Source organism: Amphiprion ocellaris, chromosome 18, assembly GCF_022539595.1.
Source record: "Amphiprion ocellaris isolate individual 3 ecotype Okinawa chromosome 18, ASM2253959v1, whole genome shotgun sequence".
NCBI lineage: Eukaryota > Metazoa > Chordata > Actinopteri > Pomacentridae > Amphiprion > Amphiprion ocellaris.
Window position 1 is genome coordinate 12,547,197 of NC_072783.1, and position 143,983 is coordinate 12,691,179.

A 143,983-nucleotide genomic window follows, 5' to 3' on the forward strand; every position below is an offset into this window, starting at 1 on the left:
TGACGTGCTTGACGCTCGTGCACGGGGAGCCATCTTGTAATTTTATGATCAACCCTCATGCTATCAGACTATGCGGTCTGCCTAGTAAACTACCTAAACTATGCTTTTAGACATGGCTCAGTCCAATTTCATGCTAACACATTGGTCACCCAGCTGCACAGCGGTTAGCTGGATTTGATTCATTTATGTTTACAAGTACACAGTGAAATTAAAAACATACCAGGGCTAGGAAACCGATGCCACACTTCATCCGGGTTCAGAATAGCCCACTGAGGATTAAAGTTTTCGAGCATGCGGTAAAACAAGAAACCTGGAGAAAGTTGAAATTAAAGTCGGGTCGTCCTTTTCCTGTTTAAACCACTGTCTACAAGTATTTAACTCAGGTATTTACAGTTAGAAACAATACTTATTATTACGCCTGTTATCCTCTCAGCAAGATGATCCTCATGCTGTCTAGTTGTTCAGTTGTGAACGGTTGTTTTATATAGTCGATGTTTATCTCATAATTGACCTTATCTCATTGATGTTGACCTTTGAGTCACGTTTTTGACCTCTTAACCTTACTAAGAGCTTACACTTCAAGTATTGTCTTTTACTGTGGCTGTTTTAATTGATGTATATGTTCAACTGCCAAATCACCTCTCCTTTTAAAAGCCTGTGTTCTTCGTTGAGCTTATTCTGGTTCCCCTCCTTTTCTGTCCTGGGTTTAGCAACAGGATTATATGCTAATGTTATACCTATACGTTGCTCATGCCCATTGTTCTAGCATTACCCATGAGCTATTCTGTCATTTTAAGTTATTATATATTATAATAGAATGAATTTATTTGTAACTGGGCAACAATTGGAAAATCTGCCATTTCCCTCCCATATCCTGGAGAGATGATTCATTTTTATGGGGTTTTGTTTGTTTTGGTTTTGGTTTTTGTTTCTTTGTTTGCCAGAAGTAACATGTTCTACTAAATGACACATGATGGGCTGGGATTGGTTTACATGGTATGGACTAATATGATATAAGTTCCCTAAGGATTTTAAGATTGTAGTAAAAAGATGTGTGAAACATGCTGCTTTAACGAGAGTCGGGACAGACTCAAAAAGTGACAGAATGCTAAAGAAAGAATGACAGCAACTGAATGGTTTTATGTCATGTGTTTTGTGTTGTTTGTGTTTTTTTGGCTTGGCGCAGATGGACAGAACTGTCAGAGTACTGGTGGTAGGGGAAAGAAAAGTCAGCACATCTTTTTACTCTAATTTCAGCTGAAATAGCCGTTGACTAAAGGTTGAAGCCTGACTAACGTGGATTTTTTATGCTGAGACCAAAGCAGAGATTGGATGATTCTAATATTTTTTTTACTAGTCTCTCAAAGGTTTAGTGAATGTGTCTTTGAACCAAGTTCTCTGTTGAAACAAAAGTCATTCCTGTCACTGTAATAGATTTTTTCAGAAACTCAAAACAGCTTTGGATCAGAAACGACTTAATTATTTTGGGTTTTTTTCAGAAGACAAATTCAGCTTAGGCCTGCACTACAGGAGTTTTAGGCAGATTCATCCCTGTTATATCGCTCCCAACAGTCAGAGGAACAATCTGGATCCTGGTCCAAACCCACCTTAAATCCAGATTATTTGCTAATGCGAGGAGTTTATCAATCCAGTCCGAACTTCCACAACTGTTTGCAGACTCATTAGGTCTCCCCCGATAACAGCAAAACAGGGCTACAAACTTTAAAAAATCTACAGTCACATTATGAATTAATCTTCAAATATTTCTTACTAGGTTATTAGACAGTTAATATTCACTGCTAAATCCCTTTGAATATACTTGACATTCATCTACAGGAATGTTTTCCTGGTAACCTTTTGCATGTTAATATGTGAGCTCTTGCTGGAAGCCACTAACTTCTACAGAAGTCTCTGTTATGGTGAATGTTGCCAGCTAATCCGCTACAATGTTCCCTGCTTGCTACCATGAAGCTGCCTGTAGTCTGAATGACACCTCCTTAGGTCACTCTGATATTAGTAAACCAGCTGCAGTCCTTCCATTCCATTTAGCAACAAGTGGCTCCCCCTCATGATACAATCAGGTACTGCTAGTTGACAATCTACAACATAATATATAGTACATTTTCAATATAATACATTTGCATTTCCTCTGCATTATTGGTTAATACGCTTTTAATTGGTTAAATTATTGAAAGCAATTAATTAGTCAATGTTACATCACTACCATCCAATATTAAATATTTAATACTGGTGAATTAAAATTGAGATGGTTACCTTTAAGGGCTAGAACATTCTAGCCCTTAAGGATAACAGTAGCTAAATAGCTAGCTATAATAAAACTAGTAGTTAAAATGTCACCTGTAGTTCTTGCTAAGAAAACAACCCATGTTGGACACAAGCAACATTTTTTCATCCAGACTTGTTTCCACTTATTTTTTTTCTCACTGCAAATTATTATCAGTTGTTCCACCACAGTCTCTCTTGTTTCCATCTACTTCCTGATGAGATGATGTGAGGTGGTGTTCTGCTCCCTCTGACACCTTTATCTCCATAACATCCTGCAGTGTGTGATGGTTCAGTAGTTTCCACTTATGTACTGTGAACGTGTAAGTTTAAAAAGAATATCTTTGAAATGTCTTGTCATGTATGTAGGATTTTAAAACTCCTGTAGTGTGAGTCCAGCTTTAATTTGACAAAACTAAGCGTCATGTGTTGATCCTCAGTGAGTTGTGTCTAAAAGGTCTGGAAAACCCTAACTAGTAGACCTTCATATAGGATTTAAGCTTTGTCAGAAGGCTGTTTCCGTTTCCTAGAAGAACACCCTTAGATAAGACTAAGCAGAATTACCAGTGCAGCCCTGCTTGTTTTCATTTGATTCATTTGAGGGCATTTCGAAAGTCCAAATATAAATGAGTGTAACCCTACTGTCCAGTGCGATGGCAGTAAATAGAAAGTTTTGACACTGCACATTAGACAGAAGACCTGTCAATGATTTGACAAGTCATCTGTGTGTTTTTAAGAGGATTTGCTGTAAATAGTTTTGACTTGGTCATTCTTAAATTCAGAGCATATGTGTTTAGTTTTGGTGCCTCTGTGTGTACTCCAGCCTGTGCTCGCTACACTAACACTGGAGCTGCTTTACAGCATCGTGTTGAATCCCACTGCCCCAGTCTGTCACAAGCCCACCTGATTCTAAGCAGTAATATGCACAAGCCTCTTCAGTTTATGTAGCCTGTAATATATATAAACATAATGAAACATATGAAAATCCTGATCATTTTTCAGTTAACTCAGCTAATGTGTCTTGGTTTAATGAGAACCAAAAGAAACAGACAGCTGTCAGAGTACAATATTTTCTTTAACGTTGCTTCTTTTTATTGATTTCATTAATTAATTTGTCTTAAATAATCAAGAGGAACCTTTAGGAGGCTTTTAAAGGATGTTTACGGGAATTAGAGAAGAACAGCTTTTGTTTTTATCACTGCCTTATTTTCTGTTAATGTCTCAATGTGGTCTCTTTGTTTTGAATATTGAATATTGATCATTTTGGCAGCTTTGTGAATCTCTGATTTTCTTTCCCGTCATGTCACGGATAACTAAGAAAAACCATATCATGCATACGATACAGGGCATTGTTGATTGTTGGCTGAGTCACAGTGATGCAACTTTCAACTGAAATCCATTCAGTCAGTGTAAAAGTCATGAAGTCAGGTCATGTTACTGAAACAGTTTGTTTCTGTGTAGGTGGGCAGCGTTACTGACAGCACATCCACTCCATTCCTGACCTTGTGTTGAATGTTGAGGAGATTCCAAACACCAGCCTTTTAGTCTGTTTAAAGTGGTTATTTTACAGGCCTGTTAGTCACATTTATTACATATTATTTCTTCTTTATTTTAGAGCCTATTAAATGAAGCGGGTCACAATGTTTTAGATAGATTTTTGTTTTTCCAAATGATTTTCATATTTCAGGTTTACATCATGTCTGCATTTAAATGTTTTATGACAATTTGTACATGCAGACTGATTTGAAAAGTTTGAATTACTTAATTGTTATTCGTATAATTCTATCATTTAGTAAAATGATCGAGTAAAGAATCTCATTGATTTCCATTTGTATTTAAACTGCAATGTAAAGCTTAAAGTGAAAAAAAGAGTAACTGTATGATCATGATAATTGTGTTTCCTCATTCTATCTTTAAATGCTGTTGTAGTTGCTAGATGTTTAGAGTGGATTGCAGTCATACAACATATTTAATTATTGCATTTTATTTTTATTTCATTTACCCATTTTTTAAAAAACCATTTTCAGTGTTTTTTTTCTTGTTAAAAATAGTTCAACAACTAAATTTGCTGAGAAGTGCTCGTTCGTGTAAAAAATACAGCCGTGAAATGGAAATATGGTGGAAAGTAGAGGGATTTTAAAAATGCGTCTTTCATTCATTCAGCATGTGAAGACAGACTAAGGAAACAGAAACTACCTAGCATTTAATTTTATTTTTTATTTTGATATTTATAATGCATCATTCAAATGCAAAGAACTTTATAATACCTTTGTGTACAAGGTTCACTGAAACATGTATAAATATTTTACTGCCATGTAGCTTGATATTGACCTCTACCGTCAGCCTTGTTTGACCCTTCCAAACAATTAGAGAATCAGCTGCTTTAAAATGGAATAAGATCAGTCCCAGGTTTGAGATGCAGGGCAGATGTTTCTAGACAGTCAGTAAAGAGTGTAGATTTGCATGTGGCTAACGCTGCCCACCTCCTCTGCCCCGGCACGTTGCAGTGTAATGTCTGGATGCACTTTATCTTCACTGGAAACCTGTAAGACTTCAGTACATTTTAGTACCTGAGAGTCCTGCTAATTACTCACACTGTGTCATATCTACCTGTCTTTAGAAGATACCACACTGACTTGGACAGAGTTATTCATGAAGATGTAACATGAACGTCAGTCCAGGTGTGGTCAGCAGATGCGAAACCGGTGCATTACCTGACTTTCCTGACTTTCCACTGCTGACATTTAGGATGCAACAGTGGCATTGCTTGGATGAGACTAAGTGAAGCTGTATTCCAGTTGCTCTTTATATGTACTCTATTCATTTGTTTACATTTGAACTGCTCTCCTCACAGCCAGGAAACATTAGAGGCTAGAACATGATTTGTCTTCTTTGTTTTCTAAGACGTAAACAGGTTGATTCTGGATTGATTTGTGTTCTTTGATCTGTAATTGTCTGTCATGCAGACTAATGAAATAGTTATGTATGACATTTGCTCTGCACATTTTTTTTTCTCCTGTGAGCTGATTATGTAAGTAAAAGTAGTTGCTCCCGAATAAAAGACCTGAAAGGTGGTGTGAGATGTTTTATACCACTACGGATGGTGTGCTCTACATTGCTGCCAGACAGGTTCAAAGCAACTTGTATTTATTTAAATCATTTAGTTATTAGGTGGATTTCCACTGCAGGAACTTGGTCATTGACAGGAACAGCCACATAAACGGCCATTTCAGCCTTTGTTTCCTTTGTGGTGTAGATCCAAGAGCTTCAACCACAACCTTAACTCCAACTGCACCAAAACAGCAACAGACAGTAGTTTCAGGACCAAACTCCATGTCTATGAGCACATAGAAACAGGATAATGGTAAATTATTGAATTTTACATTGTTAGCGGTAGTGGTAGACACAGGAAGACTGCTAAGGGTCGAGGACATCAAGAGGGTAGAAAAATGGCGTTTGTCGTGTCCAATTTTAGCCAATCGGCACCGAGACCCTGCAGTCTGAACTGTTTTCTACTCTGAAAATGGGCCTCATTCCATAGGGATGGTTCTTGCAGTTGAAGCAAAGGTTAGGGCCAGGAAGCTTCTGTTGTGGAAAACAGCCAAATTGAGAACTTAGAAGGACCTCTGTCTTAAAATGAAGAGCAGGTTGAATGTCCAACTGAGTCTGTTTATCAGAAACATTTGTAGCTTTCACCCTGCATCGTACTAAACTGTTTTGTCAAGAATATGATTGTAAATCATGCCCAAACAAAAACTACATACAAGTTACAATAAATTAAAAATCAAAGTGAAAATTCAGATGAAGTTTAAATTTTAGTTGGAGAATACTCTGTCACAATAAAGCAAAAAGCAGCAATTGTATGTGAAGAGACATCCTATCGCTTTTTATTAACACTCTACTAAGACACCATAGAGCAACTACTGAATATACTGCAGCAATTACGCATTAAGAATTTTCATAGCACACTGAAGTGATGTGAAACCAGCAGCTGCCTCAACTCAGTCTAAAACCTGATTGGGTGCTTTTAAAAATAGACAGCGGTGATTTGAATAAATAAGTAAATGAGGTAAATCATTGTTTTATTATTTTGTGTCTGCTCTTCATTCATCAGATGTTTACTAAGCTGCATTTACAGTACAAAATTGAGATGAGCTCTATTTTAAGCGTCTTTCCCTTTTGACATAGATGCAGCATTAGAAAACAGGAAAGAAAAAGGTCTGCTGGTTTTACTGAAAGTTTGCTGTAGGTACAAACTCCTCTCTATGTGTTCATGTGAGGTTCAGACTTGCTGCAATATCCTCCAACACTGAGGGACAACATTGAGCCACTTAAGTGTCTTCATGCCATGCCTGACGCTAACTTTAAGGCGTAAATACAGTTCCTGTGGCTGACTGTGGGGCTGAACAGTGTGAATGCTTGTGTTGTTGCTGTCATGAAAATAAAACCTATTGAAGGATTGAAACTGGCAGGTCAAGTTCAGCTTCTCTGCCAGCGTTGGATCTCTGTGAAGTCCGACACACCGAGGAGCTGAACATGGACTGCTCTGTGAACCCTGTCATAGAAAATGAGCTCTGAAACTCCTCACTATGGAATTTGAAGAGTGTTTGAATTTTGCTAAACTGGATTTAACATGTCTTATAATGAGCCTGAAGCAGAACAGAAAATATCAGTGTACAGTACAGGAGAGGAACTCAAGCAGGTCCCTCTATTCATTATTTTTTCAACAATAAAAATATTAAACATTTTCATGACCCGAGTCATCAATGGAGTATTTTTGAATATTTTCTATTTTGTTTGAAAAGTCATCTAATTGCAAACTTCTTTCTTTAAAAAGTCCTTAATGTCTGATTGTCTGGCTCTTTCTGACAAATGCCTGATGACACTGTGCTTCAGTTTGAACTAACAAATGCACACCAAGTATAAGTACCCAAGCCTAAATGAGTATTATGGAATGCCATAATCTGCATTGACTTTGAAATTAATACAAAATGTTTCATTCAAACTTTGTCAGGATCCAGTTCGTGAATGAGTATGAGATGGGTAGACACATAAACTCCCCTCCAAAAGTGTTGGAACAGTGAAGGCAATTCCTTTTTTTCGCTGTAGACTGAAAACACTTGGGTTTGACATCAAAAGATGAATATGAGACGAGATCAACATTTCAGCTTTTATTTCCAAGTATTTACATCTGGATCTGATACTCAACATCGAAGACAGATTTTTGGGAGAGCAAAAGTATTGGAACAGATAGACTTAAAATAGATTAAAGTGGATAAGACTTTGCAATAACTGCATCAAACCTATGACCCACTGACATCAACAAACTTTGGCATTCTTCTTTTTTGTGATGCTTTTCCAGGCTTTCACTGCAGCCTCTTTCAGTTGTTTGTTTTAGGGGGTTGTTGCCTTCAGTCTCCTCGTTAGCAGGTAAAATGCAGGGTTTAAGTCTGGAGATTGACTTGGCCAGTCTAAAACCTTCCACTTCTTGCCCCTGATGAACTCCTTTGTTGCTTTGGCAGTGTGTTTTGGGTCATTATCTTGCTGCATGATGAAGGATCTCCCAATCAGTTTAGTTGTATCTTTCTTTAAATTGGCAGACAAAATGTTTCTGTAGACTTCTGAGTTCATTTTGCTGCTGCCATCATTTGTTCCATCATCAATGGAGATTAATGAGCCCGTCCCAGAAGAAGCCATGCAAGCCCAAGTCATGACATTAGCCGTCAGCTGAATCAGAGGTTTGGTGACTAAAGTTTGGGCTCAAATTCTCATGGCCATGACTCAAATCTACAAACCAAGCAATCAGAATATGGCACGTAATGATGATGAGTGAAAAGCTCTATAAAAGAGCAGAGGTAAACTGAAGAACTTTGAGACATGTAGCAGAAAAAGATGTCTTCAAGGTGCAACCAAAATTTTTGTGACTATGTTTATAAAAGCATGAACTACCGTTTAAAATTTTCTCGGCATTCCTTTTGACGTACTTTGCTTGTGCAGCGATGCTCTTCTCCCAGTGCTCCTGCCACACTCAGAGATGAAAGTTTTCCGGGTTTTCCCGGAAATCCGGGATTTCAAATTTTGTGAGTTCATTTCCGGGAATCTGGGAAAATTGATCGAAGTTTTCAGTGAAAATCAGAATTTGATTGATAGTATTCTTTTTGAAAATCTTATTCTTATCGCTAATGGGTTGTTTGTTGTTTATATTCCTGTACGGAGGCAGCCATTTTAAATGTCGTTCATTGACGCGATTCCAATCTAATGCTAAATACATTGCTGCGAGAATTTGCGAGAGCAGATGCACTGAATAGCGCCAGTTTTGAGTACAAAGGAGAGATTAATCATTGAATAGCGCTCATTGAATAGACGACCTTTGCTTTTGTGTAAATGTAATGACCCGTACCTGTCAGGACAATGTTTAAACAGGTAGACAGGCACGCTGACGTGCGTGTTATAGACGCGACAGTCAAGAACGCGTTCCGGTGGTCGTGGTTAGAAGAGAAAGATACGAACGGCGATTTCTTGTCTGAATATATCAGGAAATTAGACAAACCAGGTACGTTTTTTTAAATTTTACAAAAATAGATATCAATATATTGATAGTTTACTGTGTCTTAAGGTTCCTGTCTTAATGATATTATAATATAATCCTTATAATAGATTAGTGACACATCTAGACTAGAGTATGAAATGATTAATATATGAAATATGGGGTACTAAACTACTGAATAGTTTACATTACTGAACATGTTAACAGGAATGTTTCCGCATTTTTATTAACATTTTCACAGTTTTGTGCTATTCTTTTAATGAGGGGTTATGAAATTCTGGGCTTGGCCCTTAGGGGAAGTTCTGCCGAAATTTTTTTCAGGTCAGGACTTAGAATATTTTTTTCATTTTTTTTTGAATAAATATTATTTGTGCATGTTTTAGAAAAGAAAGATACGAACAACGATTTCTTGTCTGAATATATCAGGAAATTAGACAAACTAGGAGCTTTTTTTTTATTTTACAAAAATAGATAGACCTCAATTTTTTCATTTTTTTGGAGTGAATAGATATCATTTGTGCATGCTTTTGATAAGATAGACTCCATTGAAGATCTATATTGTTTGGTCATTTTTAAATTTTTATCTTCATTGAATATTGCGTGGTCATTTTAATTTTTTATATATATTCTTATTGTTAATAAAGACTATAATGCTCTGTTAATTTAATTGTAACAATGACACTATTATAATTTATTATTCGGCACTCGCATAAGGCTGCCTTCGGCAGCCTCTTGGAGCACCTTCGGCGCTCACTTGGCAAAGTTGCTTAGAAAAAAAATTTTCAGGGTTTTTTGCCAACAGCCACTTTCATCTCTACACACTAGTAAGGCCAGTATTAGACTTTTTAGGCACAAGTATAAGAAGGTTCAAGTCAAGTGCTCATACAGATGAGGGATCATGAACAGATCCTTTCTCCAAATTTTAGCCTTTTCATCATTTGGGTGAAGGTTCATCTTGGTCTTATCAGTCCATAAAACTTTGTCCTGGAATTTTCTTTTGGTGCAGCCTCTGTACTTTTTTCAGGAAGTCTTCTGCAAACAGTAGATTGTGATACTTTCACTCTTGCCGTCAGGAGGTTGTTGCTGATGTCACTAACATTTGTTTTAGGGTCTTTCTTTACAGCTCTCACAATGTTTCTGTCGTCAACTGCTGCTGTTTTCCTTGGTCTACCTGTTGGACGTCTGCTACTTAGTAAACCAGTGGTTTGTTTCTTCTTCAGGACATTTCAAATGGTTGTGCTGTGGCCAACATTTATGCAATGGTTCTGATTGATTTTCCATCTTTTCTCAGCTTCAAAATTGCTTGTTTTTCACTCATAGACAGCTCTCTGGTAATGACCCAAAACACACTGCCAGAACAACAAAGGAGTTCATCAGGGGCAAGCAGTGGAAGGTTTTAGACTGGCCAAGTCAATCTCCAGACTTAAACCCTGCATTTTACCTGCTAAAGAGGAGACTGAAGGCAACAACCACCCAAAACAAACAACAACCGAAAGAGGCTGCGGTGAAAGCCTGGAAAAGCATCACTAAAGAAGAATGCAAAAGTTTGTTGATGTCATTGGGTCATAGGTTTGATGCAGTTATTGCAAGCAAGGAATTTTCAACTAAATATTAAGTCTTATCCATTTTAATCTATTTTAAGTCTATCGGTTCAATACTTTTGCTCACCCAAAAATGTGTCTTCTAAGTTGACTAGCAGATCCGGATGTAAATACCTGGAAATAAAAGCTGAAATGTTGATCTCTTGTCTCATATTCATCGTTTGATTTCAAACCCAAATGTTTTCGGTCTACAGCAAAAATAAAGGAATTGGCCTCGCTGTTCCAATACTTTTGGAGGGGAGTGTAGATGCAGTGTAGCACACCATCATGGTGAAGAAGCCGCTGAGTCAGAAGGTACAGTTCTCCATTCACCAGTTGAATGATATTCCACCCCTTGTGTATAGCTACAAGCTCTTATCGACCAAATAAATGAGACTACAGATGCAAGTGGAGAAAATTTGCTTCCTTTGTAGGGTGGCCAGGCTCCAGCATGAGAGTTGGAACTCAGAGCTTGGAGTAGAGTTGCTGCTTATTTGCTTTGAATGGTGAAAGGTGAGCTGTTTTCTGCATTTGATTAGAATGCCTCATTGGTTCCCTCCATTGTTGGCACATCCAACAGGGAGGAGCTCCCAGGGAGAGAGCTCACATGAGGGATTGCATATCTTATCTGGCCTGGAAACTCCTTGGGATCCCACTGGAGCAAATGTAAAACATCTGGAATGCCCTGCTTGGCCTGAGGGCACTAACACCTGACTATCTAGATAACCGGACTAAAATGGATAGATGTATGGATGTTTCATTCCAAATTATATCAATGTAGCAATGTTACTAAAAAGTTGAATCTCTGAAAAATGAATAAAATAAATTTTAGGATATCTCTTTAATTAATTCAAATACAAAAATAGCATTTGTACAATCCACAGACTAACATTGAGCAACGTTGAACATTTATTCGCACATTATGAACATCAGTGCTCATATAGTATTCAAAGTATTCTCTTTATACTGGCATTGTACTGAAACTACATTTATCCAAAAGAAAACACATCACAACACTTCAGTAGACAATGTGAAGGTAGGCAATGTGATGCATTAAAATAGCATTTTTCACAAAGTAGTCGATGTACATGTGAAATGGCACAGATTGAAACCTCTTAATTATTATATAAAAATATATCATTTTTATCAGAAAAATCATCCAGGGACAAGAAGACATGAAAGCTACCTACTCAGGTACACCATAAGCCAATTTGTCGGCTCAATGACTCAGCACTAAACCAACTCCTCTGTTCATCAAACCTCTACATTGCATCTCAGAAGCACCCAATCACACACACCACATAGGCATGAAATTGTAAAGTAAGTCGAAAATACAGTATGCAAGACCAAAGGCATCCAAAGTGACTGATAATTATGGCACTACACTACTTTTCTGATGTTTCTAATGTCTATGAAACAGTACTGGCAGTTATTTTGCTCAGAATAAATATCTAAATTAACTTTAGACTAATGTGTATAATGAAGTATCACTTTATAAAAATGTCATCTCATTTATGAGCAAATGTTTGCTGGTACTTAAGACAGTTCAGTGCACATCTGTCATCTGAAAATATTGAGATTATTTCACATCTGTGTTGAGTACAGAAATGAAATAACAACTTGGTTAGCCTGGGTTAGCATAAAGACTGGAAGAACGGGGCATGACTCAGTCCAAAGTTTGAAAGCACACCAACACGTCTAAGTTAACACGCTGTATTTCGCTTGTTTGATCCTGTACGTTAAGTGAAGTGTACAATTTTACAGTGGTTTTCTCACCATATTTTCTTCCTCATTTTAATATCTTTCTGATCTTTATTCGTGTGTCAGTTGCGTGATTGTGGTTTGTTTTGAAAGAAGTAAGAAAGTGATTGGCTGGTGGTACCACACAAACAGCCAATCACCAACAAGTTGCTGTGCACAGTAGGAGCAGCCACAAATGCAAATTTTAGGCATACAGCAGGTTTGTCAGCTGCCTGAGATTACATAATTGCAGAAGTTATTACTTTGGATTAGGGCTGTTAATGATTAATCATTTATCAATTAATTGGTCTTAAAAATCTATCCATCCATCCATCATCTATACATCGCTTAATTGGGGGGGCTGGAGTCTATCCCAGCTGACTTGGGGCGAAGGCAGGGGACACCCTGGACAGGTTACCAGTCTGTTGCAGGGCCACATGTACAGATAAACACTCATATTCACAACCATGGGCAATTTAGAATAATCAATTAGCCTCAGCATGTTTTTGGACTGTAGGAGGAAGCCGGAGTATCTGGAGAGAACCCACACATGCACAGGGAGAACATGCAAACTCCATGCAGAAAGATCCCGGCAAGGCCGGGACGCAAACCGGGGATCTTCTAGCTGCAAGGCAAAAATGCTAAACACCACGGCACTGTGCACCCCCTTAAAAATCTAACCAATTAAAAATATATTAAAAGATAAGGCAGAAGGCAAATGACGCACGTCAAAAAATGCATGATACATTAGTTGTAGTGCCTGGTTGTACCACCAAGTGGAGCCTCTGACTGGTTAGTGAGATGGAAGGCTGCAGCTAGTCTGCTGTGTTTAATATTGTAGTGAAATGTGGAGGCTGTTGTCGTGACTACAAGCAGTTCCGTTTTGGAAAGCAGAAAGCTACAACAACATCCCTATAGCTAAGGGACTAATGGAACTAAGCGGCTTTCACGACAGATTCTACATGTCCATGTTAAACAGTTCTATCAGCTTAAGGAATATCTTATGCTTTATTTTTTGAATAATTGATTATTAATCAATTACTCTGCGAAATAATGGTTAAGAAAATTATGTAAAAACGACATGTCTACTTTGGTCAGAGGAAGGCTACCTGTTGTTCGTGGGTCCAAATTTTGTGCTAAGCTGGGCTAACCACATTCTGACCTCTGTGCTGAACAAATCGACGGGAGTTTGATATCAATCTTCTCATCTCACTCTGAAAAGGTGAATAGGTGTAAAATCAGTTTCTTTAATGCCAGCTGAAACACGGTACCAAGAGTTTACCAAATCAATACTTTCACACAAACATTAGAAAGTCATAATTTCCCACTTTCTCCTTATTCATGAGGACTAGTTGGATTTGTGAACAGTATCTATGCATAACTAAAAATTATTTCCCTACACCATGCACAATTCTCTACTAGATATTTTACTTCATGTGCAAAACTGATTGATCCTGTATGTTCAGCTTGTTAGTTTCCACATCAAAATGTCTGTGGACAGCCATGGAAAACTGGAGGAGAAGGAACACATTCTTCTTGCTGTGATTTAAGTTTTTCCAAAATGTAGTCTCTTCTCACTATAGTCTCTTTAAGGCCTGTGGGTAGTACTTGAGGAAGATCCTGTAAGCGATCTCGTATGTGTCTCCCTTAGGTTTAGTCGGGTACTTTCTACCATTGTAAATGAATCCCTTTTCTACCTGAAAGACTGCCTGGTTGAAGGTGTCCTGCTTGAATGGTCGACCGCTGTCCAGACACTCAACCAGCGTTTGGACAAACAGGCCCCAGCGCTGGGTGTAGTAGTCCTCCATTAGGCCTCCCCATTCCTTGCTGGCATAGTCCAAGATCTCCCCAGTGGGACCCCATAGAGTGAGCTGATTTCTGGCATTCATGTCATAGAGTTGTGCCTCCTTCTCATCCAGGGCTAGGGATCTTGCCCGCTCCAGCCACGTCCCCAGCAGAAAGTTGCGGTCACTACTCAGCAAACGATCAAGCTCGGGCAAGAGGTCATAGACAAGCACACCGCCTGCAATCAGCAGCTCTGGCAACTTTTGGTTATGGAAAGCATCTGCGATATCTTGGTAAAAAGATGTTGTCAGGACTTGCAGGACCTGCCGCGTGACATCCACAAGATCATACCGGAAGGTCTCCTTGGACATAAGAGAGGGAGCTGCATCCATAATGAGCTTCCAGGCTTTGCACAAGTCTTTCGGGTCATACCAAAGGCCAGTATTCATGTGAAAGGAAGGTCGGCGGACCAGTGGACTGTGATTGTGGTTTACGTAATGTGGCACTGTGCAGTTGTAAACGCTGGAAAACAGGAGCCTCCATGCAGCAGTCAGGTTGTCTTGCATGCGGCCATAGCGGCGCGCTGCATACAGGGACGCCCACTTGGCCAAATTGACAGGCTCCTTACGCCAAGCCAGCTCACTCATCAGCTCGTACATCACAGGATTCTGTTCAATACCCTCAGGTGTCATGCCAATGCCTACCATGGTGGAGTTTGGGAACTGTAAGGCTTTGAACGGCCCTGAATTGATGCTCTCGACTGTGCCAAAGAAACCGCTGTTGCCACCAAAGTTGTGCAGCATACACCAGATGAAGGGCTGTCCATAGAAAGACTCTGTGAAAGAGAAAATTGGCTCAGTCTCTGCAAACAAGTCCAGCACTATCATTCGTCCAAGGGGCACTCCATGTAGCAGGGCTTGAATCTGGGGTGGCTTCCAGAATGCTGACTCACTGAAGAACAGCCAGCCTTGCATTAGCCAAATTGCCTGAGGATCAACTGTGGGGACAAAATAAGAGATCTGGATGAGGGTCAACAATAGCACAGTTCTCCAGCATGGTTAAAACACAGCAGGGAGCTTGTCTGTGACAGAAAATAGGTCATCCATGGGTCAACAAAACAGGAAAATTATTGTACTTGAATGTGAAAATATTAGCATTCAACCTTGCGAAATGACAGGTTGTTAATCACCCATACACTCACCTGCAGTCATTGAGGCAAACACAGAGCGGCTGATTGCAGACAGGTAGGTGGGGTCAGAGGAAGGTGGCGTCATCTCATTGAAGGTGTCCGTGTTGTAGATGTGATCTGTCCCAAATTGCTTTACCACCTGGGACAGGTAGAGGGAGCCAATATGGAGGAAAAGTTTGTCCCTTGGGTCTAAGATGTAGGCGCATGAGAAGCTGCAGTTAAAGTGAGCCCAAGGTCCAAGTCTGGTTACATTGGCTTCTGGATACAGCCTGAAACGCAAAGCAAAGCATAGGTTTTGACTGAAATACTGATTCCTGCATCTGTGACACTACTGTCTATGGAACAAATATTTACAGACCAGTTATCTAAAGTCAAGCAGTGAACGGACTAAAATATGACCGTAAAATGACCAAATTTTGTGATAGTGTAGAATATCACAAAAATGTTTTGTTGTGAAATACCCTGAAGAAGCATGAGTCACCTGAGGATTCCCTTGGGAATGTTCCCAGAGAAGGCTGGCAGCACTGGGACCATGCCAAAGGATCTCATTCGCTCTAAGATTTTAACCTGCAAAAAGTGACAACAAGAGAAAATCTTAAATTTACAAAAGATTTTAGCCATGAAAACAGTAATAATAAAAAGGTCCTTAAAGGATACCTTGGTTTGTGTTTACATCTCTACGAGTCATGCTAACTTTGTATTGTCCACATCTATTGTAGGAATTCAGGGAAATGAGGAGTCACAGTTTATGTTTTAAACTTTTTAAAGGTTTCAAGTAAAAAACATCAGGGTTTGGAAAAGTGAGGGAGAGCTTATGCTAGTTTCCATGATATACGCTGTTTTGTACAACACCTTGTCTACCTGAATGTAGAGGTGGTCAGGGCAAAGTTAATGTCATGTGTTCATTTTCAATTTTTCTTCCAAACACAGACGTTCAGATAACCTGGCTTAGATGGGTTTCTGGCATTCACACCACTGTTTTCAGAAATGACTCAGGGAAGTACAAAGTTATTACAGACAATAGCAACAAAATTGACCAACCAACCATGGAACGATCTTTTAAGACTGTAATAAGTGCATATGATTTTTACATCTAAGTTTAAATCTGTCTCTTCAAACACTGAAGTTTGAAAAAAAGTATAAGAGTAAGTTAACACCCCTGAAAACCTTATCTTTGCTGACCTCCAGTGGTTTAAAACAATCAGTTGCTGCAGGTAGGATCCAGGACCCTGTGTTTTCAGCAAATATATTCTTCATCTCAGTTTATGATTTTACTACTATGGGGTGCCAAAGTCAGAAATGCTTTGATTTTACACATAGTGACTTCAAACTGTGCTGACATGTGAATAGGTTTCAGTACCTGAAGAAGGAGCTGGTTCACATGCCAGGACTGTGGCAAGGGTCCACCAAACTTGAACATGTTTGCCATACGGTTCCAGGCAAGAAATGCTGGGCCAGAGAAGAACTCTTCAATCTCTGACTCGTTCAACCCAAGCGCACGGTATACCTGAAGATACACAACAAGCTAATAAGCTCATGTTTACATGCTGCTGCACACATAAAGATATCTATGTATAGTGCTGTGGAAAAATATACTCTGATGTCTTCTATTTTTGCATATTTCTCATTCTTAAATGTTCCAAAATCATCCAGCTAATATTTAGATGTAATTAATATTAGACAGAGATAGTCCACAAAATACATTTTTAAATGGTGATTTACTGAAAACCTGTATCACCCCTGCGAAAAGGCGATATTCTCCAGGAAGATTTTCTGATAAGAGTCCAAAGTTTATGGCTCCATCAATTATGCCAAGTTGTTCAGGTCCTGTGAAAACAAAGCAGCTCCCAACCATCTCACCACCATGTTTCATTGTTGGTATCATGTTCTTCTTGTGGAATGCAGTATTAGCTTTACACCACATGTAATGGACCCATGTCTTCCATAATGTTCCACCTTTGACTCATCACTCCCCAGGATGTCATTCCAAAAGTCTTGGGGCTCATACAGATATTTTTTTAGAAATGTTGGATGAACCTTTATGTTCTTTTTGGTCAGTAGTGGTTTGCGCCTTGCAACTCTCCCATGGATCTATTTTGGTCCAGTGTCTTCCTTATTGTGGAATCATGTAGATGGACCTTAACTGAGGCCAGTGAGGTCTGCAGATCTTTTGATGCTCGTCTGGGTTCTGTCGTGACCTCCGAGATGAGATGTCGACATGTTCTTGGAGAAATGTTAGTAGGCCAGCAACTTCTGGGAAGGTTCACCACTGTTCCATGTTTCCTCCATTTGTGGACAATGTCTCTCACTGTGGTTCTCTGGAGTCCCAGAGCCTCAGCAACAGCTTTGGAACTCTTCCCAGACTAATACATGTCAATGACTTTGCTTTGCATCTGTTCTTGAATCGCTTTAGAACATGGCATCATGTGCTTTTTGGCACCCTTTATTTACTTCACAATGCCAGACAGGTTCTATTTAGTGATTTTCAGATTCCAAAGTAATCACATATGGGGGTGGATGGTGAAACTGAACCCAACTGCCAAATGAATTTGATCATTTGGTCGATTGGCAACTAAGGGGGCAATTACTATTTCATATAGGACAATGTGGGCAGGGCAGCATTTTTCCTTCAATAAATAAAGTTATCATCTAAAAACTGCATTTGTGTTGTCTTGTTATTTTTGTCTTTATCAAAATCAGTTTGATGAATTGAAACATATGTGTGACAAATATGCAAAAATAGAAGATTTCTGTTGGGGTCTGAACAAACTGTCATTTCAAAGTCAAGTTGGAGAAGTTTTTCTTCCTGCTCTTGTCTTGCTCCATATCCTCCACCTCTCCTCCTCTAACTGCTCAATAAAAGCGAGTACAGCCCTGTGCAACATCACTGAGATGTCAAATGATTCAAAATTGTAAAACCTGACAGTAATTGCACTATTTCTGAGTTGAACAGTTGGTATTCAATCACACAACAACAACAACAACAACAAAAAAAAAATAGAGTTACTATATTAACATACAGGCCCCACGGTGGGAACTTAGCACAACAAAAGTCACCTCACTTTTCATGAATAAGAAACCAGGCTTTCATTTTTTCAGTACTTTAATTTTCCACCTTTATTTTTGGGGACAAACTCAGTCCTCCTCTGCATGGATGGTACCAGTGCTGCACTAAATTTTGGAGAGATATTCTGCCATTCGTCAAGGACAGTTTTTTTTTTTTTTTTGATGGAGAGGTTGTGTGAAAGTTTGTTTTTCCACTGTTCATTACAGGAAACACTCCACTGTTCAACTGATAATTAATACAGTGCGAGGTGATACAGCTTTGAATCATTTGATATTTTGTGAGATGCCACAAGAGTGTATTCATTTCAGTTACATACTACATCTACTCAAGTCCTAAATGGAAATCAAGCATTTTTCTGCCAAATAAAATCATTAATTTCGTTAAAAACTCAGAAGAATTTGTTTAACAAAATATATCGATATAATACAACTATGTATTTTAAACTGGCATTACACGAAACAAACAATGGATACTGGGGACGGTTTTTAGAGATAAAAATGTCACTTTGAGGCTAACAGGACACCTCTTACCTCTTGCCAAAGGGCTTCTTGGCCAGTGAAAGCCAGTGGCAGGTTGATTCCATTGAGTGCCATCCAGTCAATTTCTCTCTCCCATCTTGGCCAGTCCCACCACACAGAGGAATAGCTAAAAGTGCAGACGTTCTGGTAATACCGAAACCTGGACACAAACACAGAAATGTGTTGGCTTATTACTTCCTTTTATTATCACAATAAGTATAATGCCGTGGATTCACAGCAACACCCTATATTAATTTACATTTTGTCAAATTAGCACCCCTATCACTGCTGTTCGCAGCGTATCAATGGATGCACAGACACACCGAAGACAAACGTGAAACTTCTCAGTTCTGCTGTTACAACAGATATTTTTGTCTAAGATTTGGAATCAGACTTATGGATATTTACTCACAACTTGGCAAAGAGGAAATCTCCAAAAATCTGTATATCATGTGACTGTGTTTAAATTGACCTGAGTAATTCCTGCATTATTCAATTTCATTCTTTCTTTTTTTGCTTTAGTTGATCTCTGTAAACTGTTGGTGCAACATTAAAATCCCTACATCAGCAGTTAGATATTTCATTCCTTCATCTACAACAGGGATGTCCAAACTTTTTGCAAAGGGGGCCAGATTTGATGAGGTCAACATGCTTAAGGGGCCAACCATCCTGCCTGACATTCTTTGAACCATTAAAATCAAATGCATATTGGCTATTTGATGGAAATTTCATTGCAAATGACACATTTTTCATTTTGTACATGTACAAAATGAAATGTTTCCATAAACTTTAAGAGGAGGGATCAGAGAGTACAGTGGACAGATTAGCACTTCTCTCTGTATAAAGAGACATCCCATCATTAAGGGTGACCAAGGCACCAGGAGTGTAAGGTCAGCGTAAGCCAAAGCATGTTGATGAAGAGAGGTTTTTTCTGACAAGTTTTTGACTTCTTATTAATAAATGCAGTTTTTTTTTTATGTATGGCAAATCTAAACAGGTCTTACCAAAATCTCTCTGTTTTTAATATCCAAAGGCCAAATAAAATGAAATGAGCTGAACTGAGGAAACAAAATTCAGGATTCAAGTTCAGGTTCATTTTTAACATTAAATGTTATTGGTAATTAATGTTGCCTAAGACATATAGAGAGGAACTAAACACCAACATGCAACTTACAATAAAGTGCAAATTCCATGTGTTCAGATATATTTATAACTGATTTTGACCAACACAAAACAAATTAAATTCACTGCAACTTTACAATATATTCTTCTCAGATTACCAAAACAAATAATTTTCTTGCATTAATGTTTTGTCAGTGAAAAAATGTAATTCAGTCACGAGAACAGGGAGTGCAGAAAGGTTCAGAATTACATCACGAGCAAAGAGAAAAGGAGCAGAAGGAGAACAGAGGAACAATTTTACATCATCCCCACAAACAGTAAACATATAGCAGCTCCACACAACACCATCCAGACTACTAAGCTCTGAAGGGGCACATAAACACAATCAAAATAAAGAGCGAGATGGAGGGCTTTACTCAGCTGGGATAGACCTAGAATAAGAGAGGAGAGATTTAGAACCAAATCACTGCTTCAATGTGAAGGATGACACTGAGCTCTGGACTGCATCACATGGGCCCGGTCTGGTTCAAAGGCTGTGGTTTGGATGCGCAAAATGTCACGCAAATGAGAGTCAGTTAGTCTTGTCCTAACGCGGTTCTTATTAAAGCTCAGCATTTTCCTCGCAAACCTGTCTTTCTCAAGTTGACGGTAAAAGTTGACAAGCGAGAGCTGTTGGTGACGACTGCGTGACTCGCTGTCACACTGCAGCTCTACAAGCTCAAGCTGCAGGTGATCCGGAGCATCATCGGGGTCAGTGGAGAATGGAGAGGAGAAAAGCCTCATCTCCTTTTCAATACCTGCAAAATCTTGAAAGCGCAGTTGAAACTCCCCAGCCAGAGATGTCTGCTGCATACCTCCACGTTTGCGCACTGATAGTCCTGAGGAAAACTGTTCGTTATTTCCTGCAGTGCTGAAAAATGTGTGGTATTAGGCTGTGCTTGTGACAAGTGCCTTTGGAAAAGCTGCAGCTTTGTTTCAAATGCTTTGATGTGTGAATACAACTGGTTCACCGCTGCATCTTGCCCCTGAAGACTCATGTTCAATACATTCAGATGCAATACATCCACCTCCGTGCTTCAAACTTTTTCATTTTTTGGGAGACTCTTGCAAGTCTCCCAACATTATGACAGTGCATGGCTGTATTTTGTCATGCATTCTGCGTTCTGGGACCTTCTAGCTGTGAGGCAACAGTGCTAGCCGCCAGACAACCTTGCTACCCCAATAGAGAAAAGTTTAATGTCTTTGATCATGTATTTTTTATAAAAAATAAAATAAAATGGAATCAATATGTCCAACATTTTCCCCAAATGTTGTCCACGGGTTTTACTAATACCTGAAAAAGGTAAACAGAAACATTTGGGTCAATATGTAATTGCGGGAGTTTTTGTAGCATAGTTGACACGTATCATATTTGACATTTTTGCTGTTTTCAAGCCAAAAATCAACATGGCCACCTATAACCAAACACCACATGGCATTTTTACAGAAAGATTTTTCTGAAATATTATATATATATATACAGTTGAGTAAAATTGAAATTGAAAGTTGTTTATAAAGACATTGTAGTAAACCTGTTGACATGCCATAAATCCACACTTGACTCACACACTATTTTAGATGAAATAACTAAGAAAGCCTTGGAGTCTTGCCAGTCGTTTTTTAAGGAGGAAATGACATCATGTGGAGCAGGTCATGTGATCTGGAATTAACACACTTCCTTGAGAGGTGTTTTTGTAATGACTAACTTAGTTGAAAGTGATTTCTTGAACACATATACAATGTGCTATTTTCCATATGAAATTTGATATATTGCAAAAAAAGAAACATCTGTCAAGATTATCTCAACTTAATAAAAAGAACACAATCAAAAACATTTTTGAATAAGCTCACTTTATTATTGTTTAGCTAATTAGAAGGCGGTTTTTAATACATTTGGATGGTTATTTAGTGGATATTTTAGTGATATCCAGTCATTTTTTCTAAATAAGTGATTGTTTCCATAATAAATAATTATGGAATTTGTAAAGACATGATCATAATGAACATAAAGAACATTAGTTTTATTTACTTTTAATAAAAATATTTGCAAGATATATCCCATGGACTTCAAATGTCTCTCAATTATATGTTGACCCATTTAACTAGCATTTCTACAACCTCTACAATATTTGAAAATGCTTTAAGTATTACAGTACATGCTGACTTTCAGTTCTCCTGAGCACTTTCAAACCACAAGCCTCTCAGTCAGTTTCATTTCAAAACAATGTGCTGATGTGCATAAAATCAAACTTTAGGAGCTGACATTGGCCACATACATACACACTGCACTCTCACATTACACAGACATACTCCATAGTACATAATATATTCATATATCTTTACAATATAAAAACCAGAAGTCTCTGAAAGACCTTTAACTTGCAGTTTTTACTGACTACTTTTGCCATATGCCAGAACTACGATCTGTAATTGAATCACCTGCTGCTCACCACCACTCAGTTATACTCATGGGAAAAGGGTGCCACTGTGCCATGCCTGCCGTGGCTTTCTCAATCTAACTACTGTGCACATGACATAACTGGGGTGAACTGATGCGGGTCTAATGCATAACAGATAATTGAAAGGAAGGGTCCTTTAAAGAGTCCGCCAGCAGTACAAGTGTCCATAGTGCTCACAGTAAACAATGAAAAATAATGTGTGACAATGTTCCATTTGTCATGCACCCTTGGGTTTTGCTGTGCCGTGTTTCAGCTGAGGGGAGCTACAAGTTGTATTCCCACTCCCCCACCTCCACCCCCAAACACTGCCATCATAGAATTTAAACATGTAGAAACATCATGACATGTTCTTTGGTAAAGTTTGTGGCTGCTAAGACAAAAGGGAGATTTTTTTTTAGATGTTTTTAGGTGCTGAAAGATACGGGAGCCACCTCTAATCCTCTGTTACTGTCAGAACAACGATAGTGGCTCTGAATAGTTCCTCTTTGTAGTGAAGTTCTGTGGCTGCCACTGAGGGAAGTTGGCACACATTCGATGTACACCAGTGTAAAATGGATTTGGTGGGAAAACGACATTTTCAAAGAAGGCGTTTTGCTGAGATCAGCAAAATTAGACTGTCAATTAATTACACAGGGCAGACACACAAAAGAAGGACTAGTGTTGTTAAAATACAACAAACACACCAGTTATCAGCTGTTATCTGTGACTATATGGAGCTCAGAGCTAAATGGCACTGGGATGGGAATCCTATTTGCCAGTTATGTCACAGAGTGTGTTGCAGAAATCTACATTTAAGGAGGGAACAAAGATTCACTTTAGCAACACAGTACAGCTTTCCAGTGTTGATATATGTAATAGTAGAATTTCAATACCTTTCAGCATTTCTACAAACTATTATTATGGTTTCTTACTCTTACAAATGCATGTAACTGCAATATGGAAGTAGGATCTTTGAGTTAGAAATATCTTAAAGCACTGAATTATTAATTTAAGAAGGATTTATATTTAAAGTTTTTTTAATTAATTCCTTTAAGCCAATCAACACTAAAGGATAAATGTTTTTTAAAAGTCTTTTAAACAAACGGAAAACACCAATGAACAAAGGCATTGCAACACATATTCATGTTATTCTCAGTTGTTGCACCAAGAATTGTATATATTTATCCTACAATCTATCGGTTTGGGGGTTTTTTTTGCAGAGGTGGTGAGCCGCAGTAATTTGTATTAAGAGGGTTTTTTATTGTCTGTCAAGTGTAGCAGTGTGTTGATTCAAGACAGAACACTAATCACCGAGTGTAGTAGTTTGCTCATTTAACTGAACCAGGTGAAGCAGTGAATATACAGTCAATATATAATTGTGGGACTTTTTGTAACATAGTTGACAGGTATCAGAACTGACATTTTTGTGATTTCAGGCCGAAAATCAACATGGCTGCCTACGATCAGACCCGGATTTACGTGAAATAAAGATACCAGATAAAGAAGACCTCGCTGAAAAACGTCGGCATCACTACTTAATAAAGTCTATATCCATGTAAATATCATCTACAGGCAGTAAAAAGAAACGTGCGGGCCGAAATAAAAAACACGTATTTTTCAAGTACGATGAGAGGATTCGAAACCACGTAATCCAGCGATAAAATTACGAGATCACCGTTTTACTCATTGTGCTACTGATCAGCTCAACAAGCATTCTGCTCCATCCATATAGATCACTGTCATGCTGTCAGGTGTTTAACACCTGGCGACTGCTCAGGAAACACGCCCATGTCACCTGGGGATAATCACAACTTAACACAGGCTTCCTGGTTAAGAACGAGTCAGACAACTATTTATTGTCTCACCAAGAAAAAACACAACATAGAAGCACGTCCACTGCTGTGTTGTGTGTTAGTTTGTGTGTTCAGTGGAACAGATCCAGAGCAGAACTTCAGGTTTAACTCGGGTTTGTTCTCAGAAACACTCAGACCCTCAGCAGCCTCCCATCAGAACAACACGCAGCACATTAGCTTGATTTGCTAAAATACATCGGAACAAACTGAGACCACGTTGTCAAAACTAGTCACTCAGAAAACAATAAAAACTCGTTCAGTCATCCACGTCCTAACCGTCATTTCAGAGCACTTTAACCGCTGACAATATTTTTTTTTTTTTGCAAAGGAAGTAAAGGGATTCGATCTGGTCAAAACAAACAATGGTTTATTCGTCCTACACAGTGAGCCATAAGCACCTACTGGATATACTGAAGTAGACTACAGTCACATTTGAATGTTACAGCTACAGATATTCCTGTTGGACACTGAAGATATTGTGCTGCCATATTTGTATATTTAGCCTACATGTACTCAAAGGTGGATTAGGAACATGTCATTAAATCAAATACTGTCAAACACCACAATTCACTCTAGTGTTCCTGTCTGCAACATCTTTAAAAGTATCTTCTGCCATTTTTAAACCAGCCAGGGTGTTTGGGAAGACACAGATCACACAAATACATTGTTTTGACCAGGTCGGATCCCCTCCTTTAAAAAAAAAAATATTGTCAGCGGTTAACGAGCTTTGAAATGAGGGGTTAGGACGTGGATGACTGAACGAGTTTTTATTGTTTTCTGAGTGACTAGTTTAAACAACTTGGTCTCAGTTTGTTCCGATGCATTTTAGCAAATCAAGCTAATGTGCTGCGTGTTGTTCTGATGGGAGGCTGCTGAGGGTCTGAGTGTTTCTGAGAACAAACCCGAGTTAAACCTGAAGTTCTGCTCTGGATCTGTTCCACTGAACACACAAACTAACACACAACACAGCAGTGGACGTGCTTCTATGTTGTGTTTTTTCTTGGTGAGACAATAAATAGTTGTCTGACTCGTTCTTAACCAGGAAGCCTGTGTTAAGTTGTGACTATCCCCAGGTGACATGGGCGTGTTTCCTGAGCAGTCGCCAGGTGTTAAACACCTGACAGCATGACAGTGATCTATATGGATGAAGCAGAATGCTTGCTGAGCTGATCAGTAGCACAATGAGTAAAACGGTGGTCTCGTAATTTTATCGCTGGATTACGTGGTTTCGAATCCTCTCATCGTACTTGAAAAATACGTGTTTTTTATTTCGGCCCGCACGTTTCTTTTTACTGCCTGTAGATGATATTTACATGGATATAGACTTTATTAAGTAGTGATGCCGACGTTTTTCAGCGAGGTCTTCTTTATCTGGTATCTTTATTTCACGTAAAGCCAGGTCTGATCGTGACGAATCTGCGGACGAAACATCTGGAGACGGAAACTATCGCCAGTTAACCTGATCACCAGATTACCCTCTCCAGGTAAACACAGCAGATCGCAGTTGGAAATGCGCTGCATGTGGCATGCTGGTCCGGTTGCGGTGCGTTTCCAGCTGTGATCCGGTGTGTTTACCTGGAGAGGGCTGCAGCTCATTTCCATAAACTAGACTGACTTCTACTTTATCCAAATTGGATGCGGTGTGCGGAGATTCCACGCATCGTGAAACTGTCCTCAAACTTCTAAACTAGGCGTCGGTGACATAAAACGAGGACAGATTCAGCTGCTGCACAGATTATTTCTCACCTCAAATGCTTTCACAGATACTTTTCGCTGACGTGTTTTTTGAAATAAAAGGGAAAATTTGCGGCTGAGCCGCTGTGTTTATCCTACACATCTGCCGGACTGTCCAGCTGAAAGCTCGGTCATGTGACCACGTAGCGGCCTGCTGTTGCTCAGAGCTGTCATGTGACCATGTTGTGGTCCGCTAGTGACCGACCGCCGTCCGTGCGATTTTCAGATGCGGTGCGTTGCCGTGCGGGAAAATAGCATCTAGTGGACACGTGCCTTTAGATCTGCACCGCTCAATGCCATGTTGTTTGTATATCAAGCGCGGGGGGGGAGGGGGGCGCACACTCTGAACTACGGGAGCCCAGCGGGAAGGCGTTGGTGGGGGATGTTGATGAAAAAATCGATTTTCATAAAAACAAATCGACATTAAGTACAAACTCGAATTAATCGATAAAATCGATTTATCGCCCAGCCCTACACATGGTATTTGTAGAGAATGATTCTTCTAAAACATTATATATACAATTGAGTAAAATTTGAATTGAACGTTATTTATAAAGACATTGTAGTGAACCTGTTGACATGTGATAAATCCACATTTGACTCACACACTACTTTACATTAAATAACTAAGAAAGCCTTGGAGTCTTGCCAGTCTTTTCTTCAAGAAGAAATGACATCACGTGGAGCAGGTCATGTGATCTGGAATTAATACACTTCCTTGAGAGGTGTTTTTGTAATGGGAAACTTAGTTGAAAGTGATTTCTTGGACACAGTTTGTTATTTTCCATATAAAATTTGATTATTTGCCAAAAAAGAAATATCTGTCATGTTTATCTCAACTTCATAAAAAGAACACAATCAAAACAATTTTTGAATAAGCTCATTTTATTATTGCTTAGCTGATTAGAAGGTGGTTATTAAATTCAGACGGTTATTTAGTTGACATTTTAGTGATAGCCAGTAATTTCTTTTTATTAATAAGTGATTATTTCCATAATAAATAATAATGGAATTTGTAAAGACATGATCATAATGAACATTTAAAAACTTCAATTACATATTGACCCACACAATAAAAGTACTGTTCCTCTCTCTTGCTCTCTTTCTGTCACCTAACTGCTCGTGTTTTGCAGCTCTGGTACTGCGTTCGTACCGGGACGGGTCACTGACCTGTGCGGGGTGTTGATGCGCAGGACGCCGGTGAGCTTTGGCAGAGGACTCGGTACATCCAGCTGGTCCCCGGACCAGGAAACATGGCAGTTGCAGAAGTATTTGAGATAGTTGTAGATGCCAGAAGCCACAGCCACTCCGCTGCTGCCTGTGGCGACCACTTTGTTGTTTTTGGTGGACCTGAGCTCACACACATCCAGGCTGTCGTTGGAGAGGCTCCTGTTGACTGACACCATGAACTCCGTGGATCTGTTCCCCAGCAGCCGTCTCAGCAGCTCGACCACTGCTCTGCTCTGCGCTTTGTCGCTGGCTCTGGGCTTGATGTGGTCCAGAGTGGGAAACTTGGAGTGTCCGCTCACAAAAACACATAAAGCGACGAGCAGAAGCAAACAGTAGCCGCCCCGGGGTGGCATTTTGATGCTTGCTCGGATCGAGACAGCTTCTCACCGCAGCACAGGTTTAAAAACTTATTTCTCAGTTTGCACACAACCAGGAAGTTGAAGTTATTTACTGTAAGCCTGCTGGCCAATCAGAGAGAGAGGTGGTGCCGGCGTTATCAGTTTCAGCCAATCAGAGGAAGCAGTTTCTGTCACGCTGCAAGTCTTGTGATCAACACGTCTCTGCCGGAAAACCGCAGAAATATAGTCGGGCTTCATGTCATGTGACGAAAAGAAACTGTTGCGTTTCCAGCTTCAGCATCCATATTGAGGAAGGGAATCACACATTACTGTTTACGTTCGCTTCATTTATTATTTTGGCACCAGAAAATACATCGGTCACAACTTCAGCTTCGCGCTAAAAAGATATAGTGCGGGAAGTAACATAAAGTGCTTCAGTGTCAATAAATCACGACATTTAAGACAGCCGGCCGGGCGTTGTACGTACATACGTCATGCTTGACAGGGCACACAATCCACAGCATTAACAAACATGAATAAATACATAATAATTTGATAATACGTGGTAACACATCAACTTCACATAACAACTGTATCATAAACAAGCATTCCAAATGAGAGCATAAAACATAACACCCCCTCTTGCTCTCATCATCCCAAACCATGGTTTTAGTCTCCAAAGAACCATTTCTTGAACTTTGTAATCTTAATCTTTGTTGCAGGTTTTGTTAATATGTCTGCAATCATTTCTTCTGATGGGCAATAAACAATGTCTATTTTCCCCTCACTCAGTGCATCACGTATGAAATGATACTTTACATCAATGTGTTTTGATCTCTGTCTGTTCACTGGATTCTTACTCAGTGCTATGGCTCCTTGATTGTCTCCATGAATCGTAGTACAAGTGTGTACTCTGTTATCCATGCCACTTAACAGCTGAGTTAAGTACATGCTTTCCTGGGTAGTGGTTGCTAGACCAATGTACTCAGCTTCACAAGTCGACAAAGCCACTGTAGGTTGTTTCTTTGACTTCCAGGAAATTGCAGGGCCTTGTTTTGTTAGGCTGAAGCAGTACCCTGTGGTGCTGCGTCTATCTTCTACAGAAGATGCCCAATCAGAATCACTATAGGCTATCAGGTTCAAATCCTCTTTACTTTTCTTGAAAGTTAGTCCATAGTCACTTGTACCTTTTAAGTATCTCAAGACGTGTTTAGCGGCTACTAAGTTTTCTGTTTTTGGGTTTGCTAGAGTTTGGGATAGTTTGCTTACCACCCAACTGATGTCTGGTCTGGTACATGTCATGGCATATATTAGACTGCCTACAATCTCTCGATACTCTTTAGGATTAACATCATTTATGATGCTCTCTTCATTTTTGTCTCCCACCAACTTTTGTTCACATGGGGTGGATCTGGGTTTGCATTCTAACATTCCAAACCTTTCAAGCATTTTTATAATGTACCTTGTCTGATTCATTTTGATTTCTTCTCCCTTATGTTCAAACTGAATGCCCAAAAAGTAAGATATTTTCCCCAAATCTTTCATGTTAAATTTTGACCTCATAGTTTGTTTAAATCTTTTGAGAAGATCGCTATTGCTGGCTGCAATAATGAGGTCATCTACCCAGATAATCACTATGATGACATCATTTTCTATGTGCTTCTTGTACACACAGTGATCAGATTGATTTTTCACAAAACCATCTTGTTCCAGGTGGTCATTAAGAAGTTTGTACCAATTCCTCCCAGACTGTTTTAGGCCATAAAGGGATTTCTTTAACTTGTACACTAACTTCTCTCCAGTCTCTGATGTCTTTTCAAATCCTTCTGGTTGCTCCAAGAAAATTTCCTCATCTATTGGAGCGTGTAAATAGGCTGTTTTAACATCCATCTGATGAACAATGAGGTCGTTTTGAACTGCTACTTGCATCAGTGCCCGTACTGATGTGATGTTAGCTGTTGGGGCAAAAGTCTCATGATAATCAATGCCTTCTGTCTGGCTGTATCCTTTTGCAACGTATCTTGCTTTAAAGATCTTTTCCTTTTCAGCATTTTCTTTTAAAGCATATACCCACTTTCCTCCTACTGTATTTCTACCTTCAGGTAGAGGAGTCAGTTCAAATGTGTCGTTTTCCTTGAGTGATTCGATCTCCTCCCTCATAGCTTGTTCCCATCTGGGTGCCTCCGGTGACATCCGGACCTCGCTATAAATTTGGGGGACTCCACACACTGCCCTGTAACAATGATCAACACTTACATTGTTTACATTGTTACCTTTAATGTCAGGTAGATAGTCTTTCAAGTGTTTGGGAGCTTGCCTTTCTCTTTTTGGGTAGCGGTGGTTTTGGCTATGTACATTTTCTGCACTTGTTTGACTTTCATTTTTATCCTGAACTACATTTTCTGCATTTTCATCTTGTTGTAACACATCTGTATCAGTGTTAGTATTCTCCTCATTATCGAATGAGACTTGGTTTTCTGCACTGCCCTCCTTTTCAGGTTTCCTGCCTTCATATCTGAAGGTTTCTGAATCACAATCATCAGTTTGTGTTTCTTGATCAACATTGTTCTTTGTGATAAATTTCACCAGTCTGTGTTTTGAGACCTTCTTTGTTTGTGGGCTGTAAATCAGGTATGCAGGGCTGTTCCTGTTGTAACCCACAAATATCCCTCTCTCACATCTAGGGTCTAGTTTCTTATGCTCATTTTGGTAAGCATAACAGTCAGAACCAAACACCCACATTTTTGAGAGATCCGGTTTTCTCCCTGTTAACATGAAGTATGGAGTGTTTTTAGTCCTGTGGTTATAACACCTGTTACGAGTATGAGCAGCATTTTGAATGGCATAAGGCCACAATGCTTTTGGTAATCCCTTTTCTAATAACAGACATCTTCCCATTTCAAAAAGGGTCCTCCATTGTCTTTCAGCTGTACCATTTTGATGGGGAGAATATGGGGATGACGTTTCATGTCTTATTCCTTTAGCCCTTAAAAGTGACTGAAAAGCATTTCCTGTGTACTCTGTCCCATTATCTGATCTGATACATTTGACAGTGCCATATGGTGCACAGTCTGCAAGGAATTTTTCCGTTGCTAATGCTGCGTCACTCTTGTTTTTGAGGAAGTAAACAGATACTGCCCCTGAAAAATCATCTGTGAATGAAATGGCATATTTATGTCCCTCTTGACTGGTGGGTTCAATGGGCCCTGCTAAGTCAGTATGTACCAACTCTAAAGGCTTGCTGGCTTTTGCATGCGTTTCCCTATTTCTGCAGTTGGTGAATTTTCCCTCTGTGCAGACACTGCAGTCTAATTTGGTGTTACCTGTGATCTTCATACCTTCTACCACATCTGGTAATTTTAGTACATCATTTACATTACAATGTCCCAAGATCTCATGCCATGTTTTGACATCACAAGTTAAGTTCACTTTGTCAGTACACATTATGTCATTGACTGACATACCAATACATTGTTCATAGTTAGTTACCGTTTTCAGGTAGTATAGCCTCTCATGTTCTTCTATGCGGAAGGCCGTTCCATCTTTGTGTTTGAGTTCATTCTGTCCCTCTTTGAAGGTTATTTCAGCTCCATTAGCGGTGGCTGCTTTCACCGAGAAGATACTCTGAGGGTAGGTTGGTATGAACAAGGCGTTCCTCAGCGTAACCGGGACACTTCTTCCTTCTGAGTCCTTTAGGAACACCCTGGCATCGCCCCGTTGCAATGCCACGTTGTTCATCCTGCTTCCGTCAGCTAGTTCCATGTAGTGTTTCTTTGGATCAAAAGAGTCATCAAATCTTTGGAATCTGTGTCTGTCAGTTATGATGTGTGATGTGGCTCCACAATCAACCATTAGTCCATTTCTTTTAATGTTGTCTGGAAGAAAATTTGGGGTAACCTTGAAGACGTATGTTTGTTCATCATTCTGGTTTCCTTGTCTCTCAGAAGTTTGTTTTGCATCATCTTTTTGCTTGGTTTTTCTCCTACACGTCTCATCACTGTGTGTTGAGCTTCTGTGGTAGCTGCACCACTTTGGGGCTCCTTTTTGAGGACAGTCTCTAGCAATATGTCCGCAGTTTCCACATGAGTAACATGTTACTGATGACATGTCCACTTTCATCACATTGTCTGATTTGGGTTTAGCATCAAATTTTTCTGTCTCTTCGTAGCTTCGCAATTTGCTCTTGAATTGAGTAAACGTTAGTTCATCACTGCTCTGAGTTGTATGGATGGCAAAAGGCTTGTATGACTCTGGAAGTCCCTTCAGAATCATAGCTATTATTAATCCGTCACTGATGACTTCCTTAGCATTTCTTAAAGAAGTTACTGCTTTTTCAGCTCGGATAATATAGTCTGTTACAGTTTCATCGGGCTCCTTCTTTAAGGAAGTTAGTTCTGTATATAAGGCGATGATTCTGGGTTTACCCTGGCTGGCGTAGTGGCTCCGCAGGATCCGTAGAGCTTTGTTGCCGTCGTCCGCCGCATCTCTCATCACCAACGACAGACTTTTATCGTCGAGGAATTGGATTAGCTCCGCGTAGCATTCTGCATTCTTTTCTTGATCTGGGTTGTCGGAAAGTATTGTGTCTTTTAGGCCTATTATTCTCAAATGGCCAAGGAACTTTACCTCCCAAAGTTCGTAGTTGTTTTCATCTCCGTCGAAAACTAATCTTTGCCATCTTCCTCCTGTGCTGTGTCTGGGCCCATAACCTGTTGCGTTTCCAGCTTCAGCATCCATATTGAGGAAGGGAATCACACATTACTGTTTACGTTCGCTTCATTTATTATTTTGGCACCAGAAAATACATCGGTCACAACTTCAGCTTCGCGCTAAAAAGATATAGTGCGGGAAGTAACATAAAGTGCTTCAGTGTCAATAAATCACGACATTTAAGACAGCCGGCCGGGCGTTGTACGTACATACGTCATGCTTGACAGGGCACACAATCCACAGCATTAACAAACATGAATAAATACATAATAATTTGATAATACATGGTAACACATCAACTTCACATAACAACTGTATCATAAACAAGCATTCCAAATGAGAGCATAAAACCTAACAGAAACCCTAACCCTAACCTTAAAGTCAGATTCCCTGAACTTTCTCACTGTCAGGACAAAGCTCAAGTCATGGTTCTCTTAATCTTGTTCTCTTGTGACAGACAAAAGACTGAACACACAACGTAAACTGCACAGGCACAATTATTGTACACAACAGAAACTACTGATTTAGCAATATGCCAATTTTTAGCCCACTCTGTGAACCTTGGGACTGAACACACACTGGCTAACCAAGTGCTAACTTTTACCATTTAATGTCGAGTGCTAGTTGTTCATTTTACCCAACCTGGTGAATGAAATCAACTGTTTAAATAACGCTAACCCTACATATCCATTTATTGGAATATTTTCAGCCTCATTGTCTTCCCACTTTTATGTAATAATAGAAATGGACTACTACTAGTACTCCAACTATTACCGCTATTAATAATAATAATAATAATTCTGTTGACAATAGTAGTAATAAAAAGAAGAAGATATAAACAATGGACGCTCAGAAGAGGTGTCCTCTGAGGCAAATTCAACACAGTCTAGCTTTCTTTGTGTTTGCTGGCTCAAGAAAACCTAAAACCCCCATCAGAATTATTGGGTGTCACAATGTTGGTTCACAGCTTTCTCTGTTAACCACATTTTCTCCATTGGGCTTTGCTGAAGACGTCACTTAGCTCTTCTTCTGCACAAAACAGACAGATGGCGTGTAGAATACTTACTTCACTGATAGTGACAGCTCTTTGGACTTCAAATTGACTTGAGATACCAAACACAAATACCACACTTTAAATGAAATCTAGACCTTAAATCTTCTTGTAAATAAAATGATGGGGAAATAACACATACCTGATCATGGAACAGCCGAGGAGCCAATTTTCCAATTATTTTTGGTCCCTTAAGATAGTGGAGGGCACATATAAAATGTGTTGTAATTCCTACACCGTTCACCTGATTTTTGATGTAAATACCCTCAAATTAAAGCTGAAAGTCTGCACTTAAAGCACATCTTGACTGTTTCATTTCAAATCCATTGTGGTGGTGTACAGAACCTAAATGCTGAATATTGTGTCAGTGTCCAAATATTTATGGAGCTGACTGTAGCTACGAACTGACAGGAGGAGCAGGTATGAGTAGCAAAGTGACCCAGATGAGAGACTGGGCTGAACAATTGTTTTCATATTGTTCCTGGCAGAGCCTTGATTCTTGTTCTCAAGCTCCTCTTAACCTTTGGTTTCTTTGTTGGTCAGATTTGCTTTCATTCCTTCAAATTTGTAGGGCTAGGTACGTGGCTTTTACATGACTATAATGCAATTCCAGCATGTTGTTGTCTCTGGTCAGAAATGGCAAATACTGGTGAAAGTGTCAAAGTATTTTTCAGAGAACAGAGACTGATGTCAACAAGAAACTAAAATTGGACTATCTGAAGATATAGATTGCAGTCTTTGGGTTGCTTGCAATAGACTCTGAGGCATTGTCCTTGATTGCGTGTATATGCAGTGCCTAAAAAAGTATTCAGCTCACAATTTTTCAAGAAGTTAACAAGAATTTATGAAAAAAAGACATTTTAATGTCAAACTAAAGGCGGATTTCTGCAAAGTAATGTCATTTAATTAGCAATTACTATTACAACATTGAGCCTGTGTGGATAGGTCTGAACTGGCCATCATGGATAGTGAATGGACAGCCCTTCTGAAGTCTAGCCAAAAATTTTCAGTTGGACAGAGGTCTGGGCTATGACTCACTCCGACACATTTACCTTGCTGTCCTTAAACCACTTATGTGTAGCTTAGGCTGTATGTTTGGGGTCTGTTCTGTCACAGACTGCATTAGGTTGTCCTCAAGGATTTCCCAATACTTTGTAGGATTCATTTTACTCTGGACGTTTAGAACAATCCCATGGCCTGCTGCAGAGAAGCATCTCCAAATCATAATGCTGCCACCACCATGCTTCACGGTGGGCATAGTGTGTTTGTGATGATGTCCAATGTTTGCTGTCAGCTAAATATAAGTTCTAGTCTAGTGGCCAAAAGCTCAATTCCATTTGACTTCAGAGTCTCCCACATGCGCTCTGGTGAACTCTTGTTGAGATTTAACGTGAGCTTTTTTCAACAAGCTCTCTCTTTGCCATTCACCCATAAAACTCTGACTGGTGAAGAGCATGGGTAGTAACAGCTGCATGCAGTATCTCCCAACTCAGCCACTGAAGCTTAGAACTCTTTCAGAGGAGTCATAGGTGTCTTGGTGGCCTCCCTCACTAGTTTCTGTCTTGCACAGGTACTCAGTGTTTCAGGATGACCTGCTTTTGGCAGATTTACTTATATGCTATAGTCTTTCCTTTTCTTAGTAATGGATTTAACTGTGCTCCAAAGGAACTTTGGTGACTTGGAAATCTTCTTGTTACTATCCCCTGACTTATGCTTTTCAGTAACCTTTTCGCTGAGTTGCTTGGAGTGTTCTCTTGTCTTTGTGGTGTAGCTATAACCAGGAATACTGACTCACCAGTGACTGGACCTTCCAGACACAGGTACTTTTAGGTACAGTCACTTGAGACACATTCACTGCACTCTATTTTACTAATTGTGTGACTTGTAACACTTGTGTTGAATTAGGTTTAATGTGACCATGTTTCAGTGTTGAAAAGCAATAAACATCCATTCATTATCTATACACCACTTCATCCTCATTAGGGTTGCAGGGGGGCTGGAGTCTTTCCCAGCAGACTTAGACCGAAGGCAGGGGACACCCCGGACAGGTTATCAGTCTGTCACAGGGCTACATATAAAGACAAACAAGCACATTCATGTTCACACCAACAGACAGTTTAGGGTTACCAATTAACCTCAGCATGTTTCTGGATTGTGGGAGGAAGCCGGAGTACCTGGAGAAAACCCACGCATACACAGGGAGAACATGCAAACTCCATGCAGAAAGATCCCAGGAAGGCCGGGGCACGAACTGGGGATCTTCTAGCTGCAAGGCAAAAGTGCTAACCACCAATCCACTGTGCAGCCGCCTCAGGAATGAGCAAGGAAATTATTTAAATTGACAGTTATTTATAAAAGCTCAGTAGTCGGAATCTATACAAGTTAGGGACCGAAATGTGAACAACAGAACAGTGGAGGCACTAAACTTATATTTATGTACATTTATTAAGTTACAACATCTATCAAACAATCAACACAATAACAACTACCAACTATGACACAACAATAATAAACATTAAGATGCTGTTGGTGTGAGTGAGGAAGAAAGGAAGGAAGAGAACACAATATTATGATGCAATATTGGGGTCAATATTAGGTATAATACAGTATCCTGAGAGGCAGGAATGAATAGACTCACACCTCAAGGAAGCAGCTAATTCGATGGTAGGCTAAATTGGAAACTTATAGGAATTTACGTTTGGTAATAAAAGAGAATTGAGAGAGTTGCAGCAAGTTTTCAATGGCCGAAAGTTGCTTGCACGTGCACGTACTGATGCTGGCATGGTGCTTCTGCTGACAGATGGTTGGGTCGGCCTGTTGATGTGGGTCAAAACAGCGGTGCACAGAGTGCAGCCTCTGAACTGGTATTAAAGAACTTGAGCAGAACTCAAGAAGAGTTCTTAGGGACAAGGACTCTTGGCAAGGAGGATTGTAAGTGATGCTTTCAGGTGTGGTCTCTTAAAGTGGACTTTTGCATGTCATTAACTCAGAGGGTGTCTAGACCAACCTCCAGGTTATTGGACGAGGTTATTGGAATCAGTGTTCAATAGTTCCTTTAAACAAGTACACATAAAGAATGGTTAAATCTCGGATGGTGGAGTAATTGTCTTTCTTTCCTTTTTTAACAATATATTTATTAACAGTTTTTGTATGTAGGTACATATATGCATTGATATATATATCCAAGACTTACTCAGTTATGCAAATATTTTTACCTATAATATGGCACATGCATATTAAGCAGAGCATCATACGTACAGAAAAGAAATGAAGAAAAGAAAAAGAAGAAAAGGAAAATAAGAAGGATAACAAACATTTTCTCAGACCAGTGGTGGACCATCAGGCCTAAAAAATATCTGAACCACAGACTGATGTTAATTATATTTCATCCATGAATACTTGTTAAATAATTCCAAATGGTCTGTCCGCTTCCTTTCATAGTCTTTGCCCTGGTTGTGCTGCTTCCAGACATGTATTTTCATATTAAAGCATTTAACCAATCACATTTCAGCCATGAATTTGTTGCCAGGCTGGGTCAAAGTCAAAGAAATCTGCCTGGAGGCCTTCAGAATCAGTTCTGCGGGCCCTCCAGCAAAAAATTAGTGTTGATTAACTGTTGCTTCAACCAATCAGATTTTGAGTTGGCGACACCAAGGCCCTCTAGCAGGCGTACAGTAACATCACCGTATTCACACCCTTTGATTGGATAATCAGAGAGTTTACTAGCCAGAGCTAGGAAATTGCATCTGTAGCACATGCCTGTGCTCAGCGCAAGGTCATTTTGTTAGTGGGTACATTTATATTAAATGGCCACATTCTACAATGCCGTGATCTCTGCCATGACTTTTTTCAAGATTTCATCTTTCGGAAATGATACGACTGAACAACCTTGGCGGAGTACTGCACTCAGTGCTTTTCTTGTGTTTTATGTTTACGATGTTTCCATCAGTGGTATGTCTGTGTGTTTTGTTGCTGTACCATACGGAGTTGCACTTTTAATTTTGTTATGCTATAATTACAAATAAAACAATTTGTATATGTATTTGTAATATAATTATTGGACATAATGTGGATATGTGAAAAATAAATACAATCACCTTCTATACAAACATCTGTAATTTTACCTAATTATCCATCTAGAATGTTGTGCAAAAAGAAAGCCCTTCCTGTAAAAGCAGCACCTGACATTTGCTTCTGATCACATGGGCAAAAACAAAATTCTTGAATGTTCTGTAGTCTGATGAAATTGAACCATTTGGTCATGACTAGAAGTGTGTTTTGGAGGACAGTAGGTGGGACATGTAACCCCAAGAACAAACCTACCGTCAAGCATGGTGGTGGCAGAGTTTGCTCTGGGAGTTCAGGCTTATTGGTAGTGATGGCGAGATGAAGCTTCATGAAGCATTGAGGTTTTCCATCTAATTGGTTCACTCATGGTTCGAAGCTTCATGGTGCTTCATTTGCTCTACTGCGCCATCAACTGGACAAATAAAAGTAAAACAGGCAGAGTGCCTATAGTGACACACTAGCTTTGCTATGTGAAGCTGTGAATTGTGCTTAAATGATAATGCCAATAAACAAGTAATATACTTAATATAGTGTCTGCTTTTCCTGATAGCAGGGACAGAGGGGGAAATGGAAACAAATTGGAGAGAGATTTGAGATTTGTAGCTTGACTGCTTGATTGATGTCAGGTTCTGGCTTTCTGTAAAGTGCTTAGATACTTTTAATTGTAATAAGGGCTATATAAATAAAATATATTGTGCTTTTGCTACTTGTTTTGTGATTGTGCATGTGGTACCAGTTACAACATGTACAACAAAAGTAGGGACAACATTTTGTTTGTTTTTATTCAAAAACATCAATTTTTCCACAGTGCTGGGATTCAGGCTACTTCTTTTTTTTGGACAATATTTCTCTAGCTCCTTGGAACACAACAGACACTTCACCTTTTAAAATGCCAGAAAAAAAAAAAATAGAACAAGCGATGTGTGGTGTTGTCGCAGTTATTCATATTACACTTCACTTGTTATGTGCCTACTTTATTAGGAGAAATCAGGTCAAAGTGTTCCCAGACAGGCGAGAATCTTCTCTTTCTGGCTGGTTCTATAAAAAAAAAAAAAAAAAAAAAAAAAAAAAAAAAAAAAAAAAAGAAGAAGACACTCAAACCGATTGAATGCAAAGATACAGCAGGTAAAAAGCCAACAAATGTGAACGGTGAATCCATTGCATTTTGCTGCCCCTTATCTTTTGAATTGCACGTCAAACCCTCGAACCACTTCCTGAACCAGTCAAAGCGGTACGACCAGCTTGCGAGGCTTCGAACGTCATCAGTTTTGGCCCCTCCCCTAAATGAAGCATGCCTTGATACGCGCTTCTTGGACACGCCCCCTCCATTACTCGACACACCCTTCGAAGCCTCGGCACATCACTACTCATGGGCACCAAAACTGCCCCAGAGCATAATACTAAGGCAACCAAAAAAAACCCCTTCCTTTTAATAGGAACAAACCTTGAACAGAACCTGGCTCATTGAGGATTATCTCCACACTGTAAGAAAATATAAAATTAGCCAGAAGGTTGGGTCTTGGACAAAGTTGATTGGTCCAATAAGACAACTTCAAACTGATCAAAGTGGTAAAGAAATGGTTATATCAGTGTAGAATTAAGGATTTTCACCAACCACCCTAGAGTCCTGACTTAAACCCCATCAAGGACCTTTGGAATGTGATAAGTCAGAAAGTCAAATTTAGTTGAACTGCACCAATTCTGTTGAGTCAGAGCTACAGTCAGAAGCTTGTAGATGTCACAGTACAGCGGTGAACCCAAGCAGAGGACAGCAAGATCATGTGAGACAATGAATGTATTATCACATGAATTATGAAACAGAGGGAACAAATGAGGGGCCATGGTATTCTGGGGGGGGGGTGTCCAGACAGGTCCGCTGGCATGGATGGAGAAGTGGGGACAGGGTTGGTGGGAGCAGGAGCGGAGGCAGCCCATGCTCCAAGTCAGGATCCACCCCTGGGCTGAGTTGATGTGAGGGTTTTGTTGTAACCTTGGGGGTATTTAGAGTCTGGAGGACACAGGAGAAGCTCTCCTGATGGTTACAGGGGTGGTTTTGAGGCAGACCTGGGCTGGACATTGTCCGTTGAGCACTCGTGCATAGAGCTGAGCAGGCAGGGGCTCCAGGGGCCTCATTCATAAAACTCCCCTCTGCCCCAGAGTCGATGAGTTGAGATTGTGAGATGCTGCTCTCCCCAGATCAAGGCGGCTGGGACTCAGAGCTGCTGCAGGGGGTAGGAGACTGATGTATGGCTCATCAGGATACCCCCCAGACACTGGCGAGCCGTGCTTTTCCGCTGCTTGGATGGGCAGGCAGCAGCGTAATGCCCCATTTCGCCACAGTACAGACACGAGTTAGTTTGGCGTCGGCGCTGCTTCTCCTGTTCTGATAGGCGGGCCTGCCGAGGTTGCATCGGCTCATCCTCCGGGGTGGAAGCAGCAGGCAGGACATGAGGTGGTGGATTGGGGCTTGGAACACGGTGGCTTGGAGGGCTGTGGGAGCCAGGCTCCGCTCGGTGGCGCTCCCAAATGCAGTTATCTAACCGGATGGCCAGGGCGATGAGCTCGTCGAGGGAGGAAGACTCATCTCGCATGGCCAGTTCATCCTTCACAGCATCACTCAGTCCGAACTGGAAGGCTCCCTGTAGCGCCACGTCATTCCAGCCACTCGCCACCGCAAGGGTCCGGAATTCCACAGCGTACTCCGCTGTACTACGGGAGGCTTGGCGGAGAGAGAGGAGGCGGTAGCCGGCGTCACGGCCCCGGACAGGGTGGTCGAACACCTTCTTTATCTCCTGAATGAAGGCAACATAGGAGTGGCAGATGGGAGTCTGCGCCGCCCAGACCGCCAATCCCCATTTGCGAGCCACCCCGGTGAGCAAACTAAGGATGTAGGCTATGCGGGACCGGTCAGTACGGTAGGTGAGTGGCTGTAATTCAAATACTAAGGAAGTTTGCATGAGAAAAGCCTGGCAGGCTCCTTGGTCCCCCCCGTACCTCTCTGGCATAGGGACAAAAGGTTCACGCAATACCTGGGGACCCTGGCTTGTCCCCATGGAACCTGACTTTGAAGCGGGCTCAGAGGTGTTGCTTGGAGCTGTAGTATCTGATCTGAGTTCTGATAGTTGTTGACCATAGAGTGAACTTTTAACTAACAGGTGGTAGTAAGTACTGAGGAATGTGTTTTCGGCTCCAGAAACCCTATGCTGTGTTGACATTGGGGTCCACTGTTAACCTATAGCTGACCTGTGACCCTTAGGAATGTGCAGAGTAGGGGGTTTTTGTCTGAGGAGGTGTTGTTCTTGAGTAGGGGTTTAAACCAGATGTTGTAATTCTATCCTTTACCAGAGGGTATAAAATGACCACCAGCCCTTTGTTCAAGTGGGATTTTCATATTGGCTGGGAAACTCTCCACAGGCAGACCATGGTGCCTGTTCAGATGCTGTCTTATTTATGTAATAAATTATATCAAAAAAGTAACAGTGTCAATGGACGTTTTCTTCAACATCTACACATCCTTGAGGTTTAAGAGAAACTACGACAGAGCCGGTGTCGGGGACAGCTGTGCAATTAACGCAGACAGCTCTGCAACTTTATCAGCAAGTGCGCTCACCTGGGAGAGCATATTCTGATTTGAATCTGATAAACCTCTCAGCACCTGCCCATGTTGTTCCAGGAGGACTCCCTGGTTGGCTACAGCCTGCAGTAACTGTGGGGAGGACCAGGCAGGCGCGGGACCAGGCTGTAGGTTCTCTGGGTTCATCATGTTCAGATAGTACTGTCACGGTGCAGTGGTGAACCCAAGCAGAGAACACAGACACACAGCAAGCTCAGTTGAAACAATCAATTAACACAATTATGAAATAACAGAGGGAACAAATGAGGATGGAGAATTTAACTAAGGACAGAGTTACTAATAACTAAAGCCAGGAATAAACTAAGACTCACTAGCAGGGCTGCATGAGGGGTGGACAGGATGCCAGAGACTGACGGCCCAGGAGCGCAGCACCGGTGGTGTGGATGAGCAGGCGGTGGAGAGCAGCTGTGGCGGTCTGAAGCACGTCTAGGGGGGAGCTGGTCCACTGAGCAAGGCTGGGGGGAGTCCAGAGAGAAGCCAGGGGAACCCGAGAAGTGGCAAGAGGACGGAGCTGGGGGGAATCCTGAGAGGAGTGCCAGGATAATCCAAGGCAAGGCCAGAGGCAGGGCAGGGATGCAGCACGACCAGCAGGTGACTGCAACAGAGAAAAGGCATTAGTCGACGAGGAGCAAAAAGTGCAGGAGCCAAACTAACTGTAGAAGCTGAAGCTACTATCTGGCAGGGTGTGGAGTGTGGAACCGGCTTTTATTGCAGAGGATGAGGGACAGGTATGCTGTGCTGTAGCTGCCCAGAGTTCTGCTGATGAAGCTGATGAGACTGATTAGTTATTGAGGACAGCCGCTGCAGAGAGCGAGAGCAGAGGGGACAGAGAGGGAGGGAGAACTAAAAGGAGTGAACATGAGGCTGAATAAAGAAAAGAGGGAGAGGAGGTGAGAAACAGGGGTCAGGTAGGGGCTGATGCAGGGACCGGGGAAGGAGCCCTGACAGTAGACACCTAACAGTAGTGTCTACTTGAGGTTCAAACGGCCAAAGGACAATTAACATTCCTATTTGATTCAGCTGATTTCTGTCATATTACCAGAAGACCTGTAATAAATCTATGATAGAACCAAAATGCATGATTGTTTATTGCGACAAAGATGCATGTGTTTGAATCAGTCAGTCATAGAAAATTCAGAGTTATAGGAGTCACTGGAAACTGAAAACTGCTATGATATACATGGTCTTTGCAAGTGCATGGAAACCTTGTTCATGACTGTATAACATTATCTTCACAGGAGTCCAGCTGAGGCAACACAACACTGTGAGCAGTGTGATGTGCGATTGAGTGATCTCAGTTAAAGTTCAAGTATCTCTTCTGATAAACATCAATGGTTCAAGTGGCTCAGGCTGAATTCATGATTGCATCATTTCTGTCCTGTGCTAATTTCAAATTTGAAAAGCATTGGAAAGATTACGAGAACTTTGCAGAACTTTCCCATAATGTTTTTAGAAAACCATTATTATTATTATTATTATTATTATTATTATTATTATTATTATTATTATTATTATTATTATTATCATTTTTAGCTAAGAACAAAGGAAGGATGCTCTCAATGCAACATTCAGAAAACTTTAGGACGTTTTCGAGGCCTAAGTTGCCACAATGTTCTTTGTAATATGTTCCCGGAATGTGATATTAACAAAAGTGGAACCTTCTGCCTGTAATGTTCCGAGGATAGTTTGGGGTGTTGCTGAAGGAACACAGAGTAGAGTCTATATCCACAATCCCCACAATGTATCATGCACCATGCATTTGTTACTTCTAGGCTTGACTACTGTAATTCCTTATTACCAGGTTGTCCCAATAGCTCTCTGAAACATTTACAGCTGATCCAAAATGCTGCAGCCAGAGTACTGATGGGAGTTAGAGAGATCATATTTCTCCTATACTGGTTTCCTTTCATTTGCTTCCTGTAAAATCTAGAATAGAATTCAAAATCCTTCTTCTGACATATAAAGCTCTTAACAACCAATCTCCATCATATCTTAAAGACCTGATAGTACCATATTATCCTAGCAGAACTCTTCGCTCTCAGACTGCAGGCTTACTTGTTGTTCCTAGAATCTCTAAAAGTAGAATGGGAGGCAGAGCCTTCAGTTATCAGGCACCTCTCCTGTGGAACCAGCTCCCAGTTTGGGTTCGGGAGGTGGACACCCTCTCTATTTTTAAGACCAGGCTTAAAACCTTCCTTTCAATCAAGGCTGACAATGTTATGAAAATATGGAATATAGAAGAGAGGCCATACCTTCGTGCTACCCATTGTTTTGGAAAACTGTTTGATCATGTTAATTCCAGCGTATCATGTTTTCTTCTTCTACCAGCTGAAAAGGTTACGCTAACAGGGTTGTGTGCATGTTGTGGGACACGCATTCCATGCATAATAATTATTATTTAAAATATTATGTTGATTGAAAAAAAAAATGTTCCCACAATTACAAGAAACATCAATGAAAAAATAGCACCAAAAAGGGAGGTTTAGGTTTCCATCCATTATCTATACACCGCTTAATCCTCATTAGGGTCGCGGGGGGGGGGGTGGGCTGGAGCCTATCCCAGCTGACTCAGGTGAAGGCAGGGGACACCCTGGACAGGTCGCCAGTCTGTCGCAGGGCTACATATATAGACAAACAAGCACTCTCACATTCACACCTACGGGCAATTTAGAATGATCAATTAACCTCAGCATATTTTTGGACTGTGGGAGGAAGCCGGAGTACCCGGAGAAAACCCACGCATGCACAGGGAGAACATGCAAACTCCATGCAGAAAGATCCCGGGAAAGCCGGGACGCGAACCAGGGATCTTCTCGCTGCAAGGCGAAAGTGCTAACCACCACGCCACTGTGCAGCCCAGGTTTAGGTTTCATTTTAACTTTTATTTGAGATTCAATTTGGTCATCAGGGGGTTGGGACAAGAAAAAAATTGCATTTTTGGCTGAACTCCAGACTTATTAGGTTTTTTAAAAATATTTTCAAACATTCTTTTGTCCTAGTTTTTTAGATTTGGTCTCATGACAAGAAAATTTACACAACAACTGCATGTTTTAGTATTTTGTACATGGATTGTTTGAAATTTGATGGGTGGGACATAAAATGTCCTGAAATTCTGGAATGACCCTTAAGTAAAGTACCTCAAACCTGCACAGGACCTGAGTAACTGTACTCAGTTACTTTCCAGCAGTGTTCGTATCTCACTGAATGCTGGCTGATGTAGAATATTTGATGAGATAGAGGCTGACTGCTTTAATCCAGCAGGTGGAGACATTTCCTCACATTTAAGCCTGAAACGGAAACCGATTCAAGCAGCAGGAATCTTAAATCACTTTGAGCTTTTTATTCTCATAGAAACAAAAGTTTGATTAGCAGATGACAGTGGTGCCAGTGGAGACTACACACTAACAGCTGAACTTACTGTTTACTTTACAGGTATTACTGTACTTTTTCCAAGGTTGATAATTAAAAATGTGTCCTGTGCTGGAGACCTTCAATCATTTGAATCTGCTGGAAGCTATTCTGTCTGTGTCCTCATCAAATTTCATAGCTGTGGAAGTTTTATTTCTGGAGATATTGAACCATTTAAATAGTTCCAAAGGTTTTTAGGATGAGAATACACAAGTTCTCAAAATTTAGCCAAAATATTTTATAGATTTTTAAGTTTGGTAAACTCTGAACAGCATATTTCCTGAATTCAGTCTGAAATGATGCAAACCGACCCATAGAGTATAGATTATAGGTTGTGCTGTTAACTTGCTGCAATGAAAAATTTGCTAGTTAGAAATGTCTATATTTCTGCATAAAAATGACCAAAAATATCATCACATTTATTTACAGCTGATAAAAGGAGCCCGATTAAAGAAATGTGACCAAATAAAAGACACTTGGGTGATTGTTAATTGAGGAAGACAAACCAATATTACAAAAGTGTGACTGAAAGAAGTATGTGAACCTTTTCTTTCAGAATGTGCAGCTACATATTCTCACAAAGTATTGATCAGTGCTGCACATCAGTTGGTATGTTTGAAGATCACTTCTCTCTATGCGGATCATTGTGATGGTGGATGGTGTATTCAAAGTTAAAATATTTGAAGTTGAAAACTAAATTCGGTTCAGACTGAATGTGTGTTTTTATGTCACCTGCAGTGGAGCTGTGATAAAAGGTCAGACCACTGAATGAGACCAAGTCACTGGATCAAAATACGTCATGTTCTCTATTTCCTAAACACAAGGAAAGACACATTTTAAATTTCAAAAAGTGGTGTAAAAACTTCAATATTTTCTGCTGTCACCAATATATTAACTGCTCTATAAATTGTTTCAAGCATGAATTTATCCATTATTAAATAGCACAGATGATACTGTAGAACAATTATCACAAAAGCTGTGACTGTGAAGTTAAAGTAATAGTGTTGAAAAATACTGTCACCTCTGTCTTCGTCTCTACTGTCTTTGTAGATTCTTAGTCATCCAGGTCATGGTATTGTGGCACACCTAAAATTTGGTGACCGCATTTTGTCTTAATTAGATTAAATTTTACAGCATTCCAGGAAGGATAATATTTTATTTTAAATAAGGCACAGGAAAACAGCAGCATTATGAGGGGGAACTGTTGACATCGGCACTGTTGCGCCCGCAAAGGAAAGCCCAGTTACTCTTTGCTGGGGATCACAAGGATGGGACTGTTGATGATTGGGCAAAGGTTCTCCTCAGGGATGAATCCAATTTTCAGTTGATGCCCACTCCAGCCAACTTACTGGTTAGGAGGAAGCCTGGAGAAGCTACAAACCAGACTGTCTTGCCCTACAGTAAAACATGGGGGTGGATCAGTGACCATCTGGGGTAGTTTCAGTCTGGGTGGAACAGGGCAAATGCAATTGTGTGAACCAGGTCATGTATAGAGCTACTCTTGAAAACAGTCTTCTTCTGTCAGCTGAAAAACTCTTTCCTGACTGGATTTTCCAACAAGACAATGCCCCGTGCCACACAGCAAGGTCAGTTAAAGCCTGGATGGAGAACCAGAACATTGGAACCATGCCTTGGCCTGCTCAATCACCAGATCTAAATCAAAAACATCCAAAAACAAAGCAAATTTGTTTGAATTTGTGCAACAAGAATGGGCTGCTGTGACAGCAGAACAATGTCAGAAGCTGGTGGAGAGCACGCCAAGATGCATGACTGCAGTCTTCAGAAACAAGGGTTGTGCAATCAAGTACTAACTCCTGTGTTTATCATGTGACTAAAATGGACAGAAAAGAAAACATGGAATGCCTAAAAGCATTGTTTTTGGCAGTACAATGCTGTAGCTATTGATGTAAGCAGTTAGGTAATGTTGGTTATCATTAAGAAAACCATGGAAATGGCTAGATATCAGCTCTTAAACTATTATGAGCTAATTTTGTTGTTATCATTATATTTGTTCAAACAAATGTACCTTTAGTTGTACTAGGCATTAAAATGAGCAAGACATTGAAGAAAACAAGGGTGGTCTAATAATTTTTCCATGGCTGTATATAATCTTTATTATACAGTCTATGGTTGAGCCAAGTCAAGTGCTTCTTGTCCTACATGACAGTATTCCTGGCTAGTAACATATAAAGTACACTGATGGAGGGATCTATGCAGAAAACTTGTGGTGGTACAGTCGGTAAACAGTAAAAATGCTGCATTCAGCCTTTAGAGGCCACAAACTTCAATTGCCCTTCAGAAATCTAAAACACGCTGCCATGTAGCTGGAATGAACAGAGCCTCCACAAGACTACTACCAAGGGGTTGATCAGGCCGATCGCAGTGTTGAAGCATCCATGACATGACAAGGGATGACTACAGGGTGGGCCATAAGTTTCCATACATAGGAAAATGTATAATGTATATTTTTTATGTTTCAGATACCCTAGAAGATGCATTTCACGCTGTCTTTGGGGGCACTTGAAGGCCATGGTGTATCAGGTGAAGATATGAAACATAAATCATCTCAAGGAATGTATCACCAACGCCATTATAAGCATAACTTCATCAACAGTGGATAACACGTATGAATATGTGTTTTCAAAACAATAGTAATCATATAGAGCACAGTATATAAATAAAAATGGTTGTCCAACATAGAATGTTTATTTTTCCTATGTATGGAAACTTATGGCCCACCCTGCATAATGAATATTGAGTAAACACTCATTCCAGTTTTCAATTTTCATGTCGTAGTTATTATTCAGTATATTTAGTCAAGCAAGAAACGCTAGCACAACTATTCCAGGAAAAGGAAACAGAGCTACCAGAACTATCACTGGCAGAACAAAACACCATGCAGGCAAATTCTTATTAAAGAACACTGAGGACTTTGTCCTGATGTTTTCAATGGAAGAAACACACTGTAAAGAGAGTTGTACAATCAAGCTGAGGTTAATAAGGTGCTGTCAAAGTACGGACCATTTGCTGTTTATTGAATTGATAAGGTGCAACTGTAAACTAGCTGTGAGGCAGGCTAATTTACACATCCAGCAGACAGCGAGCAACATTCCACTTTATCTGCTAAATGCTGACCAGCTAATTGGTCACTGTTAGCTGTGACATTGGGCAGGTAATGTGCAGTGGGTTGTTGTGTGTACAGCTGTTTTATTAACATAAGAGCATACTAGGTCAGTTAATCAAACATACCTGGCTAAACTGTGCAGAACTATGATGATGAACAATGATTCTCTGGGGGTAGTCACTTTAAACAACATTGTTTACATTATTCACCGTCATCTGATCTATTAATATAGAAATATGAGTAGTGCAGCTTTAAATTTTTAAATTGTTGTTGATAATATACAATACAAAACAGACCCAATCCATTTGATCCAAATGCTATATTTGTCAATTCTCATCAATACATTCTACAGCACAGAGCCAGCAGTACATACTGTCTATTTCCAAAGTTTAAGAGTCGCCGGCACTCAGACCAACAGGTGCAGCGTTAAAATTCAAGTTTTTTCATTAGAATCAACAGAACAGTAGAAATTCACATTCTTCAAGTCAGTCAAAATACAATTGGCTATTAAATCATTTATTCATGTATGTACAAATTCATCAAGCGCAACATGAAAAATAATCTTTCATTTCTTTCAATTACACATCAGGACAGAACCTCTGGAGGGAAAGATGCCTGGACAAACATCATTCTAAAGTCTACATGGTGCCTTCAGCCAGCTTAAGACGTGATAAGACATGCTGTTAACTATCAGATGGTGTACCAGGAGAGTCATTGACTAGAGTAAATATATATATTCTTTCACTCTAAATTTAAAATTGTGTCTGCCGATAATTTCCCTGTGTGCCATTATTCCTTACATGCTGCTTTCCATGAGAAACTGTACATCACTAGTTCTGCTCTTCTTAATATATTAACATTCTGAGGCAGACATTTCAACCATCATTGAAACATAAAAGAAAGAAAAGTGTCCAAACCCTAAATTAAAACAATAAAATCATCATATAATACTGTTTAACATGGGAGTTTAAAATGAGCTCGCTGCTGCGTGTCTTCCACAGGATGTGTGGGATCTTAAGAGCAGAGGCTGATTTTTTGTCTCGGTTCACCACTGAGTCGAGACAGAGCGGTCTGCAGACGGCCATAATGATGTTTATAAGTTGCTGAACAGTTCGTTCCTCTTGCTCCAGTCCATGGCCGGGGCTTTCTTGGCAGCTCGTTTCTGATGGGCCCTTTCTCTGGCCTGGGCAAGGGACAGGCCCAGACCCAGGCTGTCAGCAGCCGGGTCCAGCTCAGCGTCAGGGCTCTTTTCAGCCTGAAGGTGTGCACACACACAGGGGTGGGACAATGAAGAATAATGTGCTTTCTTGCGGCTCTGATGCAGAGCTTCAGGACTGTTCCACATATTTCAGTGACATACATACCTCTTTAAGCAGGGAGTTATTGGATCCTGCACTGGAGACTGAAGAGCTCACAGACACTCTAGGCTTTGCTGCAGCCTGTCAAACACACAACACACACCGTTTTAACTTAAAGCGTTAGTTTATGTGAATTACAAAAGCTCCAACGACTTCCATTCTCATGTTGAGTCCTGAGCTCCATTCCAGCTGTCAAAATACTTTGAACATAAAAGTGACCTGTGTCTGAATGCCGTTACTTTAACAGACTGATGAAGCAATAATGTTATACTTGTTACATCTGTAATGAAGTTAGGAAGATAGATGGTTGGTTGGTTGGATGGTTGGTTGGTACTTTATTCATCCCGGGGAAATTTGAGAAGTGCATAGACCAAAAATGGAACCAGTGGAAATCTGGTGAAATTCTTAGTACCAGCTGCTGTGTCTTTGTGGGATGCAGAGAAAATTATTGGATGGCATCTGCAAGTATGGTACCCATCATAAACCATATAGGAGAACCTGTGATGGTGTTGGTAGAGGGGCTTTGCTGGTGACACCGTTGGGTTTTTCATTTAAAATTTAATTTACACACATAACCAACAATGTTCTGCAGAGACACGCTATCCCATCTGGCTTGAACTTAGAGGGACCATCATTAGTTTCTCAACAGGACCAAGAGCAAAAACACACCTCCAGGTTCAAGAAGCAGTGTGAAGGAGTGCTGCATCAAATGGCCTGCTGCTACACAATCATCCCACCTAAACACCCACAGATGAACATATATGCTGTGTGCTGTTAGCTTCTTCACTCTTTGTTCCAACTCATTCCAAACAATCTCCACTGGAAGATTTTTAACATCAGTCTTCACATTGTTCAGTCTGCACTTCACCAAATAGATGGACTGTAAAAAAAATTGTACAAGTTTTGTTCAAAGTATTTTAAAAATTTTGGGCAAAAAATTGCAAACCTAGACAAATAAAATATGAACTTGAATGTGGGCGATAGTTGTGCTGTTGTCCAGCAGGAGGAGGCAGAGCTTTCCTGAGCTGCTTCAATCACATTTTCAGTGTCAGAACTAATATTTGTGAGTGGACAGTTACAATCTTAAAACACATCTTTGCTCCTGTATGATCTGCAGTGTGTTACTCTCTGTGTGTGAAAAACTGGCATCCAGTTTGGAAGCAGCTGCTCCTCTAAAATTAACCTCTGGTCTTTGGTATAATGCTGCAGTTGTGCTGTAAAACGCAGGAGCCCTCAAGTGTGAGGCTCTTTATTTCAGACACCCTCTTCTATTCTGCTTTCCTTATTGTGAGAGTTAATAACCCAGAGTCTATCTGAGCACGAGTGTTTCATGTAAATGGATGGCTCTGCTTCCAGGAAACTATCTGTGACTAAATCAAGCCCATCTGATGATATACTCAACTGATAAAAAAGTTTGCCCCCCTATTTCAGGTCAGAGTGAGTGTTCATGCTGGGCACTGTGTTATGTAATAGCTGGTGAATGAGTGATTGTTATGCTGCAGCAGAGTAGAACCTGCCTGCATGTGATAGTGTGTGAACCGTGCTCGTTAGTCATCTCATTAGCATAATCCTTAAAGCCATTGCAATCCCATGATCCTTCAGGACATGAGAAAGAGAGAGAGAGAGGAAGGGGGGAACAGAGGTGAGCTCTTGTTGCTATGGTGAAGGGTCAACCACAATGTCACCAGAGGGGCCAATCCACTTTTTCCATGTTGTCAGTGTGTATGTGGAGGAGGGGGAGTTCTGCTGTTCCTTTCTGCAGGAGGATGTTTACTTTTGATAAACTGTGCCCGTGGTGCCTGTGCTGTGTTAATTAAAGGGCCATTCTACTGTTAAATGCTGCTCAGCCTGTGAAAAAAGCTGAATCATCAACAATATTTATATAAATAAATGCATATTGATCTGCAGAAAAACCTGGTACCTCCCTCCACCTCTGTCTTTTGGTGTGTTCCTCTAATAGCAGACAGTAACTGGTATTATTGTACACATGATAACACAAAGGTAGTACTACTTTGGGGCTAACACAGAGAGCACCTGGTGAAAACTCACAATCTGCACAGAAAGACTCGTTATCTAACCATAGGTTCCAAACTCTATCAGAATCACTGACTTGCGTTTTAATATTTTCCCAGTTCCCAGTTGTCAGGGCTGTCAATTGTGTATCAACCAGACTTCTGCACAATACAAATGACCATCCCAACCCCATTAAAAAGGCAAGAAATTCTACAAATTAACCTTGACAAGGCACAGCTGTGAAATGAAAACCATCTCAATGAAGCTCATTGAGAGAAGGCTAAGAGTATACAAAGCAGTAATCAAAGCATATGATGTCTCACAAGAGTGTGAGAAGTCTTTAAATGACTTTTTAAACAAAGTCAAGCACATGAGGCAACAAACAGTATCTCTCTCCTTTTGATGTAAAATCATTTTATGCTTGAAATCAACCATGTGCTGCCTTGATGTAATCCCACAAAATTTTTATTTATATATATATATATATATATATATATATATATATATATATATATATATATATATATATATATATATATATATATATATATATATATATATATATATATTTATATTTATGATCATTATATATACAGTGTTTAACACATTTATGAGACCACGAGTCATAAAAATGACAAAACACAAATATTTCAGAAATCTGTCAGAAACTTGTTTCACACAAAAAACGTATTGTTAATTAGTCGGCAAACAACAAACTGGAACAACTAAACATGAAGTCATCATGAAGTGTTTTAATTTGGACTCTGCCTTTCTCAGTGAGCTCCTTACACTTCACCATTTAGAACAGGAGTGAGGAATTTCAAACTGAATTCACGTTTTTACACCCAAATTTGAGCCAGCACACTGGAACTCTCAGAGAAGTCAGAAATTAATCCAGAATGACATACAACCACTAAAACATTTTTTTCAGTTCAGGAATGCAAGAAAATAACTCTAATTTGGCATCTCAATCAAAAATAAAAATGTGCTTTACAATTTTGGAGATGCTCTGACCCAGTCGTCTAGCCAGCACAATTTGGTCATCGTCAAATTCGCACAAATCCTTCTGTTTGCCCATTTTTCCTGCTTCTAACACATCAACCTCGAGGACAAAATGTTTACTATACCCAACCCACTAACAGGTGCCATTACATGTATCTACTTTTTAGTTCTTTGTTCTATCCTTTTAATTTGCAATTCAGTATTTCATATAGTAACTCATGCAAAGCACTTGCTTTTGCAGATAAAATATGCAGAATTTGAAGAGTTTTGTCCATTGAAACACAAAGCAGTGAAGCTTGGTTAATTTCACTGACATTAATTTGAGTGCAATCCTGACAAGAAACATGAAAGTAGTAAGAATGCGTCACACAACACTGTCCAGAACTGTTAATCTGCTGCCAGGAGTTTTCACAGAGGATCTGTGGGGCTTTTTCCAGGTCTCTCTCTCTCTTTGCTTGACTCTTTGCTTTGCGTGTGTGTGTGTGTGTGTGTGTGTGTGTGTGTGTGTGTGTGTGTGTGTGTGTGTGTATTCCTCACCTCCTCCTCCTCCTCTGATGCAGGTTCGGGGAGAGGTCCTACAGGGGCAATAAAACACATTGCATCTCATCTTCAATTCATTCACATTTCCATTCACATTTCCATTTATCAGTCAGTTCAATCTGTTTTCCAAATCATATTACAGACATTAAAGTAACAAAGCAGGATGCGCAGTACCAGTGACATGTTGTTCAGAAGGCAGGACTTTGCATCTCTGGAAGAACTCCTCGGTCTGAGCGTTGACCACAAGCAGCCTGGTCTCATCTCCTCCAGCTTTGATGGCAGCCACCACCTCAGAGTGCTGCATTCCAATCACTGACACACCATTGACCTGAGGAGATGCCAGGAGAAACTGAAATCAGAGCCTTTATGTCTTTACATGTATTTTCGGGAGTGTTTCTTTTGTTGATCTGGCTCGACTTTTGGTTTGTTGGGTAGTGGTACCTGTCCTGTAATTACTAATTCTCTGTCCTTTCCCAAGTGGAGCATGTGTCACTCGTCTTGTTTAATTTTTCAACTGTTTTTGTATAGAGGCTGCACCTAACCACTCCAGCTCCACGTTGTATTTTAACATGAATTGTTTGGACTCCCTAGGCTTGGTGCTTTGTCAAATGCTTGTGTGTTACAGAAAGATTGTTTTTCCATGACCTCTAATTTTGGATTTAGAATTGGTGCATATGGAGCCAGAGCTTTTTGGAGCCAGTCCCTGGCGACTGTCGTGGTATTGCAGGTTTTTGAAACTTTGTGTCGGCTTCACTTTCTCGGACCAGTTGCTCAGTCTATCTTTCTTATACAGTCTATGGTTAACATCCGTAAGTTTTAACTAGCTGCATCTATTGCAACAATGACCCAAACAAAATGTTTAAAACATTGCTTTTTATGTAAAAGCAGACAAAAACAAAGTTACTGTGGTGGTTAATCAACATTAACATTAAGATTCACAGTGTAAAGTCTTACAAAACAGCATGCATTACCTGGCAAATATCACACATTTTAGATCAAAACAATATCTGACAGCAAAGATAGCTAAAGCCTTGCTTGTTACAAAACTGACTGTCTGTCATCACAGTTTAACAAAGGGGTGAACAGAACAGAGCACTGTCACTATCAACCAACTGTTAGTTTTATCAATGACTTGCCAGAAAAGGTTTCTCTGTCTAGAGTTCATGTCTTTAAAGTTTATATATTTTGTACAACTAAAACTCTAAAACCCAAAGACTAAATTTAAAGCAAATCCTCACATTTTAAAATTCTTGCTGGTTCGTTTTCTGTGTTTGAGGATTAGGGACTCACAGAAGTAGTGGGCGTAACACAATAAATACCAGAGGCTTTGGATGATTTCCACTTAAACTCCGATTGTAAAAGCCAAACAAACAACTCGGGACTTGGAAAAAATAACCTAAGACTTCTATTTCAGTATCACAAATCCACCAAAAGCTGCATCAAAACCATGTGGAAACCAGCTGCTCCAATTTAACCTGATAATACTCTACCTACAGAAGAGGTAAAGGCTAAGAACCATGATCAAAGGGCAAGGTGATAAGTTCCATATCTTCAAGGCTTCTCTGATTGTATGTCATTACCTGCTATTTAAAAAATAATAATATTGGCAGTCATTCAACATTTATTAATATTGAGCTGCGTTTCAATAATTTGATAAGCCATTATACATTGTATTGTATTTATGTACATATTTGATTATTTAATATTGGACACTTTGGGTCTCCATAGGGCAATACAGGTTATCACATTACAGTTTATTTCTACTGTTGTGTAGTACAATATCTTTCGGTTCACAACCTTATCAGATTATAAGTATCAGACTGAAGCTACATTATCAAAAAAATGTATGTAGTTTATGATCTCAATAAGCACTTTTAAGCCATTTTGAACACACCAGTTTTACAGTAAAATAGACAATAAACCATGTCATTGAAAGGACGCTACTGTATTACTGTGCATAATGTCCTTCTCAGTAGTTCTCAGTAAGATCCATTGCTTGCTTGTTATGTCTGGTTACAAGACTGGTGATGGCCAAATACCAAACTCGAGGCTTCAGAACGGTTGTCCACAAACCAATAGCAGACATCACACTGGCTACATCCATCTTTTGTATACCGTCTGTGCTCAGTACCTACCTCAGACCTCATCCATCCTTACACCTTGTCCTAGAATGGGTCTGCTTACCCTACATCTGTCTATGGTCCATTGGAGAGTGAGCCTTTAGTGTAGCAGCAGGAATCTGCAATGTTGCTTCTATCATCTTAGCTAATCCTGTCTTCTGTCTCTTCTCTGTTCTTGTGCTCTCTATGTGTGGAAAGCGTTGCTACATCCTTTGAAAGGTGTTTTAAAATTGAAGCTATTGTTATTATTATTAATACATAACTAAAAAAATATTTCATTTGAGCCATAGAGTGTATATAAAGATAAACTACACATCAGCACTTACTCCCATTGTAGTCAATTCAAAATATTGTTGGAAATGGGTGCTGCCATTCTTTGCTGGTGTCACCAGTTGAAAACAGTCTGTGCAGTAGTTGCCAAGGGGTTAAGATGTAGTATTGATGTCCTACCTCTTGCCTAGGTCAAGTGGGAGAACTTCAGCCCCTACAATTTGAACTGTATTGGACAACAGCAGATGCTCATTGGACACCCATGTGCTACCAGTTAATGTGAGACAACCAGCCACAAGATGCTATCAAGATATCCTAGCTTCAGTCCATCTTTGTATACAGCCTATGATCTCATCTCTTCAAAATGGCACATGCTTTGTTTGCACAGGTGAAAACACTCCAATCAACTGGAATTCATGAAGCCACAGTATAGTTTGAACATTAAAAATTTACATATAAAGTAAAGGAGTTACGACAGCTGCAAATTTTATGGCTGGAAGAAAAAACATAAATGAAATGACACCTTACAGCAGAGTGATGGTGCCAGTATCTGAAAGTGTTAAGCAGTACTGTTATCACAGGGCGTGGTGTACAAGCATACTCCCAGAGTTGGAACTAATCAAGCACCTAGGGAGATAAGTCACTGAGGAATTTTTGTGGGAGGAAGACTGAAGTTGGGAAAACCATCAAGACTCTGAGTCTCCCAGCTCCCACACTGACCGTGAATGTCTTCAGGTGGTACAGAACACTGGTGACGCTGCTCTACGCCCAAAATTCACTACATTCCACTTTCTAAGATTAACCTTTTAAAACTTTACAGTGTCCTGTTTGAGGCTTCTATCTCTATGTGGATCCTGTAAGTACAGTTGTGGGGGTTCTCTGCCCAGTTGTCTCCTGCATGTGAGAGGTCCTGCAGACTATTTGAGCAGCCTGTAATTCAGCCCACAGACATAGTAAGTGGATTAACATTGAACAGCATGGCCAGAGGGGCTGGGTATGTCACACACAGACACACACACATGTATGTAGTGAGCCAGATCATGCAGATTGTCCCGAGATATCTCACAAACACACAGGAGCATATAAATGAACATGCCTGTATGCACAAACATGGCCACATATTACAGCTAAATACATTTCTCCTATCTACTAATGCTTCTTGGGACCTTAGTTTCCCCCTTTGCCCCTTGATGTAATAGGATTACAGTTGATACACATGCAAACACAAAACATACACACAGTGTCAAATCAAAGGTTGAGACACTGAAAAAGTGAGTGCATGTATGTGATCGAGAGAGAATAAGTGTACCTGGATAATCCTGTCCTGCGGTCTGAGGCCGGCTTTCTGTGCTGGAGAGTCTTCATCCACAGCTCTGATGAACTGGCCTGGTTTGGACTTGTCACTGTGCAGGTTGAATCCGTAGCCACTGGCACCCTTCTTTAGGTGACATAGACGAGGCCGCAGTCCATCTTGGTCCTCCTGCACACACACAGGCAATATGAGCATGACAGTTCATTCAAAGGTGCAACATTTTACTGTTTCTTTGCATATTGTAGCCACAATATCCATATTCATATTTGCAGTGGATGGATAACAATCATTCCTCTGTTCTTCTACCTCAGTTTGAACCTAGCCTCTAGTGAGCCTGGAAATATATTCTTAGAACTACCAACATCCCAGTGCACCTCAATGGAGAGGCACTGGGAGGAGAAGAAAAAAGTAAGTGAAAAATATGAGATGTGAGAAATTTATAAGTATGAACTTATGAAGTAACAATTCAGAATTCTAACTAACCAAAAATCATGCAGATCAAGTCATAATTAATGAAAAATTATAAGATCTGAAGTATTTATTTAAATCAGTATTAATTTGACAAATTAAGATACTAAATAGGGATCGCCCAATTATTGGCCTGGCTGATAATTTTTTGAGATCATTACTATTTTTAGCCAATTCATCCATCCATCTATCCATCATCTATACGCCGCTCAATCCTAATTAGGGTCGCAGGGGGTTGGAGTCTATCCCAGCTGACTTAGGATGAAGGCAGGGGACACCTGGACAGGTCACCAGTCTATCACAGGGCTACGTATATATACATGGACAAAATTGTTGGTACCTCTTGGTTAATGAAAGAAAAACCCACAATCGTCACAGAAATAATTTGAATCTGACAAAAGTAATAATAAATAAAAAGTCTATGAAATTTATCCAATGAAAATCAGACATTGCTTTTGAACCGTGGTTTAACAGAATTATTTTAAAAAATAAACTCATGAAACAGGCCTGGACAAAAATGATGGTACCCCTAGAAAAGACTGAAAATAATGTGACCATAGGGACATGTTCAATCAAGGTGTGTCCTCTAATTAGCATCACAGGTGTCTACAAACTTGTAATCAGTCAGTCGGTCTATTTATAGGGTTACAGTAGTCACTGTGCTGTTTGGTGACATGGTGTGTATCACACTAAACATGGACCAGAGGAAGCCAAGGAGAGAGTTGTCTCAGGAGATTAGAAAGAAAATTATAGACAAGCATGTTAAAGGTAAAGGCTATAAGACCATCTCCAAGCAGCTTGATGTTCCTGTGACTACAGTTGCACATATTATTCAGAAATTTAAGATCCATGGGACTGTAGCCAGCCTCCCTGGACGTGGAAAATTGATGACAAATGGAAGAGACGGATAATACGAATGGTAACAAAAGAGCCCAAAACAACCTCTAAAGACATTAAAGGTGAACTCCAAGGTCAAGGTACATCAGTGTCAGATCACACCATCCGTCGTTGTTTGAGTCAAAGTGGACTTCATGGGAGACGACCAAGGAGGACACCATTGTTGAAAACAAATCAGAAAAAAGCCAGACTGGAATTTGCCAAACTGCATGTTGACAAGCCACAAAGCTTCTGGGAGAATGTCCTATGGACAGACGAGACAAAACTGGAACTTTTTGGCAAGGCACATCAGCTCTATGTTCACAGATGCAGAAATGAAGCATATCAAGAAAAGAACACTGTCCCTGCTGTGAAACATGGAGGAGGTTCTGTTATGTTCTGGGGCTGCTTTGCTGCATCTGGCACAGGGTGTCTTGAATCTGTGCAGGGTACAATGAAATCTCATGAATATCAAGGTATTCTAGAGAGAAATGTGCTGCCCAGTGTCAGAAAGCTTGGTCTCAGTCGTAGGTCATGGGTCTTGCAACAGGATAATGACCCAAAACACACAGCTAAAAACATCCAAGAATGGCTAAGAGGAAAACATTGGACTATTCTGAAGTGGCCTTCTATGAGCCCTGATCTAAATCCTGTTGAACATCTATGGAAGGAGCTGAAACATGCTGTCTGGAGAAGACACCCTTCAAACCTGAGACAACTGGAGCAGTCTGTTCATGAGGAGTGGACCAGAATACCTGCTGAGAGGTGCAGAAGTCTCATTGACAGTTACAGAAATTGTTTGATTGCAGTGATTGCCTCAAAAGGTTGTGCAACAAAATATTAAGTTAAGGGTACCATCATTTTTGTTCAGGCCTGTTTCATGTGTTTATTTTTTTAAATAATTATGTTGAACCATGGTTCAAAAGCAATGGCTGATTTTCATTGGTTAATTTTCATAGAATTTTTATTTATTATTACTTTTGTCAGATTCAAATTATTTCTGTGACCATTGTGGGTTTTTCTTTCATTAACCGAGTGGTACCAACAATTTTGTCCGCATGTGCACATACAAACAATGACACTCACATTCACACCTACGGACAACTTGGAGTTACCAATTAACCTCTGCATGTTTTTGGACTGTTGGAGGAAGCTGGAGTAGCCGGAGAAAACCCACACATGCACAAGGAGAACATGCAAACTCCATGCAGAAAGATCCCAGGAAGGCCGGGACACGAACCAGGGATCTTCTAGCTGCAAGGCAACAGTGCTAACCACCAAGCCACTGTGCAGCCCTAGCCAATTCATGATCAAATAATTTAAAATTGTGCTACTTTGGCTCTGATGCAGCTATGTCTTTCTATTTGTAGACACCACGCTGTGGTCTCAAGCAATGTCCTGCCTACAGCACTATATGACTGGTTACATAGCATGAACAAAATATAAAGTTAAAAACAAAAGAAAAAAACAACACACACTGAGAGAAAACAACAAAAAAAATTAAATGCTGTCATCAAACTGTTTTTCATGTCTATTCAAAGTATTTTCAGCTTCTGCTCAAACTCATATTGTCACATCAGGCCTCTAAGGTTCAGTTGGACTTCTGCAATGCAGTGGAACTGGTATACTCACTAAGGGATTTTAATCACAGGTCTATGGGATCAATTTGACAAGTTCATGTCTATGCTAAAGGAGCTGTTAGCAGGTAACATAAGAACTTACACAGCTGACACAGACAGAGCAAGATGGTGTAACAAATTCACTGGATGAATCATCTGAGCATGATGTTGGAATGACACTGACTGGCCATCAAAAATCTGTCTTGGTTCTCAATGTCATCATGGACGAATCTGTTGCAGAATTAGACGAGAGGTATGATTCCTATAACACACTGAATAGCAGCTTTGAGTTTGTAAAAGAAAGTCGCATTCTCTCATCTCAAGAACTTCAGTAGCTACAATTCTTCAGCAGAAATGCCATATAATTCAAAGGATTCTTCAGGAACAAAGAAAAAAGAGTGAGCAGGCTTTGTTCCAACTAAAAAGACATATTTTTCCAGTGTAGTCCACTTCCAAATGGACCTGAGATTCCACATCAGTACAATCCCTACATGTTTATTCTAGATTACAGGATGCGTCCGCCATGTAACCTCCCTGTTCACATCCTGTAGGCCTGTTGCTTTTTGTATAAATAGCATCAAGTCAGACTAAAAGCAGAACACTTACATTAGGTCATAAACATGCAGAACCTTAAAAATAGGTTCATGCATAATGGAATAAGATTGGCAACTAAATGAAGCAGTAGCATCTGCGCTCTGCTACAGAGGCTAATCCTGCAGTGGCCTGTGCCTGGTTAAGTGTCTAATCCCACATGATGGACCAGTATGTCCGTTTGACACTTATCACACATACATGCAGTTGAGACACAGTTGAGGTTTCTTTATTACAGGATGACTGTCTATGATGGTCAGCTCCACAGTTGCATCTTAACAGTTAAAGCACTCAAATGGTGCTATACAGTCAGTAAGAAAAGACTGAGCTGTTTAATCTTAACTATAAAATCATCAAATAATGTTTCAGTTTATTTCTGCAAAAAGAAATTAGTGCAAGTAAGCAGACATAAACTTCAACAATTTCTTAGATCACAGGCTGTACTGAACATTGTGAACCTTTTAATCTGGTATTTCCTTTTCTTGACAGAAACTGGCTTCCACACCCGAGGAGCTTGATTAAAAAAGCATTCCTCATCTGCTACACATCAACCACTTGATAAAATGCTGTTATCTGTGCAACATCCTCGGCTATCTGTAAATGATTCCCTGCCCAGTGACCATTTAAGATCAGCCAGTGCAGCCTCAGCATTGCTTCAAGACAAACTCCCATCTCAGTCATGCACAAAGTGGATTATGCATTGATCCAGTGGTTTATATGAAATCGGGCTGGTTAATGATTGCTAAAACAATGTAGATGAGTCACTCTGTGATCTTGAGAGGACTTGCGGTGACTGGACCTTTGGATGGACTTATATGTTTATGACAAACACTATCACCGTTAATGAAGATGATAAAACATGTGAGGTGAAAAGTACAGCAGTGGAATGCTGCAATCTATAATTACCATCACAAGCAGAGGCACATGACTTCTTCTGGGCATACGCACCAAAATAGTTGATTACTCGATTTGTCAGCTAATCATCTGATTGATCAAAAGACAACTTATCACCAACTATTTTGAAGGTCAAATAGTCATTGGTTGTAGTTTTTTAAATGTGAATATTTTGATCGTAAACTGAATCTGTGGATTACATAGACAAAACAGCTATTCAAGAAAATAATCATCAGATTAATCAGTAATGACAACATTCCTTATTTGTTAACAGTCAAAATGTACTGGAAAACCCACCTACTCTGCTCACAACGGTTAGTAAGAACTAGCAGGTGAACATGGAGAAGGATTTTGCAGCTAAATTTGAAGATATTTCTTTCAGGAGTTGGTGAAAACCATATTGAAACTGTAAGGATAGGAAGGGTGAGGCCAGTGTTACACTTCCTGCAAGCATTCACAGTTTTTCATCAAGACCACTTGGACCTCTGATACTTCAACAAGTACTGACATTTCAAGTTTTAATGAGTAAGCTTTCTCTAAAGTCCACAATTGATAAGCAGAGTTGAGAAACATTTTGTAACTGCTGATGTGAACCTGTCATGTAAGGTGAGCAAGCACCATATAATCCGTTTAGTGCACCGCAGGGGAGCAGAGAATCAGTCTGTGGCACAGGATGTGGCCGCGAATAAACTTCCACCTCTCTACCTTTGGGTCATATTTTAGTCTTGTCTCTCAGCCAGTTACAGGGAAAATATCTCTGCAGTGGCTATAAGTAACAGAGACAAACAGGACACTTTAGAGCACTATGTCTGTAAACTGCTCTATTGCATCACCAGGATCCCTTTTATCCACTTTTTCTTGAAGGACTTATATCCCCAGGCATTCATCAGTTGGTAGTCAGATCACTGTCTATGTGTGCAAGATCAAGCCTGCTGCTTTTATCAAATAAGCCTCATGGGAAAAGGTCTGAGTGTGATGACAACACACAGCAGGAAGGTGGAGAAGAAATAATCAATGCGATAAGAGAAGCTCAGTTACAGACTGAAGCTTTATTTACATCACATCCAAAACTGAATACCCTTTAAGTGGAGTATGTAAAACCCTCATCATCCCATTATCTTACAGGCATGAAATAATATCACTCACCACCGATTCATCTAACCAGCACACCAGCAGGTGTCTCCCTGTGTTGTATTTCCTTTGTATCTGGCTTCTTTATAAAAGGCTGCAGAGTTGTTTGTTAAAGCTGAGAACTGAGTAAATATATGCACACGTCAACTCAAAAGCAAACTTGAGAAAAGTTTATGAGATGCAGAGAGTGACTCCCACTGCATGTATGTTCTTTCGTGCATTTGACCTATACTTTCTGATTTTCTTTTCTTTTTTTTGCATGAACAGGAAAACCACAGCATCAGCAGAGCCATACACACCAAATGGTGTTGTGACAGCAAGTGTTATGTAATAATGTCACCACTGAATACACCTTAGTACTGAGCTCCTTTGACATGCAATGATACAATTTGAGCTGTATTTTCATTACTGATAAACTTACCAGTTACTTTCTCAAATAACAGATGAATCATTTTCTCAACAAAATGTGCAAGGAACAATACTTTTCACCTTGCACATGCTTCTGTTGGGAAACACCGCATACACTTCTGTTCCACTGCAGATGAGACCCAGATTGTCTCTAAAACAAAAAGGGCTGAATGCTATTTAATTTCCCTCTCCTACGATAAGGCAAAACTGAAGTTATTATACTTGGTTCTAAACACCTCACAAAGTATCTAACCACAGTGACTTTGGATAGCGTGGTCTTGGTCTGCAGTACTACCAAGAGTAACCTTGGAGTATTTTTTGACCAGCACATGTACTTTAAATTGCGCATAAAACAAGTCTGTAGGACCATACCACATTCTGAACATCCTGTCTCAGAGCGATGCTGATAAACTAGTCTATACGGTTGGAACCTCTCAGCTTGACTATTGCAATTCCTTATTGCATCTCTTTAGTTGTACCCTGAAAAATTCCAGGATAGAATTTAAAATCCTTCTCCTCACATACAAGGTTCCTAAGGACCAAGCTCCATTGCATCTTAAAGACCTTATTGTACCTTATTATCCCAATAAAGCACTGCTTTCAGACTGGAGGTTTACTTGTGGTTGCTACAGTTTGCACAATTTGAGTCAGAGGCAGAGCCTTCAGTTATCAGGCTACAATCAGCTCCCAGTTTAAGTTTGGGAGGCAGACACCCTCTCCCCTTTTAAGATTAGGATTAAAATTTTTCTTAAAGTACATAGTTAGGGGTGCTCAGGTGACTGAACCATTCCTTAGCTCTGCTGGATCTGTTGGAGGTTTCTTCTTGTTAAACAGGAGTTATTTCTTCCCACTGTCAACAAGTGATGTTTAAACAGAATTGTTTGCTTTTTTCTTTATAATATTGTAAGGTCCTGATCTTACCATGTGAAATTCCCTGAGATGACAAATACTGTGATTTAATACTGTGTTAATAAAACTGCATTCAACTGAATAGATTAATTCAGGGCTAATGATCTAATGATAGCTACTGAGGTTGTATCGCAATGTTTGATCTTTTGGAGTGCATTGCACTGGTCTGGGTGTTAGTATGCTTGTAGCAACTGTATATGTTGATTGTGATAAGTCATCAGAAAAAAAACTGGATGGGCTAAGTCTGGTTTATTTACAGTGTTTTTTCTGTTGATCAATGAGTCATTGCTAAATAAATGAATAAATGAAAATACATTTACATAACTGTGATAGCTGCCTGTGATGATCAGGAAATACACTGATAGTAAGAACTGCTATATGCATAAAAAAAAAAAACATTTGCATATAGTAGTCTTTGTTATTCCTTTTTCTGCATATGGGGTAAAGAGAAGTCACACTGAAACACATGCAACCTGGTGCGGAATCTGGTAGAGGCTAATGCTATTTCTGTCTGGTGAATGACACATAGAAACAACAGCTGGTTTGCAATTTGCCATAAACAGCATGAACGCAGGATTATCCTCGTTTTACTGTGATGATACAAGAGGCAGCAGGTACCCACTGTAAACATTTTCTAAGGCTGTTCAATATCAAAGGTTAATGGTTTTACAGCCTGCTGTAGTTAATAATCAGATCCTGTGCTTCATGCTTGTCTCATCATTCGTTGAGAGGACCTTGGACTGAGCCAGTGCTCATGTTAAAACTTTATGATCATATCTGGACACAATTCCACAGAGAAAAAAGTCACACCCAAAACTTGGGAGAAAAGTGTCTACAAAGTAAAGTTTTCCTGCAGAACCACTCCAACAGGTTTGCTGAAGTGTTGCAAACAGCACCCCTCTCACACAAACCTCTTGAAACGATCAACTCAAGATGAGTCCAGGAACGGTGACAGTTCACAGTACGCCTCAAGAGTTGTGCAACTGACTTCAAAAGTTCCTCACAGAATCTAGCAGAGCATACAACAGGGCCTGGTTATCAAACCTCACAGTGATTGTTTCTACTGACCAAATGTGCTCATAATAAAGAGAATCAAAAATCATATGAGATAAAGTTTGAGTCTTGTCTTGATTTATTGTCAATTTAATTATTATCGTTACTTGTGTGTCTAAATAATTGACTTAGCAGTTTTTGGAGCTTTCAACCACATCTCAAGCTCACATCAGTTCTATTTGTTGATTAAGACCAAGAGATTTAGGTAAAAGCTATTAAAAAAGAAGGTAGTAGGTGGAACCTGACACAAATAATTACAATAACAATGTATAACTAAAACGTTCAAGATTCACTCTTTGCAATAACATGAACACTTTTGTGAAAAATGTTAACTACTGCACAACATTGCATTATTGTCATCAATTTCATACTAGTATTCTCCTTTCACGATATGAAGTATGTACTGTAATGCACTGCAGTGTTTATTGCAGCAAATAAGGAGCAAAGGAATCCGTTTTATTTAGCGTGACATTAATTCTGACTAAACTGTTTAGATATGAACTGACTGTACTGTCTGTTATCCATGCTAACATTCAGCATTGTGTGTTGTGCCTGAGAAAGTTGTTATCTTACATAATCAACACAAACTGTAAAGAACTGTCACTACATGTAGCAGTACCGTTATCATTAACTGGCAGACAAGAAAACAAACAATGGAGGCTCAGCACTATAGCAACCAACTACCAAGCACGGAAGTGGTTTTATCAGTGGTTCCACCCCTTTACCCCTGCTGACAGAGCAACCTGCCGGCTGTACGTGTGCGGTTACAAAATCCGCGAGTGAAACATTCAAACATCACTCTTCAGACTACTTCAACACCCTTAAGTCTGTTGCTTACTATTTTACATTTAAGCTACTACAACTTACTTAGCTTATTGAGGATGTATTACATTTAGTACAACAGGGCAGTATGGCGGGACATTCAGCTCAGTGTGTAATAGGGAACACTACTTTATCTTTTAAAGTCATCCAAAAAGTGACAAAGAAGGAAAAGTGGAGGTTTTGACTCCCATTACTTTAACTGGCTTAATTGATTACACAGCTGAATAGACCCTGAATTTTTGTCAAGACTGTTGTTTGTAGCTGAACCAATCATGACATCTTAGTTGCCTCTCGAAGCACAGAATTTGCTGTTGTTTTTCTACAGAATCTGGTTCGTAAAACAGTTTATTTTTGGCAAATACTTAAATGAAACAACCAGAATTGTGAAAAGTGATTTTAATGACGTTATGATTTTAGGCTTAGATTTGACTAGGAGATTGTTTAGATCTGGCTTTTCCCGATGGAACCGCATGATTAGCTTTTCGTTTCTGGCTCTGATGCATGGTGTCATTTAGGCAAATAAAAACAGACAAAAAAAACACGTCTTTCATACCCACCAGCAGGTTTTTTCGGCTCAGAGAGTTAAGAAATAAACAGTTTTCAGCGCAGATGCTACTTGTTGCTGTTAGCTAGGTACCAAAGCAGTAGAATGCTAAGTTAAGTGTTAGCAAGCTGACATTTTAAAAACATGATATCAGATAGTCTTTAGAAAGATGTCACACCTACTTTTCTTCACGGGTTGTTCTGTTCTCACCATAAAAGACAAAGCGAAGAGCACACACATTTCAAAAAGAGTTCAGTATGGCTTGCTCAGCATTAACATCATGCTATTACCAAGGTTAGCAAAGAAAATGTTTCCTACTAATGTTGTGTTAAAATATACTAATAGAATTGACAGTAAGATAAATTAAGTAATCATAGGACTAATAATGTTAAAATATACAGCCTGTGTTTTAATCGTTTAAGCATGTATCTATTGGCAACATTATTATTGTAATTACGTATGTGTCAGGGTCCATCTTGTAGCATTTTTCAGGGTTTTCAACTAGGACTTGGATATCATCTATAAACAGAAGTGGCTCAAGCATGAGATGTAGTTGAAAGCTTCCAACAAAGAGAACTGTTTATCTTGTGAACCTTCTGGAGGTTTTCCAGATACATTCTGAAGGAATGCTCTAGGAAAAGTCCAGGAAGAATTAGGACATCCCAGAAAAGGCTGATAACAGTTGCTAGGAAGGGCTACGCTGTTTAGCAACCTATCACCATGAGCCGGCCCCAGGTAAGGGCTGGTAAATAGATGGATAATTTACAACAAACGCTTGGCTAAATCGTCACATATTGCATTTTTATTTTCCCAAACATTATTACCTATAGTGTGTAGACATCTCAATCTGTTTGTTCAGGCTTGATTCTGAATTTACCTGCTGTTTAGCTGAATGTAGGCTGAGCTCAAACGCTAAAGAACATGGGCCCATATGTAACAAAGTATCAATGCATTCATAGTTTCAGAGAGGGGAAGACATTAAAGACATTTACTAATTACTTGTAACAAATGTAATTATAATCCCTGTTGTGCCAAACACCCTTATTAAATCTTGATGACGCTGTATCCTTTTGAACATCTTAACTACGCAGTTCAGTCTGAGCCAAAGGGCTCAAAAGAACACAGGACTGATTCTACAAAGTCTCCTGTCTTCTCTGTTTTGGATGAATGTCCTAAATTAGCCTAAAGAAGAAAACTCTAAAAAAAAAAAATCAATGGATGATAACAGAGATAACACAGATAACAGGGTATTTTGTTTCTATGTGTGTGTGTTTATTTTGACTGTATCACTGACAAAACAGTGAGGTAGTGAAGAGCTTCGTCAAATGACGTTAGCAGTGTTGTTAGGGATTTTTTTTATGGCAGCCCATATTAAGGATCATCTAATGGAGAGTGAATCCCTCAGGCAGCTCCGTCAAGTTCTGGTCTCAGCCACAAAACTAAAACATATTCATCTGTTAAAAACTAATTCTTAAAAATGGGTATACATTTGATTTGAATGGCATTATATCACCAAACATAACGATAAAGAAATGTTCTGATGTTCTTGAACTGGCTATAATGTATGAGGCTGACAGACTTGATGACCAGATAATGAAGATAAAAATGCAATATAATAATATAATAATGATTTACTTGGTAGCCTGTCTATCTGCATTTTCCAATCACATTTACAGGCTTTTCGCACATCCATGCACTAGGTGCAGTTCCAGCAACAGCATGAACACCCATATGATGTTAGTTGTGTGTTGTGTGCACCATGACCCATCTACAGACACCTTCTCACAAATGCACCTGGAAATGTTGAGTGCCAAAATTAACTTTTTGCTATATATCACCAAAGACCAAGTCTAAATTCAACTACATGGTGCTACTAATTATTTCATATTATTCCTATATATAACTAATAAACGCAATTAAAATCTTGATGATGCTTTAAGGGCGGCACGGTACTGCAGTGGCTAGTACTGTCGCCTCACAGCTACAAGGTACTGGGTTCAAATCCCTGTGAGGAGTTTGCATCTTGTCCCTGTCCTGCAGGGGTTCTCACCAGGAGCTCTGACTTCCAAAGAGTTTCTTATTAAATTAAACTCAATGAATCAAGTCATAGTTTTAGCACTATCGAAAGTGTAAAATTTGTTCAATAACCCATCAGACAAAACTTCTGTATTGAACTCCATAAGTTACATAAGTGGTCATTCTGGGTTGTCTCATCTGTAGGCACTAGACCAAAAACACAGACATTCTGTTGATGGAATAATCCAGATTTACAGCAATGACGACTCCTGAATCAATAAAGTGGCAGATCAATTGTTCTTTACATAACTTATATGAGGTGAGTGATAAGAGGCATTGTAAAACGTTGAAGAAGCAATTACCTGTTGGAAAGATAAGAGCTGCTTCAAGGCCTTCATTCTAAGTGAGAGGTTCAAAGTTCTTCTGTAAGTGCATAAAAAGTGACAGGAGGCAAAAAAACAGCAAGGTGGGAAAAGTCCAGTTCTCACATAATGGCCAATCGAGTTGCTACAACGTCTACATTCATCATGTAACATGCACTGGTCTAAGAGATATCCATCAGTCATTGGAAAACTAATGATTGCACAACAGTAAATGCATTTTATGAGTGGCACGAACCCCACAAAATCACTCATCATCATATTTTATTTTATCCCATTAATGGGTACAGGGTGGCAACAGGAGGTCAGCGGATGTGTAGGGTGTGCAACCCACACAGCTCAATTAAAGAAGGATGCAAGTTGCATTGTAATTATATACATTACCGTTCAAAAGTTTGTGGTCACTTAGAAATGTCCTTATTGTTGAAAAAAAAAAGCATTTTTTTTCAATGAAAATCACATTAAATTAATCAGAAACACAGTCTAGACATCGTTAATGTGGTAAATGACTAATCTAGCTGGAAACAGCTGAATTTTAAAGGAATATCTACATGGGGCACAGAGGCTCACTTCCTGCAACCATCACTCCTGTGTTCTAATGCTACATTTTGTTACCTAATCATGTTGAAAGGCTAATTGATGATTAGAAAACCATTGTGCAATTATGTTAGCACATGAATAAAAGGATGGACGTTGATCAAGCCTTCATAGTTGGTGCTACAGGTGTCCCAACTTTTCTTGATTACTTACAACCCTCTCTGTCTGCATAAAAGTAGTGTCGGAACACACCGTGGCACCATACCCTCCAAAGCATTACTTGAACAGTACTGTGCTGCAGAAAGCAGTGTGTTGCTGTAAAAATGATGAGGACAAGGCAATTAAGAACAGAAGAGAGACAGACCATCACAACACTTAAAAATGTAGGTATTTCCTACAGAGAAATTGCAAAGAAAGTCAAGGTGTACAGTTTTCTTTGCCATCAAAAGGCACTCAGAAACTGGAGATACTCTGACAGGAAGAGGTCTGGAAGACCCAGAGCCACAACAGAATCAGAAGACAAGTTTCTGAGAGTCAACAGCTTTGTGATAGGCAGCTCACAGGACAACAGCTTCCAGCACAGCTTAATAATGGTCATAGTAAGAAGTCTCAGTTTCAAATGTGAAGAGAAGACTTGGAGTTGCAGGTTTTATAGGTCAAGCTGCAGCAAGAAAGCCATTGCTAAGACGTCAGAATAAGAAAAAGAGGCTTGCCTGGGCCATGAAACACCACCAATGGACTACTGAAGACTGGAAGAAGGTTTTTATGGACTGATGAATCAAAATTTAAAATCTTTGGTGCATCATGCAGGATTTTTGAACACTGTCAAGTAGGAGAAAGGATGGTTCCTGTGTGTGACGTCGACTGTCAAACATGGAGGAGGAAATGTGATGTCTGGGGCTGTTTTGCTGGATCCAGGGTTGGTGACTTGTACAGAGTGAGAGGAACCCTGAACCGAAACAGCTACCACAGCATTCTGCAGCACCATGCAGTACTCTCTGGTATGTTTCTAGTTGGTCAGGGGTTCATCCTACAGCAAGATAATGACCCAAAACTACTTCTTCTTTCTTGAATATTGTTGGAATATTTTTGCTTTGTTGCATCACATTAATGGAGACACAGATGTGAACTAAGGTGAGATATTCTGGAGTGGAAACCCAGATGTGAAAATCCAGATTTGTTTGACAGTTTCACATCTATAAATACAGGTATCATTCCGCCTCAATTCACCGAATGCCCCAACCCTTGCCATCTCCAATAGGATGGATTTTGTTAAAGTGGTGAATATTGATTGAATTGACTATGTGTACAATATGAGGTCACTGATAACATTAGTTTTTGAGTTGAAATGTCATAATAATGTATGGGGCCAGTCAGAGACATACTTTATAAGAAAACAATAAAACATTTTTTTTTATGACCAATATTATATTAATCACTGAGGAGGTAAGATATGTGAAACCACTCTGAAAGTAGTCCCAACTGAAAAAGTTATATAATACAGTTACTGGGCTAAAAGAAAAGTGATGGTAAACCCCTACAGAGGATAAAGCAGTGTTTACAAAATGGATGTATAGCTAGATTATTTTTCAAGTTATGGCACTTCAAACATGTCCACCAATTCTCTGTAAATCTTTTACTGAAAAAGTAACTGTGACCAAAAAATGTACATTTTACTTAATAACACACATGCATAGAAAATAAAATCTGTCAAAGAATAAGCTGGTCAGGCATAAACATTTTTTTAATTTGGTGAACTAAGATGGAAGGATCCACAAAACAAATTGCTATTTAATCCTTTTCCCACTCATATATTCTTACTTCACCCCAGCCCTATTGACAGTGTGTGTTAAATGAGGGTGTATGCATTTCAGGGTCAGCACTGCGTCCTTGTTCAGGCATGAGAGCCCTCTCTTCTTTCCTCTCTGGCCCAGAAGTCTTTCTCCACAGGCAAATAGTGTGGACAAACCCTCTTTGTCTACTGCTGGGGATCTCTATGGTACCCAACAGACGTGCCTCAGTGTGGTGGAATCCCTGGAGAGCGAGGAAGTTACCATAACATGATGGCATACTTGTGTTTTTATTGTCTGTGAAAAAGCAGTCTTTGGAGGACTTTCTGTAAAAGTTTGGTGACTGAGCTCTGAACTGCAATACCAAGTTTAATCAATGGAAATCATGTGCGAGGGACTATTGTTTAACCACAAGCAAGGCTGATTTACATCATCATCAGCCAGCCCACTCAAGGGTATCCCACTGGGAGGCTGCTGTCAGAGGCCAGTATCACACTGGGTGTCAGGATCTGCCAAGTTCCCCATCAAGAGGGAATGGAGCTGGAAGTTTGCAGTATCCCTGCCAGACAGAGCAGGCTTTACACTTAGTGAAGATCAGGGAATTAATGGACGGCCATGAGCCACTTACGCAAAGAGAGACAACTACACATCCCATTTGTATCTGCAGAACAGCAGCAAAAGGTGAGAATTTGACATGGATATGGCACAAATTTGGTGACTCATCCAAATCCAAAACACAATTGCAACTTCAATGTCAATGATTCATTTAAACAGCTGGACTTGACTGGAGTTACTTGCTAAATCCTGGCCAGGTCCAAAGATTAGAAATGCTGTAAAAAGGGTGCACATGTTTCACCTGTACACTTTTCTGATAACAGATTATTCCGCAGGCAAGCCAATCGCGTTGCACAAGCACAAGGAAAAGGCATGCTTGGAAGTGCACACCAGCAAAAGGACTATCTGTCAAGTGTGCTTCTGTTAGCCAATCTGACAGCATCTGAAATTGTTGGGTTCACATCTTTTTCATCTTGTTTCTCATCTAAGTCCACAACACCCACCTACTAAGGGAGCCATGTTTGAAAATAACCCAGTATCCCATTATTTGTGTAAGTCCAAAATAAAAACTACTTTCTATGCTGAGAGCTCTTTACAATGAAACTCCTTCACAAAGAGGCTATTTTGCAGTGTTACAGAGTTACACAACATTTAAATCGGCGGCCAGACTTTTCTCAGACTGAAATAGTTACATAGTCTACAAAATCTTGTTTATGACTCTGTCAAAGAACAACCTTATAAAGCTGTTTCATAACCAGCAAGAAAAGCTTTGTCTTTCAAAGGATTATGGTGAAACAAAGAATTTGTGTCAAAGTAATACAAACTTGTGGTGGTAGGTCTCCAACCATTAGTATCGCTGATAATCTAGCTCTATCAGCAAAGCTCATCCAGAAAAATCCTAAAGTGTGACATACCTTTATCCAGATGTCTGAGCATGTGCAATAAAAGCACTATTTGTATCTCATTATGTCAATTCATATCTCTCAAAATCCTATCTGATCATAGCAAAGGCCTAAAAAGAAATGCTTATTCTTGCTGGCATGCATCAAGTGTCACAAGCCTTCTGGTCTGACAAGCCAAACCTGACAGGGAACTCAAGATGGGAAGTAGAGAGACTGACAGACGTTTTAATGACAAATACTCTGTTGAATGGGAGTGTGTAGAAGCCTGGCACATTTCACTGTGGTGCTACCTCTACAATGTAACCCGGAATCTGACACTGACATTGGAAGTTGCTGCTTAACAGGGGATCTACTTCCACATAACCTCTGCAGCAGGCAGGCCTCAGATTCGAGGAGTGTCATGTCATATTTTGAAACTGAAAAAAAGCACTGAACAGTTGAAACTCAGTGTTTGAACACTGGAAATTTAATTTTAAAAAGGTTTGGCAAGATTGACACTGCATTTTGAAGGCTTTCATGGGCTAACAAATACACAGATCTCTTAAAATATTATTTTACTCTTTGTATTTTTTAGTAAGTGTCTTATCAGATCAGAAGATATAAATCGGGTTGATGAATCTAACAAGCCTAGTGTGACTCCAATACTACAGTGATATACTATATTGTTCATGATCTATCTGTGGAGAGTTATTGTAAATATTCGGAACTGCCAAGAGCAAGGGGTCAAAAGCTGGCCTTTTTGACCTGATAACACCACGTATCTGTTAAAGTCAAGGAGCACCAAACACTGTAACAATGACACCAATTTGTTTTCTCACTGAAAAATAACCTGCATTTTAAAATACATGCTTGTAAACTGTGTTTACTGTGCATTTTCCCACAGATATCAGCAAGTCTTTTTTATAACTCTTTCGATTGTGCAAGATTGCCATCACTCCTCCAGTAAGCTCTGCCTCCTGTTTCTCCACTCTGAAACTGATAAAAACATTGCTGCGGTCCACTATTTCTGAGGATCGACTCAGTGATCGTGGTGTCCTGAGTAAAGAATCCAGAAGGGCCAAGGCCTTGGATCTTAACGTATTTGAGGACCAGTTTGGCAGACAGTGCAACCGCTGTATCCTGTTGCTGTAATATTTTGAATGGCAGGAAACCAAACCACTTTTATGTGATTGATTTCAAATGACTGATGTGACACATTTCAGCACTGGCCCTGATAACCTCATTGTTTCAGTTGAGGCCTTTTTTTGGAAAATAAATTAATAAACGCTTGATTTTAATATAAAATAAAACTTTTTAGTACTTAAATATCGTTGTTTTTTTAATGTGCCTATGTGAATAAACACTGGCCCCACTTTGCCCCCTCTGGTAAACTTTGTCTAGAACCGCCACTGTTTCTCAGTAATATAATACAGTACTGTATGGTTTATAATATAGTCTAATGGAATCGAATAGAGTCTAAGCTGAACAGTAAAGTTCGCAGTGGCTTCACCAGCTGCGGTGTGTTTGTGTACCTTGGTGCTGGAGCTGACACTCAGCCTCTCCGACTTCTCCGTGGCAGCATCCCCGTTCTCCCAGCGGACCGGGCTGGACCCCCTCGGGGTTCCGTTGCTCTGAGCGTCTGAGTCGCTGTCCCCGCCTGGCAGGGGAATTCCCTCGGTCACGTATTCTTCCCGGCATTGCAGGTTGTGTTTCTTCAGCAGCTCCGCCGTCTCGACGTCCACCACAATGAGCTCCAAAGCCCCGGTGGTCGCCCGTATCCGGGCCACCACCTGCTGGTGGCTCTCTCCCACCACGCTGTCCCCGTTGACGAACACCAGCTGGTCTCCCGCGACCAGTCCGGCCTCGGAGGCGGGAGTGTCGTCCTCCACCAGCCGCACGAACTGGCCGCTCTTGCCTCTTTCTCCGTGCAGGTGGAACCCATAGCCGTTGGGTCCTTTCTTCATCACACACAGTCTGGGTCGAAGCTTTGACATGTTGCTGTTAATAAAAGTTGAATCCCCTCTGAGTGAACCGCCGAACCGTCCTGACAGTGAACATACAAACTGACACCTGCTGCCGGAGCTGCTCTTCCTCTAGTGACTCACAGTGAACTTCGCGCTGCTAATGCTGCGTTTCTCCACAGATCCTCCCCTCTCAACTACGCTGCAATCTTTAGTTTCACCTCCAGTCCGCCGCCGTCTGTCTTCTGTCAAGCTGACACAATAAGATCAACACGTGTCGCAGATTTTCACACTATGTGAACTGTTAAGGAGTTCAGTGGTCTTGTTCAATGAGGTCACCAGGGCCATTTTTTTCCTAACATTAACAATAAGAATTCCATCCATCCATTATCAATACTAGGCGTGTCAAACATGCGGCCCGCCAGAGGGTCCAATTCGGCCCCTGGGAGGACTTTGTAAAGTGTAAAAATTACAGAGAAGACATGAATTGCAACTCGTAAATTTGTAAAATAGTAAAGTAAAGTAAAATACTATATTGCTCATTGTTCTTTTGTAGTGTTGTGCCTGTTTGTGTTTTTTAAACGGCGGAGTTTATGTGATGATCTGTGTACCTTTGTCTGTGAATCTGTCTGTCTGTTAGCCACATTACTCAAAAACGGACAAACGGATTTGGATGAAATTTCCAGGGAAGGTCAGAAGTGACACAAGGACCAAGTGATCAGATTTTGGCAGTGAAGCGACTTATAATCTGGATTCACGCATTTGTTAAAGATTTCCCATTGCCAGATATAGCTGCCGGCATGGCGTTGCTGTAACCATGAACACTGTCAGTCACCTGCTGACGATCACATGATTGCGATCCTACTACCAAATGACCGTGATTTATCAGTTGGAAATTATACAAGGAACAAATGATTGAACTGTGGGGATGCTTCTGAGTCCCATCAATCCCTGCCGCCTTTATTTATGTTCAGCCCTCAGCCTTATTTTCAACACAAATTCCCCTTTCTTTCCAAAACTCATTTCTTCACCACAAGAGCTTGTCCCCATTGCAGCTAGGTGCTTCTAAGTTTAGACACATCCTTTGCTAGACAGCAGCAGCGTGGAACCGTTTTCTGTCATCTATATGTGAATTTTCGGACTTTTCCGCAGCGTCGTCGTCATGTCAAGAAACCGCTTCTTAGACAAATACTTCCTGTGCCGCTGGAATGGTGACAAAATAAAAGCTCGTAACATTGAAAATGCGCCTTCAAAATAAAAGCATGGAGGGAACGGTTATTTTAACACTAGCAAAAAAAGGCTTGCCAAAAGTGATGAACTGATCAACAGACCTTTACATGAGTAATATACACGCAATTCGGTATCCATACAGAACGTGCACATGCATAGCACATGCCTGTGCTCAGCACAAGGTCATTTTTTATTAAATATTTCATCCGTCGGAAATATGTCAACTAAGCAGCCTTAGCGGAGTACTGCACTCTGAGTGCTTTTCTAGTTTTGCAATATTTTGTCTTGTTTTGGGGTTTTTTTTTGTTTTGTTTTTCTTCGAACTTTTGTCATTTTTCTCATGATTTTGTTGTTTTGTGTTTCCTTTTTGTTTTGCTTGTGTTTTTTGTCCTTTTTTTTTGGGTCATTTTGTGTTTCACTTTGTTTTTTGTCTCATTTTTGTCATTTTGTGTCTTTTTTGTCTCCCTTGTGTCGTTTGTCCATCTTTTCTCGATTTGTGTCTCATTTTTTAATATTTAATATTAATTTAATATTTAGTCTTGTTTTTGTTGTTTTTTTGTCTGACTTTTGTCGTTTTGATCATAAAATAAAATAGATTGTTCAGTCCCAAATACCTGTGACTAAATGTTTTGTGCCTTTATAGAAACTCTGAGATCTGTAAGTTGTAATGTGTAAATGATAAACTGAGGCATAATGTTGAAATTTCACTTATTTTTCTTCACAATTTTCAGGTTTTTCATCATGTTTTGCAAAAACATAATTCCTTAAATGTGAACATTTTCAGAATGTACTTTCTTGCACTAAAACAAAGGAAAATTTTGGAGTTGTGGTTATTTAGAAGCTATTATGCTCTGATTTTACTGGTGGGGTCCACCTAATGCATATAATTAACTGATAAAAACAACTAAAAACATCACAGATTAGTTCCTTTTTAAGAATGAAATATCTTATATAATGTCTTTTAAGTTATAAAATCCATCAAGTTATCACCTGTATTCACGGTTTAGAGCTTCTGTCTAACTAATAAGGCTATGACTTAATTAGCTGCATTATTGTGTGGATTAAACTTTGATTTGTTGTTTTGTCACATTCATAATCAGTTTAATGCTTAATTTAAGTGTCCCATTTTATTTAACCATAACATCACACTTCCTGAAAAGAAGCTGACAGATCAAGTTGTTTTAAAAAAAACATTTCTGCAGTTTGACTTGACTGTAGGCACATTGCTGAGAAGTAATTAAAACGAAATACCATCCATTTGGTTAGACTGGAAAAAACTGTAGTAGGCTAAAGAGATGCAGCAAAAAACAAAAAAAAAACCAAAACAAAAAAACAACCTTGTGCTTTTATCTGGAAGGCTAATCCAGCACCTGGAAGTTATATTCTTTTTTCTTCTTTCTTACTTTATTATATATTAGAGGTTGATTTTGACAGTCCTAAGTGAGGTATATTGCTAAAACTAATGAAGCCAAGGTCCAACTTGTGCAAACTGTCTCTCAGTTGAGTTGAACTGAACTGAAAACCACCAAATGTGACTGTGAGGAAGACTATTGCTTTGTTAAAAATAATTTATTTTTATGCAGCATTGGACACATCAAACACAACTTTTTGCAGCATGGTTGACTAAACAAACAGCTGCTCCGTGCACACAAGGCCTGCTGGTCACAGTCTGGATCATTTTAGGTTATTAACCACATCAGGCCCAGCATACACACAGTCATGGACCATTATGACATATTTGCAGAAAAGCATTGCATACTGTAATCAGTACAAATTCATGAACTTTCTTGTGAAACAGTGACACAGAGCTGTTGTTTTGACATCATTATTCCTTTAAAACTGAACTTATCGCTATTTAGAAATTAGAAATTGATCAAAGGAAGATGTGTAACTGAAAAAATACCACCAAACTTTAACCTTGTGTAGCATTTTAGCAGCTTTAAGCTCATTATTTTGGTCTTCTAGCACACAGCTCTACTGTTTTGTGTAATTTTCATTGGTCTCATCTCATCTACAAATGTTTTGCTAATATAGAGACAAAATGTCCAGACAAACTTTGCAAAAATCTGGTGAAAACTGTGTAGCATTTTGCTTGAGTGTTGACTTAATAATAATGCTAATACATCTCATGTAACTGTTTGCTCACACATTTTCCAAAACTATTTTTAAGCAATAATACATAAATGTTGCACGCAATATGTGCTGTGCATTTTTACGGCTTGTTTTCCTCAACCAAGTGGCCAAAAACATATTTCAAAAATCAATTAATGTGTTAATGTGGACTTACTAGATATTCTATGCCTGATGTTGTATTTCCAAAACAAAATTTAACCATGACCATTGAATTGAGATTTGATTACATATGCAGATTACTTATTCATCTTTGTCTATTCTTTCTGATGCGGATATAAAGAGTTAAATATATTCTGAAAGGAGTCGCACACAGATAGAACACATGCAATCCAGCATGCAACTGAGCTTTAAATTAAAGTTCATGATGAGGGCATTAGGGCAAAAATATAAGCTTTTTCCATGGGCTGTGGAAATAATTCAGCCATACATGGCAAACATTTTCTCAGAAATATGTTCACTGCACTCACAAATGTACACAGATGTTCCCTAAATGACTGACAAAATTAGAAATTCAATCACAGTTCAATGTCAAATGACTCAAATTGTGTTGGGTGTTATACAGGATTCCTCCTCTAGAGGCACATTTCATGGATGTATTCTTCTACATGTCCACAAGTACAGATGTCCAGCAGTCTTCTTATTTTTTCATCAGATGTGTCCCTGAGCAGTTTTTGAATCAGCTCGCTTTCACCAGCTGTTGACTCTCACTTCTTGAGAACACTAAGTCAGGAGTTAACCAGTTTAAGTCCGAAACAGACAGGGCTTTTATCCACGTGCTTGGCTTTGAATTGTATCCATGGCATAATGTTTGGTCTCCGTCTGGAGCAGTTGCATGATACATAAGGTTGCAGCAATGCTGACATTTTAGTGCAGATCCAATTTTACGAGTCTGCCTTGAGTCTGTGTTGTCTTCTGCCTTTTGTCAGTGATGCGTGGTGTTCCTAATATCTATAATATCTACCACTTTGGCAAACAGATCTGTTGGTAACATTCTTGTTCTTCAGTCAGCAATAATTTAAATAACAGGTAAAACATTTTCATGAACTACATAATTTAATCAAGGAAAAGTTAAATATTTTGGGCAGTAAGTTCATTCACTTTTTTTTCTAAAAATAAGCTGAAAAGATTGATATCAATTGTCAGTCTTTGTGTATAGTATGGAGCTTCCTTCACAATGATAAGCAAAGAGTAGTTAATATATGTAAATTGTTTGCTGTGAAAATATCTGTACTTTGGTTTCTGACCAAAAATCTTCAAAACTAAATGCCTGTAGTGAAAAAAAGTACCTGTTCTTGGTCCATATATTGTTTGTGACCAAACACCTTCCTGTAAATGCCCACATCGCCTCCTGCCTACTCAATCTTGTACCAATTTTTTTTGTGGCACTGCAAAATAAAAAAGACCCACATAAAGTATTTTCCCCAACTGACAATCTGTTTATAGGTTATGTTTGCCAATATAGTGATTTTTTGTTGTTGCTGGAGATGTTAGAGTGACAGGGCAGCAAGATGGCAGAAGAAATGGCACATATTATCCTCTCCGATTTTAAACAATCAACTTTGAGGCCTGCATGGAAGTTTCTCAGGGTCTACTCTGAACTAGGTACATTTTCTCAAAGTTTGAACACGGGCCAAACAACAAAGGTTTGGGCCACTCTGAAAACAACCGAAAAGTTCCTGCAGTGGAAAACAGCATCTTGTAAACATGTTAGCATGTAGTCCACAGCCTCCCAAGGTCACAATAGTGTTTGTGGACTCTTGATTGCCTTATATTTCTGTTTGTCTGTGGATTAAACAAATGCGCACAAGCACTCTGTGTTAATGAGTGAGTTCTGGGACTGTTTGGACAGAATTGCTGCCTCTGGTCTTTATGATAACCTATGTATTGACTCCAACATCGTACTTAACACTAAGGCATGAGATTGGTATTGATCTAATCATCTCAAGAAAAAGCATAATGCTGTTTTCTAATACAGTTAACTAGTTCTACTATAGACCAAAATTTCAAATCATCAGTAATTTTTAAGACACCTAAAGAGTTGGAGATATTGTTCATAATTAAAGAAAACTGTGGGTTGTGTGAGTCTAAAGTTTGGTTTATCCTTCTTCGTTGAGGGATATGCTTATGGCTTGTGATTTCGAATGAATGGCAGTGTAATATTTCGGTAGCAGCAGTGAGTAACAGGGCTTCATCTCACTCAGCAGCTCTCGGTGTGTCTCTGACAGTCTGTTCACCTGAGTGGTGGGAGGACGATTCTGCAGCTGAGATTTAGAAGTAGCTACAGCAGCCTGACTTCTCTCTTTGTGCTTCAATATAATCATGAATCTGGAACTTGGGTTGGTTGGGGTGCTGGACAGCCCGGTGCTTCAGTTCCCTGGAGAGCAGAACCAGAGATTTTAGAGTAAAGAAGATAACATCAGTGCTGTCAGTGTTATGTAAAAACTGCTGGGCAAAACTTTCATTTAATGCTGTTGTAGAGGATTTTTATGCTGTGATAAGAAATACGTGCCTGTACGCCTCATATGACATTTGTATTATAAAGCCAAACTCAAGGGATTTATTCATTAATTAGGAAACCAGAATCTCAGAAAAAAATTTATACCACTTTTTGATGAATTAATGGAATTTTAAAATAAAATATTAAACCTAGCCACGCTTGCGATCGCTGCACCATGACCAGGCTATAACTGTCATTAAAAGACAACCTGCTGCCATTTTCAGTCGGTGTCTGCTGCAGTCAGTAAAGAGGCTACCTAGCACTCCTATGACTAAAATGGATGCAGAACTGCCCAAAGTTGTTCAGTTTGGACTTACAGTTGTCAAGCTGTTACTGACCACATTTGTGGATGTTTTTATCAGGTGGAAATTTGAGCATAGGAACCTTCAAAATAAAATAAAACAATCTAATTTCCATCTGAGAAACATCTCCAAATTCACTGAATAACAATATAAACATTAGAAAGTGTTGGCGGTGCATTGTTTCATTGGGTCTCCTTTTAGTATTTGTTGGCAGTAAGTGAAATACAAAACTATTTTGGCATGCTGCATCAGTGTGGTATGCCGGTTGTACAACTGGTGACAGAAAACCCCGGCAGGGGGTGATAAGGTCAGCACAGAAAATAATCGGCTGCCCCCTGCCCTCCCTGGAAGACACTGCAAACTCGAGTGGTTTCAGCAAGGCAAAGAAGATCCTGTCTGACCTCTCACACCGTCTAGCAGGAGGTACAGAAACACTGCATGCCGGACACGCTGGATGTTTTTTTTCCGTGGGCAATTAGATTTTTAAACTCAAAGGAATAATACCCCACAGATACTTCCGGACAATTTTCTATTGGCCAAACATGGGACAGTGTAACATGAGAGTGTGTACATGCAGACTTTTATTGGAGATTTTGGTCTTTCTATTTATCATTTTTACTATGTATGTATATTGCATATTTGTATTTTTTAAGTGCGCAAAGGGAAGATGCCCCCACCAATGTCGTTGTACAATTTTTGTGTACAATGACAATAAAGCTATTTTATTCTATCTTATACTTTTGACCCGGTGCCGAACTTCCTGTCCTGCGCGACAACGTGACATAGCACTTCCTGTTTTCGTGTCTTCAGCTGACTGTGTGCTAGTGTCACAGCTGTGCATGACTTTCAGTTAATGTTAAATTCTGCCTAGTAGCACCAAAAACCGCCTGTACGATGAATGGCATTACTACACGGGCTGGCTCTGAAGCATTTGTGTGCAAAACTGCTTTATAGGTCTTTTTTATAACTTGGTGTTTCGGATCCGCTAGCCTAGCAGCTAACAAGCTAGACATGACTTCTATCTCTCCCTCTGCTTCTCCTTCTGGTCGGTGTGTTTTATGTTTAGTTACTCGCCTGCCTCATTTAATACTAATGGTACATGCAATAAATGTGGCTTGCTCGTTGTTCTGGAGGCGAGGCTCAGCGAATTAGAGGCACAGCTCCGTACTGTGTTAAACAACTCCGTAGTTGTCGCAGCTAGCCAGCCCCCGTTAGCTGGTACGTAGCGGCTTAGCATATCTCCTGTTAACCAACTGCCCGCATCCGATTAAGACAATCAGAGGTCACTAAAATTCATGTGCAATCAGTGTGCAATTTTGCTAAAACAATGTAGTTTTCTCTGGACCCCTGGCAAATCAGATCAGTAATGACATGTAGCCACAAGTCATCATTCAACTACTGGCTGTTGAGGTGGTGTCCAGAAAACAATCTGGGCTTGATAGATATTTGGAGAAGTTCCTGGGCAAAACCTGGTCTTATTAGGGGAGACGGCATAGATCCCTCTTTGAATGGTGTAGCTCTCTTATCCAGGAATATGGACAAATTTATTAGAAAACCAAAACCCTGACGGTCCAGACGCGAGACCAGGAAGTAAAGCTGCAGTCCTACACTTCTCTGCTGCTTCTCATTATCCTATAGAGACTGTATCTGCTCCCCCAGGACAAAACAGGACAATTAAATGTGGGTTATTAAATATTAGATCTATGTCATCTGAATCTCTTTCAGTTAATGATCTGATAACTGATAATCATACTGATTTAATGTGTCTGACTGAAACCTGACTGTCGCATGAAGAATAATATATCAGTCTAAATGAATCAACCCCCTCCTCCCCTGTCATATTAAATTTCATATACCCAGAAGTACAGGCAGAGAGGGAGGGGTGGCAGCAATATTCCACTCTTTCAGTGGTAAGCTGCTTTGAAGAAAGATTCTTTTAAAACAGCATCTGTCTTTTATGCACACTGCCCCAAGCAGATGCTCTTACTACAGTACAGGGGATACAGGCAATATATGAATAGTGGCAGAAACACATCAAACACACTACACACTCACGGTAATGGCAACATAACACTTAACTAAACTTACTAGGCCAACTAAAACACAAAAACACAATAAAGCACAAACATTAATAACACTAATACTAATATAAACCACAATAACAACATTTATAACCCCATCACCCTGAACTCCCATGGTGCATTGCAGCCCAACAGTTCAGTCCTAGGGACAGGCTCTGCGTTCGCTACATTCTTAATAAACCAGAGACTAAAACTTAGCTGTAATTTGTTTGAAAGTCTTGGTCTCACACACTTGAATTAGAAAACACAAAACCCATTTCTGTTGGTTGTTGTGTATGGACCACCTGCCCCTTACTCTGAGTTTTTATCTGAATTCTCAGAGTTCTTGTCTGACTCGGTACAGATAGAGTCATTATAGTGGGTGACTTAAATATTAATTTGGACGATGAGAATGACAGCCTGAACTCTGTATTTAGCCTTGATCTTGCTTTGACAGATGGTATAGAAATTGAACATTTTACTGTTTTTCAATAAAACTTTGGTCAATTTTTAATAACATTTGAATTTATTGTAATGGCCTATGATGCATTTACCAAGAAGTTACATTCCAGCAGATGTTTATCTGATAACGCAGTAACGCAGTAGAGAGAGAGAGAGAGAGAGAGAGAGAGAGAGAGCTATTTTATTCATAGGACAAGAACTGCTTATTATTCATCTTTAATTGAGGATAACAAGAACAACCCTAAGTTTCTTTTCTGGTCTTTAGGCACATGTTTCTGGTCTGCAGCCGCTGGCCTCACCTCCTGCTATCCTGCCATCCCCAAACCAACACCTCCTGCCAACCCTGCCCCCCTCTTCCCCACTCTCACCCAACCAGTCGAGGCAGATGGCCACCTTCCCTGAGCCTGGTTTTGTTGGAGGTTTTTTCCCTCTCCCTATTCTATTTTTTTTTTCATTCCTTCCCACTGTCACTGATAGGAAATCTAAAGGCAACTTTGGATTGTTGGGTTTTCTGTTTACAATTTGTAAGGTCTGTACCTTACAATGCTGAGCGCTGTGATATGACATATGTTGTGAATTTGCACTATATAAATAAAATTGATTTGAATTAATGGAAAAGGTTAGCAAATCTCAGAAGATATCCCATTGTCCATCCATAATCTATTCCGCTTAATCCTCATTAGGGTCACAGGGGTGCTGGAGTCTATCCCAGCTGACTTAGGTGAAGGCAGGGGACACCCTAGACAGGTCGCCAGTCTGTCGCAGGGCTACACATACAGACAAACAATCACACTTGCATTCACACCTACGGGAAATTTGCAATAATCAATTAACCTCAGCATATTTTTGGACTGTGGGAGGAAGCCGGAGTACCCGGAGAAAACCCACGCATGCACAGGGAGAACATGCAAACTCCATGCAGAAAGATCCCAGGAAAGCCGGGACACGAACCGGGGATCTTCTCGCTGCAAGGCAAAAGTGCTAACCACCACACCACTGTACAACCTGGATATCCCATTGTATGTCACAAAAACAGTTTTATGTTGATTTTAATTTTAAAAAATCCTGCAGCTTAGTGTCACCATGGTGGCAAAGTAAAGGGTGAAATATGGACAGAGCTTCACCTAGAGACTAGTTAGAGTCATTCAACGTGACATAAAAACCTGAGGTGCTTAGCTTCTAAGAAATGAAACTGGTTGTAAAATGGATCTTTCGTAAAACCTGAATGTAAATGTGATAACTACCAGTGATTTCTGGATAATACATTCATCCATCCATTATCAATATACCGCTTAATCCTTATTAGGATCACGGGGAGTCTATCCCAGCAGACTTAGGGTGAAGGCAGAGGACACCCTGGACAGGTCACCTGTCTACCACAGGGTTACACATAGAGACAAACAAGCACACTTGGATAATACATTAATATATAGATTAACAAAGCACACTGACCACACAAAAAACAATATTTTGGTCAATCTCAGTGGAAAGAAGAGTAAAAATACAGCAGTTATTGTGTTAAAAAGCAACTGAGTGAAGACTGCATCATACTTGGCCACAGCAGTGAAGGCCAGGTCTACGTTGACTCCCGTTTTGGCACTCGTCTCCATGAAAGGAACTGAATACTCCTGAAGACATGAAGAGAAGCAACCAGTCGTAAGCAGCACAGTAAACCAGTTGCGCTTATACAGCAGTGAATGAAAAACTCACTCTGGCCAGCCGCTCTCCTTCATCTCTTCTAATTGCTCGGTCACTGCTCATGTCAGCCTGAAAGAGGGATGCGGTATGGTTAGATTAAAACTTCACTAAAGATTTGATACAATAAAACAAGTGAATGTTAGCAAGTTTTAGTCAAGTCAAGAGAAGAGGGTCTCAAAGTGTACATAAGCTTTGTGGCGTTCAACAATTTACATTTGGATAATGCATTTGTTGAGCATTACAGAAATGTGCATGTTGAGAATTTTTTCTGTTTAAATAACATTTGTTCTATCAAGAAGATCAGTAGGAATTTTGGTTTCTGCTGTTATACCAAAATTCATCGTGCACATGCTTGGAGCCAATTTTGTCTTGAGTTAGGAAATTTATATTTGTAAAGACCATGTATACCATGGCAGTCTTGAATTTCCAGTGACTGATGTCTCTCTTCTATGATTTTCTGTGATGGAATCATTGAAACACATGCATCTTTGTCACAAAAAACAATCATGCATTTTTGTCCTGAACCGATTTATTATAGGTCTCCTGGAAATATGACAAAATCTGATGAGTATAGAATTTACATACGGCAACTTGATTTATCATTTCTGTATTTCTGCATTATGTAGAAAGCTGTGTTAATCAAATTTTCCTAGTGACATGACCTTTTAACTTCTTGTGAGTGGTTACGGTTGACTACAGCTGCTGACTCCTCTGAGACCATTTTAATAGGGGCAATTTGATACACTCATTAGACACAAAGGTCCCTTGGAGCTACTTTAAAGCAGCTACAGGTTTCAAAATCATCTGTGCATCTGAGACAATTGGTCAGGGTGGTCAAAATGCAACTGTCAATCATGTATCATCCAAATGCAAGTCTGCAATGAATTAGAAGCTGCTGGAACACTGCTTTGAGTGTACTTTCTATTTTACATCGCCATAGGCTGAGAGGCTACCCAATTTTACATTCTTCTTAATGCTGTCAAAATTTTTTCTGAACCTAATTTATCCAGAAACCACTATTTTCAGTGTTTTCCTCCACACACTAACCTTTTCAAACCATTGCCTCTCACCTTGTTTCCCAGCAACATGATGACTACATCACTCTCTGCATACTCATGGATCTCTGTTAGCCATGCCTGAAGAAAGAGAGAAAGACACACAAGGCACACATGTACATGCACAGTTCATTAGAACACACATGTAGCAGAGGTTAATTTGGGATTTGCAATAATCACATTCAAAGAGAAGTAATTTACATTCTACAGTATTGAAATACACATAAACATTTATAATTGTGATGATATAGAAAGTCTTGGATATTCTTCTTAAACTATAATAGCTAGCTCTGCAGTCTAACTTGAGCTTGCTATTGAGCTATACTGTAACTGTCAGCTAACTTAAAGTATCTTTTTAAATACCATTTTGTAAAATCAACTTGTGTGTTGTTTAAGCAGAATATCAGACCAGTTTACCTTCAGCTCTGAAACAAAATGAGGAGTCTCTGTCACTTTCTGACCTGATTCCCTTACCATTCATCTATCCATGCCATATGCAGTCTGAGTGACTAAAGTGGAGGCTTTTAGGAAAACCCATTTACTGCACAAAAGGAATGAATCAACTAATGTTTGCAAGTTGTTACATATTGTATACTTTACCGCTACAATTGCTCTGGAGTTATTATACCTAATGTTTAAAGTGAAAATATATTTCAGTCATTGAATTAATACAATTTCGAATACTAATGTAGTGAGGCTCACCCACCAACAGCCCTTACTGACACATGGGTGACAAATGTAAGGCAAGCATGAACCCTTGACCTCTAAAGTGAGGGGATCCAGTGGCTTTATTATACCGTGGGGGGATTTTGCTGCTATGTTTTGGGTCCACTCTAATGGGTCAACCTTTAGAGAGAAGAGTCATTGCACATCAATATTGTTCATCTGTGATAAAGGTGACCACATCCTGCGATAAAACATTTCTATCCTGACGGAAGTGGTCTCTTCCAGGATGAGACGTTCTTATTCATAAGGCAAAATGAGTCAGTGATTGTTTTTCTAAGTATGAAAATGTTGTAACTCATATGCTATGACCTTCACAGTCACCAGATCTCAATCCAGCTAAACACCTATGGGCAGATTTGGATTGTAGACAGTGCTCCTCACCACTGTCACCAAAATACCAAATGAGGGAACATTTTTGGGAAAAGTTGTGTTTACAATTTCAGAAGAGACTCAGAGATTCAGTGCCAAGGACCACTGAAACTGTTCTGACAGCACATGGTGTCCAAGACATTGTGTTTTTTCCCCTTTAAGTTGTCATCCATCTACAGTATATCTGAACTGTTAGGATCCCTGCTCAGCCCCTGATCCCCTTGTCCTAATTAATGTTTGTACCTCGGTTCTCCCTTAGCATACCATGACGGTGTATAGGCACTATCAGCTCACTATGGTTTTATTCCATTTTGTTGAGAACCATTTCCTCTTCTTTGTTAACCAATTCCCATATCGTTGGAGACATATTCCATACTTACCCTAATGTTGTCAAAGGATGATTTGCTGGTGATGTCATATAAAAGAAGCAAAGCTTTGGAGAAAAAAACAAATCAAAAAAAAAGATGAAATGGCATGTAAGTCTTACGCAGTTAGTCTATACATAGCAATACATTTTTTAGATATTTATAAAGTCTGTGATGTAGAATATGGTTTATATTGTCATACCGTGTGCGTCTCTGTAATACGCATGTGTCACACTTCTAAATCTTTCCTGTCCCGCTGTGTCCCAAATCTGATGCAGAAAAGAAATTGCGCTGTTTACACTTGACTTTGATTTTCAGTTAAAGCACTGGTGCACAAGAGGAAACCAGTCAGTGCTCTAAAATTAAGGTGCTATGGTGGAAGCACATTTACTCACTGGAACTGATTTACTGACCTGTAGTTTGATGTTTACGTTGTCAACAGCTATGACTTTATTCTGAAAATAGCAGAAACAGAGGAGAAATTTGAGGTCGAAGATCATTTAACCCAAATTACTAAAACAATGAAACAAACATGTTCAGTAGTATCTATCCATGCACATCGTTCTGGTTTTATTTGCTACGGCTTTGAAATATCTGTTTATGAGACTTTTGTGTCTCCCACAGCACACAGAAAAGTTCCACTCACAGAACTCGCTGTCAATTTTCCTTGGATGTAGTGTAACGACATGGCTTAACAATAAATTATTTATTTTCAAAAGAAACATGACAATCACATGGAATCACAGAAATATTGCAAAAAATGGAGCAATGACAAAACTATGATCATATTTCCAACATGTTTTCGACATCCTATATTGCAGCATTTTAGGTTTAACTGACACGCTTTCAATAGTGCCATGATGTTGCACTCTTTTCAACTGCAATTAGTTAATGGCATCAGCTTAAGAATTAGTATCATTTTCAGGAATAAATGAAGAAAACATTGTAGGAGGAAAGAAAGGGTCCAGATTTTACTTTTGTGCCAATATGCCTGAATTACTTAATTTGTTACAGAGGGTTTGGGCTCAGTGACAAGAGTCACCTGAAACTACCACCGTCACATCACCAGTGTGAAAAGAGACCACTGATAGTATGAGGAACTCAGAGACAGATATCCTGGATAGAAATTTGAACAAATTAGACTTGAAGTAGTGAGAAATATTTTGTCTATAAATAATTTGGGTGAACTTGCACTTAAAACATGCGGTTTGTCATTTCTACAAGAGAATGCACTGTATGTAGAAGACACACAAACGTACCGTGAATCCAATGCCCACTGTAGCAGAGAAGGAGCCAGGGATGAACTTGCCCTGATCAAACTGCACCAGCAGAGAAGTTTTCCCCACGCCACTGTCCCCCACCAGGATTGTCTACAGGAAAACACAAACAGTAAGGATTCTTAACTGCAACCATACATACACTACCAGTCAAAAGATTTAGAACACCCCAATATTTCCAGTTTGTTATTGGAAATTTTGCATGTTAATGTCTCATTGTACTCTGACATGAAAGCATAGAACTAATAAACAAATGAAATTTAAAAAAAAAAAAATCGGGGCTTGACCGGTAGTGTGTGTGTGTGTGTGTGTGTGTGTGTGTGTGTGTGTGTGTGTGTGTATTGCACTGATATATATATGTAGATAGATAGATACAGTGGGTACGGAAAGTATTCAGACCCCTTTAAATTTTTCACTCTTTGTTTCATTGCAGCCATTTGCTAAAATCAAAAAAGTTCATTTTATTTCTCATTAATGTACACTCAGCACCCTATTTTGACAGAAAAACTCAGAAATGTAGAAATTTTTGCAAATTTATTAAAAAAGAAAAACTGAAATATCACACGGTCATAAGTATTCAGACCCTTTGCTCAGTATTGAGTAGAAGCACCCTTTTGAGCTAGTACAGCCATGAGTCTTCTTGGGAATGATGCAACAAGTTTTTCACACCTGGATTTGGGGATCCTCTGCCATTCTTCCTTGCAGATCCTCTCCAGTTCTGTCAGGTTGGATGGTGAACGTTGGTGGACAGCCATTTTCCGATCTCTCCAGAGATGCTCAATTGGGTTTAGGTCAGGGCTCTGGCTGGGCCTGTCATACCCACAGCTTAATGCTGTGGGCTGTGGCAGTGCTCTCTCCTCCTCCGGCTCTGCTTTCTCTCTCTCTCCTCTAGGCTGGTGGCAGCTCTGGTCTGGTGGCAGGTGTGGCGCATTGATAATCAGCAGGTCGTGTGCAGGTGGGAGCCAGCAGCTTGATTCCGGCAGCTTTAAGAACCGTCGCCACTCGTCGTTTGATGCCGGACTGTCCTCGTCCAACAGTTAGTGCTGCTCAGCCGAACTGTTTGTGCCACTTACCTGGTTCTGCTTGTAATCCTGTTTTTTATGTTTAGAAGCTGACTCTCGCCTGCTTGTGATCATTGGACTTTGCTGGTTCCATCCTGGTTTTTCTGGCCTTCATTCCTCCGTGGATTTCGCTTTGCCCTCTGGAGGGATAAAATCCATCTGAGCCGAAAGAACTCTCCGTTCCTCCCAAGACGCGGAACCATCTGCGCTACTGCCGGACGCCTTCCTCCATGCTGTGTGTGTTGGGACTGGAGCATTCGCTGGAGGAGTGGATTGAGAGGAACCCCTGCCCTTGTCGAGCACTCCTTCAGTTTGTCAGCCAAGTCTTTAGCCCAAGCGTCACCAGACTACGAGTTTGTGATTGAGAATTAATGTGTGTACGTTGAGTCCGGGCTTTCTGTACAGGTTACGGTAGACCAGGTATTTGGGGTTTTTTTGTGTTTAGGTGTTGCGTCGTATTCCTGCCCTGGTGTTACTAGCAGTGGGTTTACTTAATTTCTGTTTCTTTGTATTAGTTATAGTTCGCCGAGCCACTAGAGGCGGTCTCGATCTGTTCCCCGCTTGAGTAGGTACTTTGCTAGTTCCTGTTCCTTGTTGGGATTTGTAGTCCTAAGTTTTCTCGTGTGTAAATAAAAGCATTGTAACAGTACCATTTCCTGCTTGTTCATTTCCCGCATCTGAGCCTCTACACCTGCCGTAACAGGGCCAGTCAAGAATGGTCACAGAGTTGTTCTGAAGCCACTCCTTTGTTATTTTAGCTGTGTGCTTAGGGTCATTGTCTTGTTGGAAGGTGAACCTTCGGCCCAGTCTGAGGGGCAGAGCACTCTGGAAGAGGTTTTCTTCCAGGATATCTCTGTACTTGACCGCATTCATCTTTCCTTCAATTGCAACCAGTCGTCCTGTCCCTGCAGCTGAAAAACACCCCCATAGCATGATGCTGCCACCACCATGTTTCACTGTTGGGATGGTATTGGGCAGGTGATGAGCAGTGCCTGGTTTTCTCCACACATACCGCTTAGAATTAACGCCAAAAAGTTTAATCTTGGTCTCATCAGACCAGAGAATCTTATTTGTCATAGTCTGGGAGTCCTTCATGTGTTTTTTGGCAAACTCTATGTGGGCTTTCATATGTCTTGCACTGAGGAGAGGCTTCCGTCGGGCCACTCTGCCATAAAGGCCCGACTGGTGGAGGGCTGCAGTGATAGTTGACTTTGTGGAACTTTCTCCCATCTCCCTGCTGCATCTCTGGAGCTCAGCCACGGTGATCTTTGGGTTCTTCTTTACCTCTCTCACCAAGGCTCTTCTCCCACAATTGCTCAGTTTGGCTGGACGGCCAGGTCTAGGAAGAGTTCTGGTCGTCCCAAACTTCTTCCATTTAAGGATTATGGAGGCCACTGTGCTCTTAGGAACCTTGAGTGCTGCAGAAATTCTTTTGTAACCTTGGCCAGATCTGTGCCTTGCCACAATTCTGTCTCTGAGCTCCTTGGGCAGTTCCTTCGACCTCATGATTGTCATTTGCTCTGACATGCACTGTGAGCTGTAAGGTCTTATATAGACAGGTGTGTGCCTTTCCTAATCAAGTCCAATCAGTTTAATTAAACACAGCTGGACTCCAATGAAGAAGTAGAACCATCTCAAGGAGGATCAGAAGAAATGGACCGCAGGTGAGTTAAATATGAGTGTCACAGTAAAGGGTCTGAATACTTATGACCGTGTGATATTTCAGTTTTTCTTTTTTAATAAATTTGCAAAAATTTCTACATTTTTTTTTTCTGTCAAAATAGAAAAATAAAAATGAACTTTTTTGATTTTAGCAAATGGCTGCAATGAAACAAAGAGTGAAAAATTTAAAGGGGTCTGAATACTTTCCGTGCCCACTGTAAATTAGAAGACTGAAAAGTCTTCTGCACAGTCATTCCCAGCTGTTTACATTTGTTGTGCAACCATATACACTTTGACTAGCTGCCTTTAACTGCCTTTTGCCTTCAAGCAATGCATGCGTTTGTGCGTGCGTGCGTTCAGCTTTGATTCAGTTTTATTCAGCATCTGCGTCACAGTGGACATTTTTCATTTGAAGCACAACAAATATTATCTTTTATTAGAGCTTGTCAGTGTATATGTATTACAGCGTGACTCACACTGCTGGAGGAGATAATCTTCAAGACAATGAAATCCATGAAAGGCAGCATGCAAAAAGCATCCAAGTTAGTCACCAGGGCCATCAGCCAATTCTTTATGTTCTATTAGGAACACCGCAGTACCAACCAGCTCCACAGACAATACCCTCTGACTGTGGCAGAATAGGCGAGACAAAGTCAAGCTGTTCTCTGCTCTCTAAAAAGTAAGGATTTGAGAGTTTTGATGCTGAAAATACAGGCTGAGCATCTGTCATCATCTCACTTCTGAATCATCCATTCAGAAGTGGTCTCAACGAGACATCTGGCAATGAGCCTGTAATAAATATTAAACCCTTTTTGCCAGACAAAAACGTACTCAATAGTTTAGCAAGCCACCAGAATACATTCAGCAGTGTTTCTCATGTCCATCGTCAATGTTTTTTTGAATTAAAATTTTCTAAAACAGATCAGAAACATCATGGCTTAATGTCTAACAGTAAGCCTATTGGGATCTTAGCATCAAGTGGTCTAAAAACACAGCAATATTTTCACCTGATTCTGAGGGTCCACAGACAATCACAAGTGCTTATGGACCAGACATCTAATTGTGAGCCATGAACATCCACTAGTGTTTGATAATTGCCTGCAAAATGCAACTAACTTGAATAGTGTTCCAAATGAAGACTGACTTTACAGCTTTCTGGAGTCTGTTGTAAAGATAAGATAAGATAAGATAAAGTTCTTTATTTCTCCCCACTCCAGGGGAAATTTACATTGTTACAGCAGTTTTATTTACAATATATACAAGGGTGGCAAAATTTTTAACAGAAAAAATAAAAATAAAAATAAAGTTTAAAAGTGCAAAGATGTGCAGTGCAAGAATGTCTGTGCAAATTTTATGGTTTGGGGTGGTAATGATATAGTCCAGTTTATGTTAACATCAGCCAGTGATGCTGATGTTGTAAAGTCTTATAGCAGATGGGATGAAGGACCTGCGATAGCGCTCTTTCTTGCAGGGTGGATGTCTCAGTCTGCTGCTGAAGGAGCTGCTTAAAGACCCCACAGTGTCATGCAGTGGGTGAGAGGGATTGTCCATGATGGATGTGAGCTTTGACAACATCCTCCTCTCACCCACCTCCTCTATGGAGTCCAGGGAACAGTCCAGGACAGAACCAGCCCTCCTGACCAGTCTGTTTAGTCTCTTTCTGTCCCTTTCAGTGCTCCCTGCTCCCCAGCAGACCACTGCATAGAAAATAGCAGACGCTACCACAGAGTCATAAAATGTCCTGAGCAGAGTCCTGCACACTCCAAAGGACCTCAGTCTCCTCAGCAGGTGGAGACGACTTTGGCCCTTCTTGTACAGGACCTCTGTATTGTGTGTCCAGTCCAGTTTGTTGTTGAGGTGAACACCCAGGTATTTGTATGTGTCCACCATGTCAATGTCCAAACCCTGGATGTTCACCGGTGCAGTCCGGGGTGTCCTCCTCCTGCGGAAGTCCACGATCATCTCCTTCGTCTTACTGGCGTTGAGCTGCAGATGGTTTCGCTCACACCAGTCCACAAAGTCAGAGATGACCATCCTGTACTCCCGCTCGTCCCCTTCAGATACGCACCCAACAATGGCTGTATCATCGGAGAACTTCTGGAGGTGACAGCTCCCAGAGTTGTAGTGGAAGTCCGATGTGTACAGGGTGAAGAGAAAGGGGGAGAGCACTGTCCCCTGTGGGGCCCCCATGCTGCTGACTACCACATCAGACACACAGTCCTGAAGCCTCACGTACTGTGGTCTGTTGGTGAGGTAGTCGATGGTCCAAGCAGCCAGGTGACAGTCTACTCCCGCTCCTTCAAGCTTCACCCTAAGCAGAGAAGGCTGGATGGTGTTGAAAGCACTGGAGAAGTCAAAGAACATGACCCTCACAGTGCTGCTGGGTTTCTCCAGGTGAGTCAGTGATCTGTGCAGCAGGTAGACCACTGCATCATCCACTCCAATGTTCGGTTGGTAGGCGAACTGCAGTGGATCCAGATACTGGCTCACCTGGGGACGGAGGTTCTTGAGGACGATCCTCTCCATGGTCTTCATCAGGTGAGAAGTGAGGGCCACAGGTCTGAAGTGGTTAGGCTCCCTGGGGTTCCTGGTCTTAGAGACAGGAACCAGGCAGGAAGTCTTCCATAACAGAGGAACCCTCTCCAGACTCAGGCTCAGGTTAAAGATGTGCAGCAGCACCTGACAGAGCTGGTCTGCACAGTCTCTAAGGAGTCTGGAGCTGATTCCATCAGGACCTGCAGCTTTCCTGGTCTTGATCTTTTTAAGTTCACTTCTCACCTGATCAGCTGTTATGGAGAGGCAGGGGGAGGGTGGCAGGAGGAGGGGTGATGGTGGGGGTGGGGGGTGAGACGAGGAGGGGTGATGGGGCTGTATGCGGAGTCCGGAGGTGGTAGAAGACGGGGATGGGAGGAGGGGTGCTGTTGGTGGTGTTGGTGGTAGAGAGCTGAGGTGTGAAGAAGGAGCTGGCTGGTCGGTGCTTTGATGAGAGGGGGGAGGAGTGGGAGCAGAGTCGAATCTGTTAAAGAACAGATTCAGCTCATTGGCCCACTCCTGGCCTCCTGCTGCAGCTCCCCTCTCATGGCCTCTGCTGTAACCAGAGATGGATCTCAGGTCTCTCCAGACCTCCCTTGTGTTATTGTCCTGCAGGTGAGATTCCATCTTGGTCCTGTAGCTGGCCTTGTCCGCCTTGATCTTCTTCTTTATCTCCTTCTGCACCCTCCTCAGCTCCTCTTTGTCCCCAGATCCAAAGACCCTCCTCTTCTCCTTCAGCAGGGCCTTCAGTTCCAGGGACACCCAGGGTTTGCTGTTAGAGAAACACCGTACTTTCCTGGTCGGTACGATGTTCTCTGCACAGAAGTTGATATAGTCCGTAACAGTGTCTGTCAGTGCATCAATGTCCTCCCCGTGTGGACCACACAGCACATCCCAGTCTGTGGTCTCAAAGCAGTCCTGCAGCGCCTCAGTGGCCTCGTCAGACCACTTCTTCACATACATAAATGTCACATAAATGTCCATGCTTAAACATAATCTCTGTAAAGTTGACTATGGTGGTGCCAGATAGATTGATAAGAAGACAGGACAGGAGAGTCAATGAAACCATGCAGCGGTTCAGCTGTAATTTAGGTCTATCTTAATGCTTCATGAATGATCAAGGATCAAAGAGGTAGGAGAAATGAGACGGAATGATTAGAGGTGAGTAGTTGGAGAAGCTTTTCTCAACAGTTACACATTTTGTAGCCTACTTTTGATCTCTGCATTTAGGAGGATTTTTATCTGTTATCTGTTGAGGATAAAATATGTGTACCTTAACCATCATCTTCAGATTTTTTTTACAGCAACTTTACTCAGGCATTGCCTGTAAATTCTGTTAAGCATTGTGTCTCTAAAATGCACTCTGTAGAGAGAGGCTGTACATTACATACAACTACAATACCCTACCACAACCTGTGGCTCTTAGGGCAGTCAATAGGTAGTTGGACAAAGCAACACTAGAGAGAAGCAATCCATTGCCTCAAACCAAGTCTCTGTAAGGATTAAAATATCCATAATACTAAAATCTACAAAGGACAAAAATAAAAAAGCCAAAAAATTCTGTAAAGGCCCAAAACAACTGAAGGCAGATTTATAGATTTATGCCCTGCAGTGTTTGTAGTATCAGGCTGGGTAGGAACCTTTGTGCCCAGGTATGTTGCTGGGGGGAGGACAATAAAATGTTCCGTGCTTGACTTGAACATGGCTCAGCCCCGTCTCTATTCAAAAGGTTTCTATGTACCTATTAAACAATAGAACATGGTGTCAGAAGTTCAGCTAATATGCGACACAAAGAAAAGACATCTGCTCTACCGTAAGTTACCAGCGCAAAAGACTGAAAGAGCTAAAAATATCTCCAGTCGACGGCAGCTAGCATAGCACGGCTAGGCGGGAGCTAACGGCAAACGAGCTAGTCACGGCACTGTAAACAAGGCTAAACATGGCGCAGTATCAAGTAAAGCCACCAGAAAAGTTTTCATTCAAGGCAGAAGACTGGACCAAGTGGATAAAACGCTTTGAGAGGTTCCGGATCGCATCAGGTTTGGAATCCCAAGAGGAGGAAAACCAAGTAAATGCTCTCATATACAGTATGGGGGAAGAAGCTGAGGACATTGTAGTGTCTCTACACCTCACCCCAGACCAAGCGAATGAGTACAATACAGTCAAACAGAGGCTAGATGCTCACTTCATAGCTCGGAGAAATGTAATATTTGAAAGAGCTAAGTTTAATCAGCGACAGCAAGAGATGGGCGAGTCGGCTGACAGCTTCATCACCGCGCTGCATTGCTTAGCAGAACATTGTGGATATGGAGCATTACATGATGAAATGGTCCGAGACAGACTCGTAGTAGGACTCAGAGACAAACGTTTATCAGAACAGTTGCAAATGGATCCAGAACTAACACTTGAAAAAGCAGTAATAAAAGCAAAACAAAGTGAAATGGTCAAGAAACAACAAGAAATGTTGAAAAGTAATTTCAAGGGAGACGTTGTGAACACTCAACTGGACAGTGTACACATGAAGCCACAAGGGGGCGCCAAATTCAAGCAAATGAAAATGCAGCACAAGCAAAGCCTTAAAAGAGACAAACCTTGCACAAGATGTGGTGACGCAAAAGGTCACGCATTTCAGCAGTGTCCAGCCAGAGATGTTACATGCAATAATTGCAAAAAGAAAGGACATTTTGCTAGAGTGTGCAGGTCTAAGAAAATGCATGAAGTCAATGTGGAAATGATAAACCAAGATTCTTCATCAGAGGAAATTGCATTTCTGGGCTCACTTTCTAGTGATTCTTCAGAACCATGGATGACAGAAGTTAAAGTTGACAACTTCAATGCTGTGTTTAAAATTGACACAGGCGCTGATGTGACAGCAGTACCAATAAACATGTATGAGAAAGGACAATTCAGTGAACTAAGTCAAACTAGGAAAGTTCTGATGGGACCAGGCAGGTCACCATTAAAGGTCAAAGGCAAGTTTACCGCATCTCTCAAAAGAAAAGACAAGAGCATAAATGAAGACATTTATGTTGTTGAAGGATTGAGTACAGCTTTACTGAGCAGACAGGCAGCCACTGCACTACAAGTAGTAGCTAGGCTTGATACAGCTACTCTGGACTCAAAAGACTATCAAACATGAATATCCTGAGCTTTTCACAGGGCTAGGGACAATGAAAGGAGAATACAACATTGTACTGAAACCCGGAGCAATACCCTTCTCCGTTTCAACTCCACGACGCATCTCTCTCCCTCTACTCCCAAAGGTTAAAGAGGAACTGAACTGCATGGAGCAACAAGGAGTCATCTCCAAGGTGGAGCAGCCAACAGAATGGTGTGCGCCTATGGTGGTGGTTCCCAAACGCAAGCAGGAAAAAGTGAGAATATGTTCTGACCTCACTCAACTCAACAAATCGGTCCTAAGAGAGAGACACCAGCTACCTTCTGTGGAGAATACTCTTGGACAGCTTTCAGGCGCCAAGATATTTTCAAAGCTAGATGCCAATGCAGGTTTCTGGCAGATTCCTCTTTCCAAAGAATCAGCTCTGCTCACGACCTTCATCACTCCCTTCGGTCGCTATTGCTACAATCATCTGTGTTTTGGACTTTCCTCAGCACCAGAACACTTCCAGAAACGCATGCAGCAGATTCTGGAGGGTTTAGAAGGAGTCGTGTGTCAAATGGATGATGTTCTCATCTGGGGAGCAAATCAAAAAGAGCATGATGAAAGACTGAGGACAGCTCTCACACGTCTACGAGATGCAGGAGTAACACTGAATGACAAATGTGAATTTTCAAAGACTAAAATCAAATTCCTTGGTCAGATAATTCAAGCATCTGGAGTCAGCCCAGACCCAGATAAGGTCAGTGCAGTAACAGGTATGAAAGAACCAACCAACGTTTTGGAAGTGAGGCGTTTCTTGAGAATGGCGAATCACTTGGGGAAGTTTTTGCCACACTTAGCAGAGAAAACGCGTCCGCTCAGAGATCTCTTGAGGAAATCAAACGTGGTCATGGGGACCGCAGCAGATGCAGGCTTTTGAAAGCATCAAACAGGACTTGACAACACCCCCAGGACTAGGTCTGTATGATCCCTCTGCAGACACGCTAGTCTCAGCAGATTCATCTTCATATGGACTGGGTGCTGTTCTTTTGCAAAAAACAAGCAGTACAGACTGGAAACCAGTGGCATACGCATCACGAGCACTGAGCACCACAGAACAGCGCTATGCGCAAATCGAGAAAGAAGCGCTAGCCACAACGTGGGCTTGTGAGCGGTTTGCCGAGTTTCTGATTGGAAAAGACTTTCACATTCAGACTGATCACAAACCTCTAGTCCCACTGCTTGGCTCGAGAAATCTGGATGAACTACCTCCACGTATCCAACGTTTAAAAATGCGTCTCATGAGATTTTCATTCACCATATCACATGTGGCAGGCAAAGAAATTGCCACAGCTGATGTGCTATCAAGAGCACCACTTGCTTGTTCAGAGGAGCGACTACGCGAGGAGGAGATCGACCTTTATGCCGACGCCATCGTAGCCAGCCTCCCTGTAACTGAAAAGAGACTTAAAGAAATACAGACTCACCAGGACAATGATGAAATCCTGCACCAGCTCAAGGAGTTTTGTGTCAAAGGTTGGCCGGACAAGTTTTCAGTAGAAAAGACTTTTCAGCCATACTTACCTTTTGCAGGTGAACTAACTGTTCAAAATGGGTTGTTGTTACTAAGATGTAGACTTGTCATACCTACAACACTCAGAGGTGACATTCTGAACAAACTTCACGAGGGCCACTTAGGCATTACAAAGTGCAGAGAACGTGCTAAACAATCTGTTTGGTGGCCAGGTCTAAGTAAAGATCTTACGCAACTCATTGAAAAGTGTGACATATGCGCACGTGAGCGAGTTCACAACAAGGAGACTATGTTAGGAACAGACTTTCCTTCTAGACCATGGTGTACAATAGGTGCAGATCTGTTTCAGTTTGGTAAAAATCAGTATCTCGCTATTGTAGACTATTTCTCAAGATTTTTTGAGGTAGCCAAACTTTCAAGCACAACTTCAGAAGCTGTTATTGACCACTGTAAGTCTATTTTTGCTAGACACGGCATACCTGAAGTGGTACGCTCAGACAATGGTCCGCAGTTTGCATCTGAAGCTTTCCAAAAGTTTGCACAGATGTGGGGTTTTTCACATATCACATCTAGTCCGCTTTTCCCACAGAGTAATGGCGAGGTGGAGCGGGCAATAAGGACTATCAAAAGCTTGCTTAAGAAGTCTAGTGATCCCTACTTAGCTTTGATGGCTTATCGTGCCTCACCGTTGGCAAATGGTTACAGTCCAACAGAACTGCTAATGGGACGTAAGATACGCACTACTGTTCCTGTCATTCCTTCACAGCTCGATCCAAACGGAGCTGACTTGGAAAAGGTGAAGATGAGAGAACAGAGTTACAGGCAGAAACAAAAACTGAACTTTGACAAACGACACAGAGCTCACAACATGCCCATCTTGCAACCTGGAGACCATGTGTGGGTCAAGGACATGCAGCAGAGAGGAACTGTGGTGTCTAAAGCCGAAACACCCAGATCATACATCATCGAAACATCAGGCGGCAATTTGAGAAGAAACAGGCACCATCTTTCACGCACACCTGTTGGTCCTGCGCCGCACATCACCGTCCCGGATATCCCTTCCGAGAACAACACTGCAGAGACTGTGAATGAACCGGTCTCACCTGCGAATCTCCCCAACTCAAACCAGCAGTCTTCAGAGTCTGGAAGACGTTATCCAGCTCGCATCAGAAAAACACCAGAGTATCTAAAGAACTATGTTACATGAGTGGATGTGATTTGGGGCAGAATAATCCTTACTCCCACTCTAGGGTTTGGGCAGTCTACCCCACTCCCTTGTTTGTTTTAAGATGTTTTATAAAAAGGTCATCCCGTTAAATAATATTAAAAGAAAAAAAAAGTTAATGTCTTAAAGAGAAACAAAAATGTTCATCAATGTTATTAATACACTGTTGATATGTGTAATTGAAAATGTTTCTACAATGCCAGCTTGTGAAACAAAGACATCATTTGTACACAATGTTTTGTTCCTTATAAGAAAGGGGGATGTAGTATCAGGCTGGGTAGGAACCTTTGTGCCCAGGTATGTTGCTGGGGGGAGGACAATAAAATGTTCCGTGCTTGACTTGAACATGGCTCAGCCCTGTCTCTATTTAAAAGGTTTCTATGTACCTATTAAACAATAGAACAGTGTTTGGATATAAAGTAGCTACAAAACACTTACAAAAAGAGATTCTAAAGCCTTCCGTTGTTAAATTTACATGCACTAAACTGCACAGTACTTACCCCTTTCCATCCTTCAGATGATTAGAAGAGTAGACTCATAGGATCAGTAGTACAATTACTGGTCGACACAATAAAATCTGTTTTTTAAAGGTAAAAACAGCTTGTTTTTAGCATTTTAGCAAAGGCCAGCAACTAGCTCTCTTCAGGTCTTCTGCCACTCATAACAGTTTGAATAAAATGCATGAAAGATAGTAGACTGAAAGACTGATTTTTTTTTTTTTTTTTTAACAAATACCAAAATTACAAAGACCAGAATATTTATACAGGAGTAATGTGCACAGATTAGTCAAGATGGTGCCATTGCTCATTTAAAAGCGGCAACAGCAGTGCCGACATTAATGTTTACAGGAAAAGATATTTCCAGTAAAAATTAGCCTTATAAGCACCATATCTACAAAATGTCTGCTTGCAACCAGCTCCTAGGTACTCAAATAAGCAATGTGGTAATTTTGAAGATGTTAGCAATGAAGCATGTAACCCCTTGAAGGTTTTACTGACTTGCAACAGAAATTCCAATAAATCCTCAGCAAATTTTGGGTGCAGTTCACTAGCTAATGCTCAACAACCACAAAAAACCCTATGGTGCATCAACATTATTAGACAAAACCTAAAATTTTGTCAGTTGTCGTTGGGTTTCAGTGCAGCTCCATAGACACATGGTGGTTAAAGATTAAAGGAAATTTTCCATTTTAAAAGTGAACTTTAAAATTACACTCAGCATTTGGGTTATTGCTCAACAGCAGCTCCACTAATTAACAAAGGTTTTATTATGCTTTTATATTTTCATATTCCCAGTGATTTGCATTTTTCATGCTATTTTTTACTTCATTATCACAATTACACAAAACAAAATTAGATAGAATAAGAAGAAATCAATTTTTAGAGGACATCTCAAAAAATGATGTGCAAAGACTATCAAAAAACATGTTTATCATATGGTTCCTTTAAACTAACCACAATAAAAACTGTTACAAAATTAGGAAAAATTCTGCACTTGATACTAATAATTTAAGCTATCTGCAGATTTTTTTTCCTCGAAAGTATGCATTTATATTTTATTTTAAAGCTACAATATAGCTTATGAAACACTCACAAACTATGGCGTTTACTTTTAAATGACTTCAGGTGTGGAGTGGAAGTAATTTGATAAAGATGTCAACCAAATTCTGAAGGCAATGGCAACTAACTTTGTCAGTATTGTAGTTGAATGGTTTGGAGAACCGAGGGCGTCTTACTTAAGAAATCATAGAGTGGTGAAGATCCATAACATCAGGCGGGAGATCAAAGCACTGAAGTTCCACTACAAGGAGGCAGGTGAAGAAGAACACATTGATTTGATCCAGCTGATGTGTATTTTAAGAAAGGAGAAAAACTCCTCCCAGAGAGAACAATTCTACTTCACCTCCCTATTTTGTGTCAAAGATCATCGACACATCAGTCCAGCACAGTGGCATTACATGGTTGCCAGGTGGTCTGGAGCACACAGATGCAGTGACTTAGCTCATTAAGGTGGCCAGAGAGAACAAAGGCAACCTGTCAGTGCATATGGCTCCATTCCCCACAAGATGGTAAAACTCTCACTGGCCAAATATCATGTGCCCAACAGAATCAGACACTTCATCCATCTTCCACAACACATCAATCCAGGCCTTCCTGGTAAATTCAAAGCCTGGCTGGATCAGCCCAGCATTCTCCCAAGAGTTTTATGGTCTCTCCTTATCTATGCAGTCCCAAACACAACTGTGGAAACCTTAGAGAAAAGGGTCACCAAGCACACGAGGAAATGGCTGGGGCTGTTAACTGCATCTCCTTCAAAACCTCAGAGAAATCATTCAAGGTAAAAAGAGTCAGAGAGGTGATACAGTACAGGCACTCTAGTGATCTGAAAGTGGAAAAAGCAGGGATTCAAGTGAGGACTGGCAGGATGTAGATCGCAGAAGAAGCTGTTCAGGAAGTAGAGGCAAGGGTGCGTCAAGGCTTAATCCAGGAGGAAGTGAGAACAGCAGTGGCGTGAGATGAGAGCCTGCAAATTGGAGGGAATGAAACAGCAGGGAGCTTGGAAAGCCAAGCCACACCAAGATGTTGGAGGCACAGTCAAGTCCTGAAAACCATCACTAAAGCCATCAGCAGAGGAATTGATAGGGCAAAACAGTCCTGACCATCCAAACAGGCCATCACCTTTGTCAGCGTTGGGGATCTATCAAAACCCACTAAAGCAACATCTGCATGTAACTGGTAGTTGATAGTGGACCTCCAATAACAACTCATTTTCCCCAACCAGATCTCAGCAACCACCCTGTGACCAGATGTTGTGTCTGAGGCCACTAAACAAGCTGTGCTAATGGACTGACAGTTCCGTTGCAAGATCGCTTGGAAGAGTCCTTCGAAGGGAAGCTCTCCAAGTATGCAGGACCAATCAGCGACTGCCGGCAGCTTGGATTGATAGCAGGGTGTGTCCGACTGGAGGAAGGATGCAGAGGATTTGCAAACCCTTACCCCTAACAGAACAAATGAAGTTCCCGCTCGCCCAGTCAACCCTGTATATATGATTTTAGTGGGTCTTTTACAAACCATTTTGTCTTTTATTAAGGAGTTTCAAGATTTTTTTAAAATCTCATAGTCCCTGTCAGCCCATGCCCCTCGCAGCTCTTATCAGGGCACTTTTACCCTAATCTATCACGGTCTTTGGCCAGACCCTTCAGCTAGTTAGATACTGAGGGTGAGGAGAGGGGAAGAGGCATCGGCAGTATCACCAAAACAGCAGAGATAGCCTCAAGATGACTCTGGCTAAAAGGAGGAGAGGTGGGGTTTCAAAGTAATTAGCTATCTGGACACTGATGATGTGTCCAGAGACCCTTAATGACAGTTGTTACCTGTTTTCAGGATGTCAATCATAGCAACATATGTGCAAATAGAAGTAACAAGGTGAAACAACCATACTCTTAATATTACACACAATGATGCACACATGATTATAATGTGAATTTATGAGTGGCGGGACAGGGGTGTGACACCGTTTCCATGGTAACAGAGGTTAACTGGGAAGTGAGGCTCTCATAAAAACCCTCTGGATGTTGGAGGCAATAAGACAAAAGCACCGCAGAAGTTCATGAATTAGACACTACATAGTTTATTGTGTGTATGTGTTGTGGCAAGATAGATACACAGAGATAGAAGGGGAGAAAATTAGATTTTACTCATCTCCAGACCTCACAAACAGATTAAGTGCCTTTCTTCCTGTCTGAGCGCAGTTTTTCTTACTAAGAAGTAAGCTTTGATATGAGCTGTCCTGGAAGCCACTGTGGTAATAAACATGGATTATCCCTTTAATGAATGGAAAGTTGGAGTAACATTATGTGAATCTGGAGTCATACAGTTCTGCAGATCACCACTTGACTGGAAAATGAGGTTTGTCTCTGTCTCTGTTTAAGGCACAGAACCAAATATTAAAGGTCAACCTGATGGCTGAAATTAAATTTACAGAAGTGTCAATCTGTGTTGGGTAATGTACACATATTTTTCTACCATGGCATACGTCATTTTACATCTTGATATCAATATATAATAGAAAAACCAGATGCATATTAGCGCTGATAAACTCTAAAATTTTAAATAAAATACCACAATGCATAGAACAGATGAATTTGACAATATTCAATATTTTGCTTACAAATGCCATGAAATAATCCACCCATCTACTAGCAAGTGTTGTTACGCCCTCCACTTCTGGCTGTAGGTAGCGGCAGTTTCTCTGTTCCGCTTCCCTTCCTCTCTCTCCTCAGGTGTGTGTGGTGCTGGCAGGTAGGTGCAGCCAATCCAATCAGCAGGACTTGGAAGTAATCAAGTCTACTATCTCTTCTCCCATAAAGACAGACTCTACAGACCACTTGATGCTGAATTGTCAAACAGTCACATCTGGACTCCTGCCTGCTCGTGCCCACACCCGGATTCCTACGCTCTGACTCCTGGATCCATCTGCAACCCCGTCCCTCGTCGGCCGGAATCCTCCACCATGCTGATTGGGCCAACATCTGCAGCACCTGCCACCTCCGCCAAGCCACACTCCAAACGCAACCGATCCCCTGCCACAGCCTCTTGTACCCCCCTCTCAGCTTTTGATGTCAGCTAAGTTTCCTGTTTAGTCTCTAAGCCAGACCTTGTAGTGCATCCTGTTTTTGGAACATCTAGCCTTGCCGATTAGTTGTTCAGTCCTCCTGCTTTATCATCTTGTTCATAGCAGCTTCTGCTTTCCTACCTAAGTCTTACCTCTCGTGGGTTAGTTTAATCCTTGTTGTATTTTGTATTACCCTATGGTTAAGACTGCAAGGTGGCGCATTGGTTAGCACCATTGCCTCGCAGCTAGAAGATCGCCTGGTTTGCGTCCCGGTTAGGGCGCCTGGGATCTTTCTGCGTGGAGTTTGCATGTTCTCCCTTTGCAACATGGGTTCTCTACGGTTACTCTGCCTTCCTCCCACAGTCCAAAAACATGCTGAGGTTAATTGGTGATTCTAAATTGTCCGTAGGTGTGACTGTGAACGTGTTTGGTTGTTTGTCCTTAAGTGTATCCCAGCAATAGACTGGTGACCTGTCCGGGGTGTCCCCTGCCTTCATCCTATATCAGGTGGGATAGGCTCCAGCCCCCTCGTGAGGATTAAGCGGTGTATAGATAATAGATGGATGGTTATGGTTATTCTACCTGCCCTCTAGAGGGCTCCAGTATTCTGAGTGCATTTTGCCATTTATTGCATTTGTGACCTTCGCATCACTTCCTGTTGTAGTCCTACAAAGCGTAGGACAACGCTTCTAGTTGTAGTCCATGTTCTGTAGTACTTTCGCTGTACAATAACTATTTTTTTTTATCTTGCCTTATGCTTGTTCATTGTGCCTCTTACACTACATTTGAGCATTATCTGTGGATCCATAACAAGTATCGAGTATATATCGAAGCCTGATAGACAACATCTTATTCTCCAGAGTCATAGAGGTACATTGTTGTCCAAAATCTATTAAAAACACATCAGTGAACCATATTTGCACAGTGGATTCTTTAAGCATGTTGCAAATTGATGATTTACATCCATGTTAGCTTGCTCATAGTCTTAATTTCCTTTACATTTATTTGCTGGTACATGTTTGTGCAGTCACACTTTCATTTGGAGTTGAGTTTCAACTCAAAGCTATATAGTCACTGTCTTTATAACTTTGCTTTGGTCTCCATCAAATCCTGAAAAAATATTTGTCTCTTAAGATGGTGCGAAGTGCTCCACCATCTTGTTGCAAACTGGGTCTGTTTACAGTTTGTTCTTTGGCAGGTATGTGCAGTGGGTTTGTTAGATTTTTTGGTTGAAAGTAGCTGCCAACTGGAAACAGTGTTGACAGAAGTAGAGTTTGTGTGCTGCAAAACCAAATCAGTGTGCTGAAAGGCACTCAAATGCTTTGTATGACTGAGGTGAACTGCAACGTCGGGTAAAAATTCTCTAGGGTTTACCATTATGAGAAGTGTTTTTCACATTACACAGAGTCGTATAATATAAAATTCACATAATTGTTTTTAGAATTGCAGTTTTAAAAAGGTTGACTAGCAGCTGTAAGCCACAGAGAGAGTAGGGAAGCTGAAAAGTACTAAGAGATGTACTAATGAACCGTGTTTGGGTCTTGATAGGATTTATTGGGAGTAAGACAAATATGTTATCTTATCCTTTAAAGATTTGTGTAAGATAAGGTTAGAAAAACCCAGCAGATATTCAACTGTATGGCACAAAAGCAATATTACATTGATTTTCATGAAAATTCTCCAGAGCTTTGCGTCACCATGATAGTAGAATGAAGGGAAAAAAATAGCCACAATACAGTTTCTCCTTAGAGCTTCATCTAGTCATTTCAGCTCCACTGGCCTAACCAAAAGAGCACTCAAAAAGCCTCTGTTTCTGTTGTGTGATCCTGGTGCCTCAGGGACAAAAAAAAGGTGGGGAAGAGTGAAGGAAAGGAAACACAGAAAAGAATCACTGTAAAAGATAATACCAATAAATAAATAAATGCATGACTACTGGGAACAAGAAGGCCAACATGGATAAATTGGTCTGCTGTTCACTTGAAATTATGCTGATTTTTGAAGGAAACGACAGCTAGTATTGCTATAATTTTCCCCTTAGCAGCACACCTGCTTTTCTCATAATATTGTGTGTGTGTATGTGTGTGCATAGACACAAGTGCATGTTTGTACTCTCTCCATCTTTGTTAAGACACTGATTGTCATATGACATTCCTTAGAACCAGATTCTAACCTGACCCCTAAAACCAAGCCTTAATCTGTTGAGCCCTTTTTTCTCCTTCTAAAGTTCAACCTAAGAAATGTTCCCAGGTGTAAGGCCAAAATGAACATCCTTGGGTTGCATGGATAAGGGACACCGGGGAGAACTTTGAAATACAGTAAGTCTAGCCATCACCAGGCCAGAATTTAACAAAAATTTACATTTTTACTTCTGCCTTATCAAAACTAAAGATTGGAACAGCCTTGTAACACCAAATCAGTCACACTGATGTTAATGAACTTTTCCAAAAATTCTATCAAATTTAATGCAAGAGAAATGATGCACATCAAATACTAGATTCATTTGAGTCACAGTGGTACCAACTGGCTTCTTCACTGAATGTGCCACGCTCTTTTACTTTCAAAAGGTGGTGGTGGGTGGTGTTTTAAAATAGATATGGGTACCTCCCAGGTGGAAAGGGTTATTACCCTAACAAATCATCCATCTATTTTCTATACACCGCTTAATCGTCATTAGGGTCGCAGGGGACTGGAGTCTATGCCAGCTGACATAGGGTATTGGGGATGTCCTGGACAGGTCACCAGTCTATCACAGGGCTACACAGAGAGACAGACAAGTACATACACATTCACACCTACAGACAACTGACAATCACCAAATAACCTCAGCATTTTTTTTGGACTGTGGGAGTAAGCTGGAGTACTCGGTAAAAACCCACTGGGCTGGGACACAAACCAGGAATCTTCTAGCTGTGAGGCGACAGTGCCAAAAATGAGGACACACCAAAATCGCAATTTCCAAAACTGTCCTCACTCCCAAGATTGTAACAGTCCAAGCAAGTCTTTACCCTTAAATTAATTATTTACATAATGGGGACTTGTCCCGAACAGGGAAGCAAGTCTCTACGGCATGGCTGTATGAACAGATTTATGTCCCCACGACATGAGTAAACACACACACACGCACACACACACACACACACACACACACACACACACACACACACACACACACACACACACACACACACACACACACACACACACGCACGTTGCTTGAAGGCAAAAGGCAATTAAAGGCAGCTGGTCAAAGTGGATATGGTTGCATTAGGGAGCCCATATCTCATAGACCATTAGCCTTCAGAATAGCTCAGTTGACGCTAAACTCACTAATAACACAAAGTCATTAAGCAACAATCAATTATTCTTTTACATCTCTCCTTTAAATGCAATTCCATAACAGCAGGTTGTATAATAGTAGAACAAATGTGTTAAATGCAATGCAATCAATAATCTCCCTCTCTCTCTTAAAATTGTTGATACAATTATTTTGCTCAGTGGATGATATTTAACAGGGAAGTAGGGCATTGTGACTGAAGCCCAGAAAGATCTAGAAAAAGAATGAGTTTTGACTGGCACTGCGCCCGGGAAGCTGTTCCAACTGCACAGCTTTATAATATAATGTGACATTTCAGTGAAGCCTAAAGGGACTTTCACTTCCATCTACAGCGAGGTCAGAAGCCTGCACCGGAAGGGATTCAGTGGATTAATTCATCGTGGACTTTAAATTCGCACACTAATGTAGCAAATGTAGCCTCAACTGCTTGAGGCTGTGTGGTTATGAAAGCACCTCAACTTAAAAGAAATCTTGAAACCTTTTTTAAATACTAATGTTACTGTAGTTTGTCTACATCAGTTTGTTGTAGTGGATTTGACGAAGGGATCATTGAGTTGCTGTGCCATTTCTGAGAAAAATATTATAAATGATTGTATTTATGTTGGTTTTATGTGTAACTGTCTTTAAGTTGATGTTTTTACTACTTTTTACTTTCGTGTGTTTTTTCAAAAAGGAGAAACAATTTAATTAAAGTCTAAAAAGACAAAATGTTAATAACAGGTATAAACAAATGTTTAAAGGTTTGATTGTAATGACAGACGCACATCTGCAGATGTTAGAGGAAGTTAGTAGAATATAAAACAGAACGTGACCTCACTGAAAGATTTCTTCAATCTCTGCAGCAGCAAGAAGCAACAGGCCACTTGTGAAGAGCTAAAAGCTGACAGATCATCAGAAGAAATGATCTGTTTAGGGCATCCATACTGCATCCATGCGGGGATCAGTGCCACCAAGAGTCCGAAATGAGGACAAAAACAAAAAAAATATTCGCCAGCCTCCGCAGAGTTGAGCATTTTTGGTTTGGAAACTACAATCTGCTTTGTGGCACAGTTCCTGGGTGCTGTATCTTTGTTACCTTACAAAGTCCTACCTTGTGCACCAACTCCTCGTCATATGTCGGAGCTGGGGGAGTTTTTGCCTGGCTCTCGGTGGTCTCTCTGGATCCGGATTCGGGATGGATCTCCGGGTAGTCCGTTTTATAGTACGTGGAGATCGGCTCCATCGACTCCATCCGCTCCATCGTGCCGCCTTCTCTCCTCCGCGCTTCTCCAACAGAATCGAGGATGCTGGTGGAGGATGATAAAAAGCTGACAAACCGCGCACGCTCTATTAGGTCATCCGCTTCTTCCCACGCCAGTCTCAGTGCTCCAGAAGCTCCTCCTTTAGAATGAATCACTGTGGGCTGCAGCCTGCATCACCTAACATTTAACAAGCATGATTTCACCCACAGCATGTCGCACGCACTAGATCAATGAAGGGAGGATGGACGGAGCTCAATTTTTTTTGACTTGACCCCTCCAATAAAAATAACTGAAATGTTTTTTTCTACAGTGTATTGTCTTAAAGTGCATTTGAAACCACTGATGCGTGGGTGTATAGATAGTCCAGAGACTTCTTCCCGCAGCTGTAAATTTGGTAAGAAACCATTTCAGAAGACGACTAACCCAAAACTCACATCCAAATGATCTGCTGATCGGATGTTTACTACTAAAGGAACACTCACAGCTCTCTTGGAGACAACAGGATGTCTCCTACATCGACGGGAATATTCTGGCCTCCCTACCTAACACACAGAACTTGAATTCAACAGTTTAAACCACAACATAAAGGAAATGCAGCACCACCTTAGTGATGATCCCAAAATCTGGACTCAATCTGATAGCAGGTTGATGAGGACCAGTATGGAAGAGGAACACACCGAAACTGAAGTGTTTGTAGAGAAGCACACAGGAAACACAAACACCCTCCTTCTCTCCTCACAGACCACAGCCATAAAAGACACAGAGAGACACTTATCTACGGTGGCCGAGAGGTGCAAACCAAATTTACATAATGCAAAACACTTTTACAAAGCTTGAGACAAATTTACATTTAGGAAAACATTTTTACATATCATAAAACAAAATTACAAGTTCTGAAACAAATTTACATTTTAGAAAAAAATTTACAAGATGCAAAACACTTTTACAACCTCCAAGACAAATTTACAAGTGACGAAACACTTTTACAAATCCAAAAACACTTTTACAAACTCAATTTAACCGGAAAGGGAATGTCCCAACTCCGGTGTTGAACCGGAAGTGATAACGAGGAGCGGCTAATGCGACTTTTGGTTGTTGTTGATGGTGAGCCAAGATGGACAGCGAGCGGGTGATGTTTTGCCCGTTTTGTGGGGAACATATGAGCCGATTGACGCGGTTTTGTTTTTCGTGTGGTCGGTCTTTAGAGTGTTTAAATGGCGCAGATCAGACCGACAGAGTAGATATGCTTCAGCAGTGTATAAGATATTTCAATGAAGGACACTCGTACGCTGTAATCGTGGATATGATGTCATGTTTACACGGTTTTCAAATCAGCTTGAGGTCTCTGAAAAGCAAACTGAATGAAGCTGGTTTATATCGCAGAAAGTATTACTCCGCTACAAACGCCATAATGAGGGCCATCCAACTGGAACTTCGTGGACCTGGACAGTTATTTGGCTACCGCACGATGTGCCAGGTGCTTAAACAAAAGCACAATCTACGTGTAAAGAGGGATCATGTGATGAATTTGCTTCGGGAACTGAATACTCGGGGATGTGAGAGGAGATCACGCAGAAGGTTTGTCAGAAGAACTTACCACTCCATGGGACCAAACTACATGTGGCATGCAGATGGTTATGACAAGCTTAAGCCATTCGGGTTGGCTATTTCAGGCTGTATCGATGGATTTTCCCGTAAAGTAATGTGGCTTGCATGTGGACCGACAAATAATGACCCAAGTGTGATCGCTTACTATTTTCTGTCATGTGTGCGAAACCTTGGTGTCACTCCCATGAGACTGAGGACTGACTGTGGCACTGAGAACGGGACCATGGCTGCAATTCAGAGCACACTACGCCACTACCACAATGACTACTTCTCTGGAGCATCCAGCCACATGTATGGCTCATCCACAAACAACCAGAGGATTGAGTCCTGGTGGTCCATCTTCAGAAAGGGAAGGTAAGTGACCGTCCTCAAGTCATATTATATGTAACATTTTATTTTATTAATTTAAACATAAGTAGAGTTTCCCACAGATTTAACTGAGACTATGGGAATATAAGTTACCCTTATTTTTGTTATCTAATATCAATTTTGGAGTAAAATCATCAAATATTATTGTTTCTATTTGATCATTAGGAAGTGTTTTCATAAGTATAGGCAAGTTATACTTATTAAAATAAGTATAAATTACCTTATGTGTTTATGATAAGACAAGAAGCAAAAATATATATAATTTATGTTCAACATTAATTGTTTAGCTTTTATTTCGACCATGGGGGTAAAAATAGTGTGGTGAGAGGCGTTATAGTTTCTTCTATTAATGGGAAACACTGCAAATACACTTAAAACACTTAAAACACTTAAAATTAAAATATTTTCCTGATTGCTCTAGGTCTCAGTTCTGGATGGACCTATTTGCAGACCTTAGAGATGCTGGATACTTCAACGGGAGTCATGAGCATCAATGTCTACTGAGATATTCTTTTGGTGATATTATCCAGAAGGACTTGGATGAGTGTGTGAGACTGTGGAACAGTCACAGGATCCGCCCCTCAAGAACAGCATCATGTCCAGGAGGTGTGCCCAATGAGCTCTACTACTTACCATACAGGTAATACTTTGGTGATAGATTGAAATTTGTATTTGTTTTCCTTTTATCTTTAATTTTGTCTTATGTTTAACATAGGTTTGGCTCCAGAGACTGTGGATTTAAAGTTGAACGGGCTGAACTGGATGCCTTTCCTGAGGCTCGCCTGTTAAGAGCTCCATGTGGGGACACCAGCATGCAGGAGTATTTGGACTTGGCCATGGAGAACAGTCATTTACAGAAGCCAGAGTGTTGGCAGTCTGCAACTGAACTGTATCTAAAACTAAAAGAAACTGCTGAGCTATGAAAGAAGACATGTTTATTGGAATGGTAGAACATGTACACAAACGTGTCTGAATTTGTCACGGCTTCATTAATTCAAAGCGGAAAATATATGAATAAAAAATAAAGCAAAGTAATACCCCGTTACTACATTTTAACATTTTTTTCGAGAACAAAATCTCCTGAAATGCTCCTCTCATTCTAAAATTAATCTGAATACATAACAGTGATTCATAAACAGACCACAGTTTAAAAATAATGGATCTAAAACGATTGAGATCTAACCGCACCTTTAAGTGCACCAACAACAGCAAGTTTAGAACAAAACATTTCTAAAGTCTGAGCTCTAGAGCAGTGTTTCTCAAACGGTGGTATGTGTGCTGCTGGTGGTACTCAGGGTCATCTGCATCTACTTTATTCATTTTAATTAGAGATAATTTAGTTTGGTTTAGTAATGTGTTTAAGTTAGGCACTTTTCTGGTTCAGACATAGTTTACACCTACTTCACACAAAATTCAGACCAGTTTAGCTTTAATTAAGATTCCTTTTGGACCTGGTTTTCTCCAGATTTAGTCCTGGTGGTACTTGGAAGGTCATATATTTAATGAGGTGGTACTTTGCTTGTCAAATGTGTTACGAGGTGGTACTTGATGTGAGAAGTTTGAGAAACACTGCTCCAGAGGTAATCTAGTCATGTGGTTTAAAAACAGCCAAATCCTGGACTATTTTCAATTCCAAAGTCCATTTGTGACTTAAACATACTGTATGAATCAAGGAGTGGTAATTTTAGCAAGTTTGAACATGTATTTGCCATCGGGAATGGAGAGTCATCCAGGAACTGTATTTGAGGCAGTGGTTCCAAACCAGAAGGGGGAAGTGATGACAGCCCAGTTGCAAACATCAAAACATCCTCCACAGACACAGAGGCCTTGCCTTCTGTAAAGAAAAAAATGTTCAGATAGACCATGGTAATGTGGTGTTTCAGGTAGTTACAAAAAACATACAAACCTTCACAATCAAGGAGGTAGTCTGCCCAGTAGGCCAAAGTTTGACTTTCTTTTAGTCTCCTGTTACTCCCTGAAGGGCTGAGGTTAGGTTTGAAGAGTCTCTCAAGTTCCAAGCCAGTGAGTGGCTTTGCAGTGTGGCACAGGACAGGGGACAGCAAAGAAGGGTGTTGTTGTAGTGCATTAAGAAACTGAAGGGTAGTAAGACCATCTTTGAATCTACAAAGTGAACACAAACACTTTCACCGCTGTGTGGCTGTAGAGGTTCTCTTCCAATCCCTCCAAAACAAATTAAGAGTTAATTTGCAAAAACCGATAACTCAATGTTCACTTTTTTTTTTAGAAAACTTGTTTTTTTGTTGTTTACTTGAAATAATATCAATCAAACTGACATTGAGTGCATGTGACTCAGTAGAAACTAAAAAAAAAAAATAACAAAATCAGAGAAGCTGTTTTTGCAAATTAACTCTTCAAATGTACACACAAGGCTAGTTGTGTGTGACTTGTGTTACTACATTGACTAAGTGATAACAGATATACATGCCATGAGAAATTTCAAACAAAATTATCACAGAGAAAATGACAATTAAAAATATGTTCTGACCTGTCAATTACAGATGAGTTGCGGTCAATAATATACCATCTGAGGTAGTCTGCCACAACTTCTTTCTTCTCTCCCAGAGCAGCCACATGTCTCAGACAGCCTGCTGTTTGTAACATTGTGCTGTGTCTCAGGATACATTCCCGCAGAGCATCCAATGAAGTAGCATTCTCAATCTGAAAGACATAATAAACAGCATAAGCATCCCAGTAACTGACTGTATTCTCTTACATATTTTTATTCAGTGACATACCCATCATGGTAACCCTACCCTATCAAAAACTAATAAACGAAGCCAAATCTGTGTATGCATGATAGGAAGCAAAAGTGTACTAAACTACACTACAGAAACAATGTAAAACACCATCCTACCACACTGTAGCTTTATGCTATTCTCACCTCTCGCAAAGCTTTCCCTATTTCTTCATCAGTTATTAAACTAACTGCAGCTTTGAACGAAGGCTGGCCAGCAAGGTAATGTACAAGATCTTCAGACAGGAAATGGGGTCCTGGACCTCCATGTACAATTGACACTGCGATCATCTTTCCTGCCATGAAGTATTCATCCTCCCTAACAGCTGTGAATGAGCACATTTTGCAAAATTAAACACAGAAAACACAATCCATTTTAAGAAAAATAGGAAAAAGCTTGTGCCATATGATAGCCGTCCATATTTAATGATCATTAACCAACCATGTAGTATAGTATACATCTAACACTATGCACACCATTTGCATTGTAGACCAAGAACCGATGTCCTTCTGGTCCATCAAAAATGGGTCGGTCTTTCAGGTGTTTCATTAGCAGAGTTAAAAATTCTCTTCTTGGACCACCTGTATCAATTCCCTCCTCAAAGACACCAGCATCATCAGTAAATCTGACAAGCATGTCATAGGTTTCAGAATATGTTGTACGCTTGAAACCTCTGACTGCTCCATCCCAAACATTAGCCCTTGAGATGTTGAATCTGCAGACATTTTTGTGATCAATAGGAAGTGACAGATTTGCCACAACGTCAGGTAGTGTTATGTTCATCTCCTCCCTGTAATGATAAAGTGATCTAATTAACGGATATCCCAGACAGTGCATGCTTTTAGAAGAATTTTCTAAATACCACCAATATTGCACAAAAAAACTGGAATGCCACAGTCAAAAGTTCATTTTACCTTGCTGTGTGCTGGGAAATTTCCTCAGTGACTGTAACCAGCTCCTCGTCATCTTCCTCAACACCTGGTGCATACAGGTCCGTGTATTTACTGATGGGAAATTGCAATTTTGATGTTAAAACATGTTGCAACCAACCTTCTTCCTGATTAATTTAACAAAAAGTATGTGTCACTATAATTTTTACTTACCCATAGCAAGAAGTCTTAGCTGAATTAGTTTCAGGTGGATCCATATCCTCAGCATCAGATATTTCTATCTGAAAACAAATTAAAAATGTCTGAAACAACACTACTGAAAGTACCAAATGTCAATCCCACAGTCTGCCCTCTTACCAGTCCAGGCTGAATTGTTGTTGAATGTCGTAGTGCATTTCTGAAACATAGTTAAAATTATAAAATTATTACATTACTTATTACTGTCCTACATAGTAATCTAAGACTGTAAACAAATACAGCCATGATTCCAACTGGTTGAGTACCACTATAAAGGATCTTTAATTAAATCTGGCTCCTTGACAAAGGCCAGATGCCAAAGTGTACTGACCTTTTATCTTCAGTTTTGTGTTTGGGAGTACTTTGGTTTGGTGGTTCAAAAACCTGAGAGGAAACGTATAAATTTATCAACAATTTGTAATTGCTTCCCTTACCATATACAGTATATACCAACAGTGAAAGGTTGGCATTGTTGTCATAAATAAATCAATAAATATGTTCATACAAATAAAGGTATGAGAAAAAAAAATGATAAAAATTGGTGTACCACAGTGTCAGCTTGATTAAATTCAGCTGTGCTCCTTGATGTGATGATAATTTCAGAATCAGAGTCTGAGGTATCTCCCACTTCTGAAAAAAACAACAAATCAACAATTCATGTAGATACCATAGATGTGTCCTTCCATAGAGTCTAATCTAAAATATGTAAAAAACATTGAGTCATGAGATCCACTAACCTCCTTTGAAATGTGTTTCAAGGCAAATGAAAAAGTTGATCCTGCAGTATGGCCTCCCTAGTTCCTTTTTATAATCAGCCAGTTTGAACGTTTTTTCTGACCCTGGCACATGGACCACCTCTGAGCAGTCTGGATACAAAAGGACATATGGTCCTTCTGGCACGTCCTTGTTGAATGTTCTCATTTTCTTCACAGCTTGTTTCAGAAGATCAGGTGCTTCGACCTCTGGGTCAACAAATAACGGAAGACTTTTCCCTCTTACAGGTTTGAAATCAGTTCCATCATTTCCATGTGGCATCATCAACCCAATGTTTATCTAAAAATAATACCATAATGTTAATTTATTATATTAGGCATGGATAATATATTTTATAAAAGATTTAACAACAGGTACATGTGTCTGAGCTATATGCTCTAAAACAGTGTTTTGCAATTTTAGACTGTATCCATGTTAATTATAGATAGTTTGATTTATCCTGTACTCGTGTTTAAGTAAGGCACTTTTCTGGCTTAGACATGGTTTGCACCCTGTTTCGACTGAATTTTTAGCTTAATCTAAGGTTCTTTTTTAGTCCTGGTGGTACTTGGAAGGTCAAATATATTAATGAGGTGGTACTTCAAAGGTCAGATGTGTTACAAGGTGGTACTTGATGTGAAGTTGAACAGTTTGAGAACTATTGCTCAAAAATACACAGGTGCCTGCGTCAAAGGTTTTAGTTTTTCTGTTACACTTAATTCCTTCTCTATAATAAATCTAACATGATACAGATCCACTTCTGAGTCATCTCGAGTCAGACAAAGTATTGATAAGCTAAGGCTGTCAGTAAACATACCTGGACATGATTTCGTTGTTTAGCCCGATGTCTTCCACGCGGCCTGTAGTTACATGACTGCCGCTCCTTTGACTTTGAGCTTCTGTACTCCAGGAAATGCTTATATGATGGACACGATTTTTCTGCTGAAATTAATATAGCCACGTTTCAAAACAGAAAATTGACAGCCGCTAACCATTAGCGCTTTTCACACCGCTACATGCTACACTTACCCTGTTTAGCATTAACCGATGGTTGAGATGTCTCCTGTGTTTCTGCTCTGTCGGTCTGATCTGCGCCATTTAAACACTCTAAAGACCGACCACACGAAAAACAAAACCGCGTCAATCGGCTCATATGTTCCCCACAAAACGGGCAAAACATCACCCGCTCGCTGTCCATCTTGGCTCACCATCAACAACAACCAAAAGTCGCATTAGCCGCTCCTCGTTATCACTTCCGGTTCAACACCGGAGTTGGGACATTCCCTTTCCGGTTAAATTGAGTTTGTAAAAGTGTTTTTGGATTTGTAAAAGTGTTTCGTCACTTGTAAATTTGTCTTGGAGGTTGTAAAAGTGTTTTGCATCTTGTAAATTTTTTTCTAAAATGTAAATTTGTTTCAGAACTCAGAAATTTTGTTTTATGATATGTAAAAATGTTTTCCTAAATGTAAATGTGTCTCAAGCTTTGTAAAAGTGTTTTGCATTATGTAAATTTGGTTTGCACCTCTCGGCCACCGTACTTATCCCAAGCATATATGAGTCAATATATAATTGAGGGACATTTGAAGTCCATGGGCTATATCTTGCATACATTTTCATTAAAAGTAAGAAAACTAATGTTTTTTGTTGTTGTTAATTATGATCATGTCTTTACAAATTTTATAATTATTTGTTATGGAAACAATAATTTGGGAATAAAAAAATGACTGAATATCACTAAAATGTCAACTAATTACCGTCCAAATTTAATAACAACCACCTTCTAATTAGCTAAACAATAATAAAATGAGCTTCTTCAAAAATTTTCTTGATTGTGTTCTTTTTATTAAGTTGAGATAATCATGACAGATATTTCTTTTTTGGCAATATATCAAATTTTATATGAAAAAGAACAAATTGTGTCTGTATCCAAGACATCACTTTCAACTAAGTTAACCATTACAAAAACACCTCTCAAGGAAGTGTGTTAATTCCAAATCACATGACCTGCTCCACATGATGTCATTTCCTCCTGAAGAAAAGACTGGCAAGACTCCAAGGCTTTCTGAGTTATTTAATATAAAGTTGTGTGTGAGTCAAGTGTGGATTTATCACATGATGACAGGTTTGCTGCAATATCTTCATAAATAACTTTTAATTTCAGTTTTACTCAATTGTATATATAATATTTAGAAGAATCTTTCAAAAATGCCATCTGGTGTTTGGTTATAGGCGGCCATGTTGATTTTAGGCCTGAAAACAGCAAAGATGTCAACTTTGATATCTGTCAACTATATTACAGTAAGTCCTGCAATTATATATTGACCCAAATACTTCTTATTTCAAAATCTTATTTTCTAATTGTTGAGTGTATCCTGAAATTTCACAGTTTGCATGCATATTTACACTTTTAACATTATCTTAGGAACAGTATGAGATAAACATGTTTGATCTTATTTTAATTACCTATTCAGTGGTATTTCAGATCTGTGATCATCATAGATATTTAGTAGTTGGATGTGTACGTTTAAGAATTGAACTAAAAGTAAGCTCTAAAGGTATTTGGCCTCTGACCTCTCCTGGTCAGTGAAGCGCAACATGACTGGTTAGATGCTGATTTGAATTTGGCTCCAAAACTTTCTGGATAAAAGAAAGTTACTAGAATGCAATGAGGGCTCTTTCATGATGACTTTAAACAATGGGGTAAAAAAAGAACGGGTTAAAAAACTGGGTTCTTTTATGTTGGCTTAAAGCAACATATGGCTTATCTTTAAACTAGAGCTTGTTACTTGGATATTTTTCCACACCTTTTTCATGCAATTGTTAAGGATTCTTTCCTACAATTTAAATTAGACTTTCTTTTCCTATGATTTGTTTAAAGTTGGACTTTTTAAGTTAGTTACTGTTTTAATCCAGCAGGTGGAGACAGTTCCTCACATTTGAGCCTGAACACAGAAACAGAAATCACTTTCAGCTTTTTCTTCTCATAGAAACAAGAGTTTGATCTGCAGATGAGAAGCTGCATCGCTGTGGTTGTCAGTGGAGACTACACACAAACAGCTGAACTTACTGTTTACTTTACAGGTATTACTGTACTTTTTTTTCAAAGTCAATTACTAAAAATGTGTCCGCTGCTGGAGCCCTTCAATCATTTGGATCTGCAGGGAGCTATTCTGTCTGTGCCCTCACCAAACTTCATGGCTGTGGAAGTTTTATTTCTGGAGATTTTGAACCTTTTGAGTGACATCAATTGTCTATATTTCTGCATAAACGTGACCAAAAACATCATACAGCAGGTAAAAGGAACCCAATTAAAGAAATGTGACCAAAAAAATTACACTTACACTATGCTGATTATTTATTGACAAAAAATAATCCAATATTACAAATGTTTGTGAAATAAATATGAGCCTTGTCTGTCTGAATGTGCAGCTAAATATTCTCACTAAAGATTGATCAGTGCTGTACATCAGTTGGTGTGTTTGAAGATCACGTCTTTCTATGCTGATCACTGTGCAGCAACGTGCAGCAATAACACTCTGAGAAAGTTCCACAAAGTTCTAGTAATGTTTTCAGTAGGGTGTTTGATTTTAGTTCTTAGTTTATGTTCTTGAAACATTTTCCGGACAGTGCATTGAAAAAATCCATTTGTTGTTCTCATGTAACATTGTGGGAACATTGTACAGATTCCATCAATAACATCCCCAGTACATCCTCAGAACATTGCAGGCAGAGTGTTCCACTTGTGTTAAAATATCACATTAGAGGAACATCTTGTAAAGAACGATCTGTCATCTGAGGACTTGACATCCTGAAAATGTTTTCTGAATGTTGCTTTGAGAACATTGCCCCAGAAGGTGCTCAGGAGCGCATTTACAACTTAAATGGTCACAATTTATGTGAGTTTATTTGGTCACATTCAATGATGGATTTTGGAATCTGGATTCTGGAATGTGAAATTTGAGTGTTGTTAACAAACTCATTCCTCCAGAAGGTGCTTAGGAGCACATTTCAGACCATTTAAACCCTGTTGGTCATAATTCTATGACTTTTCTGGTCACATTCAGGGATGGACTTTGGAATCTGGAATATGAAATTTGATTAAGTGCTGTTGACAAAATCATTCCCCCAGACAGTGTTTACAAGTACATTTCAGAACATTTACAATATATTGGTCACAATTCTTTGAGACTTTTTTTGGTCACATTCACAGATGGATTGTGGAATTCCCCCAAAAGGTGCCTAGGAGCATGTTTCAGACCATTTAAAACATACTGAGCAATACTCAAAAGTTTTCAGCTGGCAAAACGATTCTTAAGGCTATAAAAATCATTAAGACTGCAGTTTGTGAACCTCAGTGCTTACAAGCATGTTTATGGCTTTAGATATAAATAAGAACACAGAAGCTGTTTCAATTCATTTCAGACAGGACACTTTGTCAGATTTTAACCATTTATTACAGAATCCTTGTTGATAGAAGGCTCATCTCCACTTCCATTGGTTAACCATTCCGGCACCAGCTCATAAAAGAAATAGAACAGAAAGCATATGAGCACTGGCAATGAAGTTTAGAGCACCTTTACAACAGCATTAATCAGCCTTGATGCCTAACGCTGATGGACTGCTTGTGAGAAGACAGATGCAGTGAGGTCATACAAGAAATAGATTTTCTCAGCGCCTAAAATGAACTTCCCGTGGCTAAGAAACACCCTAAGCCCATGGGCGGATCTACTGGGGGGGCATAGGGGGGCAAATGCCCCCCTAAAAGAAAGCTTTGCCACCCCTTCTGCCACCCCAATTTGCACCGACGAATTTGACATTTACGACCGAGGCACTCCAATGTCTGACTGCCCTGAATGCAGCACGAGATGACGCCAGAGCGGCAGCGAGCGGCTGCAGCGCATGTGCATTAAGAGACTGATTTGGTTGGAAAAAGCGAAGGAGCAAGGAGTCGCGAGAAAAGAAGACACAAGAGGAAAGAGGAAGAAACTGAGCAACTATCGATATGTCTATCTACTAAGAAATGTAATTATAATGAAAGCACAGTGCTAATATAGTTGCAGTGCTGATTTTGAGATAATTAAAATCAGGTTGAAGAACGTTGTTTTGCTAACCACACATGTAATGTTAGCTAGGTCTGACGTTATCTGTGTAAAGTAGCTACAAAAGCCAAGATTGATTCGCCATCTGTAAAACACTGAAATCACTTTGAATCTTACAGACATGAAGAGGAAAGGTAGCATTTGCAGTTTTTTCTCGCCAAAGAGAAAGGCGACAGAAATAGAAAATGAACAATTGAGCAAGGGTGATAGAGAAGATGAGGTGGAAGGAGGGAGAAAAGACGAAGACGATGTGGAAGGAGAGAGAGAAGGGCAATAGAAATGTGATGAAATACAAGCCCATGGTGAGCAGGGACAGGAGGAGGTTGGAGAAGAGATGGAGGAGGGAGAGCATCACCAAGATGAGGAGGCAGAAAGATGATATGCAGGGTTCAAACAGTGAAAGGGAAAGGAGAGTTCCTGATCCAACACCAACCATCTCCAGTCCAGCTGCTCCTCATGGGATGGAAATTGTTGCTGCATGGTATAATAAGTTACATATAAATAAGAACAACAAATGACATTAACAGACATTTTGTTGTAAGGTGCATTTAAGAGACATTGCTTAGAGTTCTTAAAATAAATACAAATATTTATGTTTGCTTAAATATGAATAATTGAGAAAGCTTGTGGGAAAATTGTGAATGTGTAATGAGATGGGGACACATAATATTAATATTTTATATTTATATTTATATTTTTTATATTTATTTAATATTTTGTGTACAATGTGTTTTAGATATATTGGCCAGGTTAAATTCCAAAATTAAAAAAATGAACCTAAAAATACTCTCCCAGGCTAAAATGCTAGTGTATGTTAACAGTCTGATGGTTATAATCAATTCTGTTTTTACTAGTTGTTAAATTGTATAATTAGTTCAGATGTAATGCAGTTTGAATCTTTCCTTCCCTCCATCTTCTAGATGTATCCAAGTCCAGGTGTGAGGTTCCAGTGCAGCCAATGCCAGACAGTTTCCCTAAGACCCTCCAGGGAGGAGCTAGAAGAAGCTTCTGCAGCGACTGGTACAAATTTCATCCCTGGTTTGAATACTCACAATCAAAAGATGCAGCTTACTGTTTTGCATGTCGACATTTTTCCCTCCCAGATGCTCCAAAGACTGTTTTCACCTCATTCGAGGGTTATTGCAACTGGAAAAAGGCTACAATGAAAGAAATGGTTTCTGTTCTCATGCCAGATCTGAAGGACATGTAAATGCAATGTTTGCATAGACAGAGAACAAGAAAATTCAGGATAAAAATACCTTAATGTTTAGACTAATGGATGAGCAAAAAAAGAAGCAGGTGGCTGAAAATCAGTACTCCATTAGAACATTAGCTGAAATTTTAGTTCTGACAGCCACAGAAAACACAGCACAGCGGGGTCACAGGGAGTCTCTCAACTCCAAAAAAAAGGGTTTTTTTCTGTCTATGTTAGACTTGCTGGGTAACCATAACCCCATCATTAAAAAAAGACTTCAACAACAAGCTAAAAAGGAAAAATATACCAGTAAAACAATACAGAATGAATTACTTGAGTGCTTGGCTGCAATGGTCAAAGAGGAAATCATCAAGGAAGTTAAAACAAGCAAGCAGTTTTCAGTTATTGTTGATGAAACTAAAGATGTTCAGAAAAAAGAACAAATGTCATTTGTTCTGAGATATTTTTTACAGCGGTGTGGTTCATGAGAGCTTTCTGGAGTTTGATGTGGCAGAACACCTGGATGCTGCTGCCTTAAGTGACAAGATTATATGTTTCTTTGAGAAGCATGGGCTGGAGTACAAGGAAAACCTTGTAGGCCAGAGCTATGATGGTGCAGCAGTGATGCACATGCAGGTGTTGAAGCAAAAATAAAAGAAGTAGCTAAACATGCCTTCTGTGTTCACTGTAGTGCACACTGCTTGAACCTAGTTATAGCAGATGCTGTAAAAAGTGTAGCAGATGCAGGAAACTTCTTCTCATTATTGGAACGACTGTATGTATTCACCCCCTCAACTGGGTCTGGCCTTGACGTGGCGAGGGGGCTTGTGTGTTCCAATGACCCTGGAGAGCGATACCATCTGGAGCTCGCTCCTGGTAGGGCCACCCTTGGCGGGCCGGTCTCTAGGGTAGGTTCCAGACAAACAAAGACCCCAGCGTGTCGGTACGCTGCTAGGTGGCAGCCCCACCAACCGACTATCCTGCGGAGGGCTAACAACCCACCCAGGAGAAACCCCCTTGTTACGAAACTGATCAGAAAGAGAAGCCAGACTGCCCAACACGGTAACGGACCCCAGCCTGCCCCCGACCAACGAGTACGGATTAACCTTCGTCACAGGACCCGTGTTGCCACTTGGAACGTCCAGACACTCCATCGCCCCGGATATGCCACCCTGCTGTCCCGAGAGCTCTGCCGCTACAACATCACTCTGGCAGGGCTCTGTGAAGTCCGATGGCAAGGCAATGGTGAAATAACAGCAGGCGACCATTGCTACATCTGGAGTGGCCCCGAGAGACGGACAGGCCTATATGGCGTGGCACTTGCCATCCCAATGGCCCTCCGCAAGTCCCTCATCAGCTGGACACCCATGAGCGACAGATTGCTGTCTGCCCGCTTTCTCCACCAGCACGGCAAGCTGACAGTAATCGTTGCCTATGCCCCCACCGATGTCGCTGATGAGGATGTGAAGGACGCCTTCTGGGACCAGCTACATCAGGCTGTTGGCCAAGCCCCACCACACGACATCACCATCATCCTCACTGATGCCAATGCCACTCTGTCCAGCAGTGATCGGTCCACCGGCTCACCTGTCGGCACAACCTTTGCCGACAGAACGACAAACGACAACGGTAACCGCCTTCTCCTTCTCTGCCACCACAACAACCTCTGTGTCGCTGATACCTGGTTTCCTCGGAAACGTATCCATCACTGGACATGGTACAGCCTGGATGGCAGAACCAGGAAAGCATTGGACCACATCCTCATCTCTCGACGCTGGAAGTCGTCTGTCACCAACTGCCGTGTGTACAGAGGAGCAGAGCTTGGTAACACCGACCATCGTCGGTGTTACCAAGCTCGACGGCTCGACGTTATTGCGGGCCGATGGCTCGACGTTATTGCGGGCGTCCTCAAACAACATGGAGTTGCTGTGGAGGATGCAGAGCTGCTGGCACAAGACCGTCAGCAGTGGAAGAAACTGGTTCATCTGGTCGGCTCGACGCACATGGACGGGATGCCCCGCCCTCCGCAGGAGCCCTAAGAAGAAGAAGTATGTATTCATGTCTGGCTCATATGTACATAACAAATGGCTGGAAGTGCAGCGGGAGATGTTTGATGGTGCACCAAGGGAGCTCCAACAGCTAAGTGATACCCGTTGGGCCTGTAGGCACACAGCATGTGGCAATGTTATGGACAGGTGGCCTGCAATAGTACAGTATAACTTGAAGAGCTCGTATCTGAGAACCATCCACAAAGAGCTGTTGAAGCAAGAGGGATATTGGCTCAGATTGATCAGAATTTTGCTGGATCTCTTGTTCTGTTCAGAAAGGTCCTGAGTGACTCCAAATTTTTATCAGACTTGCTCCAGTCTAAAACAGTGGACTATGCTAAGGCTTAGGACTGGGCGATAAATCGATTTTATCCATTAATTCGAGTTTGTACTTAATGTCGATTTGTTTTAATGAAAATCGATTTTCTCATCTACATCCGCCACCAACGCCTTCCCGCTGGGCTCCCGTAGTTCAGAGTGCGCCCCCCTCCCCCCCATGTTTGATACACTGAAGTATCTGATCTGATATGAGTTCTGATAGTTGTTGACCATAAAGTGACCTTTAACTAACAGGAGGTAGTAAGTACTGAGGTATGTGTGTTCGGCTCCAGAAATCCTATGCTTTGTTGACATTGGGGTCCACTGTTAACCTATAGCTGATTTGTGACCCTTAGGAATGTGCAGAGTAGGGGGTTTTTGTCTGAGGAGGTGTTGTTCTTGAGTAGGGGTTTGAACCAGATGCTGTAATTCGATCCTTTACCAGAGGGTATAAAATGACCACCAGCCCTTTGTTCAAGTGGGATTTTCATATTGGCTGGGAAACTCTCCACAGGCAGACCATGGTGCCTGTTCAGATGCTGTCTTATTTATGTAATAAATTATATTATAAACGTAACAGTGTCAATGGACGTTTTCTTCAACATCTACACATCCTTGAGGTTTAAGAGAAACTACGACAACACAAACAACATGGCGGCGAGCGGTGCAGATCTAAAGGCGCGTGTCCACTAGATGCGATTTTCCCCCACGGCAACGCACCGCATCTGAAAATCACACGGACGGCAGGCGGTCACTAGCGAACCACAACATGGTCACATGACAGCTCTGAGCAACAGCAGGCCGCTACGTGGTCACATGACCGAGCTTTCAGCTGGACAGTCCTGCAGACAAGTCGGATAAACACAGCGGCTCGGCCGCAAACTTTCCCTTTTATTTCAAAAACACGTCACCGAAAAGTATTTCTGAAAGCATTTGAGGCGAGAAATAATCTGTGCAGCAGCTGAATCTGTCCTTGTTTTAGGTCACCGACGCCTAGTTTAGAAGTTTGAGGACAGTTTCACGACCCGCATCCAATTTGCATAAAGTAGAACAGTGGTTCCCAACCTGGGGTCCGCTTTGTCTGCTCTGAGGCTGTGATGTTATAAAAAATAGATTTTTACATTCTGGATAAAATCAGAGTAACAGACTCGTTGTGTCATCACAAGTCTACTTATAAAACATTTTAAAAACACATTTATTTGGTCTTTCTTCAGGTTGGCTCTGTCATGTTTAGAAGAAGGCAGGACGACCGGTCATTTTGTATTAGCTTTTAATGAAGCAGCCAGCAACACCATGCTACAGTCAGGCAACAACAACAGCGTTCCCGCTCACAGCGTAACATACGTGATCTGCGTAGGTACGGGTGCCTGGAGCACACACTTGAATACATCACATCCCCCTTTTTAACAATATATATATATATATATATATTTTTTTTTTTTTAAGAACTAAACATTACTTTAACTTGTATTTATTTACTTTTTCCTCAACAGAGACCTTTCAGTGTACTCCTAAATAAACATTACTCTCTGTATCTAGCAGGTACTTTTACTGCTCTACCAGATCTAGTTTTGTAGGCATTAGCATCAGAGATGTAAATTGAAGTCTGTGTACCCTGTGCATTGACTTGTTCAGTAAAATCATTGTCTTGTGACTGGAAACTCTCAGTAATACAATTAGGCATTTGTGTGTCCATTTCAGTGTTAATGTCCTGTCCATTTGTTGTTGGAAACGTACTCTCTTCAGTTGTACGTAGGTGTTTACGATTCCTCCTGTAGATTCTTCCATCCGGTGTGCGAACCACAAATGAACGAGGCTGCTGATGTTTGTGCAGGACCACTGCAGGCTGCCATGTCTCTCCTCTCTGGATCCTGGCATTGTCTCCTGCTTGCAAGTCTGGCAGTGTCCTTGTTTGTCTATCAAAGTACAGTTTCTGTTTCTCCTGATTCTCTTTCAGTTGCTGATGAACCTTTTCCGATCCATTAGGAGTGAGTAGCGATGTTGACGTTGGCAGTTTCGTTTTAAGCCTTCGTCCCATGAGTAACTGTGCTGGGGACAGTCCAACATTCTCCAGGGGTGTATTTCGATACTCCATAAGAGAAATGTAGGGGTCGCTTTTGCTGCACTCCACTTTCTTCAAGAGATTCTTAACAGTCTGTACAGTTCTCTCGGCCTGTCCATTGGACTGAGCATGTGTGGGACTGGACGTAACATGTTTGAATTCCCAGCTTTCCGCAAAATCTTGGAACTCGGCACTGGCATACTGAGGACCATTATCTGAGATGACTACGTCCGGTATGCCATGTCGAGCAAATATTGACTTCATAGACACAATAACACTGCGACTGTTTGTGTCCTTTAGCTTCATGAGTTCCGGGTACTTTGAAAAATAGTCCACACACAATAAAAACTCAGATCCATTGTAGTGAAAAAGATCAGTCCCTACTTTCTCCCACGGCCTGTTTGGTACTGGATGTGAAAGTAGTGGTTCTCTTGGATTGCTATTTCTGTGCTCGTTGCAAACTGCACAACGTGACACAACATCTTCAATATGTTTTGACATGTTAGGCCAGTACAGTACATCTCGGGCTCTTTCTTTACACTTCACTATTCCCAGGTGCGATTCATGGATTTTCTCCAGCATCTCCTGTCTTAGCTGAGTTGGAACAATGATTTTTGCTCCTTTGAACATTAGTCCTGATGTGAAAGTGATCTCATCCCTAAATGTCCAATATGGCAAAATGTCTTTTTGTACTGCACGTCTTTCATTTGGCCAGCCTTTTACAACCATGTCTTTTAGTAACTGCATTTCAGCATCTTCCTCAGTAGCTTTTTTAAACTTAAGCAGCTTTTCCTCTGACATTGGTAGTTGTAATGTGACAAGGCTCACCTCAAGCTCTTTCTCAAGTAGCTCCTCCTTTTGTTCTTTTAGAAAAGCTCGGCTCAGTGTGTCTGCGATGTAAAGTTCTTTTCCAGGTTTGTAAGTCACTTTTAAGTTGTATCTTTGAAGTCTAAGTAGCATCCGTTGAAGCCTCATCCGAGCTTGATGCAATGACTTTTTAAAGATGCTCTCCAATGGCATGTGGTCACTCTCTACTTGAACGTCTTTTCCATATACGTACTGATGGAACTTTTCACAGCCATAGACAATAGCAAGTAGCTCTTTTTCAATCTGAGCATATCGTTGTTGACAGTCGGTGAGTGCCCGTGATCCATATGCTACAGGCTGTCCATCCTGCAGCAGGACTGCTCCTATTCCTTCAGAACTCGCATCAACTGACAGAGTGACTGGTTTATTAACGTCATAGAACTTCAAAGTTGGTGCATTTGTGACTAGTCGTTTGAGTCGCTCAAAACTCTTTACTTGCGCCTCCTCCCAGTGCCATTCCACATTTCCTTCAAGCAGCTTTCTTAAAGGTGCACTGACATCTGACAAGTTTGGTATGAACTTGGCGAGGTACTGAATCATACCTAAAAACCTCAACAGTTCTTGTTTGTCCTTTGGTGGAGGTAACTGTGTCACAGCTCTCACTTTTTCCTCATCCGGTTTCAAGCCATTGTCTGTAAGAGTATGTCCTATGTATTTGATCTCATTTGTCCTGATGAAGCATTTGTTTTTGTTAAGCTTCAAGTTGTATTCTCGTGCTCTGTCCAACAGCTTTTTGAGTCTGTGATCATGCTCATCCTTAGAGTCTCCCCACACCAGTAAGTCATCAATGATGTTAACAACTCCATCCAGATCCTCAATCATTTGCGCAATGGCTCTCTGGAACACTTCTGGTGCTGATGAGATACCAAAAGGTAACCTCAGGAACCGATATCTGCCAATGGGGGTATTGAATGTGCAAAGCTTTGAACTTTCTTCATCAAGTTTAATCTGCCAAAATCCCTGATTAGCGTCAAGCACTGAGAAAAACTTGGCATTCGGCATCCGAGAAACCACTTCTTCTACCGTGAGTAATGGGTAGTGTTCACGTTTTATTGCTTGGTTCAAGTCTTTTGGGTCCATGCAAATACGTATTTTCTTTGGTTTTACTACGGTAACCATACTGTTCACCCATTCAGTTGGCTCTGTCTGCCTTGTTATTACTCCCATATTCTCCATACGGTGTAGTTCTTGCACAACTCTGTCTCGTAGTGCAATTGGTATTTTCCTAGGGGCGTGAATTACAGGCGTGACTGTGTGGTCGATCTGTATGTGGTGCTGACCAGGTAAACATCCCAGACCATCAAACAAATCTTTATAGTCTTTAAGAATGTCATGCTCTTTTGTCACTTCATACAGTCTTTTCACTAGACCTAGTTTTAAACGGGTTGCCCCTCCTAAGATAGTAGTAACATCCTCTTGAGTGATTTCAAACTCAATTTTGTGCCTTTGGCCTTTGTACTCACGTCAGTGATGTCTTACCCAATGCTGCCACCTTGTGTCCAAAGAAGGGAACTAGCTTGGTTTTACTTGCTTTGAGTTTTGCATTTACTCCTATTGCATTCAATGTATTTATTGACATTGCATTACAGTCTGCACCTGTATCCAGCTTGAATGTCACCATTTTGTCCTTTATCTTGAATCTTTCAGTCCATATTTCTTTCTTCTCTGAAGATTTTATTTCTCCGACGCTTTTGTTTTCCTCCACAGCAACAGTCCCAAGGAACATATCATTTTCAGTTTCACTTTTGTCAACGGCATGGACTTTCTTTCCGTACTGCCTCCGCTGCTCTTGAGATCTGCACATCTTGGCAAAATGATTCTTTTTATGACAAGAGTTGCACGTTTGACCAAATGCTGGACAGTTTTTTCCATGTTTTAGTCCACATCTGTTGCAATTTGTTTCTTTTTGGTCAACTTTTCCTGTTTTTGGTGTGCTTTTCACATCCTTCGTCCTGACTGTTCTCAGTTCATTTACTTCAACTTCTTCGGTGAGTGCTTTTACTTGACTTGATGTGATTTCACTTGCTCTGCATATATCAATAGCTTTGTCTAAGGTTAGGTCTGCTTCTCGTAATAGCCTCCCTCTTACTTGATCATTTATTATGCCGCATACGATTCTGTCACGTACCAGTGAATCATGGAGATTTCCAAACTCACAGTCCTTGGCTTTGTTCTTCAAATCCGTGACATAGGCGTCAATGCTTTCAGCTTGTTTCTGCGCTCTCGTGAAAAACATGTGTCGTATGTAGGGCAAGTTTTTTCTTGGTTCACAATAGTCTTGAAACTTCTTCTTTAGCACCGCTATTTTGTCCTTTTCATCCGCAGTAAAGTGAAAAGTGTTGCTAACTTTAATAGCCTCTTCACCTGCGACGTGAAGAAATGTCGCGCATTGTACCTTCTCTGACTTTTCCGCAATGCCGCTTGCTGTGCAGAAAAGTTCGAAGCGTTGAAGCCAGTTTCTCCAATTTTCCGCTAGGTTGCCGTGCAAACTCAGGTTCTGTGGTGGTTGAAACTGTGCCATCTTTCCGCGTTATCTTCTGACACCATGTTATGTTTAGAAGAAGGCAGGACGACCGGTCATTTTGTATTAGCTTTTAATGAAGCAGCCAGCAACACCATGCTACAGTCAGGCAACAACAACAGCGTTCCCGCTCACAGCGTAACATACGTGATCTGCGTAGGTACGGGTGCCTGGAGCACACACTTGAATACATCACAGGCTCTAGTTCATCCCGATTCATTAGTTTGTGTTACAGTTAGAAAATTACTGACAGAAACGGTGTCTGAAAAACGCAAAACGGGGGAAGATTCATCAGTACCTAAAAACTCCGGCTATACTTCGAGGGTTACCTTAAATTTGGTTTTATTAAAGGACAAGACAGAATTATGTTATTTGTGGTGAAATGTTCGCAAATGCCTCTTTTCCGTCGTTGTAAGGTAGACAATATGCTACAAGCCCAGTTTAATCAAAAGTAGCTGTCTTTCAAGCTGCAGAAATAACATTGGTGTCTATGAGCAGCAGGCTGTGTGATGAGTGAACAGGGACCGTCTGCAAAATGCAAAACCGCTGCAAACAGCGAAGAGAAACAAATATTCAACAAATTTACTGCAGCCAGCAACTGACTCCTGCTGGTCATACTACAACTCTTGGTTTAATATTAAATATTTTTTCTCATAATTGTAAGGAATTTTTTAGTTTAAAAAAATAATAAAAAATCAATAACTTAACTCTTATGCATTGTAGTGTCAACAAATTTACTGCAGCCATAAACTCTCTCCTCCTCGTCATAGTACAACTCTTGAACTCTTGGTTTGATATAAAATATTTTTTTGTAATTTTAGGAAATTTTCTATTAGTAATACAATTCTATTCTCTAATACAAAACTTCCCTCTTATGTTTTGTAGTGTACTTATGTGGTGGTGGTGGGTGGGTGGGGCGCTGGGGCTGGGGTGCAGCTTATAGGAGGGGCTCCAAGCCACACAGGTTGGGAACCACTGAAGTAGAAGTCAGTCTACTTTATGCAAATGAGCTTCAGCCCTCTCCAGGTAAACACACCGGATCGCAGCGGGAAATGCACCACAACCGGACCAGCATGCCACATGCGGCGCATTTCCAGCTGCGATCCGGTGTGTTTACCTGGACAGGGCTGCAGCTTATTTGCATAGAGTAGACTGGACTCCGGGGTGCTGAGAATCGTTAGGGGGTAAAAAAAAAAAAAAAAAAAATCGGATAAATCGTGAATCGGGATTTTTTGTGAAAAAATCTGAGATTTTTTTTTAGGCCATATCGCCCAGCCCTACTAAGGCTGTTGGACTTATTGAAGCGCTTAAAGATACACTGGTCCAGTACCGTAGTCAAGCCTCTTTTGAGGAAATGTGGAGTGAAATTCTTGATTTATGTCAACGAAGTAACATTGATACAAGTCAAAGAAAAACAAAGAGGCCAAGACAGACAACAAAGGTGCTTCAGGATACTGTCGTCCACTCCACCTTGGGACAGCATGTAGTTCCAGATAGCAAACACACTTTTTGTGTCTCTGTGTACTATCCAGTTCTGGATAACATGATTGGAGAAATAAGAAGGAGATTTTCTAACACGAATTGTAAAATTATGCAGGGTGTTCAGGCACTAAATCCGTCAAGTCCAAGTTTTTGAGAGAGGAAGCTGTTCTGTTACTGGCTGAAGCTTATGATTCAAATATTGAGGATCTCAAACACGATTTACATCAGACAAGGAGAGTACTGGACAGAAAAAAGGTGGAAAAGGAGAGTCCTACCACTCTAATGGAGTTCACTCAGTTTTTGGACCCATACCAGGATGTTTTTTATGAGTTGTTCAGATTGTGTAAAATAGCGGTTGTTTTACCTGTGAGCAGTGCATCCTGTGAGCAAAGTTTTTCATCTCTCAGGCTCATAAAGACTTATTTACGATCTACTATGACAGAAAAGAGACTATGGAGTTTGGCTGTACTCAGCATTGAATGAAAACGCACAAAAGCATTAGATCTAGATAAATTTGTGAAGTGTTTTGCTGAGCAGCATGGAAATCGCCGTATTCAGCTGTTATAGGCATGCCAACTTCATGTTATGCTCACTGGTGATCTTTTACAAAGGTGTTAAATGGTGACCTCAACAGAATCTGCACTTTTTTCTTTTTTTCTGTATTTCTGTCTTTGTTTTGGCAACTGAGAAAATCTGATATCACCTTTAATAAAACCTAGTGTGAGAAAAAAAAGTTTAAAATGTGACACTAGTGTAAATGATGTAAATCCTGCTGAACAGGAAGCAGTATTGTTATTGTTTTTTAATGTTTTTTTGTATATACATTATAAAACTGCACAGAAAGGCCTTGTATGAACTGTATGAAGTAAATACAACATCAAAATAATCACTAAAGACCTCATCTATCAAAAAAAATGTTCAAACTACAGAGGGAGAAGTGGAGAGAATGTGTGTTCTCAGTAAAGAATAAAAGTGATGTCCAGTACCTTGTTTGAGTGCCGGGACCCATTTATTTCCGCACAGTGTATTTATGCTCACCTTAGCACAGCTCAGTCCATAGAGCTTCATGGGTAAATTTTTTTCTGAATAGTTTCTTCTTGTACAAATGGTGCCTGCAACACTGCCACTCTGACAGTCAAAAACTGTTTGCATCCTTTAATGCCTTTCCTGTGATAATGCCCCACTTCCAGTAGTGTTACCATACATCTATCTCCTAATAAGTACTGTATGAACTGTTTCACATGAAACTTCAAATGGGATTAAGTTTGTCTGTATGAGTTTGTAAATGGCAGCCTGTGCCCATATGTAGTGTATACATACTATTTCTCATCAAACTATTAAATTCAGTATATATACATCTATATACATATGTTGCCACCCCTCAAAAATGCCTGCCCCCTTCTTGCCACCCCATAAATATTTTTCTAGATCCGCCCCTGTACAGGTGTGCTGTGCTGCAGCTGCCCGGAGTTTCTGATGATTAAAGAGTGAGTGAGTGGTTACAGCTGCGACAGTGAGCAGCGCAGAGGAGAGCGGGAGCAGAGCAGAGAGGGGAGGGAGGAAAGGGATGGAAAAGAGGTGGAGGAAAAGGAGGGAGAGAATCAGGTGGGGGCAGATGCTGTGACTGGGGAGAGGGCCCTGACAGGAACTTCAGCTGCTCAATGTGCCTAGTCACAGTACATTGACCTACCCTGCACGCTATATTGAGCTCCTTGTGACTTTTTCCTCTCCCTCAAAATTAATTTCAAGTTGAAGTATTGTTGTTTATGACGCATTTTAGGAGACTGAGTGCATATTGTGGATAGGATTGAAGCACTGACATAATGGTACTCCCAAATGTAGCCATAGCACTGGAGAGCTGGATTGATGCACAAGGAAACTATCATGAAGTAGATTGCAACCAAATCTTAATGAGCTATGGGTTTTGATTTTTATAGGCACAGTGTCAGAACTTTTTGATCACATCTCATTTACAGTATATATGAAAAAACTTGAAGGTAATGTATGGCACAATACTAATAAGCTCACTGACTCAAACTAACACACCTATGTTGTTGTGTAACTAGAGCTTGAATTGCAGTCTGAGTGACAAAAAACATCCATGTTTACATGTTGTTGTATAAAACCATCCATCCATCCATTATCTATACACCGCTTATTCCTCACTAGGGTCGCGGGGGGTGCTGGAGACTATCCCAGCTGACTCGGGCGAAGGCAGGGGACACCCTGGACAGGTCGCCAGTCTGTCGCAGGGCTACATATATAGACAAACAATCACTCACACATTCACACCTACGGGCAATTTAGAGTAATCAATTAACCTCAGCATGTTTTTGGACTGTGGGAGGAAGCCGGAGTACCTGGAGAAAACCCACGCATGCACAGGGAGAACATGCAAACTCCATGCAGAAAGATCCCGGGAAAGCCGGGACGCGAACCAGGGATCTTCTCGCTGCAAGGCGAAAGTGCTAACCACTACGCCACTGTGCAGCCCTGTATAAAACCACGTCATTGTAATTAAACATTAGAATAGAATCACTGTTAAACTTATTTGCTTCAACTGTGGTTGGCCTACTGTGAGAAGTGGAAGAGCCTACTATAAAAACAGGCCTGCCTCAACACGTCATGCAGTCAGAGAGAGATGTCAAGAAGAACTGACATTTTAAACAGAGTAGACTAGAATGTATGTCTGAAGACTGGTTTAATGAGTGATTACTGGATGCCATATGATCACTGCAGGTGATATACAGTGGGTACGGAAAGTATTCAGACCCCTTTAAATTTTTCACTCTTTGTTTCATTGCAGCCATTTGCTAAAATCAAAAAAGTTCATTTTATTTCTCATTAATGTACACTCAGCACCCTATTTTGACAGAAAAAATCAGAAATGTAGAAATTTTTGCAAATTTATTAAAAAAGAAAAACTGAAATATCACACGGTCATAAGTATTCAGACCCTTTGCTCAGTATTGAGTAGAAGCACCCTTTTGAGCTAGTACAGCCATGAGTCTTCTTGGGAATGATGCAACAAGTTTTTCACACCTGGATTTGGGGATCCTCTGCCATTCTTCCTTGCAGATCCTCTCCAGTTCTGTCAGGTTGGATGGTGAACGTTGGTGGACAGCCATTTTCAGATCTCTCCAGAGATGCTCAATTGGGTTTAGGTCAGGGCTCTGGCTGGGCCAGTCAAGAATGGTCACAGAGTTGTTCCGAAGCCACTCCTTTGTTATTTTAGCTGTGTGCTTAGGGTCATTGTCTTGTTGGAAGGTGAACCTTCGGCCCAGTCTGAGGTCCAGAGCACTCTGGAAGAGGTTTTCTTCCAGGATATCTCTGTACTTGACCGCATTCATCTTTCCTTCAATTGCAACCAGTCGTCCTGTCCCTGCAGCTGAAAAACACCCCCATAGCATGATGCTGCCACCACCATGTTTCACTGTTGGGATGGTATTGGGTAGGTGATGAGCAGTGCCTGGTTTTCTCCACACATACCGCTTAGAATTAACGCCAAAAAGTTCAATCTTGGTCTCATCAGACCAGAGAACCTTATTTCTCATAGTCTGGGAGTCCTTCATGTGTTTTTTGGCAAACTCTATGTGGGCTTTCATATGTCTTGCACTGAGGAGAGGCTTCCGTCGGGCCACTCTGCCATAAAGGCCCGACTGGTGGAGGGCTGCAGTGATAGTTGACTTTGTGGAACTTTCTCCCATCTCCCTGCTGCATCTCTGGAGCTCAGCCACGGTGATCTTTGGGTTCTTCTTTACCTCTCTCACCAAGGCTCTTCTCCCACAATTGCTCAGTTTGGCTGGACAGCCAGGTCTAGGAAGAGTTCTGGTCGTCCCAAACTTCTTCCATTTAAGGATTATGGAGGCCACTGTACTCTTAGGAACCTTGAGTGCTGCAGAAATTCTTTTGTAACCTTGGCCAGATCTGTGCCTTGCCACAATTCTGTCTCTGAGCTCCTTGGGCAGTTCCTTTGACCTCATGATTCTCATTTGCTCTGACATGCACTGTGAGCTGTAAGGTCTTATATAGACAGGTGTGTGCCTTTCCTAATCAAGTCCAATCAGTTTAATTAAACACAGCTGGACTCCAATGAAGAAGGAGAACCATCTCAAGGAGGATCAGAAGAAATGGACCGCAGGTGAGTTAAATATGAGTGTCACAGTAAAGGGTCTGAATACTTATGACCGTGTGATATTTCAATTTTTCTTTTTTAAGAAATTTGTAAAAATTTCTACATTTCTGTTTTTTTCTGTCAAGATAGGGTGCTGAGTGTACATTAATGAGAAATAAAATGAACTTTTTTGATTTTAGCAAATGGCTGCAATGAAACAAGAGTGAAAAATTTAAAGGGGTCTGAATACTTTCCGTACCCACTGTATGTCATGAGGAACCCCAAAGATGTGTTTACGTCTTCCTTTCACTTTTATGGGATGACCTCCTTCTTGGTGAAACCAGGCCCACAGAGCCAGTTCCTCTGCAAGTTCCTCGATGGACAACGTTGGTCTCATTGTCATAAGATAAGATCAGATAAGATAAACTTTATTGATCCCACAGTGGGGAAAGTTCCCTGTGGTGTAGTGGAAGTCTGATGTGTAGAGAGTGAAGAGGAAAGGTGAGAGTACTGTACCCTGGGGGGCTCCTGTGCTGCAGACCACCACATCAGACACACAGTCCTGTAGCCTCACATACTGCGGTCTGTCTGTGAGTGTCACCTACAGTATACAGTGTTTGTTTATAATACAATACGATACGTTCCAGTAACCTTCAAATGCATTTCACACTAAGTAACTCAGTTAAAAAAATCTACTAACAGCATCACAATCAGAACACTTTGATGCTGTTTACAAAGACAAAATGAAAAATGTCAAATATAAGTTTGTATAGGATTGATAAAACCCTAAAAAATAGTCACCAAATTGCACCAAGATACACAGAAACCTGTAAAGAAGTTTCAGCTGACTGCCGTTTACTGAAAGTGGTTATTGGTTTGTGCAAAGGCATAGTGATCTTTATAACACCAGTCAATAGATTTGCACTGATATGTACTGAAAACCATGATAATACATGTTTGTCACTATAAACACTGTCATCTGTGTCCATGATGACATTTTTTGCTGAAGTTAAGCTTCACAACAACAAAAAATTTGTTTGTCGCTTTCTTCCAAACAACCCAAAGGGACTTTTATTTTTAATATCCAGGAGACTTTAGTTCTGTTGAGAGGAAAATGCTGTCATTTACTTTTATATCAACAGTATGAGTGTGCCATACATTGTTTACGTACATTGTTGTTAATATGAAACATTGAATGGACAGTTGAAACCTGCAATATAAATATAGTATAAACATATATTTTAAAATAAATGCAATGTTGGACTTAGAAGCAGAATTTCTGCATTTGTACTTGCATTGTTTGAACAAATACATAGAACAACTAAAAGTTAATTTACAGGGTTAATTGCTTGTGTAGCACCATAAAAGTTTTGTGCAAATGGTCATTTCTCAATTGAACAAAAGTGAATAAAATTGCATTAAGAAAATGTATTGAGTTGCATCTTAGTCCCTGTGTTCAGCCACGTTCATTGGCAATGGTCGTCCCAAAGACAGTTCTTATCTCTGGAAACTGTCACTGTTGTCTGATTCCATTTCAAAGTTAGTATCTCAGTTTTGTCGTCAACCACATTCAGCCTTCTATTTTTCATGCTTACAGGAATATCTACAACTCCATAGAACACTTACATTTTCACATTCAAGAAATGATCACCTGTCCCTCAACAATGCCATTAATGTCTCCCAGCACACTGTAGTTTCCACCTGATGTCACAAGGCCTATGTTTTTTTTCACTGATTACATACAGATAAAGCTTCAAATATTACAGAAAGGCTCTAAAGGACTGTTAACATATTTTATTCAATTGTGGTGTAAACAATTTTTAAACAGAGAAAACACATTTAGAATTTGATTAGAATGAAACATCAAAGATGTATTTGATGTCTTTAATTGTTCACAAGTATTTACAAAAATACATCTAAAAATATTGAAGGCGTTTTACTGGGTTTTGACATATTAAAAGTTTGTGAGTTCATTACCTAGCATTCATTGTGAGGCTCAACAATAGAACCCATTGGCTTTGAAAATAGGATCTTTAAGACTTTTTGTAATCATGTAAGTGCGTGCCTTACAGGGTAACCATGTTCTCAACCTCGATGGGTATTTTGATGACTTTCAGTCAGTGGCTGTTTTAAATCCAGCACATGCCCTTTAATGCTGATACAGACAAATCAATCAGTCCAAGTGCTACTGGACATTAGTGCAATCGTAGACACTGCTCATCATGTTATTACTTAGACTGGAACACTGGATGCGATTCTCCACATGATGTGGTTGTGAAGGGTTCTCGCATCATGCAAGACAGGAGCTTATTTGTCACCACTGGAAACTGAACATGAACAGCATCATCTTTGACCTGTAGTGTCTCCCCAGGACCCCCCACAGTCTGTGGAAGCATTACCTAAATTAAGAGCTGGTACTTTCAAAATGTCTGTCACCTGAAAAAGTAGTGTTCCCTCAGACTCCAGAGCTGTACATTTTGTCATGTCTCACAGGTGCTTTATTGTATCACTCATTTGTTTTCATGACTTTGTTAATCACTTTTCTAATGGATTTTTATGAATGTGTTTCTGTTTTAGCTGGTGCTTTTGAGTGCTGAGCAACCCAAGTCAAAACCCTCAAGTCTATCAATGACGTTTTAAAGGGGAAATGAAGCACTCAGTCAAGTTAACATGATTCACGATATGCATTTCCACTCTGATCAGAAGGTATATTACAAACACAAAAATGCAAGCATATTAAAGGAAAAAGAAGATTCTTTGGTGTGTTTTCTCAACAGGGCACTGCCATCTTGGAATACGATAACCAGTGATGTCACAGAGTGGGTTAGCTGAGCAGGTTCAGCGACAAGACAGTAAAAGACAGATTATGGACAATAGAGACAGTGATAGATGGAGACTGAGGAGCCACAAATCATCAGAAGACTAAAGGGAGGCCACTACTGCATTACTCCTGGAGGTAAAAATGGACTGTATAGGATTTAAGCCATGAAACAGTCCCTTTCATGAACTGCTGCTGAGGCAGAGAACAGTACTGATGCGCTGCTAGTTAACTGTAGAGGAAGAGCCCCCGATGGCTCTGACTCCAGGGTTTGTGGAGTCTTGCTGGTAGAGTCCAGCAAGCTAGTCCTTTGCCGGATCAACAGACTAAAGCCTGACATTGTCCCATCAGTGTTCAACTTCATCAGCTATAACGATCAGCTGACTGGCCAACATACTCTGAAAACAGCAGTGCTAACTTGACTGATCTGAATTTCCTCTTTAATAGATTAAACTATTGAATAAATGTTTCCATTTTTTTTGATGGTTGTACTGATGTGGTTTGCTGAAGCAAAAAGATCTGACTTCTTCACTACTGGTGCACAGTACTTTATATTCATTGTTCTCATTTTAATATCTGAAAAACCTGCTACTTTTCAAAGCAGATAGATAAGATAAGCTAGATAGCCAGAAAGCTAACAAATGTGCTGTGGGTTCTATGGTCATTCTAGTATGGACAGGCCTTCTGGAAAACATTCTATTCCATCCATGTGAGTGACACAGCAGCAGCAGCAAAATATCTCATGGAGCCATTGCTAGGCAACAATATCAAAGACAAATGTGGAATGCCACGTTCAGGACATTATTGTGATGTTAACATTGTAAAAAGGGCACAGATTCAGTCAAGTCAGGTATTTAGTTAATCTGACAGCAACAACTGCTATCAACTTGAGACAAATATCTACGTTGTTACCAAAAGTCAACTATGACACTCGATCACAATCTACTAACAACTGTAAATTGGTTTATTGTAAATTCTAAATTGTCCCCCAGAACAAATCATTCAAAATCATAAAAAAACAAAAACATAAACAAATGAATACTACATCAACTCTACATTGTCTTTGTCCCCAAACCAGAAAGAAATTAAACAAGCAAAAAATCAATCAATAAAAAATCAAACAAACATAATGTATTTCTACCTGTATCTGCTTTTCTGAAAGAACACAAAATACAGCTGGTGGGTCTTATTACAAAGGACTGAAACTCTGAAGGTTAAATAATAATATAATAATTTTTAATGAGACGTTTCTGGAGCACACAAAATCACACAGGATTTTACAGGAGAAACAGTAACAGGACACATAGAAAAAATGCAGTTTCTGAGTTTGAACCCTTGATGTCAGCAGAACTTCAGGTGAAGCTCTCGCTTCATCACAGACATCAATGGATTGATTATTGTGTAAATATCAGGAAGCAGCTAAACCTCAGTCAGCATACCTGAGGTGATGTCCTCAACTGTTTTACTTTGTCCAAGACTCAAAGAGACTCAGTTCATTGTCAAAAAAAATCTTGTTGTTAGATGGAAAAGGGAATGCATTTTATCCTGAATAACTTATTTGTTGAAATTAGCTCTTAAAGCTGATTTCTAACATTGTAACAGTGCTGAATTTATTTGTACTATTTTCTCTTCCCTGCTAGTTTCTAATATGTATTTTTCAATTAAGTGCAGTGTTCAGAACAATATTCACTCCAGATCTGATTGTGACCACATCTTGAACAGACTGTATACAGCCTCTCAGCACATGAGGATGTAAAACACATGTACAGAGCGGCTTTTTGGTGATTCTTGGTCGACTCCTGACCATCCTGATCAGGTGTCTCATAGCAGCAGGTTATAGTTTGTTGCTTTATTTATGATTGTGACAGTGACACAACTGTCATGCACTTTATACTTAAAAAAACTATTTGCACAATTGATTTTACTTTTAAACAGATGAATTTTAAATTATTTGAGTGGGTAGATTAAAGAAACCAGCAAACTTGCCTTTACATGGAAGAATATGGAAGCGTTGGCGCCGCCAAGTGGCTCCTCTATCGACAAAAATATTTTTACCGACACTACCAGTCAAAAATTTTAGAACACCCCAATTTTGCCAGTTTTTCACTGGAACTTTTAATGTCTCATTGTACTCTCTAATGAAAGCATAGAACAAATAAACAAATGAAGTGAAGAAAAAAATCAATTTTGAAACCAAAATGTATTCTAACTTTTGACTCATCAAAGTAGCCACCTTTGGCAGATATAACAGCTGAACACACTCGTGGCGTTCTTTCCACAATGGAAATCAAATATTCTTCATAAAGTTTTTCCCAACTCTGTTGCATTTGGACTGTGGGAGGAAGCCGAAGAACCTGGAGAAAACCCACGCATGCACAGGGAGAACAAGGAAACTCCATGTAGAAATATCCCGGGAAGGCCGGGATGTGAGCCGGGGATCACAGTGAACAGACGTGAAAAAATAATATCTACAATTAAACAAATAAGCTCAAAATATAAAATAATACATAAGAAAAAGTGCAATTTACCCTTGTTAAAAGAGATGGTGTGGAAACTTATGAAAAACAGAGACCTAGCCCTTAAAACATTTTTGAAATCCGGTCTAAAGACAGACAGATTGATCTTTCAAAATTTAAGAGATAAAGTCACCATGCAGCTCCGCAAAGCCAAAGCATATTTTTTCCAAGACATACTTACAAATCCTAAGGGAAACAATAAATAACTCTGAAAATGCATTGACAAATTCACTGGAAGAGAATATATAAAGAGTGAAGTCACACACAACTTAAGATAAATGAAACATTTTATACAGACAACGTAGCCACAGCTAACAACTTTAATGAATATTTCATCAGATCTGTCCAGGAGCTTGGTCAGAACTCTGCACACAACTATCCTCTTGAACCATGAGGTACTTTCAATCATGAAGCCGATCTAAATCTTAAACTCATAAATGAGGTAAAACTTGAAAAAAGTATGTCATCGCCATCGAGCTCTAGAGCTAACGATACTCATGGACCAGACATTATATTCCTGAAAAAATATAAAGATAACTTAACTGGTCCAATCTCAAATTTCGTAAACCGATCAATACATGAGACGGAGTTTCCAAACATTCTGAAATCTGCCATTGTAATGTCCATCCACAAAGCAGGAGATAAAAATTAAATTAGTAACTATAGACTAATCAGTATACGTCCTGTTCTCTCAAAAGTCATTGAAAAGGTGGTTGCAGACCAATTAGTAGATAATCTTGAATCTGCACACCTGCAACATCCCATGCAGTTAGGATTCAGGAAAAATCATTCAACAGAAGCAGCATGTTGTCATTTCACTCAACCAATAAAACAGAATCTTGATAAAGGGACGGTAGTAGGTGCAATCCTTCTAGATTTACGGAAAGCTTTTGATGCGGTCAATCATTCAATCCTCCTCTCAAAGTTAACAACGTACAAACTGTCCATGAGTCCCCTTAGCTGGCTAAAATCTTAGCTCTCTGGTCACTCCCAATGTGTGCACATTAACAATACTGTATCTCAAATAATGGTCTGCTCCATGGGGGTACCACAGGTTTCAATTCTGACCTCTGTGCTTTTTACTTTGTACATAAATGATCTCCAATCGGTGTGTGAAGATGATCTAAAAATCCAGATATATGCAATGACACTGTTATACACACTCATGGGAAGGTTGCTAAACAGGTTGCTGACAGATTAGCAGATGCAATGGTGAAAGTGACAAAATGGTTGAATAAATCATGTCTCACCTTAAACGTCAGAAAAACTGCCACTATATTTTTTCATAATAAACAAAAACAAATGGACTGTTCTAACATAGTGGTAAATGGAGAAGCCATAAATAATGTGGCATGTTATAAATATCTTTGTTGTGTTAAGACTCCACACTCAGCTTTTAAAAGTACATTAAACCTTTGAGTTGGACATTGAAATATAACCTCTCTCATTTCAGAAGTATCAGAAACTCTTTGACTTTTGAAACCTTTTTTGAATGCTTCAATTCTGTCACATTTCACATATTGTATCTCATGCTGGTCATAAGCCAACAGAACACATTTGAAACCTCTCAAATCCTTATATAAACAAGACAACATCCTGGCTAAGAAGACACAAGAGCATCATCACTGTCGTATATTGGATTAGCATGAGATGTTAAATTTTGAAAACATGATTGTGTATGCAAGTGTACAATTGGTTTTCAAGGTTGTTCATGGTTATGCACCTTCACCTCTCAAGCTTTTTATTCATTGCACTTCTGGAAATACAACCAGGACAACAAGGGCTTTTTCTAGGTGGCAGTGTTGCATCCCTTTATGTAAGACTGCTTTTGGACAATCGACTTTTTCCTACAAAGCAATAACAGAATGAATAAGCTCCACTGTGAACTAAAGACTATAACAGATTTTAAAGACTTTTGGTTTCTGGTTTCTCTCTTGCCTGCTTCAGATACTGCAGATGGAAATTAGCGAGTATGCTAAAATCTGTTACAGAGCATCTTTACCTTGTGTTTAATGTTCTTCTGTATATGGTCCCTGTCAAATACACTAATTAAATAAATTTAGGCAGCACCCTCATTAATTACTTATAATTATAAATTATCCCTGACATGGATCAAGGATCAATTGGGATCAAACAGCAAGGTGTGCTGTGTACTTTTCTATACATCAGACAGGTGAGCTGTCACACAGAGTCACAGTTTAGCAGAATATTAAGTAAAACTTTGATCTGTTTACTGAAGTCTCATTTTTTGTCATATTAAGTTTGTTTTTGTTTTTTTACTAGAGAGATTACTCTGCTACAAAGAAGGATATTTGCAGCAGTGACATCAGTCTAAGCATGGGCATCTCCGATCAATCAATCAATCAATCAATCAATCAATGAGCCCAGCAGCAATGAAAACACACTTTATGTACCAAAAGGGCTGTAGTTAGATAAATTATCAACACACATTCACAGAATATTAAAAATTGACATTATAAATAAACCGCAGGTTTTGCCCTGCACCCTTTAAGCCAATGTGTTAACTGTTGGATAATTCATAGACTCACATCAGCTGTTAGTAAAAATAATAACAATATTAATTTCATCAGAATGCAGATCCTTAACTCACTTTGACATACTTTTCAACTCCTCTACAACAGCCTAACAGATTTACTGAAATTTCCTTGGCTTTTTTGATCGAACCAAGTATTAGCACCCTTACGAGATTTTCTTTTCTTTTTATTATTGCTACTGTTGCAACCACTTTTTGGCAAGTGGAAACTTGCATGTAATTGAGCCTTTTTTCTTTTCTTCTTTTGCCTTTATTGTAGACGACAGTGAGAGTAGAGGGAGACGAGAGGGGGGGAAAGACTTGCAGTAAATGGATGTGGATCGGACTCGAACCAGGGACTATAATAGGGACTAGTCGCCCCGAAATCGAGTCATTTTAACGTATAGAACGGAGATGAACTTTGTGGCAGTTTGACGCAGATTAAAGCAGCTGTACTGTATATTAATCGGCAGAGCTTTAACCAGCAGAACGGTCACTTCAGGAACGACAGCGGAAGACCGAGTTCGGTAAAGTTGGCGAGATATTCACAGATTCGGACTTCCGGCATCAATAACTCATGAGATATACGTTGTAAAAACATAAACAATGCCTCTTTCCCGTCGTTGTAAGGTAAACAATATGCTACAAGGCCAGTTTTATCAAAAGTCGCTGTCTTTCAAGCTGCAGAAATAACATTGATGTCTATGAGCAGCTGGTTGTGCAACGACTGAACAGGGACCGTCTGCAAATAGCAAAACCGCTGCAACAGCGAAGAGAGGCACTACACAAATATTCAATTACTTAACTTTTATACACTGTAGTGTCACCAAATTTACTGCATCCATCAATTGTCTCCTGCTGGTCATACTACAACTCTTGGTTTGACACTAAATAAAAAAATCTGAATTTTAAGGAATTTTTATTATTTTCTTATTATTTTCTTAGTCATAAAATTCAATAACTTCACTCTTATGTACTGTAGTGTCACCAAACTCGCTGATGCCATCAGTTGTCTCCTGACTGTCATAGTACAACCCTCGGTTTGATATTAAATACAAAATCTGAATTTTAAGGAATTTTTATTGGTAATAAAATTCAATAACTTCACTCATACGTTGTAGTGTCACCAAATTCACTGGAGCCATCAATTGACTCCTACTGGTCATACTACAACTCTTGGTTTGATATAAAAACATTTTTTCATAATTTTAATGATTTGTATTATTTTATTATTATTTTATTAGTAATACAATTTAATAACTTCACTCTTATGTACTGTAGTGTCATCAAATTCACTGGAGCCATCAGTTGGCTCCTGATTGTCATACTACAATGCTTGGTTTGATATTAAATAAAAAATCTGAATTTTAAGGAATTTTTTAAAATTTTATTATTTTATTAGTAATAAAATTCAATAACTTCCCTCTTATGTACTGCAGAAAGATTACACTCTGTCTAACTATCAGTTGACTCCTGTTGATCATACTACAACTCTTGGTTTGATATTTAACTATTTTTCATGATTTTAAGTATTTTTTTTATTAGTAATGAAATTGTTGCTATATATCTCAAATATTTTTTGTTGTAACAGACAAAAGTGCTCATCCATTTTTTGGTAGATTATGGAACATTAATAACCAAAAGTAACAGAATTTTATTTTATTTGGGTTGTTTATTGCCATGTGAAGTTGTGAAAACTATTTAGTGTGCAGCTTGTGTGTGAAGTTTAAGGATTATGAGTAAATTAGCTTTGATGGCTCTTCTCTTGATGTATGTGGTGCTATATTTTTAGATCCACAATGCACGTGTTTG

General features: G+C 40.2%; 6 protein-coding genes across 10 annotated transcripts in view; 2 read left to right on the forward strand and 4 right to left on the reverse strand.

Annotated features, from left to right (window-relative positions):
* The window catches only part of ipmkb (inositol polyphosphate multikinase b), a 28,793-nt gene extending 21,759 nt beyond the window's left edge, over positions 1 to 7,034 (forward strand). Inside the window, exon 6 of the mRNA XM_023298564.3 lies at positions 1 to 7,034. This exon is cut by the window's left edge and continues 2,048 nt beyond it. The gene's annotated coding sequence lies outside the window, so the exon portion shown is untranslated.
* Positions 7,035 to 11,232: 4,198 nt separating this feature from the next.
* Positions 11,233 to 27,556, reverse strand: naglu (N-acetylglucosaminidase, alpha). The gene is made up of 6 exons (XM_023298591.3): positions 27,066 to 27,556; positions 18,722 to 18,869; positions 16,485 to 16,631; positions 15,606 to 15,691; positions 15,137 to 15,393; positions 11,233 to 14,932 (listed from the first exon to the last, which is right to left on the reverse strand). The coding sequence occupies exons 1-6, from the start codon at positions 27,476 to 27,478 to the stop codon at positions 13,728 to 13,730; spliced, it is 2,256 nt and encodes a 751-aa protein (XP_023154359.1). The 5' UTR covers positions 27,479 to 27,556; the 3' UTR covers positions 11,233 to 13,727.
* Positions 27,557 to 47,758: 20,202 nt separating this feature from the next.
* On the reverse strand, positions 47,759 to 73,694 carry nherf1a (NHERF family PDZ scaffold protein 1a). Its single transcript, XM_023298592.3, has 6 exons — positions 73,080 to 73,694; positions 56,071 to 56,241; positions 52,546 to 52,699; positions 52,369 to 52,406; positions 48,823 to 48,897; positions 47,759 to 48,713 (listed from the first exon to the last, which is right to left on the reverse strand). Exons 1-6 carry the CDS (start codon positions 73,539 to 73,541, stop codon positions 48,552 to 48,554), a joined length of 1,062 nt encoding a protein of 353 aa, XP_023154360.1. The 5' UTR covers positions 73,542 to 73,694; the 3' UTR covers positions 47,759 to 48,551.
* Positions 73,695 to 76,286: 2,592 nt separating this feature from the next.
* On the reverse strand, positions 76,287 to 108,180 carry LOC111588296 (ras-related protein Rab-37-like). Of its 2 annotated transcripts, XM_023298588.3 has the most exons (9): positions 107,835 to 108,170; positions 87,665 to 87,775; positions 86,819 to 86,860; positions 86,608 to 86,674; positions 86,421 to 86,473; positions 84,961 to 85,026; positions 83,903 to 83,959; positions 83,744 to 83,820; positions 76,287 to 79,245 (listed from the first exon to the last, which is right to left on the reverse strand). In XM_023298588.3, exons 1-9 carry the CDS (start codon positions 107,982 to 107,984, stop codon positions 79,140 to 79,142), a joined length of 729 nt encoding a protein of 242 aa, XP_023154356.1. In that variant the 5' UTR covers positions 107,985 to 108,170; the 3' UTR covers positions 76,287 to 79,139. The 2 variants fall into 2 exon arrangements, with proteins under 2 accessions (XP_023154356.1, XP_035798960.1); XM_035943067.2 differs by lacking the exon at positions 76,287 to 79,245 and having other exon boundaries at positions 81,611 to 83,820; positions 107,835 to 108,180.
* An 868-nt stretch (positions 108,181 to 109,048) lies between these two features.
* Positions 109,049 to 111,007, forward strand: LOC111588294 (uncharacterized). 2 transcript variants are annotated; one of them, XM_023298585.3, is made up of 3 exons: positions 109,049 to 109,947; positions 110,384 to 110,568; positions 110,678 to 111,007. In XM_023298585.3, exons 1-3 carry the CDS (start codon positions 109,100 to 109,102, stop codon positions 110,749 to 110,751), a joined length of 1,107 nt encoding a protein of 368 aa, XP_023154353.2. In that variant the 5' UTR covers positions 109,049 to 109,099; the 3' UTR covers positions 110,752 to 111,007. The 2 variants fall into 2 exon arrangements, with proteins under 2 accessions (XP_023154353.2, XP_023154352.2); XM_023298584.3 differs by having other exon boundaries at positions 109,050 to 109,947; positions 110,384 to 110,602.
* On the reverse strand, positions 110,881 to 115,851 carry LOC111588293 (uncharacterized). Of its 3 annotated transcripts, none has more exons than XM_055004864.1 (13): positions 115,628 to 115,851; positions 115,416 to 115,540; positions 114,583 to 114,898; positions 114,393 to 114,475; positions 114,177 to 114,229; positions 113,966 to 114,005; positions 113,822 to 113,889; positions 113,633 to 113,722; positions 113,195 to 113,508; positions 112,865 to 113,043; positions 112,469 to 112,641; positions 111,869 to 112,083; positions 110,881 to 111,793 (listed from the first exon to the last, which is right to left on the reverse strand). In XM_055004864.1, exons 1-13 carry the CDS (start codon positions 115,794 to 115,796, stop codon positions 111,561 to 111,563), a joined length of 2,058 nt encoding a protein of 685 aa, XP_054860839.1. In that variant the 5' UTR covers positions 115,797 to 115,851; the 3' UTR covers positions 110,881 to 111,560. The 3 variants fall into 3 exon arrangements, with proteins under 3 accessions (XP_054860839.1, XP_023154351.2, XP_023154350.2); XM_023298583.3 differs by having other exon boundaries at positions 110,881 to 111,796; positions 115,416 to 115,537; positions 115,628 to 115,850; XM_023298582.3 differs by having other exon boundaries at positions 110,881 to 111,796; positions 115,628 to 115,850.
* Between the last annotated feature and the right edge of the window lie 28,132 nt (positions 115,852 to 143,983).

Coding starts and splice junctions, on each gene's coding strand:
- LOC111588293 (XM_023298582.3), bottom strand. CDS start 115,796: ATGGACAGCGAGCGGGTGATGTTTTGCCCGTTTTGTGGGGAACATATG. Junction 112,084..112,468: donor AACTCATCTGTAATTGACAG/GTCAGAACATAT, acceptor TTCACTTTGTAG/ATTCAAAGATGGTCTTACTA. Junction 111,797..111,868: donor CTACCTCCTTGATTGTGAAG/GTTTGTATGTTT, acceptor TTTTCTTTACAG/AAGGCAAGGCCTCTGTGTCT.
- nherf1a (XM_023298592.3), bottom strand. CDS start 73,541: ATGTCAAAGCTTCGACCCAGACTGTGTGTGATGAAGAAAGGACCCAAC. Junction 52,700..56,070: donor CGCAGGACAGGATTATCCAG/GTACACTTATTC, acceptor GCATCTCCTCAG/GTCAATGGTGTGTCAGTGAT. Junction 48,714..48,822: donor ATAACTCCCTGCTTAAAGAG/GTATGTATGTCA, acceptor GCACACCTTCAG/GCTGAAAAGAGCCCTGACGC.
- LOC111588294 (XM_023298584.3), top strand. CDS start 109,100: ATGGACAGCGAGCGGGTGATGTTTTGCCCGTTTTGTGGGGAACATATG. Junction 109,948..110,383: donor TCCATCTTCAGAAAGGGAAG/GTAAGTGACCGT, acceptor TGATTGCTCTAG/GTCTCAGTTCTGGATGGACC. Junction 110,603..110,677: donor CTCTACTACTTACCATACAG/GTAATACTTTGG, acceptor TGTTTAACATAG/GTTTGGCTCCAGAGACTGTG.
- naglu (XM_023298591.3), bottom strand. CDS start 27,478: ATGCCACCCCGGGGCGGCTACTGTTTGCTTCTGCTCGTCGCTTTATGT. Junction 15,692..16,484: donor TGAACCAGCTCCTTCTTCAG/GTACTGAAACCT, acceptor CACTTTTTGCAG/GTTAAAATCTTAGAGCGAAT. Junction 14,933..15,136: donor GTTTGCCTCAATGACTGCAG/GTGAGTGTATGG, acceptor TTGTCCCCACAG/TTGATCCTCAGGCAATTTGG.
- LOC111588296 (XM_035943067.2), bottom strand. CDS start 107,984: ATGGAGCGGATGGAGTCGATGGAGCCGATCTCCACGTACTATAAAACG. Junction 86,675..86,818: donor ACGTAAACATCAAACTACAG/GTCAGTAAATCA, acceptor TTTCTGCATCAG/ATTTGGGACACAGCGGGACA. Junction 86,474..86,607: donor GTATTACAGAGACGCACACG/GTATGACAATAT, acceptor TTTTCTCCAAAG/CTTTGCTTCTTTTATATGAC.